Here is a 144,179-nt window from a genome sequence, read left to right on the forward strand (position 1 = left end):
ACGTCCATTCAGTTTTTGGACTTGATGGTACTGGTTGATGAATCTGGCATTTTTTCCACTATGACATACTTTAAGGAAGTGGATGTGAACAGCTATTTAAGCTTTAACAGCGGCCATCTTCCTAGGTGGATACAGAATGTTCCATACGGGCAGTATTGGCGAATACGTAAGAATTGTACTCAGGACTCAGATTTCTGTAAAGGGGCCAAGATCTTGGATCAGAGGTTCCAACAAAAAGGATACCCAAGGAAACTTGTTAATGATGCATTTTTGAAGGCCAAAACTCTAACTCAAACGGATTGTATCAATAGGATTAAGGAGAAAGCAACTTTGCCCCCACATGATATTGCATTTGGCAGATGGAGCTTGGTGACCACCTTCAACCAGTCTCATGGTATGATTAAAAGGCTCCTGTCAAAATATTGGCCCATCCTTAAAGGAGACCCAGTTCTATCCAGACATATCCCCTCAAACCCCAGAACTATATTTCGGAGGAATCGTACACTACGCAACCTCATTGCACCGAGCAACACCACTCTGAGACCAAATCCTTCCACCTCCTTAGGACCTTTGAACCCTGGCTGTTTTCAGTGTAAAGCCTCAAGATGTCTCTGCTGTACCTCCATCCTTAATGGGGTAACTCATTTTAAATCCAATGTTACAGGCACTTCGTACAAGATTAATTTTCATTTAAATTGCCAATCCACATATGTGGTTTACCTGTTGGAATGTGGGTGCGGCCTGCAATATGTAGGCTGAACCATACAAACAATGCACGCCAGACTTAATAAGCATCGCCAAAACATTCGCAATGGCTTTCTCCTGCACAGCCTTTCAAAACATTTTTTAACAGCACACCATAAGGATCTTAAAACGCTAAAATTAATTATTATTGATCATGTACCTGACTCTGCGGCGGATTGTTTTAATAGTCTTGTGAATCGTGAGAGTTTTTGGATTTTTAAGCTCGGTACATTAACCCCTGAGGGGCTTAATTTAATGATTGAGAAAGTAGCTAGATAAGAGTCGTAATTATTGAACACGTAACTTTTTGTCTATATAGGTGTAGACTTTTATTTATTATTTTTTATCTGTGATATGGTTTTAAATTTTAAATATTATATGTAGATTAAAAAAACAAAAAAAAAAACCCTTGTTTTTAATATTTTGAATTTATGTGATTATTGTTTGATTATATTTATCAGTGAATGTTCCTTTAAATTTGTAAATCTGTAAACAGCATTGTGATTGGCTGTTTATTGTTTAAATACTGCCTTCCTGTTCCCATTAATAAACTCCCACCTGAAGAAGACGGTGTTTACCGTTGAAACGCGTTGTGGCAAACGACATATGTTGTCTGAGTTTCTTTCAGCGCTCCTGGGACTGATTTCTGTTTGACACACTGGTGGTGGAATTGGCATACTCCTGTCCCCACAATGCACTTTCCAGGTCATCCCCCCAGTTCCATCACTCTCATTCCCTTCTTTTGAGGTCCACACAATCAGGCTCTTTCGTCCCCTCTCCCTCAGAGTAGCGGTCATATACCGGCCCCCAGGCTCACCCACCCGCTTCCTGGACCATTTCTCTGCCTGGCTGCCGCACTTCATGTCCTCAGAACTACCAACCCTTATCCTGGGAGACTTCAACATCCCCATTAACAGCCCCACTTCCACATCTGCATCCCAGCTTCTGTCACTAACCACTTCTCTCGGCCTCTCACAGCTCTCAACCTCTGAAACACACAAAGACGGTAACACCCTGGACCTGGTTTTTGCCCGGCTCTGCTCAATCTCCTACCTAGATAACTCACCGCTTCCCCTCTCTGACCACAACATTCTCTCCTTCACACTCACAAATCCTCGCTCACCCCAGCACCCTCCTACCTAACGTTCAGTCACAAATCTACAAGCCATTAACCCTCATACACTTTCAGACTCCCTACACTCATCATTGTCCCCAATCTTTTCGTTTTCCTGTCCTGATCTGGCTGTACATCACTACAACGACACTCTTAGAAGCACTCTTGACCAAGTAGCTCCCCTCACCCTCAGAACCTCCAAACACAGAGTGAAACAGCTTGGATTGTGGCCTCTCCACTCTTCCTCCAGACCCTGGGACCTTGAATTCAAAATTAAATTCAAAATTTACTTTAATCTGAAAACAAAACCTTGGACCACTGAGCAACAGTCCAGTTCTTTTGCTCGTTGACCCAGGTAAGACGCTTCTGGTGTTGTCTATTGGTCATGAGTGGCTTGATACAAGGAATGCGACACTTGTAGCCCATGTCCTGGATACGTCTGTGTGTGGTGGCTCTTGAAGCAATGACTCCAGCAGCAGTCCCCTCCGTGTGAATCTCTCCCAAATTTTTGAATGGCCTTGTCTCAACAATCCTTCCAAGGCTGCGGTTATCCCGGTTGCTTGTGCACCTTTTGCTACCACACTTTTTCCTTCCACTCAGCTTTCCATTAATATGCTTGGATACAGCACTCTGTGAACAGCCAGCTTCTTTAGCAATGACCTTTTGTGGTTTACTCTCCTTGTGGAGTGTGTCAATGACTGCCTTCTGGACATCTGTCAAATCAGCAGTCTTCCCCATGATTGTGGAGCTTCTGAAACAGACTAAGGGACCTTTTTAAGCACTTAGGAAGCCTTTGCAGGTGTTTTTTTTTTGCTAATTATTGTAATTTACCTTAATGAGTGGGACCATGAGATCAGGAAGAGCTGCTGGCACTGGAACCAACAAGATGCTGCTAGTGCACTGGGACCAATGAGATGCTCCAAGGGCACGCAGGAGGGTGAGTAGGATGTCTTCTGTTCTGTTAGCCGATGGCTGCATGTCACTGTGTGTGCTATAAGAGAAATGAATATTCACTTCTCTTTAGCAGCAGCACAGGCTTTAGCCACAGCCGCCGGATCTTGCCTCTGTCACCCGCCGCTCCCCCTCCCCCGCCGGCTTTCTGACTCATGTATAATCCAAGGGGGGGCGTTTTCAGCACAAAAAAGTGTGCTTAAAAACTTGGCTCATACACAAGTATATAGGGTAATTAGACTGTGCTAACATCCATGCTCATGTGAGGACACCGAGATATTATGATTTAAGCTTTGGAAAATCACAAAAATAAATGTGTTTCACATCCTGCTGTACCTGTGTTTTTTTTCACCAAAATGCTGCAAAAACTGATTCCTGCGTTTTTTTTGCATTTTTGCACTTGCTCATTGCTTTCTATGGGTGAAAAAATGCTGTAAAAACGCTAAAAGAAGTGACACGATGCAGTTTAAAAAAAAATCAGCAGTTTTCAATTCATTCAGGAAAAAAAGCCAATTGCGTATATGAGATTTCTGAAATCTCATAGCTTTTGCTGGTGCTGTACAAAGCTACTTTTCATTTGCATAAAAAAGCACAAAAAACCCCAGAAAAAACACAACGCGTGAATATAGCCTTAATGTGACAAATGCATCAAATATTTAATAACACAGAAATCAAACAAGAAATGCAGCTGTCCATTAATCATGTGTTCAATACCTGTTTTTCAAGGATAGAACACGTACTTATTATGATGTCTGTCATATTTTGTGGACTGAGCGGTGCACAGAAAAAATGGAGACGTCTGGTTTTTTTTATCTCAGCTACGGATCAAAATGACCTATATCAGTCTCTAGGGGTCCTTGAAAAATCAGACATTTCCATCTGTGTCCTATCTGTTTTTAACATTGTAGAGGGAGAATCTTTGCAATTTATTTATTTTTCCATGCAAGAAAATCACCTATTAAACACTAATGATATAAACTGGCACATGGACCAAACACTGATGAAAGTCGGATCAAAAACACTAATTAAAATCTGACCATTTTCTTGTGTACCAGACAAATCATTCATTTTTAAATATTATCATATATCATTTATTGAGAGATTAAAGAGATTTGCACCATTTTCTCAGTGAATTATTGGTAAAACATACCGTAGTTTTATGTTTGTGTAAGGTATAATATTACTAGTGATAAATGCGGACAATTCTACATGCCGTTACAGTTGTGTTCTCACCTTTTTCATGTGTTTGATCCCACAGGTCTGAACACGGAAATTAATGTGTTTACACATTACATAAGCGAGATAATTGGCAGAGAAAGTTACGTAACGGCAATTAAATTGCAAAATGAGGGTGAATGAATATGGAATCTGCCAGCGACGAACATTTTCTGGCTTTAGAAAAAGTCACAATGTGATGGATTGCTGGCTATGGAAGAGTGAGAAACATCTACATGTGCAAACAATTGGGCTGCTCTGTGTGTCCACATAAGGCATAAAGATTTAACTGTTCTGTAAACTATTGCTATTGTTGGCACACCCATATAGGAAAAGCTTTCAATTAAGCATGAACGATTTACCACTGGGGTAATACATACAGAAACATAAACTTTAATCCTTTACTATAAATATAAATATATAATGAATGTATCAAATACATCTGAAGATTTGCAAGGAAAAAGGTATTGTAAGTGGATCGCCCCCCCTTTGAGCAGTGGGGTACTCGGTACCGGGTCCTTCTGTTCTCAGTGGGGATGTCACGGTGGCTGACCCGGTCCGTGGCCCTAGGGGACGTCCGATAATTAAATGGGGGAAAGGTCTTTAAAGGGGAAATGTTCGTGACGCCACCTGTGGTATTCGGTCAGGGTGACCGACGCTGCTTAGGGGTCCGCTGGGGTGATGTGATGGCAGCTAGATGGTATACCTTCTCACAGGTGAAGTGTGTCCCTAGGGCTTCCCAGAGTGTAGATGATGATGGTGGATGATGTAAGGCGCAGTGAATAACGAGGACACAAGGTTGCAGTCTCTTTACCTTTACTGAAGGCTTCAGTGTCCACAGTCCAGAGCACCAGAGCACAGGGCAGGCAGAGTCCGGCCAGTCTGAGGGCAAATCCAGAGTCCCCTTATCCAGGTGGAAATCAGTAGCCTTCCTCTAGCGCCTGAGTGTTGTAGTTCCTCCCTGCTGAGCTTCTCGGTGAGGTCCTCACAACTATCGTAGATGTAATGTCTCTTTCTCTTTCTCCCCCTGATGGATAGGATAGGACAAACCCGTATGACTGATGGCCTGAGGCTTTTTACAGGGACCCTACGACACCCCAGCCCGAACAAGTTGCCACCGTGCCTCCTGAGTATAAGGTCGGGCAGCCAATGTGGAATTAACTGTCCTGCCAGTCTCTGAAGTAAAGCATAGAGATCCTTACTCCCTCGGTGTTCTGGCTACCGGCTTCTGCGCCTCAGAGGGAGGCAGCCTATTCTAGGGCAGAACTCCCTCTGGATTCCTCTCCTTGTGCTATGACTTCGTTTCTCACTCTCAACAACGCAATTCCCTTCCTGTCCTTTCTTAGGGTGCTGCCGCATGTGGGGCAGGCGCAGCTCCGTGAACCCTCGTTCTCCACAGACCTCAGTCTGCATCTGGCTTCTTCTCACTCCAGCCAGCTTCTCCCTCACTTCCTATCCAGACTACGAGTTTTACCTAATTGTGAGGAGTGCCCTAATAGATACAAGCATGGCTCCCCCTGGCGGCCTTGAGTGTGAAGCGTGTTGTGTGGTTTGTGATACCTGGTAAGGTGATCTCCTTTATTGCCTTCAGACATAACATCACTTCCCCTGGTGGAAGAATGACATTACTGCAACGAGCAGGACCCTGGGGCGCTGCATAAGATTACCAGGGAAAAAACATATCACTTTCCAGATATAACCTCATATTAGGCTACATCTTTTGGTGAGTTTTTAAGGCTGCGTATTTTTGAAAAATGCAAGTAACCTATTTTACTTAATGGGTGTCAACATAACCTCCACGCAGCCACATAATAAGGTACCCAAAAACAACTATAGGAATGGACTGCGCCTCTAATTTATTATGAAGACAAACAATGGATGCCAGTTCAAAACAGATCTCTGAAGGGAGAACAAACCCCAAATATGGCGCCATGGAGAGGAACACTACAGAAAGACACTAAGGCCGGCGTCACACTAGCGAGTTTTACGGACGAATGAGATGCGCAAAAACTACACATTGCACTCGGACCAATGATTCTCTATGGGGCAGATTCTATCTGGCGTATATTACGCATCCGTATTTTACGGCCGTACAAAATCGCAGCATGCTGCGTTTGACAGCATATTGCGCATAAAATACGCCAATGAAAGTCAATGGGGGCGAGAAAAATATGGATTACAGACGGACCAACAGTGTGACTTGCGAGAAATACGCACTGGTGTTCTATAGAAAAGCCGGTAATTCAGTGCGGTGTATAGAAAAATCACACTGACAGGTTAGAATAGAATAGCTAAAATAAATGTTTACACATAGTATAGGTGAAATATATATAGGAATATGTAAAAAATAAGGGATATGAAAAGGTTTACTGTATGTAAACCATGTCTCATATCCTGTCGGGTTTGGGAAGGAGATAGCAAAAGCCCACATCACACCAGGGGATCGGACCTCAGACGTACTATCCCGTCCGAGGTCAGAATGGGGTTAAAGTGCTGTTTATTTGTTATGTAAAAAAAAATCACACCAAGAAGAATCATTTCAGAACATTTTCCACCTTTAATGTCACTCCTAATCTGTACAATTCTACTGAAAAATAAACTGAAATCTTTTTGGATGGAAAAAGAAAAATAAAGAAATAAAATAATGTGGTTGCATAAATATGTATGCTCTTAAACTATCATTTGCATAATATTCATATATATTTGTTGAAGTACTATTTGAATTTATGACTGAATTTAGTCTGTGTGGGCAGGTGTCTTTCAATGCGAAACATCTAGAATCTTTGCCCATTCTTCCTTGCTGAAGCTCAAAATCCGTCAGATTGTGAGGACATCTGCTGTGTACAGTGTCCTTTTCATGCCACCTACTTTGATCTTCTTCTGGTTAAGCCATTATTTTGTCGATTAGAATCATTGTTGTGTTTAAGTTGAAATTCCTCTTCATCTTCAAGTTTTCAGCAGGGGCCTGAAGGTTTTGTTGCAAGATTTACTGATATTTGGGTCTCTTCACAGTTCCCTCTTCCTTCACTAAAGCCCATGTTCCAGCTGCCAAAAAAAATAGCAAATTATATTGCTGCCTCCACCATGCTTCACTGCGGGAATGGTGTTCTTTTAGCGATGTGCAGTGTTGGCTTTGCATCAAACATACCTTTTGGAATTATGGCCAAAAAGTTCAATATTGGTGTCATCCGACCACAACATGTTTTCCAACATGCTTTTCGCGTACTTTATATAGGTTTTGATAAAACATAGCGAGGTTTGGAAGTTTGTATTTTGTATGAAAAGGCTTCTATCTTGCCCCCCTACCCCAAAGGCTAAAGATATGAAGAATACAGGAGATTGTTTTCTCATGCAGTACCCATCCGGTACTTACCAAAAATTCCTATAAATCCTTTAATGTTGCTGTTGGTCCCTTGCAGCCTACTGGACCAATTTTATTTTTCTCTGTTCATCAATTTTTGAGTACCATCCAGTTTTAGGTAACATCACTGTTGTGTCAAATTTAAGCCACTTCTTGATGACCACCTTCACAGTGTTCCATGTTATAGCAATTTTTTTTTATCCTTGTCCTGACATAAGTTTGAACAATGAGATCCCTTTGCTGTGTTATAAGCTGTTTACAAGCCATGGTTTTTGAGAGAAAAATGCAGAAAGAAAATGTCAGGAAAATGTTACTAGAACAACTAAAGTTCATATGGGTTAATCAGAATCCTAATAATTGATGTCAACTATATATTGACTATGATTTACCATGAGTTTATATGTGATTGGCTAATTCTGAACACAACCACATCCCTATTTATGAGAGTGTTCACACTTATGAAACCACATTATTTTAGGAGTATTATTTTTATTTTTCCACTCAAAATGACTTCAATTTCAGTTTCTTTTTACATGACAAAAACCTGGCAATTTAACAGGGGTGTATAGACTTTTTATGTCCACTGTATTGAGTTTTCCGAGAGTTTAAACATTGATGACATATTTGGTATAAGCCATTCATATTAGATCTATGAAGGTCACCACCTGGAAACATAATTGATCGGCTGTTAGGAGGCCCTGCTGGAATACTTCAGATGCATACACTGTTTACTGGTGTCCTCGGATACTGCATCTCAGCTCATATTCGCTTCAATAGTATCTAAATAGTAGTATTACACAAGAACTGACACTGAGCAGTCATGGAATCCAACAATAACAACTTTATTAGATAAAATATATAAAAGGCATAATATATCAGACAATCGGACTCAACAGGGATAAAAGATGGTATCAAGATAATGCCCACATACACAAAAGCCCAAGGTAGGGTAAGTCCCTGGTACAGGTCATGTATAGATATACCAGTAAGGTAGCAATACACTCATGTGTGGAACATGTAGATGTCTACATATTACAAAAAATCACAGCGCAATAGCCCATATAACACATCACCTATTCCAATCATGGTTATAAATCATAAACTACCCCACAATAGTACCTTGTCAATGCGGACGCTGACACCCAGGGGCAACCTTATACCCCGACGCGCGTTTCGGTAGTGTTACCTTCCTCAGGGGGCATGACCTGTACCAGGGACTTACCCTACCTTGGGCTTTTGTGTATGTGGGCATTATCTTGATACCATCTTTTGGCCCTGTTGAGTCCGATTGTCTGGTATATTATGCCTTTTATATATTTTATCTAATAAAGTTGTTATTGTTGGATTCTATGACTGCTTAGTTGGTTGTTTCTGTTCAGATTGTTGCAGTTATTCATATATCCATGCATAGGCGGTAGATGGGCAGATTTATTCTTACACCTCATACTTATTGTGATGATTAACACCCTCTACCACTGATTATGTTCATCAGAATTTGGTTCTGTAAGAGCTGACACTGCACAGCGTATGGAGCCATGCTATTTCAGATCTGTATACTGTACATCCACCTGTTGCGGGAGCTCTAAACAGCAGATTGATGGGGGCGCCTTGTGTCAGACCTCCACTGTCACTGATAGGATATTAATGACCAAACTCCTGGACAATCCACTTAACATGCCTAATCTTTACATATGTACCCTGTCCATACAGACTCCTAGGTAGATTTGCAAATTTTGAAAACAGACATACCTTGCCAGGGGCGTATTTTAGAAAAAAGGGTGACTCCTCATACTCTATGCCAAAACCTTGCTGAAGTTCTAAAACTTTGGACATGACAGTATGTTTGGTCAGTTTGCTGTCTGTGAAAAAAAAGACTTCACACAGATAGCACTAGGACCAATATTATTCAATTGGGCTATTTCGATGACAATTTTTTTCCAAAATGGCAGTGTGTATCAGTATCTTCCATATGTCGGATGAGACTCACCTATTGAAGTATACATATAATACATTTAGCAATAAATTTATATAGATACATTGGTTTTCTTAACATAGGAAACTATATTTGGTCTTAGAGTGTTTGATGTGAAGAATCCCCACTGATCGATACATTGCTTTTTGTAGCACTACAGTCCTTGTACATGTGTCACGCTGCACCCAGACAGCGTTAGAGCTAAAACCCATTGCATCCGTACAGTTTTCGCACCGCATCCCTGATTATTCCAACTGGTGTTCTATGGACATTGTCTGCATTGGTCACACCTCATATACAGTCCTGCTCATTGTTATTAGCCCCCATGAAATTTAAGTACATAATGTGGAATATCTACTGAAAAAAAGGAATCAAGTGAAACAGTTTTTTGCATAGAGCACTCGTGTTAAATACAAAAGATCAAATGATAAACAATAATTTAAAACAAAAAACAATGGGAGAAAAAAATAGAAAAACCTACTGCAAATCTTGCAGTGACATTGGTATTGGTGTCCTTTACATTAAGTTGGTATGGAAACACCTTTTGACTCACCTGTGGTAAATCACAAATGAGAATCAACTGTGATCAATTGTCGGTGCCCATGTGACATGAATTAGCCAATGAATGATGACTTCAGTGTTTTAAAAAGCCACATGGTATGCCCCTTCCCTTTGTCACAATTGTCAAGACAAAGGATGTCTGAGGACATCAGAGCTGCTATTATTAGCAAGTAGTGTTGAGCGATACATTCCGATATCGGAAAGTATCGGTATCGGTTTGGATCGGCCGATATTCAAAAAATATCGGATATCGCCGATACCGATACCCGATCCCAATGCAAGTCAATGGGACCAAAATATCGGAATTAAAATAAACCCTTTCTTTCCTTGTAGGTTCATTCTACATGAAGGAAAACAACTAAGAATAATGTAGGATGTATTGGGGGAGGTGGCGGAGACATTAAAGGCAATGAGGATTAGCCCAATGAAATAGAATAGCATGATTTTTTTTTTTTTAAAGACGTTCGGATTGAAAAAGATATTGACTATGTAAATTTTTTTTTATTTTGTCAGATATTGATGTTTCACTATTCCACGACCTTCCCCTTCTTTTTTTTCCTTTTCCCACACTTTCATCTTCATCATCATCAGCATCTTTGACATCAACTTCTTCACCTTATTCATCTTCTTCTTCATCTTCTACCTATTTTTTTTTTTTATTACATTCTTCATATTCATTTTCTTCAACTATTATTATTCTTCCTATTCTACATATTCTTTTTATTCCACTGTTATTATTCTTCCTATTCTACTTCTTCATCATATTCTCATTTGTGACAGGCATTCCCGTAGTTGTTATCTATAAAAGTTTGAAGATTACACCTTCCGTTCTGCCAGTCACAAAAGTTACATTTGTCCGCGTTCAGTTTGGCCTGCAGCATCAGGCTTTATCCAGGGGCACCACGAGGAGGAACGGACTCACCCCCATACACTGCTTAGTCTTCTTCTGCATATAATTTAGATCATATCTTTTGCTCTGATATTAAGTGTTATGCTTAATGTTCTTCTGCTCTTTGTTCTGCAGCCTCTTGTTCTTCTGCTTCTCGGTCTTCCATGTCGTCGTCTCCAGGGTCGTCGTCTTCAGTGTCGTCATCTCCGCCGTCGTCGTCTCCGCCGTCGTCGTCTCCGCCGTCGTCGTCTCCGCCGTCGTCGTCGTCTCCGCCGTCGTCGTCGTCGTCGTCGTCATCGGGGTGGTCTTCCGGGTCGTCGTCGTCGTCGTCATCGGGGTGGTCTTCCGGGTCGTCGACTTTAGGGTCTTAAACTTGGAAATGTAGCAGAAGGTACAAGAAGGCTGAGAAAATGCCAAGAACCAGCTGATGGAACTGGAACTCGGATGGCTACCCGAAGGTTCAAGAGCATATGGAACTACCGAGGACCAGCTGACGTTACTGGAACCCGGTTACTAAGCAGGAGGTACCCGTGCCTGAAAGCACTACCAAGGACCACCTGACGTTGGTGGAACTTGGATACCCAGAAGGAGGCACCTAAGCCAAAGGCTCTGCCCGGAACCAGCTGACGTTACTGGAACCAGGATGGGGAGCAGAAGGTACAAGAGCAAAAGACACTGCCGAGAACCAGCTGACGGTACTGGAACCCGGATGGGTAGCCGAAGGTCCAAGAGCCAATGGAACTACCGAGGACCAGCTGACGTTACTGGAACCCGGTTACTAAGCAGGAGGTACCCGTGCCTGAAAGCACTACCAAGGACCACCTGACGTTGGTGGAACTTGGATACCCAGAAGGAGGCACCTAAGCCAAAGGCTCTGCCCGGAACCAGCTGACGTTACTGGAACCAGGATGGGGAGCAGAAGGTACAAGAGCAAAAGACACTGCCTAGAACCAGCTGACGGTGCTGGAACCAGGTGGTGGACCCGAAGGCCCACAGGAGAGGAGAGAACAGCTAGGCCGCGAGGCAGCCGCAGTTACCGAACCCCAACAGTCCTACAGGGGGAGCTGGGCCTACTGGCACTACAGGACCAGACTTGACTACCAGTTCACGCAGCCCACATAGGAAGCTCCTAAACTGGAGGCACCCTGGAGTTGGCTAACTCGACCGCACCACGACGGGGCAAGCATAGGCGTCTCAGTGAAGTTGACACAATCCGGAAACAGCTGACGGTGCTGAAACCAGGCTTGGCACGAGGGAGTACCTGTGACAAGAACACTGCCGAGAACCAGCTGGCGGTGCTGGAACCCGGATGCGTTGCCCCAGTGTGCAAGAGCCAATGGCACGACCGAGGACCAGCTGACGGTGCTGGAACCCGGTTACTAAGCTGTAGGTGCCCGCGCTTAAAAGCACTACCAAGGACCGCCTGGCGTTGGCGGAACTCGGATACCCAGGAGGAGGCACCTAAGCCAAAGGCTCGGCCCGAAACCAGCTGACGGTGCTGGAACCAGGTGGTGGACCCGAAGGTCCACAGGAGAGGAGAGAACAGCTAGGCCGCGAGGCAGCCGCAGTTACCGAACCCCAACAGTCCTACAGGGGGAGCTGGGCCTACTGGCACTACAGAACCAGCCTTGACTACCAGTTCACGCAGCCCACATAGGAAGCTCCTAAACTGGAGGCACCCTGGAGTTGGCTAACTCGACCGCACCACGACGGGGCAAGCATAGGCGTCTCAGTGAAGTTGACACAACCCGGAAACAGCTGACGGTGCTGAAACCAGGCTTGGCACGAGGGAGTACCTGTGACAAGAACACTGCCGAGAACCAGCTGGCGGTGCTGGAACCCGGATGCGTTGCCCCAGTGTGCAAGAGCCAATGGCACGACCGAGGACCAGCTGACGGTGCTGGAACCCGGTTACTAAGCTGTAGGTGCCCGCGCTTAAAAGCACTACCAAGGACCGCCTGGCGTTGGCGGAACTCGGATACCCAGGAGGAGGCACCTAAGCCAAAGGCTCGGCCCGGAACCAGCTGACGGTGCTGGAACCAGGTGGTGGACCCGAAGGTCCACAGGAGAGGAGAGAACAGCTAGGCCGCGAGGCAGCCGCAGTTACCGAACCCCAACAGTCCTACAGGGGGAGCTGGGCCTACTGGCACTACAGAACCAGCCTTGACTACCAGTTCACGCAGCCCACATAGGAAGCTCCTAAACTGGAGGCACCCTGGAGTTGGCTAACTCGACCGCACCACGACGGGGCAAGCATAGGCGTCTCAGTGAGCTTGACACAACCCGGAAACAGCTGACGGTGCTGAAACCAGGCTTGGCACGAGGGAGTACCTGTGACAAGAACACTGCCGAGAACCAGCTGGCGGTGCTGGAACCCGGATGCGTTGCCTATTAAAGATTGTCTTCCTAGAGCCCCAACTAGCGGTGTTGGAGCAGAGGGTAAGCAGGGGGAGATGAGTGTAGGCCGAAGCCTGCACTGGAGGCAGCTTTGTGTCTGCGTTGCGTTTGCAGGACACTTTGCCGGCTACACACTGGGGGAACAGCTGGCGTTGCTGAACCCCACTAACACAATGGCGTGTGTTTTTCTCTGTGCAGCTAGCACTTGCGGGCAAAAACTAGCGATGTTAGAGCCCGTGTTGAAGCAGGAGGAGGAGGAGAGGAGCAGAGTGTAGGCCGAAGCCTAGTTGAACCAATTTCAAAGGAAACCTTTAACCCCCCCCCCTCAGGTGTTACAAAGTACAAGAGACATACCTTGTGCAGTATTAATGCTGCACAAGTGAAAGGTTGCTCTATTAATTTGTCTACTTGCACACGCTGAATGAAAGACATACACAATTTACCCCATTCTACAGTCAAACTGTAGTGGATGCGTGACTTGGTTTTTTGATGAGACGCAGCACAGGTGTCCAAAATAACGCCTTGGTGCTTGGCGCAGCTTCCTGAGCGTTGTTATTTGCTGTACAGGAGTCTGCGCTCTTGTGTTATCCCTTGGCAATGCCCTGTTAGCGCTGCCCATCTTATGACATCATTTCATGTTGGCCGGTGCGGTTAACGATGGCCATAAATCCCAGACCCACAGTGTCTTTTCATAAAGCCACACTGCGGTGCTGGGATTCGTGGCCTTGAGCAGTAAATATTTTGGCCGCTCACACACGTCCTTACACCTGCTTCAGACTGGGCGGCCTCTGCTGATCCCTTCTCGCATGCCGCGGCCATGAGGCTGCACAGTCTGAAGAAGGCGGAAGGAGATGAGTTAAGACAGGCGAAGATATGCACTGCTCGTGCCCATCAATCACACCCTCGCAGTCAAAATAAGTAAGACAACGAGGAGCATTTTATTCAGGCAGGGCGGACGAACAGGCGCAAGTAGCCAACCAATGATGTCAGAAGACGGGAAGCGCTACCAAGGGGGGTGCTGCGTATCATTAGAAAGGAAAGTCACACCTCAGGGACAGTGGAATGGTCTCAAAGAGACACATTTTGTACGTGTTGAGTTCCACGTGGGCAAGGAGAAAACATCAGCCACCTTGTACAAATGCAGCAGTACTGCTGTACAAGGTGGCTGTTATACATAGAAACACCTGGGGGTGGGGGGCAGGCTCCCTTCAATTTCAGTTCATGTGCCTGCGTGGCGTTTGCAGGTCACGTTGCAAGCTACACAGCAGGGGAACAGCTGGCGTTGCTGAACCCCACTGACACATTGACTGGTGTTTTTCTCTGTGCAGATCGCATGTCCGGGCAAAAACTAGCGGTGTTAGAGCCCAGGGTCAGCAGGAGGAGGAGGAGAGGAGCAAAGTGTAGGCCGAAGCCTGCACTGGTGGCAGCTTTTGGTCGGTTGTGCCAGCGTGGCTTTTGCTGGACACGATGCCGGCTACACAGCGGGGGAACAGCTGGCGGTGCTGAACCCCACTAACACATTGGCTGGTGTTTTTCTCTGTGCAGCTAGCATTTCCGGGCAAAAACTAGCGGTGTTAGAGCCCAGGGTCAGCAGGAGGAGGAGAGGAGCAGAGTGTAGGCCGAAGCCTAGTTGAACCAATTTCAAAGGTTACCTTTAACCCCCCCTCAGGTGTTACAAAGTACAAGAGCCACTCCTTCTGCAGCATTAATGCTGCACAAGTAAAAGGTTGCTCTATTAATTTGTCTACTTGCACACGCTGAATGCAACACGTACACTATTTAGCCCATTATACTGTTAAACAGTAGTGGAGGCGTGACTTGTCTTTTTAAAGAAAAGCAGCACAGGTGTCGAAAATAACACCTTTTTGCATGGGCGCAGCTTCCTGAGCGTTGTTAGTTGCTGTACAGGAGTCTGCGCTCTTGTGATCCCTTGGCTATGCGCTGTGAGCGCTTCCTGTCTTATGACCTCATTTCATGTTGGCCGTTGCGGTTAGCGGTGGACATGAATCCCAGACCCACAGTGTTTTTTTTAAAAATCACACTGCGGTGCTGGGATTCTTGCCCTTGTGCACTAAATATGTTTGCCGCTCACACATGTCCTTACACCTGCTTCAGACTGGGCGGCCTCATCTGATCCCTTATCGCATGCCGCGGCCATGAGGACACCCAGTCTGAAGAAGGCGGAAGGAGGTGACTTAAAACAGGCGAACATATGCACTGCACATGCCCATCAATAACACCCTCGCATCCAAAATATGAGACAACGAGGGGCGTTGTGTCGGGCAGGGCGGACGCACAGGCACAGGCAGCCAACCAATGATGTCAGAAGACGGGCAGCGCTAACAATGGGGGTGCTGCGTGTCATTAAAAAGGAAAGTCACACCTCAGGGACATTAGCATTGGTCTCTAATGAGACACATTTTGTACGTGTTGAGTTCCACGTGGGCAAGGAGAAAACATCAGCCACCTTGTACAAATGCAGCAGTACTGCTGTACAAGGTGGCTGTTATACATAGAAACACCTGGGGGTGGGGGGTAGGCTCCCTTCAATTTCAGTTCATGTGCCTGCGTGGCGTTTGCAGGTCACGTTGCAAGCTACACAGCAGGGGAACAGCTGGCGTTGCTGAACCCCACTGACACATTGACTGGTGTTTTTCTCTGTGCAGATTGCATGTCCGGGCAAAAACTAGCGGTGTTAGAGCCCAGGGTCAGCAGGAGGAGGAGGAGAGGAGCAAAGTGTAGGCCGAAGCCTGCACTGGTGGCAGCTTTTGGTCGGTTGTGCCAGCGTGGCTTGTGCTGGACACGATGCAAGCTACACAGCAGGGAAACATTAAAACCTACAAGAGAAAAAAGTAAATGAAAACCCTGATATAACTAAGTAAAAAAGCAAAAGTGCATTTAAATAACACAGAGTTTTTAGTAATACTGTTTTTTGATCAAAAAATAGCACAAAAGCCATCCCACCTCGTCACGGTAACTCTGATCGGGACAGTCCTAAACTATCTAATATTAAAACCTTACCATGTGTCAATGTTGACCTCAGTGTGAATAAGGGCAGATGAAAGGACTGAGCCCAAACAGTGAAACACTAGACTGGGGAAGCCTTATATAGTTTCTAGCTCAAACAGGGAGGCCACACCCCGGGTTGCACAGAATGCAACAATACAAAAAAAAAAAAAAAAAACACAAAATTGAGCTTAACTTAAGTTGGTATACATGCAGAGGTAAAACACATGTTCAAAATGGCCATAAAACATTAAAACCTACAAGAGAAAAAAGTAAATGAAAACCCTGATATAACTAAGTAAAAAAGCAAAAGTGCATTTAAATAACACAGAGTTTTTAGTAATACTGTTTTTTGATCAAAAAATAGCACAAAAGCCATCCCACCTCGTCACGGTAACTCTGATCGGGACAGTCCTAAACTATCTAATATTAAAACCTTACCATGTGTCAATGTTGACCTCAGTGTGAATAAGGGCAGATGAAAGGACTGAGCCCAAACACCTTTTTGCATGGGCGCAGCTTCCTGAGCGTTGTTAGTTGCTGTACAGGAGTCTGCGCTCTTGTGATCCCTTGGCTATGCGCTGTGAGCGCTTCCTGTCTTATGACCTCATTTCATGTTGGCCGTTGCGGTTAGCGGTGGACATGAATCCCAGACCCACAGTGTTTTTTTTAAAAATCACACTGCGGTGCTGGGATTCTTGCCCTTGTGCACTAAATATGTTTGCCGCTCACACATGTCCTTACACCTGCTTCAGACTGGGCGGCCTCATCTGATCCCTTATCGCATGCCGCGGCCATGAGGACACCCAGTCTGAAGAAGGCGGAAGGAGGTGACTTAAAACAGGCGAACATATGCACTGCACATGCCCATCAATAACACCCTCGCATCCAAAATATGAGACAACGAGGGGCGTTGTGTCGGGCAGGGCGGACGCACAGGCACAGGCAGCCAACCAATGATGTCAGAAGACGGGCAGCGCTAACAATGGGGGTGCTGCGTGTTATTAAAAAGGAAAGTCACACCTCAGGGACATTAGCATTGGTCTCTAATGAGACACATTTTGTACGTGTTGAGTTCCACGTGGGCAAGGAGAAAACATCAGCCACCTTGTACAAATGCAGCAGTACTACTGTACAAGGTGGCTGTTATACATAGAAACACCTGGGGGTGGGGGGCAGGCTCCCTTCAATTTCAGTTCATGTGCCTGCGTGGCGTTTGCAGGTCACGTTGCAAGCTACACAGCAGGGGAACAGCTGGCGTTGCTGAACCCCACTGACACATTGACTGGTGTTTTTCTCTGTGCAGATTGCATGTCCGGGCAAAAACTAGCGGTGTTAGAGCCCAGGGTCAGCAGGAGGAGGAGGAGAGGAGCAAAGTGTAGGCCGAAGCCTACACTGGTGGCAGCTTTTGGTCGGTTGTGCCAGCGTGGCTTGTGCTGGACACGATGCAAGCTACACAGCAGGGAAACAGCTGGCGTTGCTGAACCCCACTAACACATTGGCTGGTGTTTTTCTCTGTGCAGCTAGCATTTCCGGGCAAAAACTAGCGGTGTTTGAGCCCAGGGTCAGCAGGAGGAGGAGAGGAGCAAAGTGTAGGCCGAAGCCTGCACTGGTGGCAGCTTTTGGTCGGTTGTGCCAGCGTGGCTTTTGCTGGACACGATGCCGGCTACACAGCGGGGGAACAGCTGGCGGTGCTGAACCCCACTAACACATTGGCTGGTGTTTTTCTCTGTGCAGCTAGCATTTCCGGGCAAAAACTAGCGGTGTTAGAGCCCAGGGTCAGCAGGAGGAGGAGAGGAGCAGAGTGTAGGCCGAAGCCTAGTTGAACCAATTTCAAAGGTTACCTTTAACCCCCCCTCAGGTGTTACAAAGTACAAGAGCCACTCCTTCTGCAGCATTAATGCTGCACAAGTAAAAGGTTGCTCTATTAATTTGTCTACTTGCACACGCTGAATGCAACACGTACACTATTTAGCCCATTATACTGTTAAACAGTAGTGGAGGCGTGACTTGTCTTTTTAAAGAAAAGCAGCACAGGTGTCGAAAATAACACCTTTTTGCATGGGCGCAGCTTCCTGAGCGTTGTTAGTTGCTGTACAGGAGTCTGCGCTCTTGTGATCCCTTGGCTATGCGCTGTGAGCGCTTCCTGTCTTCTGACCTCATTTTATGTTGGCCGTTGCGGTTAGCGATGGACATGAATCCCAGACCCACAGTGTGTTTTCAAAAAATCACACTGCGTGGCTGGGATTCGTGGCCTTGTGCAGTAAATATGTTTGACGCTCACACATGTCCTTACACCTGCTTCAGACTGGGTGGCCTCATCTGATCCCTTATCGCCTGCCGCGGCCATGAGGACACCCAGTCTGAAGAAGGCGGAAGGAGATGAGTGAACACAGGCAAACATATGCACTGCACATGCCCATCAATCACACCCTCGCTGTCCAAAAAAATAAGACACCGAGGGGCGTTGTTTCGAGCAGTGGAGATGCACAGGCGCAGCCAGCTAACCAATGATGTCAAAAGACGGGCAGCGCTAACAAGGGTGGTGCTGCGTGTCATTACAAAGGAAAGTCACACCTCAGGGACATTGTAATGGTCTCTAATGAGACACATTTTGTACGTGTTGAGTTCCACGTGGGCAAGGAGAAAAAGTCAGCCACCTTGTACAAATGCAGCAGTACTGCTGTACAAGGTGGCTGTTATACATAGAAACACCTGGGGGTGGGGGGCAGGCTCCCTTCAATTTCAGTTCATGTGCCTGCGTGGCGTTTGCAGGTCACGTTGCAAGCTACACAGCAGGGGAACAGCTGGCGTTGCTGAACCCCACTGACACATTGACTGTTGTTTTTCTCTGTGCAGATTGCATGTCCGGGCAAAAACTAGCGGTGTTAGAGCCCAGGGTCAGCAGGAGGAGGAGGAGAGGAGCAAAGTGTAGGCCGAAGCCTGCACTGGTGGCAGCTTTTGGTCGGTTGTGCCAGCGTGGCTTGTGCTGGACACGATGCAAGCTACACAGCAGGGAAACAGCTGGCGTTGCTGAACCCCACTAACACATTGGCTGGTGTTTTTCTCTGTGCAGCTAGCATTTCCGGGCAAAAACTAGCGGTGTTTGAGCCCAGGGTCAGCAGGAGGAGGAGAGGAGCAAAGTGTAGGCCGAAGCCTGCACTGGTGGCAGCTTTTGGTCGGTTGTGCCAGCGTGGCTTTTGCTGGACACGATGCCGGCTACACAGCGGGGGAACAGCGGGCGTTGCTGAACCCCACTAACACATTGGCTGGTGTTTTTCTCTGTGCAGCTAGCATTTCCGGGCAAAAACTAGCGTTGTTAGAGCCCAGGGTCAGCAGGAGGAGTAGAGGAGCAGAGTGTAGGCCGAAGCCTAGTTGAACCAATTTCAAAGGTTACCTTTAACCCCCCCCCCTCAGGTGTTGCAAGGTACAAGAGCCACACCTTGTGCAGCATTAATGCTGCACAAGTAAAAGGTTGCTCTATTTAATTTGCTCCTTGCACACGATGAATAAAACACGTACACTATTTAGCCCATTATACTGTCAAACAGTAGTGGAGGCGTGACTTTCCTTTTTACGGAGATGCAGCACAGGTGTCAAAATTAACACATAGCTGCTGTGCGCAGATTCCTGAGCATTGTTATTTGCTGTACAGGAGTCTGCGCTATTGTGTGATCCCTTGGCCATGCGCTGTGAGCGCTTCCTGTCTTCTGACCTCATTTTATGTTGGCCGTTGCGGTTAGCGATGGACATGAATCCCAGACCCACAGTGTGTTTTAAAAAAAATCACACTGCGTGGCTGGGATTCGTGGCCTTGTGCAGTAAATATGTTTGCCGCTCACACATGTCCTTACACCTGCTTCAGACTGGGCGGCCTCATCTGATCCCTTCTCGCATGCCGCGGCCATAAGGCTGCACAGTCTGAAGAAGGCGGAAGGAGATGAGTTAAGACAGGCGAAGATATGCACTGCTCGTGCCCATCAATCACACCCTCGCAGTCAAAATAATTAAGACAACGAGGAGCATTTTATTCAGGCAGGGCGGACGCACAGGCGCAACTAGCCAACCGATGATGTCAGAAGACGGGAAGCGCTACCAAGGGGGGTGCTGCGTATCATTAGAAAGGAAAGTCACACCTCAGGGACAGTGGAATGGTCTCAAAGAGACACATTTTGTACGTGTTGAGTTCCACGTGGGCAAGGAGAAAAAGTCAGCCACCTTGTACAAATGCAGCAGTACTGCTGTACAAGGTGGCTGTTATACATAGAAACACCTGGGGGAGAGGGGGCCAGGCTCCCTTCAATTTCAGTTCATGTGCCTGCGTGGCGTTTGCAGGACACGTTGCCAGCTACACAGCAGGGGAACAGCTGGCATTGCTGAACCCCACTAACACATTGGCTGGTGTTTTTCTCTGTGCAGCTAGCAGTTCCGGGCAAAAACTAGCGGTGTTAGAGCCCAGGGTCAGCAGGAGGAGGAGGAGAGGAGCAAAGTGTAGGCCGAAGCCTGCACTGGTGGAAGCTTTTGGTCGGTTGTGCCAGCGTGGCTTGTGCTGGACACGATGCCGACTACACAGCAGGGGAACAGCTGGCGGTGCTCAACCCCACTGACACATCACCTAGTGTTTTTTCTGTGTAGACAACACTTCCAGGTGTCAACTGACAGTGTTGAAACCCAGGGAATCAAAGAGGAGCAGAGTGTAGGCCGAAGCCTGCAGTGGAGCAAGTGTAAAGGGAACCTTTAACCCCCCCCCCCCAGGCATTTGTTGCTGAAAGAGCCATCTTGTACAGCAGTAATACTGCACATGGAAAATGGTGGCTCCGAAAATAATGCTCCTTGCAAACGCTGAAGTACACACTCATATAATGTGTCCCCTCACACCGTCAAACCATCCCGGAAGTGGGACTTTCCTTTGTAATGTGACACAGCACAGCCGTCATTCCAACCCCCTTGGTGCCGTGCGCCACCTCCTCAACGTTGTTTGGTTCTGTCACGGAGCCCGCGCTGTAATGTTATCCCTTGGCCATGCACAGTTAGCGGTGCCCGTCTTCTGACATCATTTAGGTGTCAGTCTGGCAGTGCCTGTGCGTCAAAGCTGCCCGAGATCCAACCTTGCAGTGTCATCAAATGTAATCCCACTGCGGGCCAGGGATCCATGGGCATGCGCAGTGCATATCATCGCCTCTCACTCACCTCCTTCATGCTTCTTCAGACTGTGCGGCGTCACGGCCGTGGCATGCTATTAGGGATCAGCTGACGCCGCCTAGTCTGAAGAAGCATGAAGAAGGGGAATGAGAGGCTAGTATATGCACTGCGCATGGCCATGGATACCAGGCCCACTGTGGGATCACATTAGACGACACTGCGAGGTGGGATTTCGGGCAGCGTGGACGCACAGGCGCAGCCAGGACGACAACAAATGATGTCAGAGGACGGGCAGCGCAAACTGTGCATGGCCAAGGGATAACATAACAGTGCAGGGTCCATGACGGAATCAAACAACGCTAAGGAGGCAGCGCACGGTGCCAAGGGGGTAGCAATGACGGCTGTGCTGCGTCACATTACAAAGGAAAGTCCCACCTCTGGGACGGTTGGACGGTGTGAGGGGACACATTACATGAGTGTGTAGTTCAGCGTTTCCAAGGAGCCTAATTTCAAGAGCGACCTTTCCCTTGTGCAGTATTAGTGCTGCACATGGTGGCTCTTTCAGTAACAAACGCCTGGGGGGGGAACAGGTCCCCTTACATTTTAGTTGTGCCAGCGTGGCGGTCGCATGACACGTTGCCGGATACACAGCTGGGGATCAGCTGACGTTACTGAACCCCAATAACAGAGGAGCGACTGTTGACTGTGCACACAGCACTTCCAGGCACCAACTGGCGGTGTTAGAGCCCAGGGACAGCAGGAGGAGCAGATTGGAGGTATTACCGCACACACAGCTGGGGATCAGCTGACGTTACTGAACCCCAATAACAGAGGAGCGACTGTTGACTGTGCACACAGCACTTCCAGGCACCAACTGGCGGTGTTAGAGCCCAGGGACAGCAGGAGGAGCAGATTGGAGGTATTACCGCACACACAGCTGGGGATCAGCTGACGTTACTGAACCCCAATAACAGAGGAGCGACTGTTGACTGTGCACACAGCACTTCCAGGCACCAACTGGCGGTGTTAGAGCCCAGGGACAGCAGGAGGAGCAGAGGAACAGAGTGTAGGCCGAAGCCTGATTGGAGCAAGTTGAAAGGGAACCTTTAACCCCCCCCCCCAAGACGTTTGTAGCTGAAAGAGCCATCTTGTGCAGCGCTAAGGATGCAAAAGGAAAAGGTTGCTCTTTTAATTATGCTCCTTGCAAACACAGAAGTAAACACTAAAAATGTGTCCCCTTATACCGTTAAACCGTCACGGAGGTGCAAATTTCCTTCGTAATGGGACACAGCACAGCTGTCATTCCTATCCCCTTGGTGCCGTGTGCTGCCTCCTCAGCGTTGTTTTAAGCTGTCACGGAGCCTGCGCTGTTCTGTTATCCCTTGGCCATGCCCAATTAGCGCTGCCTGTCTTCTGACATAATTTGGTGTCAGGCTGTCAGTGCCTGTGCGCACACGCTGCTCCAGATCCCACCTCGCAGTCTCGTCTAACGTAATCCCACTGCGGGCCTTGGATCCATGGGCATGCACAGTGCATATCCTCGACTCTCACTCCCCTCCTTCCCTCTTCTTCAGACTGTGCGTTGTCACGGCCGTGGCATGCTATTAGGGATCAGCTGACGGCGCACAGTCTAAAGAAGGCGGAGGGAAATGAGCGAGAGCCCGAGGGGAAGATATGCACTGCGCATGCCCATGGATCCCAGGCCCGCAGTGTGACTCAATCAGAAGACACTGCGAGGCGGGATCTATGGCAGCGCGGCCGCACAGGCGCAGCCAGCCTGACACCAAATTATGTCAGAAGACAGGCAGCGCAAATAGGGCATGGCCAAGGGATAACAGAACAGCGCAGGCTCCGTGACAGCTTAAAACAACGCTGAGGAGGAAGCGCATGGCACCAAGGGGGTAGGAATGACGGCTGTGCTGCGTCACATTACGAAGGAAAGTCCCAGCTCTGGGACGGTATAACGGTATCAGTGAACACATTTTATAAGTGTTAAGTTCTGCGTGTGCAAGGAGCCCAAAAAAAATAGCTACCTTTTCCTTGTGCAGCATTACTGCTGCACAAGATGGCTCTTTCAGTAACAAACGACGGGGGGGGGGAGGTGGGGCAGGTTCCCTTACATTCAGGTTGTTGTGCCAGCGTAGCGGTCGCAGGACACATTGCCGGCTACACAGCTGGGGATCAGCTGACGTTACTGAAACCCAATAACACTGGGTCGTATGTTTTGACTGTGCAGCCTGCACTTCTGAGCCGCAACTGGCGGTGTTGGAGCCCAGGAATAGCATTTCAGGTGGTAGAAAGATGAACACAGCAGAAGACCTGGATGACACCCAATTAATTAATCAGGCAGAGGAGTGGCAAATTCCTGCGAGATCCAGGCCTGGTTCATTTTCAGGAAAGTAAGCCGGTCAACGTTATCGGAGGATAGTCGCATGCGACGGTCTGTTAGTACACCACCTGCGGCACTAAAGACACGTTCCGATAAGACACTAGCCGCAGGGCAAGCCAGCACCTCCAATGCATACTGACTTAGCTCTGGCCATGTATCCAGCTTAGAGACCCAAAACTTGAACGGGGAAGAGCCGTCGGGGAGTACAGTAAGAGGGCAAGCCATGTAGTCTGTCACCATCTGACGGAACCGTTGCCTCCTGCTGACTGGAGCCGCCGGTGATGGTGTAGACATTTTGGGCGGGCACACAAAAGTGTGCCAGAGTTGTGCCATACTCGGCTTGCCTTGGGCAGAGGCACTGCTTCTGCTCCCTCTTTGGGCAGAGCCTCCCCCACTGCCTCGACGCACTGAGCTGCTTTGTAAAGCACTAGCAGCACTCCTCTCAGTTGGACAGGAGAAGATGATGGAATTCACCAGTGTGTCGTGGTACTCCCGCAATTTACGTTCCCGGGTCAACGCAGGGATGAGGTTTTGGACGTTGTCCCGGTAGCGAGGATCGAGGAGGGTGAACACCCAATAATCAGGCATGTTGAGAATGTGGTCGATGCGGCGGTCATTTCTCAGGCACTGCAGCATAAAATCCACCATGTGCTGCAGAGTGCCAACCGGCCCAGAAACGCTGTCCCCTGCTTGAGACATGATCTCTGCCCGCTCGTCATCACCCCACCCTCGCTGTACACACTGACCACTGGACAATTGTGTCGCTCCCTCCTCTGGACGGAGCTCTTCCTCGTCCATTGACTCCTCCTCATCCTCCTCACAAATTGGCCCCTGCGTACCCCTTTGTGAGGAACCACGTGGCGCTGACTCTCCAGAAGCTGATGGAAAAGGTGACTCCTCATCCTCCACCTCTTCCACCACATCATCCCTTAACCCTTGCAAAGTTTGCTGAAGCAGGCAGATAAGGGGGACAGTCATGCTGACTAGTGCATCATCTGCACTTGCCATCCGCGTGGAATAATCAAAAGGACGCAAAACCTGGCAGACGTCCTTCAGAGTGGCCCACTCTGTGGTTGTGAAGTCTGATCGGCGCTGACTGCGACTTCTTTGCGCCTGATGCAGCTGGTACTCCATAACTGCTTGCTGCTGCTCACACAACCGCTCCAACATATGTAACGTGGAATTCCACCGGGTAGGTAGGTCACATATGATGCGGTGTTCCGGAAGGCGGAATCTGCGCTGCAGAGCAGCAATGCGGGATCTGGCCAAGCTGGAACGCCGCAAGTGAGCACACTCTAGGCGGACCTTGTGCAGCAGGGCATCAAGATCCGGATAGTCCCTCAGAAAACTCTGCACAACCAAATTGAGCACATGTGCCAGACATGGGATGTGAGTGAGGTTGCCAAGGGCCAAAGCTGCCACCAGATTTCGGCCATTGTCACACACTACCATGCCTGGCTGGAGATTCGCTGGCAGTAACCACACATCGCTCTCCTGCTTGATGGCATTCCAGAGCTCCTGCGCTGTGTGGCTTCGATGCCCCAATGAAACTAGTTTCAAGACGGCCTGCTGACGTTTGGCCACGGCTGTGCTCATGTCGGTCATAGGTAAACGTTCACGGGTCCATGTGGGGGTGGACTGTGACGGATCCTGCAGAGAGGAATCAGAGGAACTGGTGTAAGAGGAGGAGTCGATGCGTACAGACTGGATTCCTGCAATCCTTGGAGTGGGCAGGACACGTCCTGCGCCACTCGCACGATCTGTACCTGGCTCAACAACATTAACCCAATGGGCAGTGAGGGAAACATATCGCCCCTGTCCATGCTGACTGGTCCACGCATCGGTGGTGAGGTGGACCTTGCTACTGACAGCGTTCAGTAGCGCATGTTTTATGTTTGCCTCAACATGCCTGTGCAGGGCAGGGACAGCCTGCCTGCTGAAGTAAAAGCGGCTGGGCACCTTGTACTGTGGGACTGCCAATGCCATCAAGTCACGGAAGCTGTCAGTCTCCACCAGCCTGAACGAGAGCATTTCCAGGGACAACAGTTTGGCAATGCCTGCATTCAGAGCCTGTGCTCGTGGGTGGTTGGCCGAGAATGCCCGCCTTTTCTCCCATGCCTGTACTACCGATGGCTGTAGAGTAGACTGGGAGTGTGAGGATGACTGGGAAGGTGGTGCTGTGGGTGGAATTACACAAGGTCTCTGGGAGGAAGCCAAACCAGCTGTGCGTGAGCTGGAGAAAGAGGCAACACGAGCTGAAGAGGTGGTAGCTGCCGCTGTTGGTTGGCCTACATCTTCAGTGTGTTTCTGTAACTCCACCGCGTGCCTGGTCCGCACATGTTTCCACATATTTGTGGTATTGAGGTTGCTGACATTTTTCCCTCTTTTTACTTTATGATGACACAGCTTGCATTTGACAAAACAAATGTCATCTGCAACTGTGTCAAAAAAGGACCAGGCACTGCAAGTCTTGGGAGCGCCCTTTTTGGCTTTGGAAAGAGACAGGCTCCTAACGGGTGCCAAAGTGGAGGCTACAGGCTCCGCAGTCTTCCCCCTCCCTCTCCCTCTTTGGCCCGTAAGAGGAAGCTCTTCCTCTGAGCTGCTCCCACCACCTTCCTGTTCCTCACGCCACAATGGGTCAAGGACCTCATCATCTCCACTACCCTCTGCCACCAACTGCTCCTCCTGGGTAGTCTCAGCAGCACAGTACGCACGAGAAAGCGGCACCTGAGTTTCATCATCAGATGCGTACTGCGCTGTGGTCACCGGAGGCACTGGCCCACCTGCCTCTTCAGAGTCAGAGAGAAAAAGGTGTTGGGCATCACTGCACACTGCCTCTTCTTCCATTTCTCCAATGCTGCTTGGCTGGCCCCCTGTTTCCAAGCCAAGAGATTCAGAGAACAGAAGTAGAGACGGCTCCTGTCCTGGGCTCTCTGACTGCCTGGCCAATTTGGCAGGTGGTGAAGAGACAGATGGCTGCTCTCCAGTGCTCTGTGCCTGAGAGGATGTGGCACTAACTGAAGTCGATGCCGAGGCGTTAGCTGCCATCCACCCGACAACGGCTTCAATTTGGTCTTCACGCAGCAGCGGTGCACGGCGCTCTCCGACAAAGCTGCGCATGAAGGACTGTTCCCTGCTGAAACTGAGTGACGACGAGTCACCGGCGCCCGCAGCAGGCACAGAATCACCACGTCCTCTCCCTGCTCCTCTCCCTGCTCCGCGCCCACGTCCACGTGCCTTACTCCCTGCCCTCTTCATCTTGGTTGACAGATAAAGATAAGCAGAAAAGTACTAAGGCCTTAGTGTGCTTATTCCTGTAATGCTCCTCCTAACAGGTGTAAGAAACACTAATGTTGTAAATTGTGGACTAAACTTTATTATTTTTCAAATGTGGCCTACACAAGTGTTAAGTTGTGTTTGGTGAACTTAACTTTTTTTTTGGTGCAGATCGGGCTACAGAGCTAGTTTAAATCACACGGAGACCGTGCAGACAGCCGTAAACGGCGCTGCAAGGCCAAAAAACCCTCCTCTAGGTTATCCTATATAGTGTTTTTCCACTATTTAGCTGGATACAAGTGGAAAGACACTAATAGGAATTTTTTTTTTCAAATTTTAAACTGGCTGCACTATTTGAAAAAAAGGAAATTGTTTTTCAAGGTATGAGGCAGTAACGCACCCTGAGCTGAATCCAACCGGCTATGGCTGCACACAGACTACAGGGCGAGCTGCGCTCACACAGAGACCGTGCAGACAGCCGTAAACGGCGCTGCAAGGCCCAAAAAAAACCCTCTAGGTTATCCTATATAGTGTTTTTCCACTATTTAGCTGGATACGAGTGGAAAGACACTTATAGGATTTTTTTTTTTTCAAATTTTAAACAGGCTGCACTATTTGAAAAAAAAGGAAAATTTTTCTCAAGGTATGAGCCAGTAACGAACCCTGAGCTGAATCCAACCGGCTATGGCTGCACACAGACTACAGGGCGAGCTGGGCTCACACGGAGACCGTGCAGACAGCCGTAAACGGCGCTGCAAGGCCAAAAAACCCTCCTCTAGGTTATCCTATATAGTGTTTTTCCACTATTTAGCTGGATACAAGTGGAAAGACACTAATAGGAATTTTTTTTTTCAAATTTTAAACTGGCTGCACTATTTGAAAAAAAGGAAATTGTTTTTCAAGGTATGAGGCAGTAACGCACCCTGAGCTGAATCCAACCGGCTATGGCTGCACACAGACTACAGGGCGAGCTGCGCTCACACAGAGACCGTGCAGACAGCCGTAAACGGCGCAGCAAGGCCCAAAAAAAACCCTCTAGGTTATCCTATATAGTGTTTTTCCACTATTTAGCTGGATACGAGTGGAAAGACACTTATAGGATTTTTTTTTTTTCAAATTTTAAACAGGCTGCACTATTTGAAAAAAAGGAAAATTTTTCTCAAGGTATGAGCCAGTAACGAACCCTGAGCTGAATCCAACCGGCTATGGCTGCACACAGACTGCAGGGCGAGCTGGGCTCACACGGAGACCGTGCAGACAGCCGTAAACGGCGCTGCAAGGCCCTAAAACCCCCCTCTAGGTTATCCTATGTAGTGTTTTTCCACAATAGAGCTGGAGACTGGTGGAAAAACACTAATAGGAAATTTGAGAAAAAATGTGCAGCAGGCTGCACTAAGAGCAAAAAAGAACAACTGTGTGAGGCAGTGTGAACCCCCCCTGAGCTGAATACAACCGGGTATATGGCTGCACACAGACTACAGAGTGAGCTGCACACACACACACACACACAGAGACCTTGCAGAACGCTGTTAAAACAGCGCTGCAAGGCAAGAGCAAGGTGAACAGTGAAGAACACACAGCGTTTTGCTAAATTAGCCTTTGGAAAGGAAAATAAAGCAATTAGCAAGCTCAACTGGCCCTCAGTTAGAACACAGCGTCCTGTCCCTAACTGAAATCACAGCAGAGTGAGCGCAAAATGGCGGCAGCGCTTTTTTATAGTGCAGAGTGACATCATTTCAGCAGCCAATCCCAGCCTTGCCAGTACTTACATGCCCACCATGCTAAACAGGATGTGCCCACACTTTCATTCATTCCTCATTGGCTGCTGCGTTCAATTTGAATTCTGGGAACTTCCGATTCCGGTATCCGATACGCGGGAAGTATCGGAATTCGGTATCGGAATTCCGATACCGCAAATATCGGCCGATACCCGATACTTGCGGTATCGGAATGCTCAACACTATTAGCAAGCATATGACTTCCAAAGGGTATAAGGCCATCGCTAAAGACCTTGGTAGCCCAGTTTCAACAGAGTGCAATATTATTAAGACATTTGTACCAAGCATTGTACCGTCAAGAACCTCCCTGGATGTGGGGGAAAGAGGAAAATTGACAAAAGATGTCTTCGAACGTTGGTGCGAATGGTGAAAATAACACCATGTCAAACATCCATAGACCTGAAGGCTAACCTGGAACAGTTTGGGGTCATGGACTAATCTTTGCAAAAAGGACCTTGATAAATTACAGTCTTTCTGGGAAAATGTTCTGAGGACAGATGAAACAAAAATAGAGCTTTTTGGCAATGCAAAGCGACAGTTTGTTTACAGCGGCGCAATGAAGCTTATAAGGAAAGAAGCAGCCCTACATATAGGATCAGGGATGCAGCCATACATGGAGGATCAGGGAAGAAGCCCTACACAGAGGATCAGGGATGCAGCCCTACGCGGAGGATCAGGGATGCAGCCCTACGCGGAGGTTCAGGGATGCAGCCCTACGCGGAGGTTCAGGGATGCAGCCCTACGCGAAGGACCAGGGATGCAGCCCTACGCGGAGAATCAGGAATGCAGCCCTACACGGAGGATCAGGGATGCAGCCCTACGCGGAGGTTCAGGGATGCAGCCCTACGCGGAGGTTCAGGGATGCAGCCCTACGCGGAGGTTCAGGGATGCAGCCCTACGCGGAGGATCAGGGAAGCAGCCCTACGCGGAGGATCAGGGAAGCAGCCCTACGCGGAGGATCAGGGAGGCAGCCCTACGCGGAGGATCAGGGAAGCAGCCCTACGTGGAGGATCAGGGACGCAGCCCTACGCGGAGGATCAGGGACGCAGCCCTACGCGGAGAATCAGGGACGCAGCCCTACGCGGAGGATCAGGGAAGCAATGCTACGCGCAAGATCAGGGAAGCAGCCCTACGCGGAGGATGAGGGATGCAGCCCTATGCGGAGGATCAGGGATGCAGCCCTACACGGAGGATCAGGGACGCAGCCCTACGCGGAGGATAAGAGAAGCAGCCCTACGCGGAGGATCAGGGAAGCAGCCCAACGCGGAGGATCAGGGATGCAGCCCTACGCGGAGGTTCAGGGATGCAGCCCTACGCGGAGGATCAGGGATGCAGCCCTACGCGGAGGATCAGGGATGCAGCCCTACGCGGAGGATCAGGGAAGCAGTCCTACGTGCAAGATCAGGGAAGCAACCCTACGCGGAGGATCAGGGATGCAGCCCTACGCGGAGGATCAGGGAAGCAGCCCTACACGGAGGATCAGGGAAGCAGCCCTACACGGAGGATCAGGGAAGCAGCCCTACACGGAGGATCAGGGAAGCAGCCCTACACGGAGGATCAGGGAAGCAGCCCTACACGGAGGATCAGGGAAGCAGCCCTACACGGAGGATCAGGGATGTAGCCCTACACGGAGGATCAGGGAAGCAGCCCTACACGGAGGATCAGGGATGCAGCCATACACGGAGGATCCGGGAAGCAGCCCTACACGGAGGATCAGGGATGTAGCCCTACACGGAGGATCAGGGAAGCAGCCCTACACGGAGGATCAGGGATGCAGCCCTACGCGGAGGTTCAGGGATGCAGCCCTACGCGGAGGTTCAGGGATGCAGCCCTACGCGGAGGTTCAGGGATGCAGCCCTACGCGGAGGTTCAGGGATGCAGCCCTACGCGGAGGATCAGGGAAGCAGCCCTACGCGGAGGATCAGGGAAGCAGCCCTACGCGGAGGATCAGGGAAGCAGCCCTACGCGGAGGATCAGGGAAGCAGCCCTACGTGGAGAATCAGGGAAGCAGCCCTACGTGGAGGCTCAGGGATGCAGCCCTACGTGGAGGATCAGGGATGCAGCCCTACGCGGAGGATCAGGGATGCAGCCCTACGCGGAGGATCAGGGAAGCAATGCTACGCGCAAGATCAGGGAAGCAGCCCTACGCGGAGGATGAGGGATGCAGCCCTATGCGGAGGATCAGGGATGCAGCCCTACACGGAGGATCAGGGACGCAGCCCTACGCGGAGGATAAGAGAAGCAGCCCTATGCGGAGGATCAGGGAAGCAGCCCAACGTGGAGGATCAGGGATGCAGCCCTACGCGGAGGTTCAGGGATGCAGCCCTACGCGGAGGATCAGGGATGCAGCCCTACGCGGAGGATCAGGGATGCAGCCCTACGCGGAGGATCAGGGAAGCAGTCCTACGCGCAAGATCAGGGAAGCAACCCTACGCGGAGGATCAGGGAAGCAGCCCTACACGGAGGATCAGGGAAGCAGCCCTACACGGAGGATCAGGGAAGCAGCCCTACACGGAGGATCAGGGATGCAGCCATACACAGAGGATCAGGGATGCAGCAATACACAGAGGATCAGGGATGCAGCCCTATGCGGAGGATCAGGGAAGCAGCCCAACGTGGAGGATCAGGGATGCAGCCCTATGCGGAGGTTCAGGCATGCAGCCCTACGCGGAGGATCAGGGATGCAGCCCTACGCGGAGGATCAGGGATGCAGCCCTACACGGAGGATCAGGGAAGCAGCCCTACACGGAGGATCAGGGAAGCAGCCCTACACGGAGGATCAGGGAAGCAGCCCTACACGGAGGATCAGGGAAGCAGCCCTACACAGAGGATCAGGGAAGCAGCCCTACACGGAGGATCAGGGATGCAGCCATACACAGAGGATCAGGGATGCAGCCCTACGCGGAGGATCAGGGATGCAGCCCTACGCGGAGGTTCAGGGATGCAGCCCTACGCGGAGGATCAGGGAAGCAACCCTACGCGGAGGATCAGGGAAGCAACCCTACGCGGAGGATGAGGGAAGCAATGCTACGCGCAAGATCAGGGAAGCAGCCCTACGCGGAGGATGAGGGATGCAGCCCTATGCGGAGGTTCAGGGAAGCAATGCTACGCGCAAGATCAGGGAAGCAGCCCTACGCGGAGGATGAGGGATGCAGCCCTATGCGGAGGATCAGGGATGCAGCCCTACACGGAGGATCAGGGAAGCAGCCCTACACGGAGGATCAGGGAAGCAGCCCTACACGGAGGATCAGGGAAGCAGCCCTACACGGAGGATATGGGAAGCAGCCCTACACGGAGGATCAGGGATGTAGCCCTACACGGAGGATCAGGGAAGCAGCCCTGCACGGAGGATCAGGGAAGCAGCCCTGCACGGAGGATAAGGGAAGCAGCCCTGCACGGAGGATCAGGAATGCAGCCCTGCACGGAGGATCAGGGATGCAGCCCTGCACGGAGGATCAGGGATGCAGCCCTGCACGGAGGATCAGGGAAGCAGCCCTACACGGAGGATCAGGGAAGCAGCCCTACACGGAGGATCAGGGAAGCAGCCCTACACGGAGGATCAGGGAAGCAGCCCTACACGGAGGATCAGGGATGTAGCCCTACACGGAGGATCAGGGAAGCAGCCCTACACGGAGGATCAGGGATGCAGCCATACACGGAGGATCAGGGAAGAAGCCCTACACGGAGGATCAGGGATGCAGCCCTACGTGGAGGTTCAGGGATGCAGCCCTACGCGGAGGATCAGGGAAGCAACCCTACGCGAAGGATCAGGGATGCAGCCCTACGCGGAGAATCAGGAATGCAGCCCTACACGGAGGATCAGGGATGCAGCCCTACGCGGAGGTTCAGGGATGCAGCCCTACGCGGAGGTTCAGGGATGCAGCCCTACGCGGAGGTTCAGGGATGCAGCCCTACGCGGAGGTTCAGGGATGCAGCCCTACGCGGAGGATCAGGGAAGCAGCCCTACGCGGAGGATCAGGGAAGCAGCCCTACGCGGAGGATCAGGGAAGCAGCCCTACGCGTAGGATCAGGGAAGCAGCCCTACGTGGAGGCTCAGGGATGCAGCCCTACGTGGAGGATCAGGGATGCAGCCCTACGCGGAGGATCAGGGATGCAGCCCTACGCGGAGGATCAGGGAAGCAATGCTACGCGCAAGATCAGGGAAGCAGCCCTACGCGGAGGATGAGGGATGCAGCCCTATGCGGAGGATCAGGGATGCAGCCCTACACGGAGGATCAGGGACGCAGCCCTACGCGGAGGATAAGAGAAGCAGCCCTATGCGGAGGATCAGGGAAGCAGCCCAACGTGGAGGATCAGGGATGCAGCCCTACGCGGAGGTTCAGGGATGCAGCCCTACGCGGAGGATCAGGGATGCAGCCCTACGCGGAGGATCAGGGATGCAGCCCTACACGGAGGATCAGGGAAGCAGCCCTACACGGAGGATCAGGGAAGCAGCTCAGGAATGACTGGAATTGTATTGGTGAATATATATGTATAATTTCCTTATTTTACATACAAACAGCCACAAAGTGCATTTACAGCGGTAAATCTCTTAATCTAATATGATTAGGTCTGAATTCCAACTGTTTCCTGCAGATGCAATTTACTATAAGAAATGTCTCCTTGCTGTTAACATGCTTTATTGTGCATATGATATCTTCTTACAGGGTCATTTGACTCGGCAGTGCTATTTAGCTTACACCAGCTGCCCTCATGCACTTTGTGGCTGTTTGTATGTTCCAAACCGCTTTCTGTCCGTCCACCAAGGTATCAGGCTATAGCATGGTGTTGTGAATAGGGGCTCTTATCTGTACAGGTTGGCAGTCCTTAAAATATTTTTTCTATTCATTGTGCATTAATGGGTTTATTGACAGATTCAGCAGGGTTGCATCCATATGTTCTAACTGGTATTTTTTGTTCAATCTTTTGGTGCTTTAACCATTTTATGACAGCCATGTATTACTCATTTGCCAACAGAAACTAGTGGAGGATAGTTATTGCCACATTATGGGCATAACTTGTAATCTAGCCATGCTTTGTTTTATTAAATGTTTGTATTAGTCTAATTGCACGTGTTGTTGTTATCATTTAAAAAAATTTACATATTTTTTTGCTAAATATTGGGTGATCCCTATCTTTATGCATGCATCTTGTGCTGTCAAATCATATTGCTAGCTAGCATGTTTTAGGAGATCCCATTTTCTTATTATTACTAGGTGGTGCCCTCCAAATCTATTCCCAGAATGCCAAGCCACATTTTACTGACTATACTATGAGCAGCCTGTTTGGCCTAACAGCGCTGCCATGACATCCAGCATCTCCAGACTTGTCTTCCATCATGCACGTCTGGGACATCATTGATTGGCAATTGAAAAAGAAGCTGCCAGCAGTGGATCTTGATAAATTTCCCAAGTACATCCAGCATGGCAGACTCCTCCTCCTCAGATTACCAATAACAACCATTTCAGCCAAAGCTGTAAGTGCAGGGGTTTCTGAGTGTGGTGTTCATGCTTTACATTGAATAAATCGAGATGTTTTAAAAACATTGTTTCCTTTTTTTTCCATTATTTGCATAACATTAACATGTCTATAGAACCTGTAATTTCCATAATTTCATGACTTTTCCTTCTTGGTGTTGCACTTTCAATTTGGAGGGATTTATTGTACAAAAATCAACACACTTCACTAATATATGATTTCCATTTACTCATAAAATATGATGGGAATTGAATCGTATGTAATGATGATTTAATTTTAGAGTATGACTAAGCTAATTAATGTGAGTATGTAACTGAGCACCAGAAACCATGCTGGGGAAGGCATGTCACACTGAAGTACTGAATGTCAAATAACTCTAAAATATCCGGCTCTGATGCCAGACAGAAAAGGAAAATTGATTTGCAAATAATACAAAATGTTTTTCAACCACATCAATAATTTACTTAAGATTCTTTGCTACAAAAATATTATTTGCATATATTTGTGTTTGTTATGTTGTACACACAAGTATTACTGGCATGATAATATAGGAGATCATTGCTACAAAATGCTAATATGATAATAATAATCTTTATTTTTATATAGCTCCATCATATTCCGCATTTACAGATTGCACACATTATCATCGCTGTCCCTGATGGGGCTCACAATCTAAATTCCCTATCAGTATGTCTTTGGAAGTAATATCCATAGAACCTTTAGATGCCATCCGGGAACTGTCCTTTTTTTTACAGACTGACAGAAGAAGGTGGAAAAAGTTTTTTTCTTCCATAAGAAAAAAACTGATGAAACTCTGCCCACACTATGATTAATCTGTTATGGCAAATCACGGCTGAAACTCGGTCCATTTTTTTCGTACATGAAAAAAACTGACGTGTGAATGGGGCCTAAAGTGGCCATATACCTTAGATCGCTGTTGGCCGAACAATCTCTCCTGACTCACCAATAGACAGGAATGCGTGGCAGGGAAAAAGCAGAATCATCTGGCAGCAGCGTACCTCTTTGTCAACAAAAAGGTCTGGATAACTGATTTCCAACTGCCTGACCCTCATGTCCCCCAATGTAATAAGTAGTGAAAGTGTCTGTCCCCATAGACATTAGATATTTGGCCGATCCTGCCAAAATCATTGGGTTCTGCTAACTTTTATCTAATGGGTATGGGGGTCTTAAAGCTAATGATGGTCCTTTTCATCTTTGTTAGGCAACATACGTCAGTATATACGGTGGCTCAATACTTGCAGCGCTGTCCCATCAAGGACAACATCTGCAAGGTTCTATGTTCTCCACACGTTTTGTGGATTTCCTCCTAGTTCTCTGGTTTCCTCCAACACTCCAAAGACATACAGTAATGATAGGGAATCTAGATTGTGATGATAATGACTGTAAGGGTACCGTCACACAGTGGCATTTTGATCGCTACGACGGCACGATTTGTGACGTTCCAGCGATATATCCGTGATGTTCCAGCGATCTCGCTGTGTCTGACACGCTCCTGCGATCAGGGACCCCGCTGAGAATCGTACGTCGTAGCAGATCGTTTGAAACTTTCTTTCATCGTCTAGTGTCCCACTGTGGCGGCATGATCGCATGGTGTAACAAAGGTGTGCACGATATTGTATACGATGTGCGCATAGTAACCAACGGCTTCTACATCGCACATACGTCATGAAATTATCGCTCCAGCGTCGTACATTGCAAAGTGTGACAGCAGTCTACGACGCTGTTACGATGCTGGAGCGTCACGGATCGTGCCGTCGTAGCGATCAAAATGCCACTGTGTGACAGTACCCTAAAGCCCTGTGGAATTAATGGTGCTATATATAAGTGAGCAAAATAAATAAATACTACAAAGAAAGAAGTATGGAATAGTGCAGTAGGATATTCCATTTTGTGGACTCCAATAAAAAAATGTATATGTTGAAATGTAATTGTTCTTTGACATAGAAGTTTAAGAGTGACAAATGCAATTGTATGGCAGCCATCCAAGGTATCCATCATGAGTATTTCATGACATGTCGGTTAAACGGAAGCTTATTATAGCCTGAGTGACGAATGCTAGTAACTGATGCCAATCACTGCCATCCAAAGGCTATATGGGCATCCATGAAACTTTTTGAAAATGTTCTATTGTACGGACACCATTACAGTCTATGGGTGACAGATGCCACTGTTAGGCATCTGTCACAGTTTCCAAATCCAAGTTTTTACCAATGTATAAACTGAGACAAAAAAATAATCTGAACAGAGCCTAAACTATGTCTGTGCTCAGCCTTACATGTCTGCTTGACTGGTAATTTTGGATAATTTCATCTTGGCAGAATATAGGCAGGTAATATATTTCAGGGTCTAAGAATATCCTGGCATAACAGTTAGTAATAAATACTACAGGAAATACAAAATTAAAATATGTTTCTTTGAAGGTCATGTGCATTCTCCTTTTACATACACCATAAAAGCCTCTTTCACATCGTTTTTGCACGTTAATTTTCAGTCTCACAGATATGAAATAACTAGCTGAGGGTCAAAAGCAACTGATATAGGAAAAGGATTAGACTCTCCTTCCAGAATAAATGTCTTTGTTCTGAGAATTGTTCCATACTGAGCCTCATTATGATATTAGACTCACAAGACTCTCACGTTACAATGCATAATTATAGAAAATGAACAGAAATAACCGCGGAGGAAAAGGTAGTCTGATAAAGCTGCAAAACTTTCGCTTTCTAACAAGTAGAACCAGCTTTGAACAAATTAATTAGAAAAAAAACAACATAAATAAATTATTTAATGTGACCAAAATTTCTAGAGTGTGGGAAAGTTAGCCTGAGAGTAGCTTTTGATGAAAAAAAAAACATACAGTAATTTCATGTAAGTATAATATATTTTGCCAGATGATGGTGTAACTCAAACACCGTCTTTCTTTAAAAGCAAAAAAATATATAAATAAATGATAAATAAAAAATTTAAATAATACCGATGCCATGTACCATTTGCATTTGACTCCAGTCTACAAGCTCAAGTTTGGAATGGAGCAACTTTTGTTAAAGGGGATGGCTGAGAATAACAGAGAGGTTTTGATTTGTTTCTGAAACAGTGCCACTGTTCTTTCGTGGCCGTGTCTCGTATTGAAGCTCAATCCTATAAATATCAGTTGGAATGAGCTGCAATACAGCCAATGGACAACTGGAAAGTTCTTGGCGACTCTTCTAAGTCGTGGCACTTTTCAGTGAAGTTATCCTTTTTTGGTCCACAGGACGATATCATTAAATGAAAACTTTGCTGCACAAAAGCCACTTGTACTTTGCAAAATCCTTCTGACAGGTTCTCTTTAACTCGCTCCCTATAGAAAAAAATGGTGTTTCATTTTTTTGAAGCAATCCTTGTGGAGGATAAATCTTGGGGAAAGTTGACGGTCTATATCCAATCATATCAGCCGCTAATAATCCCGTACACAATCACTTTGGAAAGGTCTTGAACTCTGCTTTACACTTGTTTTATGATGGCTGGAATAAAGTGTCACACTGCATTGTGGTTTAGCCGTTAAAGCTTATCCCCCTGGGCTTGGAAACAGCAATTTAAAACACGGTTACTAATAGTATTTAATCCCCAACAGTTGTTTCCAATTTAAGCTTTCGTTCTATTTTCTGTATTTAAAAAGGTCACAGACAACAACAAATTATTCACAGACATGCTGGTTATGGAAGTAACGTTCAAGAAAATTACAAAAAGGAAAATTTAAAAAGAAAAGTTTGAAATGAATTCTACAACAAAAAAGCAAATCACATAATTTTTCACCTATGCTTGATTTAAAAAAAGTAACCATTACTGACTACCACATTTTTTGTTCTTGATTTCTTTTACTGTTTCTTAAAGCCAGAAAGTTGGCATTTGAAATGACTTTAGTTTTGTGCCATGTCTGTGATCTACTTTTTTTCTACAAAATTAAACAACTGAATGAACATCCTCCAAGGCCGGTGATTCCATAATATTTGCCAGGGGTTATATAAATATTGAAAAAAACAGAGCTCTAAAGGCTAACATTTTCATTTCTTTTACTATGGGCCTAAAACTGCTACCTACCTGCCTGCTGTGCCTGGGACTGATCTCTACCAGCATAGAGTGGTCATACACTTGGATGTTGGACTAGATGCAAATGTAAAGAAGTGGTCCAGGCACTCACCGTCCCAATTATGCCCCTTATTTGGAAATCACATAAAAACAGCAAGGAAGTGTGAAGAGGAGACGCAACGGACGATGGCCATTTCGCACCAATATGCGCTTCTACGGGTCTACGGGTTTGAGGATTTCCAAATAAAGGACATAAATGGGACGGTGAGTGCCTGGACCACTTCTTTACATTTGCATTTGGAATTTCAACTGTTGGACTTTATGTGGAGTGGCACCCGAAGTCCCGGAGCTGGCATCCATTTGCAGTCCCGCAGTAGTGCAGCTGTGCCGGGCTGATCTGATCACGTCTAATGTTGCACTAGCCCATAGTGGGAGGAGCAATTTCCAGTAAAAGCAGACCACTTCCTGTGTAGAGCTGCTACCGGCACCCCTGCATGATGTCCCCTTCCCCTTCCATGCAGGGACGCTGGCTTACTTACTGCCCCAGCCCTGCAGTGTGGTCCCCAGCGTCCTCCTACTTCCCTGTCACTTCCTGGTCTGTGTCTGCATGCCAAAGTCAGGCGGCACCCCTAGTATGCACGTGCCCATGCTTCCCCGTTATTCAAGAGGCAGCGTGTGCATTGTGTACGTGCATTATGCTAAGTGCTCTCAGCCTGTTGTTGTGAGGCATTAAGCATAAGTAGTACACTTGCAAAATGGGTCCCAGCCAATATATGGGAGACACCTTGTATAAAAGACTCCATCTCCCCTAGGGAGTCGACAAGCAACTTATTAAATAGTTAGTAAGGTGTACTGCTAGTGAGTTGTGAGGTCCCCTAGTCCCAATGTGGCAAGAGCCTGAAATTATCCCCTAGTCCCGGTGTGGCCAGTCCTGCATCCATAGACCGCTGGTCCCAGAGTGGCCAGTTCTTGAACTTTGTTCCCTGGTTGTGGAGGGAACTGTACCTAAACCTTGTCCCTTGGTCCCAGAGTGGCTAGTTCCTGAATCTTGTCCACTGGTCCCGGAGCGGCCAGTGCCTGAACATTGTCCCCTGGTCCTGGAGCGACCAATGACTGAACCTTGTCACCTGGTCCCGGAGCGGCCATTTACTAAACCTTGTCGCCTGGTCCCTGAGCGGCCAGTGCCTGAACATTATCCCCTTGTACCGCAGCTGCCAATACCTGAACCTTGTCACCTGGTCCCGGAGCGACCATTTCCTAAACCTTGTTCCCTGGTCCCAGAGTGGCCAGTTCCTGAACCTTGTCCCCTCGTCGCAGAATGGAGAGTACTCAAATCTTGTCCCCTGGTCCCGAAGCGGCTAATTCCTGAACCTTGTCCCCTGGTCCCAGAGAGGCCAGGGCCTGAACATTGTCCCCTGGTCCTGGAGTGGCCAATGCCTGAACCTTGTCACCTGGTCCTGGAACCGCCAGTGCCTGAAACTTGTCCCCTGGTCCCGGAGCGGCCAGCACCAGAACTCTGCCCCCAGAGTGGCCAGGCCTGAACATTGTCTCCTCGTCCCAGTGTGGACTGTGCATGAACACTATTTCATGGTCTATAAGTGGCGTAACCCTGATCCTAATCCTAGACCGGCATGTCTGAACTATGCCCTAAAGTAGTCAGTCTGACCTCACCACTAGAGGCTTCAGTGAACACCAAGATAGCCACTTGGCTATGTCCTTTCCTGGGTAGGCCCGCCCTGTGGCACAGTGGGTCAACAAATCCACATGCATCACAGTTGGGTGCAACAGACTGCACAGCCCAGCCATGGCTGCAACATTCTGTTAGTAGAGATAGTGAGTTTGTTGAGAAGTGTGACAAGGTCAAGATGCAGTGGGTTGATAGCATGAGGAGTACATACTGTTCTAGTCTGTACGAAGAATTCAATGTGTGCCGCCTGGCGCCCGATACTCTGTGTTACAATCTGATGCCCTTGAACTATCAGCAGCAGCTCAGCCACAACTACCACCCTCTGGCATCTTACAGGGGCAAAGATGAACTAGTCTCATCTCCGGCTATGGTCTCCAAATGGATCTTTAAAGCATATCTTATCTGAAACAATGGAGCGTTTCGGAGAATAATATATACGTGGCTGTAATCTTGTATCCAGCCTGTGATTTATGCTGTCCGTGGTTTGACCCGCATGTGATGGATGGATAGATGAGTGTTTCTAGTTTATATGTATAGGTAGCACTGGGTCACAATGTATAATTTTCTATCATCTCACAGACCTTCTTTTCTAGTATCAGTCTAGTGTCACCTCCATGAGGCGCCGGCCGGCGCACACAGGAGACATTTCATCAGGTTGTTTGTACAGTTAGGTGTATGAAATCATTTCCCTTCCAAAACCTGTATCCTTCGGAAAGGGGGGTAAACAGTCCTTGTCTCCAGCCACCTCATAGTAATACTAATATACTGCTCCATCTACATATCATACAGAGACAGCCTTCATTACACAGTCCAAGCATCTCTCTCCTAATGGCTCCTTTATGTGCCTGATGTCAGCACAGAAAGCCTGCTCACTGCTCACCCATAAATATTACTTCTCTCTGTTTTTATCATCTGGTGACAGGAACACTAATGTCTTTTCTTCACACACTGTGCTGTTGTAAAGCTGCTGTGATGCCACAAGATAGACTGATAAATCTGACAGAAAATAGCGGGAAGCATGCCCGGCAACATGACCACCACATGTAACATGTAGTAACGATTAATGGTAGTCCTTAGATATAACTATTAGTATTAATTACTTTTAATGGCTCAATTTCTATGTGATGACTGACACATGGTAGTTCGACATTTCCTCACATTTAACTAGGTAAATCTTCTGTGGCTTCTCATGATGCAGCAGCTGGAAAATGGCGGGAAACATTTTGAGGTAAATACAACATCTTTATATCAGGGAGACTCTTGTCCTGATCGTGAAATATTTCCAGTCACTCTCATTTCTTTAAACTTATCGTTTCTTAGATTTTTGTTGCGATGCTGCTGTGACATTGCTGAATGGTACAGTAGGTACAAAATGGCGGCAAGCAACCATGAAATACTAGTCTACAACTCAAAAAAACAAGCCTTATGTTTTTCACTCACAATTTTCTAGACAATTTACAAATAATTGTGCAATGATGCCTAGTTACATTTACGAGTAGCTTGCAAACTTGTGTAATTTATGGCAAGCTAGCTTCTTTGGAACTGAAAATCTGTAAAAGAAAAAAATGTGTTCTTTCTTTTTAATACATTTATTTTTGTCAGGTGGTTTTGTTTAGATTGATGTCAACAGTTTTAATGGTGTTACTAGTTAAAGAAAGTCACACAACAGAACGCCAATGAAGAAAACCACCTTACTGATGTAACATGGTGCAGTTATTACCACCAAAATAAACATAGAAAAACTGTCAAAAATTGCTATTTTAGACTTTGCATGGGAGCCTCTATCACAGATTTAGTCACATTTGATGGGAAAAATAACTTTGCATGCAGCAAGATTTTTCCTGTTCATTTTCAAAACCATGCTAACCTACGGTAAATAATTTGGTCTTATTTGATAATGTCATAAGTAGACAATATGCAAATCACTTTATTTAAAAATTATGCTTTTACCCCTGAAAAATAACTCTAAAGTGCTGACCAATAGGTGTCAGATGGAATCTGTCTCAAAGACATTGAGACGGATTACAAGATGTGGGAGCGGTTGTCTCTACAGGAAGTGAGGGTGGGTCTTTGTCTCTCTACAGGAAGTGAGGGTGGGTCTTTGTCTCTCTACAGGAAGTGAGGGTGGGTCTTTGTCTCTCTACAGGAAGTGAGGGTGGGTCTTTGTCTCTCTACAGGAAGTGAGGGTGGGTCTTTGTCTCTCTACAGGAAGTCAGGGTGGGTCTCTGTCTCTCTACAGGAAGTGAGGGTGGGTCTTTGTCTCTACAGGAAGTGAGGGTGGGTCTTTGTCTCTACAGGCAGTGGGGGTGTAGCGTCATCTCTCTAGAGGAAGTGAGGGCAGATATTTGTCTTTCTACAAGGAGAGCGACCTTTGTCTCTCTACAGGAAATGGAAGGGTGTCTTCATCTATCTACAGGAGGTGGAAGAGGGTCTTTTTCTCTATGCGAAGTGGAAGCGGGTCTTCTACAGGAAGTAGAAGCGGGTCTGTTTCTCAACGAAATGGGTATTTGTCTCTACAGGAAGTGGGTCTTTTTCTCTACAGGAAGTGGAAGCAGGTCTTTTTCCTAAAGGAAGTGGGGGTCGGTCTTTGCTTCTCTACAGAAAGTAGAAGCTGGTCTGTTTCTCTATACGAAATGGGTATTTGTCTCTACAGGAAGTAGAAGCGGGTCTTTTTCTCTATAGGAAGGCGGAGGCGGGTCTTTGCCTCTCTTTATAGGAAGTAGAGGTGGGTTTTTTTCTATAGGAAGTGGAGGTGGGTCTTTGTTTCTCTACAGGAAGTGGAAGCGGGTCTTTTTCTCTATAGGAAGGCGGGTCTTTGCCTCTCTACAGGAAGTGGGGGGTGGGTTATCATCTATCTACAGGACGTGGGGACAAGTCTTTGAGTCTCTTTAGGAAGTGTGAGGGTGGCGCTTTGTCTCTGTACAAGAACTCCTGTTCTATTAGTCACACTGTATTATGCATGCATAACAGGGAGACTGGCTTTTAGTTAAGTGCAGGCAAACAACTGTCAGGTGCAATGCATGCATGGAAGTTCCTGTACATATAGTCCTGGCACAATACCGATAACAAGGAACCACCAATTAAAAGAGTAGATGACAAGTGACACAGTATGAGAAGTGGGACATTTTCTGAACATACTACCTTCATATCTGCACTAAGCAGTTTTAAATTGTTAAAGGGTTATTGCAATTTTCAGAATGGGAATTATTGGATAGTGGCAGTAAATACAAGCAATTTATTGTTTATTTATATTTTCAGCCAATCTTGATATATTAACTATTGTTTTGTTTTCAGCTTGCTGCCTTGGAGACCGACCAACGCTGCTAGACAGTATATAAGCGCTGCTTTGGAGCTGGCCAGAATCAATGGAGTGTGATGTAGCCTCCTAATCCTGGCCAGCTTCTCCGCAGTGCTTACAAAATAGGCAGCAGAGGTACAGTAATCGGTGAGGCAACAAGCTCTATACAAAAGAAAAACCTTATTGACATGCAGAAACATAAAATATAATTGATTGGTGTGGATTCACACACAAGACACGCTACCAGTCGCCTATTCTGTGCAGTGGATCTTAGCCATTGTGATGCACAAGCTGAATTAGGAAAATTTGCAGTAAAATTATAGACTGAACTTCAGCTCAGAACTTTCTGCACTGCAGCTAGTTGTGAACAAGGCCTGCTAAAAGTACCGTATATTTAATTACACCTGGAGAGTCCTATCTTTCCTGTATTTAATGACTGACAAACCGGTTTTCAGCCTTGTGGACAAGCAGAGACAAATAAAAAAAATGAGCAAATGTCTCTGAGGGAGATACAGCCGCCTATACCTTAGGCACTACGCTTAAGATTTGGCCCTGAACTCCTTTTAGTCAGACATTAGTAATTCACTAATGGCTTTTGGTGTATTCCAGAATTTGATGACTGATGAGACACACCATGAGTCTTGCCTCATAATGACAGAAACAATAGACAGAAGATTGTGCAAGTGACCCAGACACATATACCCTGACCAATTAGCACAGGGACAGTGGTCATTTTTAACATTACGTTGGCACAGTGCCTTCTCTGTAGAAGTGGCTATGCCTGATACTCTATTAAAGGGAATGGTGAATTGAAATGCTGCTATACCTGTATAAATGGTGGAGCACCCTATTGCTCACTGCGGTATTGTAGTTTTAGCCCCTTCATTGTGCTAATTTTCTCTGGTGCTCTCTAATGCTAGGAGAAGCTAAGGCAATGTTCACACAGAACTTTTGAGGCAGACAAATCCAACGAGTTTTCCATGCAGAATCGATTTCAGGAAAATTTTTTTTTTTTTTAGTTTTTCTTCGCTTGAAGCGGATCCTGAAGGAGACTGCTCTAAGGCTACTTTCACACTAGCGTCAGACTCGGCCCGTCGCAGTGCGTCGGGCCGAGGTTCCGACGCTAGCAGTGAATGCGCCGCGCAACGGAGGCAGCGGATGCATTTTTCCTGCGCATCCGCTGCCGCATTGTAAGGTGCGGGGAGGTGGGGGCGGAGTTCCGGCCGCGCATGCGCGGTCGGAAAAAGCGGTCCGTCGGCAGCAAAAAACGTTACATGTAACGGTTTTTGCTCCCGGCGGTCCGCCACAACACGGCGCAACCGTCGCACGACGACGTGTGTCAATGCGTCGCTAATGTTAATCTATGGGGCACAAACGCATCCTGCAAACAACTTTGCAGGATTCGTTTTTTCCCATAAACGACGCATTGCGACGTATTGCAAAAAACGCCAGTGTGAAAGTAGCCTAAACTAGGTAATTTCATGTTAAAAAACTGCTTTAGGAAATACTCCTTTTTTGAGTTTTTCTCTGTTTGAAGTCTTTCCTGAAGCAGTTTAGGAAGAGGGTTTTTTTCCCAACAGCCTTTTAACATGACATAGCTATTTGGATAAATCTCCTTCAGGCTATGTGCACACGTCCGGATTTTTAGCGTTTTTTTTTTGGTGGAATTTCGCTATAAAAAAAGCTATAAATCCGCTAAAAAAACGCTAACATTATGCATCCTATCTTTTAGAATGCATTCCGCATTTTTTGTGCATATGTTAGCGTTTTTTTCTGCAAGAAAAACGCATTCCGCAAGAAGAACGGACATGCTCATTCTTTTTGCGGATTTTTTGCGGTTTTCATAGCCAAAATGACATTCAGAAAAAAAAAAAAACGCAAAAAATCTGCGCAAATTCGGCGAGAAATCCGCGCGGAAAAAAAAGCGAATTTCTGGCAAAATTCTCAGGATTTTGTCAGGAAAAAAACCTGACGTGTGCACATAGCCTCAGGATCTGCTTCAAAGACGTAACAAGCCCTTTTTTTACCATGTTTTTCAAAACATCTTCAGTGGTGATAAAAAAAAAGAAAACAGAGAAAACTTCTCATATGAACAGTAAAGTGGATTTAGAATGAGATGAGTTTTAGAAATGTTTTTGTGGAGGATTTTGAAGAGAACTCTCTTAAAAAAAAAAAAAAAAAAAACCTCAAAGATTCTTTGAAAATAACCTTAGAAAATTTTCAGCAATTTTTAGCTTTGCATACGAGAAAAATGGATAAATGTAACAAAAATGACTAAGGTATCATGCAAGATACATTTCTTTGTTATGCCATGCTTGTTATTTGCTCTAGCTCTACTTCTCTGCAAAAGCAGCGAGCATCTTTCATAAACATGGGTTATCAATTGTCATTTTCCAATGCACTTTTCGCCTTTCTTGCTCTTTTGTGTGCAGCTTCTTTGTCAGTTGTTATTCTGCAGAGATAGTAAAGTATTAGGAGAGTGGTGAATGTACGGTATTTTTTTTTTTCTTTTGTAGTTGGCTGTTGCTCATGAGTGGTCCCCATGGTACTAGTTACAGGGTGATTTCTGATTTCCAAGTTATGCATTTCCTTTCTTGGGGGGTTTCTTGATTTGTGAAGAATACTTGTGTCTTTTGAACTATGCCGGAGATAACTCTGCAGCTGTCATCTGGTGACATCAGACCTTATAATGAGCGCAGGAAGACGAAGCTTCACGAGATCAGTAAGCAGATGCTTCTCAGAAGCCTGGAGAAGTAACTGTTTAAAAATGGTCCTAAATTGATAATTTTTTTCCCCCCAGTATTCTGGATCCATTTTCAGTCCATCTGTCAGCTTTTACAATCTGTGGCAACTGTTTTTGTCATATGAAAAAAAATAATAAAAAAAGATAAAAACTTTCTATCAGTTACATAGTGAAAAACAGACTGCGTTTTATTTCTACGGACCCATACACGTTATTGGACAACTTGAATCCAAAAATTGGATCACAATATGAGGTCTCATTTTTTTGTTTTCTAAAGCAGCGGTCTGCAGAAAAAAAAGACTCTGAGATGCAAATATATTAATTGAAACTAACACATCCATGTTTAATCTGTGAAGAAAACGGACAGCACAACAAACACTGATGTGTTACATCCATATGTTGCAAGGATAAAACACTTACCCATTATAAACTATGAGGCTGTTCACGTGCCGTGATTTTATTGTGGACAAAATCATCGAAAATTTGCCAACAAACACAGATATCTCAGTTTTTGATCCAATGAAACTAGCCAATCCAAGTTTAAGAGTCAGTGAAAATGATGGGACAGCACACAATGAGCTAGTTGCATCCTAATGCTGTCAATTTTTCACTGACTGATGGAAGAATCTTGAAAAAACTGCATCTTTTCTTTTGTTTTTGCATATAATAAAAACTGATAAGACTGACTAAACATGGATCTAGTAAAATGATTTAAAAAAAATTCACATACAAGAAAAATCGTCTGAATTAGGCCTAAAGGTACCTTCACACTCAGCAACTTTACAGCGAGAACGACAACGATCCGTGACGTTGCAGCGTCCTGAATAGCGATCTCGTTGTGTTTGACACGCAGCAGCGATCAGGATCCTGCTGTGACATCGCTGGTCGGAGCTAGAAGTCCCGAACTTTATTTGGTCGTCAGGTCGGCGTGAATAGTTATGTTTGACATCAAAAGCAACGATGCCTGCAATGTTTTAACATGGAGCTAACAACCAGCGAGAATAAGTGAGTCGCCGTTACGTCACTGGATCGCTCCTGCATCGTTCTGGTGTTGCTGTGTTTGACGTCTCTACAGCGACCTAAACAGCGACACTGCAGCGATCGGCTCGTTGTCTATATCACTGCAGCGTCGCTGAGTGTGACGGTACCTTAAGGATGTTTGCACATCTCTGCAAATCACAGCCATGCTCTGATGGCGAAATCGGACTCAATGATTCAGCTGGAATCGGGCCTAGGAAAAAAAAAATCTGAGCATGCTGTGTGTGGCTGAGTAAAACGACTGGGACTGGTCAATGCAAGTCAATAGGTGTGAGAAAAAAAAAATTGGATGGCACATGGACCATTCGTATGCTATCCAATTTTTACGCGCAAATCTAAAAAAAACAAATATATATATATATATATATATACACACACTGTACAGACCAAAAGTTTGGACACACCTCATTTAAAGATTTTTCCGTATTTTCATGACTATGAAAACTGTAAATTCACACTGAAGGCATCAATGAATGAATTAACACATGTGGAATTATATACTTAACAAAAAAGTGTGAAACAACTGAAAATATGTCTTATATTCTAGGTTCCTCAAAGTAGCCACCTTTTGCTTTGACGATTGGCATTCTCTTGATGAACTTCAAGAGGTAGTCACCGGAAATGATCTTCCAACAATCTTGATGGAGTTCCCAGAGATGCTTAGCACTTGTTGGCCCTTTTGCCTTCACTCTGCAGTCCAGCTCACCCCAAACCATCTCGATTGGGTTCAGGTTTGGTGACTGTGGATGCCAGGTCATCTAACGTAGCACCCCATCACTCTCCTTCTTGATCAAATAGCCCTTACACAGCCTGGAGGTGTGTTTGGGGTCATTGTCCTGTTGAAAAATAAATGATGGTCTAACTAAACGCAAACCGGATGGAATAGCATGCCGCTGCAAGATGCTGTGGTAGCCATGCTGGTTCCGTATGCCTTCAATTTTGAATAAATCCCCAACAGTGTCACCAGCAAAGCACCCCCACACCATCACACCTCCTCCTCCATGCTTCACGGTGGGAACCAGGCATGTAGAGTCCATCTGTTCACCTTTTCTGCGTCGCACAAAGACACGGTGGTTGGAACCAAAGATCTCAAATTTGGACTCATCAGACCAAAGCACAGATTACCACTGGTCTAATGTCCATTCCTTGTGTTCTTTAGCCCAAACAAGTCTCTTCTGTGTGTTGCCTGTCCTTAGCAGTGGCTTCCTAGCAGCTATTTTACCATGAAGGCCTGCTGCACAAAGTCTCCTCTTAACAGTTGTTGTAGAGATGTGTCTGCTGCTAGAACTCTGTGTGGTATTGACCTGGTCTCTAATCTGAGCTGCTGTTAACCTGCGATTTCTGAGGCTGGTGACTCGGATAAACTTATCCTCAGAAGCAGAGGTGACTCTTGGTCTTCCTTTCCTGGGGTGGTCCTCATGTGAGCCAGTTTGTAGCGCTTGATGGTTTTTGCAACTGCACTTGGGGACACTTTCAAAGTTTTCCCCATTTTTCACACTGATTGACCTTCATTTCTTAAAGTAATGATGGCCACTTGTTTTTCTTTACTTAGCTGCTTTTTTCTTGCCATAATACAAATTCTAACAGTCTATTCAGTAGGACTATCAGCTGTGTATCCACCAGACTTCTGCTCAACAGAACTGATGGTCCCAACCCCATTTATAAAGCAAGAAATCCCACTTATTAAACCTGACAGGGCACACCTGTGAAGTGAAAACCATTCCCGGTGACTACCTCTTGAAGCTCATCAAGAGAATGCCAAGAGTGTGCAAAGCAGTCATCAAAGCAAAAGGTGGCTACTTTGAAGAACCTAGAATATAAGACATATTTTCAGTTGTTTCACACTTTTTTGTTAAGTCTATAATTCCACATGTGTTAATTCATAGTTTTGATGCCTTCAGTGTGAATGTACAATTTTCATAGTCATGAAAATACAGAAAAATCTTTAAATGAGAAGGTATGTCCAAACTTTTGGTCTGTACTATAAATAAATATTTTACATATAAAGAATAGATCGATGACCTGTAAATATTTAATGTCTCAACTTCCTCTACATATAATAGACTTGCTCCCTTTAGTGCATATAATAAACTTGCTCCCTTTAGTGCCTTTCATCTAGCACTAAAAAACTAACAAATGAGACATGGGGACCCCCTACTTTTGATAACTGCAAAGGTAAAGCAGACAGCTGAGTCCTGATCTTATAGCCTGAGAGGGTCCATGGTCACCAGGTCACACAGAGCGCAGCTTGACCCGGCGATTTTGAAGAACAGTGACGTCAGTAACGTAACAGACGTCACTGCTGATCATAATCGCCAGGTCTCGAGGAGCACAGTAGGAGTCAGGAGTGGCCTCAGAACGAGACTCCATTAGTGATGAGCGAACATGCTTAGATAAGGTGTTATCCGAGCATGCTCTGGTGCTAAATGAGTGTCTTTGGCGTGCTCGAAAAATATGTTCGAGTCCACATGACTGCATGTCTCGCTGATATTCAACAGCTGCAACACATGCTGGTAATTGCCTAACAAACAAACAATCTCTGGATGTTGCGACTCTCGAACAGCGAGACATGCAGCCGTGGGGACTCGAACATATTTTTTGAGCACGCCCAAGAAACACGGATAACACCTTATCTGAGCATGTTCGCTCATCACTAGACTCCATAGCCTTGATCGTCAAAATTGAGGAACGTCGGCAGACCTGAGTAGCCACTTTGCTTTGTAATAAATTAGTGAATGGGGACAGTGTCTTATTTGTATTTCTCTCTTTTTATGTCTTTCAGGTTTCCATTTGTGGACTACGACGGATACCCTGGACTACGTCTGACCTGCAAGGATTTTTTTTTTTAAAGTGAACTTGTGAACCAGGGAAAGAGTTGGGGAGTGTTTTTTAAAATGAAAAAAATATTTTTTTCTTTTTGCTTAATTAGTTAGTAATTGGGGTGTCTGACAGACATCTCTCCATTACTAAGGATATGTGCACACGTTGCGGATTCTCTGCGGATCCGCAGCGTTTTTTGAGGTGCAGAAACGCTGCAGATCCGCAATTGATTTACAGTATAATGTAAATCAATGAGAGAAAAACACTTTGCGGAAAATCCGCTGCGGAAACGCTGCGGTTTAAAAGAAGTAGCATGTCACTTTTTTGTGAATCTGCAGCGTTTTTGTACCCATTCCATTATAGAAAACCGCAGGGGTAAAAACTGCAGCAAATCCGCAAGAAAACCGCAGCAAAAACACACAAAAACCGCTGCGGAAACGCACAAAAAACGAGACAAATCCGCAGGTGCGTTTTCTGCCAGGAGAGGCAGAATCCGCACCAGAAATTCCTAAGCCTAATCCGCAACGTGTGCACATAGCCTAACATCAGAGCTTGATGCAAGCAGCGTTTTCAGACACTTTACCGCTGACATCAACCCCGACTACCATTACTTCGATTTCCAACACACCAGGGCAATGAGGAAGAGCCGAGTGGCTGCACGCTTATATTTTTAGGCTGGGGCGGGCCCAATAAAAAGAGACCTTCCCAGCCTGATAATATGAGCCCACATCTGTCTGCTTTACCTTTGCTGGTTATCAAAAAATGGTGGCAGACCCCATTTCAGTTTTTTCATTTATTTATTGGGTTAAACAAAGCTAAAACACCCATAAATGGCACATGAAAAGCACTAAAGGGTGTAAGTTTATTATATGTTGGAGGGGGTTGGGAAAATTTATATCTGCAGGATATCCATCTTTCTATTTATCTATATAATATCTTTATATATCTATTACCGGTAAATAATATCTTTCTATTACTTATTTATATGTTTATATAAAATTGCTTTATTATTTTGGACAACTAGATTTAATTTACGTACAGTATTATTATAGTATGTAAAAGGTGATGTTAAAAATGCATAGCATACGGATACTAGGCGAGAAGAAAAAAACCCCACACACTCGCATGACATATGGAATGACATACACATCACACTCGCCAACTTTTCTGGATCAAAATCCGAGTGATTTTATATACGCATATGTGAGCGAACCCCTAAGGTCACGTTCACACGTTCACTATTTGGTCAGTATTTTAAACCAGTATTTGTAAGCCAAAATCAGGAGTGGAACAATCAGAGGAAACGTATAATAGAAACACGTCACCACTTCTGTATTTTTCGCCCACTCCTGGTTTTGGCTTACAAATACTGAACGTGTGCACGTGGCCTTAGGGTATGTGCACACATTGCGTTTTTTGATGAGAAAAAAAAAAATACAACATTTTACCATACCAGCATAATTAACGTACCGGTAATTTTTGAAATCTCAAGCTTACGGTTTCCTTGTAGATCTGAAGCAGTTTCAGACCTGCAGCATATCATTTCAATGGTTTTCAGCCATTTTAATAAATTGAAAAAACGCATTAAAAAAAATGTATTTTATGCAGCGTTTTTCTTGCCAACACATCAGTATTTGTACATTGTTCTGCTGCAACTACTGAATGTGTGAATATATCCTTGCTGGTAAGCAAAACACTAGGTATAACCTGGCATACGCTATAATAAAAATATATATTACACTGGTTTAACTGGTGCACTGTTCAAACAATTTTTTTACCATCTTTTTAGCATTTAAATGTTATTTTTACAACATCATAAAGATCAAAGATGCATATCTCCTGATTTATAGTCAGCACTGTGCTCTCTGGAAATCTGGTTGCCGATGATAAAAAAAAAAAAAAAAAAAGCAAGGAGGAATAATACATGAAGGTAAATGTATAATCTTCATCAAATAGTGACTTAATGTACAAAATCGATTTCATTTTAGCAGACTAGGTATCAGAAGAGCTTTGCATATAAAACATTTTCCTTCTAGTAATCTATCCAGTCTTGTGCTATTATGTGATGACAAAGACGTGTCTTGTGTAAAAATTCATACAAGTTCGTGAATATTTCTGACCTCACAAAATTCCTGAAAGTTGTTTTTTTTTTTCTTCCATTACCTTAGGTTAATTACACAATTATAGTACACTAGATTGTGGCCCGATTCTAACGCATCGGGTATTCTAGACTATGCATGTCCCCGTAGTATATGGACAATGATGATTCCAGAATTCGCGGCACACTGTGCCCGTCGCTGATTGGTCGAGGCAACCTTTATGACATCGTCGCCATGGCAACCATTATGACATCTACGTCGATACTGTGCCCGTCGCTGAATCAGAAACGTGAGATGTCTACGTCCTTTATGACATCATCGTCGCTGTGCCCGTTGCTGATTGGTCGAGGCCTGGCGGCCTCGACCAATCAGACGCGGGATTTCTACGTCCTTTATGACATCATCGTTGCTGTGCCCATTGCTGATTGGTCGAGGCCGCCAATCAGAGAGCCGGGATTTCCAGGACAGACAGACAGACAGAAAGACAGACAGACAGACAGACAGACGGAGAAACCCTTAGGCAATTATATATATAGATTGCAAAAGCCACCAGAAATATATTTAAAGACAAGCATGTGAATAAATGACCACATCTAGTAGATTTATTCATCTGTAACTGCATGCCTGGCTCATCTATAGCTTTGTATAAGGAATGGATCCTTCAACACAACTCCTGGCATATCAGAAAGCAGCACCAGTCTCATGGCGTAAAAACCTTGGGGTCCAGTTTTCTGTGTTGTGATTCGGTTCGGGATTTTCTTTTTTTTTTTTTTACTATAGAATTTCAACTAGAATGTAAAGAATAACAAAACGTTTTGAGCATTACTGTACACCAATTTTGTTACATGCATTCACAGTATTACAGATTTGCTGCTCAAAACCATTTTGTAAACTTGGTTAATTAAACCATCTCCTCTGCCAGAGAATTTAGTTCAGTAATGACTTAAGGTCCATTAATTAACACGAACGAGAGCGTTCATGATAATAGCAAAATCATCAGGTAAAACAATCTTATGCAGCACAAAAAAAAAAATATTGTTCTCATCAGCACCATCATCCTGTGTAAACAGGACCTGTACTGCTGAGAACACTGGCAGTCTTCGTTACCGTGATCTGCCTGTTTAAACCGTCTATTAAATGACCACCGATTAGTACATTTTTACTTATCGGCATCCGTTTAGTGTCGCCAGTTGGTCCGTGTAAGTAAACCTTTATGTTGGCACAATCATTGGAAAACGGAAGAAACACAAGATGACTGTCAATCTTCTTAGATCTGGGGCTCCATGCAAGATCTCGCCTCGCAGGGTAAGGATGCTTCTGAGAGAGGTCAGGAATCAACTACACGGAGGGGAACTTTTCAATGACCTGAAGAGAGCTGGGACCAAAACATTACAGTTAGTAACACACTACTCCGCCATGGATTAAAATCCTGCAGAACATGGAAGGTCTCCTGATCACATTAGCACATGTCCAGGCCTGTTTGAAGCTTGCCGATGACCATCTGGATGATACAGAAGAGGCATTGGAGAAGGTCATGTGGTCAGATGAGAAGAGATGAACTTTTTGGGATCCACTTCACTCGCAGTGTTTAGAAGAAGAAGGAGTACAACCGCAAGAACACCATCCTAACCATGAAGCATGGTAGAGGAAACCTCATAGTTTGAGGGTGCTTTTCTGCAATGGACAGGACAAGTGCACCGTATTGAAGGGGAGATGGATGGGGTCATGTATCACAAGATTTTGGCCAACAACCTCCTTCCCTCAGTAAGAGGGTCTTCCAGCAGCACAATGATCCGAAACACACAGCCAGGGCAATTAAGGAGTGACTCCGTAGGAAGCATTTGAAGACCCTGGACTGGCCTAACCAGTCTCCAGACCTGAATCCAATAGAAAATCTTTGGAGGAAGCTGAAACTCAATGTTACCCAGTGACAGCCCCGAAATCTGAAAGATCTGGAGAAGATTTTTATGGAGGAGTGGGCCAAAATCTCTACTGAAGTGTGTGCAAACGTGGTCAAAAGCTACAGGAAATGTCTGCCCTCTGTAATTGCAAACAAAGGTTTCTGTACCAAATATTAAGTTCTGTTTTTCTATTCTATCAAATACTTATTTCAAGCAAAAAAAATGCTAACTACCGTATATACTCGAGTATAAGCCGAGATTTTCAGCCCAAATTTTTGGGCTGAAAGTGCCCCTCTCGGCTTATACTCGAGTCAATGTGGGTGGCAGGGTCGGCGGGTGAGGGGGCTGAGGTATACTTACCTAGTCCCAGCGATCCTCGCGCTGTCCCTGCCGTCCCACGGGCTTCTGTGCTGCAGCTTCTTCCCCTCTTCAGCGGTCACGTGGGACCGCTCATTAGAGATATGAATAAGCAGCTCCACCTCCCATAGGGGTGGAGCCGCCTATTCATTTCTCTAATGAGCGGTGCCGGTGACAGGAAGAGCTGCGGCACCGAAGACCAGGCAGAGGGACAGCGCGAGGATCGCCAGGACTAGGTAAGTATAGCATATTCACCTGTCCTCGTTCCAGCCGCCGGGCGCCGCTCCATCTTCCCGGCCGGCGCCTCCATCTTCCCGGCGTCTGCGCTCTGACTGTTCAGGCAGAGGGCGCGATGACGCATATAGTGTGCGCGGCGCCCTCTGCCTATCAGTCAGAGCAGAGACGCCGGGAAGATGGAGGCGCCGGAACGAGTCGCCGGGAGCTGCAATCAAGGGAGGTGAGTATGTGGGGTTTTTTTTTATTGCAGCAGCGGCGGCAGAGATTTCTATGGGCACAATGAACGGTGCAGAGCACCGTATATGGCACAGCAATGGGGCACAATGAACGGTGCAAAGCACCGTATATGGCACAGCAATGGGGCACAATGAACGGTGCAGAGCACCGTATATGGCACAGCAATGGGGCACAATGAACGGTGCAGAGCACCGTATATGGCACAGCAATGGGGCACAATGAACGGTGCAGAGCACTGTATATGGCACAGGAATGGGGCACAATGAACGGTGTAGAGCACTATATGGCACAGCTATGGGGAAATAATGATCTATTTTTATTTTTGAAATTCACCGGTAAATGCTGCATTTCCACCCTAGGCTTATACTCGAGTCAATAAGTTTTCCCAGTTTTTTGTGGCAAAATTAGGGGGGTCGGCTTATACTCGGGTCGGCTTATACTCGAGTATATACGGTAATTATGTACAATTCATACAATGTGATTTTCTGGTTTTTACGTTTAGATTCTGTCTCACAGTTGACGTGTACCTACGATAAAAATTACAGACCTCTCCATTCTTTGTAGGTGGGAAAATGTGCAAAATCGGCAGTGTATCAAATACTTATTTCCCTCATTGTATATAAAAACCTGGGAAAAGGCTAGATTTTATAGTACACACGGAAACAGTAAACTGTAATACTAGCTGATACATGCCTTCATGTTTTTGTGACAAAATAAACTGGATATAATGAACCAGGGATTCAAGCTTGAGGAGGCTAATTTGCATATTCCAGGTGCCTTCTGGGAAAGCGAAGAGTCTCCCTAAGCTAGAAGATCGTTGGGTACAGCCGGGACCAGCTGCTTGGAAAGAATCACCAAATCAGGGATTCAAACTTGAGGGGGCTAATTTGCATATTCCAGGTGCCTTCTGGGAAAAGCGAAGAGTCTCCCTAAGCTAGAAGATCGTTGGGTACAGCCGGGACCAGCTGCTTGGAAAGAATCACCAAACCAGGGATTCAAACTTGAGGAGGCTAATTTGCATATTCCAGGTGCCTTCTGGGAAAAGCGAAGAGTCTCCCTAAGCTAGAAGATCGTTGGGTACAGCCGGGACCAGCTGCTTGGAAAGAATCACCAAACCAGGGATTCAAGCTTGAGGAGGCTAATTTGCATATTCCAGGTGCCTTCTGGGAAAAGCGAAGAATTTTTGCCTGTAGGACATTATTGCAAGAGAGCTTGGCTGAGTAGATTATACAAGAAGGAAAACACAAAGCAAGTCAGCAGGATCTAGGAGCAACATGGCAGATGTGACAACCTACATGGTGAGCTGCAGCATGTGCTACATGTTCACAGATCGACCAGAAGAAGAATTAAATTTCACCTGTCAGAAGTGTAGACTAGTGGCCCTTTTAGAAGAAAAGGTGCGGGGTCTGGAAGAAAGAATAGCAACCTTGAAACTCATCAAAGAGAATGAAGACTTTCTAGACAGAACAGAAGCATCTCTACTGGTCACAGAAGGTGAAAAAAGTGTCAGAGAACCTCCAAAAGCAGATGAGTGGAAGCATGTGACCAAAAGAAGCAAGAAGACCATGGAGAAATCACCAACCACACAACTGAAGAACCGATATCAAATCTTTGTAGAGGATGAAGATGGCACACCTAAGGATGAAGTAATACCAGCAAGCAAAAAAGAAAAGGGCACACAGCAACAAGTGACAGCAAAAAGTACAGCCAAGAAGCAACGAAGAGTGGTGGTGGTGGGAGACTCACTACTGAGAGGCACAGAAGCAGCCATCTGCAGACCGGACATAACTGCAAGAGAAGTATGCTGCCTTCCAGGTGCGATGATCAAGGATGTGACCGATAGGATACCAAAGCTCTTCAACTCCAAGGACGTCCACCCATTTCTTCTGATACATGTTGGCACCAATGATACGGCAAGGAAGGACCTACCGACAATCTGCAAAGACTTTGAAGAGTTGGGGAAGAAAGTAAAGGAACTGGATGCACAGGTAGTTTTTTCTTCTATCCTTCCAGTAGACGGGCATGGCACCAGGAGATGGAACAGGATCCTTGATGCAAACAACTGGCTAAGACGATGGTGCAGACAACAAGGATTCGGATTCCTGGACCACGGTGTGAATTACTTGTACGATGGACTCCTCGCCAGAGACGGACTACACCTCAACAAACCTGGGAAACACACATTCGCCAGAAGACTCGCTACACTCATCAGGAGGGCGTTAAACTAGAAGAAGAGGGGACGGGAAGAAAAACATTAGACTTGAACAAAGAAGATCCAGGAAAACATACTCAGAAGGGAGGTAAGAACATTTCTAAAACAATCCACAGCGAGGAGATTGGAAGAAAACAAAATCCTCTAAACTGCATGCTTGCAAACGCCAGAAGCCTGACAAACAAGATGGAAGAACTAGAAGCAGAAATATCTACAGGTAACTTTGACATAGTGGGAATAACCGAGACATGGTTAGATGAAAGCTATGACTGGGCAGTTAACTTACAGGGTTACAGTCTGTTTAGAAAGGATCGTAAAAATCGGAGCGGAGGAGGGGTTTGTCTCTATGTAAAGTCTTGTCTAAAGTCCACTTTAAGGGAGGATATTAGCGAAGGAAATGAGGATGTCGAGTCCATATGGGTCGAAATTCATGGAGGGAAAAATGGTAACAAAATTCTCATTGGGGTCTGTTACAAACCCCCAAATATAACAGAAACCATGGAAAGTCTACTTCTAAAGCAGATAGATGAAGCTGCAACCCATAATGAGGTCCTGGTTATGGGGGACTTTAACTACCCGGATATTAACTGGGAAACAGAAACCTGTGAAACCCATAAAGGCAACAGGTTTCTGCTAATAACCAAGAAAAATTGTCTTTCACAATTGGTGCAGAATCCAACCAGAGGAGCAGCACTTTTAGACCTAATACTATCTAATAGACCTGACAGAATAACAAATCTGCAGGTGGTCGGGCATCTAGGAAATAGCGACCACAATATTGTACAGTTTCACCTGTCTTTCACTAGGGGGACTTGTCAGGGAGTCACAAAAACACTGAACTTTAGGAAGGCAAAGTTTGACCAGCTTAGAGATGCCCTTAATCTGGTAGACTGGGACAATATCCTCAGAACTAATAATACAGATAATAAATGGGAAATGTTTAAGAACATCCTAAATAGGCACTGTAAGCGGTTTATACCTTGTGGGAATAAAAGGACTAGAAATAGGAAAAACCCAATGTGGCTAAACAAAGAAGTAAGACAGGCAATTAACAGTAAAAAGAAAGCATTTGCACTACTAAAGCAGGATGGCACCATTGAAGCTCTAAAAAACTATAGGGAGAAAAATACTTTATCTAAAAAACTAATTAAAGCTGCCAAAAAGGAAACAGAGAAGCACATTGCTAAGGAGAGTAAAACTAATCCCAAACTGTTCTTCAACTATATCAATAGTAAAAGAATAAAAACTGAAAATGTAGGCCCCTTAAAAAATAGTGAGGAAAGAATGGTTGTAGATGACGAGGAAAAAGCTAACATATTAAACACCTTCTTCTCCACGGTATTCACAGTGGAAAATGAAATGCTAGGTGAAATCCCAAGAAACAATGAAAACCCTATATTAAGGGTCACCAATCTAACCCAAGAAGAGGTGCGAAACCGGCTAAATAAGATTAAAATAGATAAATCTCCGGGTCCGGATGGCATACACCCACGAGTACTAAGAGAACTAAGTAATGTAATAGATAAACCATTATTTCTTATTTTTAGGGACTCTATAGCGACAGGGTCTGTTCCGCAGGATTGGCGCATAGCAAATGTGGTGCCAATATTCAAAAAGGGCTCTAAAAGTGAACCTGGAAATTATAGGCCAGTAAGTCTAACCTCTATTGTTGGTAAAATATTTGAAGGGTTTCTGAGGGATGTTATTCTGGATTATCTCAATGAGAATAACTGTTTAACTCCATATCAGCATGGGTTTATGAGAAATCGCTCCTGTCAAACCAATCTAATCAGTTTTTATGAAGAGGTAAGCTATAGGCTGGACCACGGTGAGTCATTGGACGTGGTATATCTCGATTTTTCCAAAGCGTTTGATACCGTGCCGCACAAGAGGTTGGTACACAAAATGAGAATGCTTGGTCTGGGGGAAATTGTGTGTAAATGGGTTAGTAACTGGCTTAGTGATAGAAAGCAGAGGGTGGTTATAAATGGTATAGTCTCTAACTGGGTCGCTGTGACCAGTGGGGTACCGCAGGGGTCAGTATTGGGACCTGTTCTCTTCAACATATTCATTAATGATCTGGTAGAAGGTTTACACAGTAAAATATCGATATTTGCAGATGATACAAAACTATGTAAAGCAGTTAATACAAGAGAAGATAGTATTCTGCTACAGATGGATCTGGATAAGTTGGAAACTTGGGCTGAAAGGTGGCAGATGAGGTTTAACAATGATAAATGTAAGGTTATACACATGGGAAGAAGGAATCAATGTCACCATTACACACTGAATGGGAAACCACTGGGTAAATCTGACAGGGAGAAGGACTTGGGGATCCTAGTTAATGATAAACTTACCTGGAGCAGCCAGTGCCAGGCAGCAGCTGCCAAGGCAAACAGGATCATGGGGTGCATTAAAAGAGGTCTGGATACACATGATGAGAGCATTATACTGCCTCTGTACAAATCCCTAGTTAGACCGCACATAGAGTACTGTGTCCAGTCTTGGGCACCGGTGCTCAGGAAGGATATAATGGAACTAGAGAGAGTACAAAGGAGGGCAACAAAATTAATAAAGGGGATGGGAGAACAATACCCAGATAGATTAGCGAAATTAGGATTATTTAGTCTAGAAAAAAGACGACTGAGGGGCGATCTAATAACCATGTATAAGTATATAAGGGGACAATACAAATATCTCGCTGAGGATCTGTTTATACCAAGGAAGGTGACGGGCACAAGGGGGCATTCTTTGCGTCTGGAGAAGAGAAGGTTTTTCCACCAACATAGAAGAGGATTCTTTACTGTTAGGGCAGTGAGAATCTGGAATTGCTTGCCTGAGGAGGTGGTGATGGCGAACTCAGTCGAGGGGTTCAAGAGAGGCCTGGATGTCTTCCTGGAGCAGAACAATATTGTATCATACAATTAGGTTCTGTAGAAGGACGTAGATCTGGGGATTTATTATGATGGAATATAGGCTGAACTGGATGGACAAATGTCTTTTTTCGGCCTTACTAACTATGTTACTATGTTACTATGTTTATGCTTTTCCCAAGACAGAACCTAATAAAATATCCCCACCTAATGCCAGCATGTAGAAATTTCTGCTTTAAACGTATATACATTTTTTATTCATACTTGCGTATTACAGAACTTTTAATTAAAATTTTGTTTTTAATTAGTCATCCGCTGTGTCTCCCTATCATGCTGCTGCGCAGGCGCCTTTTTCTCTGCCCTGCTGAGGTCAGCACAAAGTACTGTACTGCAGTACGCATGCCCCGGATTTACTTCTAGGTCGTCAGTGCTTTGCTCTGATCTCGGCAGGGTAGAAAGAAGTGCACCTGCACAAAAGCGCAATTGGGAACACTGTGTGGATGACGTAGGACACGTCATCCACATTTAGCAGGGAAGAGAGGAGGCACATAATCAAGGCTAGAGATGCCCATCGTACTGTGCCATCGGTGGGTATAATTCAAGCTTTTTTTGTGCAATCCAGAGGGGATTGGGGACATACCAACAGTATACTATCTAATGCTGTCAAAGAGGCTTTAAGGATGCAGTCAGATGGCTGTGTAAGTTGGACAGAGATTGGGAAGCAGAGGGCAGACTGAGCCTGACAGCTACACATAAATACATGAAGTTGTCACGCTGGGGTTGGGTCAGCAACCGGCATTGCGTTCTGATTTCTGTCTGATTTATATGGTCCCCTGACTGCTAATTAAACGTGGTGGCCATACTTTATATTCGGAAAACTGGTGACCAGTTCCCTTTAAGATGCATGCTCCTCTTAATGAATTTGGCACTTCTTTTGACTTCCCATGCACCAGAGTTGGAAAACGACTCCAGTCATAAATACAGTGAGAAGCATACACGCCACTAATAGCTGAATGTGTTGTAGTAGAATTTGTGCTGACCTTTATGGTTCTTCTAATAGTACAGTTCTATTATTAACCAGAGCTGTCACTCAAGGAGGAGGAGAACCTGCCCTGGCAGAAACAAGGAAGTAAGGAGACTGCATAGCTCTGAACTGCTCAAAAGACAACTTGAGCATACTCCTTTAAGGTCGGTTTCACACATCTGACAATAACTGCAGACTACAATGTCTGGTACAGCTGGAAGTCTCTTGACCTGAACTCATCAGCCTCAAATCTGTCTATGAAGCTGACAAGTTAATGTCAGGAGACCTGAGGCCAGTCTGTATGCAGACCGTGAATGTCGGATGTATGAAACCAGTCCGACACTATCAGCGCTGTGACAGTGACAGACAGTGCAGGTGCACACCCCAAAAGTAAATTTATTCAAAACTTTCCAGGAAAAGAAACAGCACAAAAAATAGTTCTGAAAAAAAGCCCCATATTTGGGGAATACAAGTATTTACTAAAACAGATATGTCAGGAGAGCTGTACCAGCTCTCATGGCATATCTGTTTTAGTAAATACGGTTTGTTAGGCAATCCCTGGATGTGTTGCGGCTGTCAAACAACCCTGGCGACTTGAACACAGTATTCGAGCACACCGAAGATACTCTGTTAGCACACTATCCAAGCACGTTTGCTCAACACTACTTTTTATCTATAAAAGGAAGCATTACAATGACGGGTAACACCTCTAATTGTTACATTTTGCCTGGTGCTAGATAGCGACTTTGGCCACTACACAGGTCCCGCTCTCTACCGCTACACTACAGCATAATGCCATAAGGCGATTCACGTCACATTGCAAGCCACAATCAACTGAGACAAGTTTAAAAAAACAAAATAAAAATCGGGTTATGACTTTTTGTGACTTGCTTGTTGCGATTACAGTACCCCGAGGGTCAAAATGCACACTTATTCACAGCCATTATCCTTCAATGTAGAAGTGGCTCAAACTTATCTTTGGCCATGGGACCTGTGTCACACCAAAGTCCTCTGTCTAACCCCGACCTTATGCTGGCTGCACAAAATATCTTACCAGTCAACGTTTTGTGTCTTTTGGCTCCGAAGATACAAATTGACTGAATATACACAGTATAATATCATTTATGTAAACTATAAAGTAACATCCAAAAAGAAAACCAAACTAAATAGCATTTAAAAATAAAAATATTTTTTACTAAGCGTAGAGGAAAAAAACAAAAAACAAAAACGGTAACCAAGTTTGAAAAACTTTCATGTACATTAGAGAATACATAAAGTTCACATTAGGATTTAGATTAAAAAAAAAAAAAAAACATCCTAAAGCCATTTATTAAATAAATATTTTTACTAATTGAAACTACAGTTTCCTTTGGTAGAGTTTTCAGAAAAACCATTTTGTGCAGAAAGAAACTTTGCTGTAATTTAAGATTTGTTGACATAAGAACTTAATGATGCTCTTTGACAGATTATTATTTTTTTCTTTTTTTTTTTTTCAGGCTTAGATTAAATACTTTCGTCTCAGTGTTAGGTTTTATAGCTTTAGTCTATTACCTGTCAACTACGCAGCAGCAAGATACTTTTTTTTTTGTAGTTTAAACAAAAAAGTAGAATTTTAATAAATTAAGTTTGTGGTTGTTTGCTGTTCCTACACCCTTTCTTTAAAATAACAGAGCAGGTTTATTTCTGGATTTAGAGTCCTTGAGAACCCCATTTGTCAGCTCTGTGACAAGGCTCCATGTCTGGCTGATGACTATCCTTCACAGATGACCAGAAAATGCATCTCGGATTGCAGCCACTGTAGGGAGTCTCCAGGGGAGCCGGACAGGATGTTTATAGACAGTGAAACTGGAGAACAGCTGTGTTCAGATCCTCTTATCTAAAAAGGAAGGAAAAAAAATAGGTAATATATGTGTGGTCATGCATTAACAATCACAGAAACACACAGCTCACCATATACATCCAAACAAATCAATGATTCAGAACACTCCTGGGAACAATAACAAGGCAAAGTCTACAATCACTCTAGAACAGCAACTTTTTTTTTTCTAGAATTCTAGATATAAAATACCAAGTAGCTTCCTTAATAGTTATGAACAAATCGATTGGTAATTAACCACATGTTTTTATTTTTTAATCAGTTTCCAGGAAATTTCAGATTCTGGTGAACCCAACATTTTAATATAGACAACTTCAAAATTTGTGCGTATTGTATCCTTAAATCTAAGGATTCAATACAGCAAACTGATGGCTAGTCAGTTGCCATTTTGCTGGATTCTTTTGAGGGCCGGGAAGGGGTTAAAAAAAATTATATATATATAAAAAAAAAAAAAAAAAAAAGATATTCACTGATCGTAGGCCTCTCCCTACTCTCTTGTTCGCCATCGGATCTTCTGGCGTTGTAGAAGCCACATTGAGTCACAACGCATTTCGTAGAGGTTAATGACATGCGTTGTGCCCCACGTGACTGCATGAGGCCTTGCCACTAGGGATGAGCAGATCCATGGAAGTTTGGGTACTGGTATCTCATCTGGGCTTTATTCCAAAGTTTGGTTCGGGTACCAGAAGTTACCTGAACCCCACTGAAAACAATGGCAACCCAAACTTTTGAGCTAGAAAATATTCACAGTGCAACTGACTCCCCCCAGGACTCCAAACAGTGCAACGGATTTCCGGGAGAAGTCAGTGTTGGGCATTTAGCGCCGGACACCAACTGTCCGGTACGAACCCCTAACTTTTAAGTTCGGGTTCACTCATTTCATTTTTTACGGGTACAGTATGTTTACAAGTATGGAATGACATACCCTAGGTGTACCTGTGCTGTCGCAGAGGGACCCAAGAGGAAAGGGGGCCACTACCACCTCTATAAGTAGCAGATGTCACAGATACATTATTGGACTGCAAAGGGTCCATATATTCTGGCACAGGGGCCCGCTTTGGTCTGTGTCTGCCCCTGTTAACAAGGACCTGTTGTGTTATTTAGATCTCTGCATCATTCAATTTCACTGCTATACCCCTCCTAGAAATAGCTGAATACATTAACATTGAGGTATCACCATTTAAAAATCAAAGAATGCATGTAAAGACACATCAGTAGGGAAAGTGGATGCAACATAGTTCAGTTCATGTTCCTCAACAGATTTGTACAGTCTTGTAAAATATACAGAGCTGTTCATCATTTTCATATGTAATTTACTGAAACAGGATCATTCTCACCTTTTGTATAATTGGTACTCATACAACTGCCTAGAATGCTATATCCCTGACTTTGTGCTCCCACAAGTGATGCTGTTTTGAAGGCAAACGGCGATCACCCCAAATACGGATTTGATTTAGATTTCTCTTTTATTCATTGACGTTTCAATTTGTTAGGTGATAAAAAAAACTATTATTTTTATTTTCGAAAATATCTTACTTTGCAGCATTTTTTTTCCACACCAACCTAAAACTTTTGCGCAGTCCTGTATGTTCTGGCAGCACATGGGGAACACAGTAGAGAGTGGAAGCGATGTAGGGCGTCTGAAATCTGCCTGCGGTTGTGACAAAAGCAGCACAGCTGTGTACAGCAGAACCTGATGTACACAGCTTGGGAACAAAATTGCACATCCAGCATTGTTTCAGGTTTTTTCTTAGAATCTTTATTGGAAATCGGTCCTCCCCCCCCCCCCCCCACATACAAGAAAAAGAAAAAGGGCTTTAGATAAACACATTCTGTGCCTACAGGATCCCGAGATGTAAATCTGCTGCAGTATCATATGTTAAATGGATGCAATTCCAATGGAACTTTTACAGCAGCTTTATTCCATAATACCAGATCAAATAGAAGATACATAAAGCAATTCGCAAAATTTAGATGTTGCCTCATCGGGACAACGCCTTTCCATGTGCCCTGCTGGTCTCTTTGCCTCACTACGACTCATACAATATTTCTCCAGATACTAAATGATATTCATTTACTAAGTTACGTAATTTACATTTCTGATCTACAACAAGCTACCGTATATCTAATTGTATCAAATGTTTTTTTTCTAAATTGTTGGCATATAGCTTTAAACAATAAACACTATTCATTCTTTGGTTTAATTTATTTCTATGTTTCCATGCTATGATATTTAAAAGAAACCTGTCACTTGATTCATGTTGTCCAAACTACAGGCAGCATAAATCGAAGTCTGGCTGCCCAATTGCAGCAAGGTACCATATATTATTTTCTGAAAATCTCCAGAATTTCAGTGAAAATATAGTTAAAAGACCATAACCAGAGACCAGACTAGTCCGGCCCCGCCTTGGCAGAGCTTTTCCCAGCAATTTAGGCGATTAACAGGTCTCTCCCATATATTTATTATGCTTTACTTATATTTATACAGTGTTTCAGAGAGAAAAAAAAAAATGTATGTGGCTGTTGTCATGCTTGGGATGGATAAGTCCGGCGGACAGCACAACATATACAAACAACAGGATAGAAAAAGGGAGAGGAAGGACCTAACCGTATGGAACGGGGGATGGGTCACCTCCTAATAACCTGTGCCTATCCCTAAGATCCCCTAACACCCTATGCGGGTCCTTCCCCCTGCCACCGTCACGTGCCTCGTCTCTAGCTGTCACCTCACTATACCCTGGCTAGTGCACTAGCTGGCAGGGACGTTAGCCTCACCACTGTAGATCGCATCAACACAGGGAAAGTGACAAGCACGAGACAGACAAGGAAAGGGAAAATGATAATTAGCTCCAGCCTCTGCTGCCAAGCTCTAAACAGCAGAGGATACGGAACCTAGAACCCGAACTCCACAGAAGCAGCAGATACACTCCTGGAAAGGAAAAAAAAAGCAACATTTAAATTATAGCAGTACTAGAGCTGTCACGAATCCAAAAATGAATCGTGACAGTAAGCCCCTTTCAACGAGGGGTAAGACTTCACCGGAAATGACGTATGGTACGGACGCCTCAACCCACTGAGTGTCAGTGGTCCATCTCCAAAACTCTGAGCAGTACTTATCAGCCAGCCGGCCCCCTGCTTGATCTTATGGAGTCGAGACTCAGCCACGGAGACGCCACTAAGATATCTATACACCAGAACCAATGCTGCAAAAAACTTGTCCACCGACTGCAAAGATGGTGAATCGGTCATCAGGTAGAAGGCCCAGGATTGGGGGATCACCCTTGAGAAGGGAGACTATAAATCCCCACATGCTGTTCCTCACTCGCTCAGGAACAAGAACGAAGCCTGAAATATAATTTACAGGCTTCCTTGAAGACTATAAATTTATCTCTTCCTCCAGAGAACCTGTCAGGGAGAGATCTTTTGGGTTCCGGTTGAGCCTGGACATGAGATGAGACAAAGAACCCAAACACCTGCTGAAGCTGCTGCACCATTTGAGACGGCAACTCCGTAACCTCATCCGTGAATGTCTGGATCAGGTGAGCAAAAGCCTCTACTTGAGCCATAGGTTCACCAGAAAAAGTTTGGTTGGTAATAATAGTTTGGATGGGTAAGTTGGGCGGACAGTACAACATAAACAACGGGATGGATAAAGGGAGAGGAAGGCCCTAACAGTAGGGAGCGAGAGAAGGGAACCTCCTAACAACAACCTGTGCTATCCCTAAGCACCCCTAACGCCCTATGCGGGTTGCCCCCCGCCACTGTCACGTGCCTTGTCCCTAGTTGTCACCTTACTATACCCTGGCTAGTGTTCTTGCTGGTAAAGATGCTAGCCTCACCACTGCAGATGGTATCAATATAGGGAAACGTGAAAAGCACGAGACAGACACGGAAAGGGAAAACGATACTTAGCTCCAGCCTCTGCTGCCAAGCTTCAAAACAGTAGAGGATACGGCACCAGGAACCCGAACTCCACAGAAGCAGCAGATACACCAGAGAGCTGCAAAACTCCTAGGCTGGTCTTCATAGGATAACTCTATAATCAACATTCAGCTGATGCGTCAAGTGACTATTTAACGTATGGTGGGAGTGGTCAACACCCACATCAGCTGACCAGCAACAAAGCAGCTGCCAGCCAGGAAACTGACATTAACCCTTGCTGGCCCAAAAGGAAAAAAAGCAACATTTAAATTATAGCAGAACCCGAGCTATCACAAATTCAAAAATGAATCATGACAGCCGCAATCATAAATCCAGGCTGCGACTCGATTCATCATACATCCAGGCTCCTGTACCCGATTCAGGTTTGGGCAACATGAATCAGATACAGGTCCCCTTTAATTTCTCCTGTATACATAAACAACCACAGGCGCTTTCGTGGGACTCGTATTAAAGAGGATCTGTCACCAGCAAAGTAAGTACACCGGCCTCATCAAGTCCGAGAGATCTATTTAATAGTGTATGCAGGCTGTATTGTGAAATCTGGTGACAAATCCTATTTAATACTAGTTCTATGAAAGCATCTGGTTTTTTTTTCCCCACTATAGAACATTCATGAGGCTTCAGTCTCACATTTTTCGCCGCATGTACACCTCTAACCACCACCCAAACATGACACACAGAGCTGCTGCCATTTAAGATTCCTGTATGATGACAACGAGGAAGCGTGTGTAATTGGCAATGAAAATCGCCATAAGGTTTTTGAGTCATCTTTACTAAGAAAATGTTCAGCTTTATAGTAGAAAACGTAAACTGGCCATAGATAACAATGATGCAAGATTAAAGGGTTATTTTCATATTAAAAAGAATAAGATGAGAACAATTAGGGATAAATTCGGTCCATTCCTGTGGTTTTTTTTTTGCCATAAGGACCAGCAAGTGCTGGGGGCGATGGCTGAACATGGTGCACATCATACAACGAGGCCGGGATCTTGGCAGTGAACCTGCGGACTATCTGCCGATGAGCGAACCCATGCGTAGGGCTGCTGTTCTGTCCACCTCTTCCCAGCTCTTGTTCATGCTACTGGCCGTGACTGTCAGACAACCAGAAGCTCCAGCCCCTGAACAGAGAAAAATTGGCATCTAATGGAGCCGCAACTCCTGATTTCAAAAACCTGACCTGCACATCCAAACATAGACTGAGTGTGAACAGGTGCTGAACCCAGAGTCGCCAACTCGTATATAGTTAAGTAAAAAGGGCAGCACACTGCAGCGCCAAAATATGCAAACTTGAAAACACGAAATTTGAACTGCATTACTGCACTAGAAATATGAAAAATGAGAGCTTTTAGCGCATAAAAATGGCCATATTTATGTGTACCTCGTAGCCACTTTACGGCATCTCTCTTATACGAGGTCCTACGCTCTCATTTTTCATATTTCTAGTGCAGCAATGCAGTTCAAATTTCGTGTTTTCAAGTTTGCATATTTTGGCGCTGCAGTGTGCTGCCCTTTTTACTTAGCAACTCCTGATTTAACTTCTTTAGACGTTGCATGTTTGCAGCTTTTTTTTTTTATTTTTTTATAAAAGAAAGGAATGTCCAGCTTCACCGAATCCGTAAAAAAGAGTTTTCTTTATTCACAAACTTAAAACATGGAGGATACAGACTTCAGCACGAACCATATGGGTATGAATCTCAACGCGTTTCTGGAGACTAAGCTCCCTTAATCATGATCATGCACTTGCTTATTACTGTGATTTTTTTTACAACAGAGTGTTTTTGACCTCACTGTGCTGTTTTGTGTTTTCGAGCTTTTTGGTGGTGTGTGAACAGGTTCCTACAGACTTGTTCACTATTCAAGTAGCCCATGTGTTTCTGGTTTTATAATTGTTCTCTTGTTTCTACAAGACTGGGGAGTCCATCACTCCTCTGTGGGTCATTTGCATTTAAGCTGTTCCATCCAGCATGTCCACATGGATATTCCTTCTCTGAACCCTGCTCATACAGGTACTATACAGATGATCAGGTTTTAAATACATCAGATAGGGATTATATACATTAGTTAGGACTGCTCTATATTAGTATACCGTGATGATTGGTGGAGCAGCTTAGTATACATTTTTTTGCAAAAAAAACCTAACTAAATACCCTGTTTTTTTCCCATCTTTTGACAAGCACTCGCTTATTACTGTGATTTTTTTACAACAGTATTTTTGACATCACTGTGCTCTTTTGTGTTTTCAACGTGTGCACATAGCCTAAAAAGCAGATTAAAATTTGCATTAATAAAAACGCTGCAGGAAAGCAAGAAGTGTAAAAAAAAAAAAAGTAGCAAAATTGCAGGTATCAGGTTTTGCTGTGTTTTTGCTGCAAAATCCTAAGGCCATGTTCACACAGTGCGTTTTTTACTGCGGAACCGCCGCGATTTTGCCGCTGCGGCTCCGCAGCTGTTTTCCATGCAGGGTACAGTACACTGTATGGAAAACAGGAACCACTGTGCACATGATGCGGGAATTAACTAGAAAAGCCGCTCTGAATAGCTGCGGTAAAAAAGAAGTACCATGTCACTTCTTTTTGCGGAACTGCAGCGGTTCTGCACCCATAGACCTCCATTGTGAGGTCAAACCCGCAGTAAAACCCGCAGATGAAAAAATATCTGCGGGTTTTCTGCGGTTTGTGGTGCAGAACCGCTGCAGTGTGGCTGCCCCCCCGTGCCCCAATCCTACCCCCCCATGCTCCGATGCCACCCCCCGTGCTCCGATGCCACCCCCCCCCCCCCCCGTGCCCTCATCTCCCCCCCTTATACTTACCCGGCCTCCCGGTGTCCGTCCGTCCGTCTTCTCCCTGGGCGCCGCCATCTTCCAAAATGGCGGGCGCATGCGCAGTGCGCCAAAGTGCATTTTGATCACTGAGATATAATCTATCTCAGTGATCAAAATAAAAAAAATAGTGAATGACACCCTCCCCCCCCCCCCTTTGTCACCCCCATAGGTAGGGACAATAAAAAAGAATTTTTTTTCCCACTAAGGTTAGAATAGGGTTAGGGTATTTTCAGCCATTTTAACCCTAAAAAACTTCCTAGAAAACACACAGACTCTGCATAGAAAACTGCATAAAAAAACGCACTAAAAAACGCATGAAAAAACGCACCAAAAAAAGGACCTGCGTTTTCTGCCAAGAGCTGCGGTTTTTAGTGCAGAAAAAACAGCAGGGAAATCAGGAACGTGTGAACATGGCCTAAGGAAGTTGCATCATTGGTTTTTTTTTTTGACGCACTAAGCTTTATCAGCATGCTCAAGAGACAATAAAAATTCAGCTTTTTGTAAGCAGCTTCTTTACTGCCAAGAGGTTTTTCCTGCAGAAAAAAAAAAAGATGCAACATGTGTGAACATAGCCTCAGACTAGCCACAAACATTAGATGGCTGATCTCCGACACTCCCTTACACAAGAGCGATCCTGTGTTCTCTATGGGAAAGTCACTGACTGACAAGTAAGCGGATGGCTTATCTCAACGTTTGGGGCTAAAAATCTATTTATCTGAATGGGATCAGTTTTGATTACATTTAGATTTCTGCAAGTCCAATTCATATAAATGACACAGAAATCTCTCAAGAAAAGTCAGTTGTGCGTCAATTCACCCTACATAAGGCCGCATTAAGACACCTATTTATCATGTACGAGCTGTATGTGTTTTCCAGTCACGTTTTTTTCATGAACCAAGTAATTAAAGAAAAAAAAAAAAAAAAAGACACTGAAAAAAAAAAAAATTAAAAATCACACAAATGTCATCTGTATGCGGTCCATTTTTAACATTGCAATGGGTAGGTGAATCTTTGCAATTTATTTTTTTGCACACAATAAAACCACTAATGAAGCACCAATGGTAAAAACAGACACATTGACCAAAAACTGCTGAAAATTACACCGGTTTTGTTTTTACGCGAAAAAAAATAAACTTCTGAATAAGGCCTAAGGGGGAGCAACAAGTAATAACTGTAAAATATTTCAAAATACCGTAACTAAAAAAGTGTTGGGGCGCTGCAATGACTATAACAAGTTCTGCTGGGTTTAACCCCTTTACCCCCAAGGGTGGTTTGCACGTTAATGACCAGGCCAATTTTTACAATTCTGACCACTGTCCCTTTATGAGGTTATAACTCCGAAACGCTTCAACGGATCCTGGTGATTCTGACATTGTTTTCTCGTGACATATTGTACTTCATGATAGTGGTAAAATTTCTTTGATAGTACCTGCGTTTATTTGTGAAAAAAACGGAAATTTGGCGAAAATTTTGAAAATTTCGCAATTTTCAAACTTTGAATTTTTATGCAATTAAATCACAGAGATATGTCACACAAAATACTTAATAAGTAACATTTCCCACATGTCTCCTTTACATCAGCATAATTTTGGAACCAATTTTTTTTTTTGTTAGGGAGTTATAAGGGTTAAAAGTTGACCAGCAATTTCTCATTTTTACAACACCATTTTTTTTTTAGGGACCACGTCTCATTTGAAGTCATTTTGAGGGGTCTATATGATAGAAAATGCCCAAGTGTGACACCATTCTAAAAACTGCACCCCTCAAGGTGCTCAAAACCACATTCAAGAAGTTTATTAACCCTTCAGGTGTTTAATAGGAATTTTTGGAATGTTTAAATAAAAATGAACATTTAACTTTTTTACACAAAAAATTTACTTCAGCTCCAATTTGTTTTATTTTACCAAGGGTAACAGGAGAAATTGGACCCAAAAAGTTGTTGTCCAATTTGTCCTGAGTACGCTGATACCCCATATGTGGCAGTAAACCACTGTTTGGGCGCATGGGAGAGCTCGGAAGGGAAGGAGCGCTATTTGACTTTTCAATGCAAACTTGACAGGAATTGAGATGGGACGCCATGTTGCGTTTGGAGAGCCACTGATGTGCCTAAACATTGAAACCCCCCACAAGTGACACCATTTTGGAAAGTAGACCCCCTAAGGAACTTATCTGGATGTGTGGTGAGCACTTTGACCCACCAAGTGCTTCACAGAAGTTTATAATGCAGAACCGTAAAAATAAAAAATCATATTTTTTCACAAAAATTATATTTTTGCCCCCAATTTTTTATTTTTCCAAGGGTAAGAGAAGAAATTGGACCTCAAAAGTTGTTGTCCAATTTGTCCTGAGTACGCTGATACCCCATATGTGGCAGTAAACCACTGTTTGGGCGCATGGGAGAGCTCGGAAGGGAAGGAGCGCAGTTTGACTTTTCAATGCAAAATTGACAGAAATTGAGATGGGACGCCATGTTGCGTTTGGAGAGCCACTGATGTGCCTAAACATTGAAACCCCCCACAAGTGACACCATTTTGGAAAGTAGACCCCCTAAGGAACTTATCTAGAGGTGTGGTGAGCACTTTGACCCACCAAGTGCTTCACAGAAGTTTATAATGCAGAACCGTAAAAATAAAAAATCATATTTTTTCACAAAAATTATATTTTTGCCCCCAATTTTTTATTTTTCCAAGGGTAAGAGAAGAAATTGGACCTCAAAAGTTGTTGTCCAATTTGTCCCGAGTACGCTGATACCCCATATGTGGCAGTAAACCACTGTTTGGGCGCATGGGAGAGCTCGGAAGGGAAGGAGCGCCGTTTGACTTTTCAATGCAAAATTGACAGGAATTGAGATGGGACGCCATGTTGCGTTTGGAGAGCCACTGATGTGCCTAAACATTGAAACCCCCCACAAGTGACACCATTTTGGAAAGTAGACCCCCTAAGGAACTTATCTAGAGGTGTGGTGAGCACTTTGACCCACCAAGTGCTTCACAGAAGTTTATAATGCAGAACCGTAAAAATAAAAAATCATATTTTTTCACAAAAATTATATTTTTGCCCCCAATTTTTTATTTTTCCAAGGGTAAGAGAAGAAATTGGACCTCAAAAGTTGTTGTCCAATTTGTCCCGAGTACGCTGATACCCCATATGTGGCAGTAAACCACTGTTTGGGCGCATGGGAGAGCTCGGAAGGGAAGGAGCGCCGTTTGACTTTTCAATGCAAAATTGACAGGAATTGAGATGGGACGCCATGTTGCGTTTGGAGAGCCACTGATGTGCCTAAACATTGAAACCCCCCACAAGTGACACCATTTTGGAAAGTAGACCCCCTAAGGAACTTATCTGGATGTGTGGTGAGCACTTTGACCCACCAAGGGCTTCACAGAAGTTTATAATGCAGAGCCATAAAAATAAAACAAAATTTTTTTCCCACAAAAATTATTTTTTAGCCCCCAGTTTTGTATTTTCCCTAGGGTAAGAGGAGAAATTGGACCACAAAAGTTGTTTTCCAATTTGTCCTGAGTACGCTGATACCCCATATGTGGGGGGGAACCACCGTTTGGGCGCATGGGAGGGTTCGGAAGGGAAGGAGCGCCATTTGGAATGCAGACTTAGATGGAATGGTCTGCAGGCGTCACATTGCGTTTGCAGAGCCCCTAATGTACCTAAACAGTAGAAACCCCCCACAAGTGACACCATTTTGGAAAGTAGACCCCCTAAGGAACTCATCTTGATGTGTTGTGAGAGCTTTGAACCCCCAAGTATTTCACTACAGTTTATAACGCAGAGCCATGCAAATAAAAAATATTTTTTTTTCCACAAAAATTATATTTTAGCCCCCAGTTTTGTATTTTTCCAAGGTTAGCAGGAGAAATTGGACCCTAAATGTTGTTGTCCAATTTGTCCTGAGTACGCTGATACCCGATATGTGGGGGGGAACCACCGTTTGGGCGCATGGGAGGGCTCGGAAGGGAAGGAGCATCATTTGGAATGCAGACTTAGATGGATTGGTCTGCAGGCGTCACATTGCGTTTGCAGAGCCCCTAATGTACCTAAACAGTAGAAACCCCCCACAAGTGACCCCATATTGGAAACTAGACCCCTCAATGAACTTATCTAGATGTGTTGTGAGAACTTTGAACCCCCAAGTGTTTCACTACAGTTTATAACGCAGAGCCGTGAAAATAAAAAATCTTTTTGTTTTCCCACAAAAATTATTTTTTAGCCCCCAGTTTTGTATTTTCCCAAGGGTAACAGGAGAAATTGGTCCACAAAAGTTGTTGTCCAATTTGTCCTGAGTACGCTGATACCCGATATGTGGGGGGGAACCACCGTTTGGGCGCATGGGAGGGCTCGGAAGGGAAGGAGCATCATTTGGAATGCAGACTTAGATGGATTGGTCTGCAGGCGTCACATTGCGTTTGCAGAGCCCCTAATGTACCTAAACAGTAGAAACCCCCCACAAGTGACCCCATATTGGAAACTAGACCCCTCAATGAACTTATCTAGATGTGTTGTGAGAACTTTGAACCCCCAAGTGTTTCACTACAGTTTATAACGCAGAGCCGTGAAAATAAAAAATCTTTTTGTTTTCCCACAAAAATTATTTTTTAGCCCCCAGTTTTGTATTTTCCCAAGGGTAACAGGAGAAATTGGTCCACAAAAGTTGTTGTCCAATTTGTCCTGAGTACGCTGATACCCCATATGTTGGGGTAAACCCCTGTTTGGGCACACAGGAGAGCTCGGAAGGGAAGGAGCACTGTTTTACTTTTTCAACGCAGAATTGGCTGGAATTGAGATCGGACGCCATGTCGTGTTTGGAGAGCCCCTGATGTGCCGAAACAGTGGAAACCCCCCAATTATAACTGAAACCCTAATCTAAACACACCCCTAACCCTAATTCCAACGGTAACCCTAACCACACCTCTAACCCTGACACACCCCTAACCCTAATCCCAACCCTATTCCCAACTGTAAATGTAATCTAAACCCTAACCCTAACTTTAGCCCCAACCCTAACTGTAGCCCCAACCCTAACCCTAACCCTAATCCTAGCCCTAACCCTAGCCCTAACCCTAACCCTAGCCCTAACCCTAGCCCTAACCCTAGCCCTAACCCTAGCCCTAGCCCTAACCCTAGCCCTAACCCTAGCCCTAACCCTAGCCCTAACCCTAACCCTAGCCCTAACCCTAGCCCTAACCCTAGCCCTAACCCTAGCCCTAGCCCTAACCCTAGCCCTAACCCTAGCCCTAATGGGAAAATGGAAATAAATACATTTTTTTTTATTTTTCCCTAACTAAGGGGGTGATGAAGGGGGGTTTGATTTACTTTTATAGCGAGTTTTTTAGCGGATTTTTATGATTGGCAGCCGTCACACACTGAAAGACCCTTTTTATTGCAAAAAATATTTTTTGCAATACCACATTTTGAGAGCTATAATTTTTCCATATTTTGGTCCACAGAGTCATGTGAGGTCTTGTTTTTTGCGGGACGAGTTGACGTTTTTATTGAAAACATTTTTGGGCACGTGACATTTTTTTATCGCTTTTTATTCCGATTTTTGTGAGGAAGAATGACCAAAAGCCAGCTATTCATGAATTTCTATTGGGGGAGGCGTTTATACCGTTCCGCGTTTGGTAAAATTGATAAATCAGTTTTATTCTTCGGGTCAGTACGATTACAGCGATACCTCATTTATATCATTTTTTTATGGTTTGGTGCTTTTATACGATAAAAACTATTTTACAGAAAAAATAATTATTTTTGCATCGCTTTATTCTCAGGACTATAACTTTTTTATTTTTTTGCTGATGATGCTGTATGGCGGCTCTTTTTTTGCGGGACAATATGACGCTTTCAGCGGTACCATGGTTATTTATATCTGTCCTTTTGATCGCGTGTTATTCCACTTTTTGTTCGGCGGTATGATAATAAAGCGTTGTTTTTTGCCTCGTTTTTTTTTTTTTTTTCTTACGGTGTTTACTGAAGGGGTTAACTAGTGGGCCAGTTTTATAGGTCGGGCCGTTACGGACGCGGCGATACTAAATATGTGTACTTTTATTGGTTTTTTTTTTTTATTTAGATGAAGAAATGTATTTATGGGAATAATATTTTTTTTTTTTTTTCATTATTTTGGAATATTTTTTTTTATTTTTTTTACACATTTGGAAATTTTTTTTTTTACTTTTTTACTTTGTCCCAGGGGGGGACATCACAGATCAGTGATCTGACAGTTTGCACAGCACTCTGTCAGATCACTGATCTGATAGGAGTGCAGGCTGCTTCACAGTGCCTGCTCTGAGCAGGCTCTGTGAAGCCACCTCCCACCCTGCAGGACCCGGATCCGCGGCCATCTTGGATCCGGGGCTCGAGCAGGGAGGGAGGTGAGGAGACCCTCGCAGCAACGCGATCACATCGCGTTGCTGCGGGGGGCTCAGGGAAGCCCGCAGGGAGCCCCCTCCCTGCGCGGTGCTTCCCTGTACCGCCGGCACATCGCGATCATCTTTGATCGCGGTGTGCCAGGGGTTAATGTGCCGGGGGCGGTCCGTGACCGCTCCTGGCACATAGTGCCGGATGTCAGCTGCGATAAGCAGCTGACACCCGGCCGCGATCGGCCGCGCTCCCCCCGTGAGCGCGGCCGATCGGCTATGACGTACTATCCCGTCCAGGGTCAGATAAGCCCAGGGCACCTCGACGGGATAGTACGTCTAAGGTCACAGAGGGGTTAAATGTATCACCCGCTGATAGGCTACATGTTTGCTAAATCGGTGGCCATTTAATGGCCTGTTTACACCATCCAACCTCAATTCAATTCTTGCAGAATGATAATTAGTACGATCATTCTGTGCAGAGTATCGTATTGTCAGCAGCACATGTTCTGTTTAGACAAGACAATGTGCTGCCGAGAAGGAGAGTTGGATCCTATGAACGCTTGTTCTCCAAGTAGCTGCCAAACTGAATGCAGCTTAAGGGTGGTTTCACACTTGCGTTTTTGTCTGCAGCGTTTTTTGCACAAAAAAACGAATGCGCTTTTTTCCTATATTTAACATTGAAAACGCATGCGTTCTTTCAGAAATGCAACTTGTAGTATTTTTGAGAGGCTTTTTTTGACACATAAAAACGCATGCGTTTTCATGCGTTTTTTTGTGTCAAAAAATACATTGGAGTCAATGGAAACGCATGCGTTTTAAAGCACATGCGTTTGTTTGCTTTCAAAACGCATGCGTTTTTATTAAAAAAAAACAAAAAACAGAAAACACACTGATATGCCACCCCCCCACCATAAAGGTGATAAAGGGATCCTAACCCTAAAGGGATCCTAACCCTAACGGGATCCTAACCCTAAAGGGATCCTAACCCTAAAGGGATCCTAACCCTAAAGGGATCCTAACCCTATCCTTAACCCTACCCCTAACCCTAAACGGGATCCTAACCCTAACCCTACCCCTAACCCTAATCCCTTTAGGGTTAGGATCCCTTTAGGCTTAGGGTTAGGATCCCTTTAGGGTTAGGGTTATGATCCCTACCCCTAACACTACCCCTAACCCTAACTATTTCTGTTTATGGTGGGTTTTTTACTTTATTTTGATGATTGGCAGCTGTCACACATTTCTCAGCATGCGTTTAAAAAACGCAAACGCATGTAAACGCGTCAAAACGCTGCGTTTTTTTCACCACATGCAAAAACGCATGCGTCAAAAAAACGCAGCGTTTGCACGCGTTTACATGCGTTTTTTCACCATGCGTTTTTTTTTTTAAAACGCATGCTTTTTGAAACCAAGTGTGAAACCAGCCTAACACTTTGTTAGCCAAACAATTAAAAAAAAAAAAACAAAACTGATTGGCTTCCAGATGCAAAGTCTTGTAGTAAACATACACTAGGCCGGCCGTCTTTCAGCATCTGATCAGTCAAACTATGAATGCGCAGAAATAAACCAATACAATCTAAGAGAAACGCTAAACACACAACGTGGCAATCATTCATTAAAAAAAAAAAAAAAAAACTGTACACACACACAAAAAAACCCCACTACATTATGCAAATTAGCCATCACATACTATTCCGAAATATCAGCATAAATTCACTGGGAGACAAAGAAAAGTGAAGAAAAAAAAAAAAGGTGTTGCAGTGGGAGCAGCACAAGAAATGATTGATGACAGCGCTTCCAAACCACTGGGGACTAGGCAAGGATGCTATCAATATTAAGAAGGAACATAATTAGACGTCCTAATCAGCAACAATCTCCCCCCGCCTTCTATATAACGTGACTGATCAGTCTGCTTTTTCTGGATTCACACGAAGACGCAGAAAAGCAATTGTAAGGCTTAAAGGGGTATTCCCATCTCCAAGAGCCTATGCAAATATGTAGTAGGTGTAATAACAGTAACAATACTGGCAAATAACTAATTAGAAATGTAGTATAGTTCTTCTATTTAGCTATGTCTCTTACCTCATATGTAGGGCATTGCAGTAGCTTAGCTATCCATGGTTACCAACACTCATATAGTGCGCGTTAGGGGTCGTAACCATGGCTACCTCAGGCCCTGCACATGAGGGAAGCGACATAGCGAATCAGAAGAACTAGACTACATTTCTAATTGGAGGTATTTACTAATATTATAATTATTACACCTACTATATATTACGATAGGATCTTGGAGATGGGAATACCCCTTTAATTCATAGTACAGGACCACAAATACCCGTGGGTGGCGCCATAGAGTGACGCTTCTAGGGAAGAATATGCCCATAATACGGTATGCCACAAATTATACATGGAGGTACGCTGAGGGCCGAGCACATACTATGTCTGCTGTATTCCAAAACAACACCAAGTCAGTGATTTACATGGAGCCTCATTGTCTGGAACCCTCGTTAATTTTTGCATATTAAATAAGAACTAAACCTGATTTTGTAAGCCAAGTTATTACATTGGAGAGGTTCTAGGAAAAAATAAATATAAGACACAAAGACAACTATTAATAAGTGGAATTATACAAAGCTGCATCTTAATGAGGGAAGGAATTTGCTGCAAATTGAATGTAGAACCGGTCAGGCGATTTACACTCATGAGAGCAGGAAATGACTGAGGGAAAGAAGCTGAAGCTAGTCACATAGAACTTTATAGGGCTATAAAGAGGATTTCACAATATAAAGCGGCTTCTAGGGGGGACACGCTCACCTCACCCACTAACTGACCCCATTATATGTACATACACCCATACGGGGTGAGCAGGACTCTTATCTCTCCCAAGAGCCTTTATAGGAATTACACTACTTCACAATCCTAGAAAGCTGCACTACATGGACAAAGGCACGGGAGCACACATCGGAATCACTGAATTTGGGCTTTTCACAGGTGTATAAAATACAGCCCCTCGCCATGTCATCTGCTCCTACTAAAATATGTGAAAGAAAACCTCCGAAAGAGCTCGGATACCAGCGTGGTCCTGTGACTGGATGCCACCCCTGTAAAAAAAGTTGTTTTTTTTTTTAATATTCCATAAGCAATGGATAATATACGAATATACTTAAAATTCCACAATACTAATACATATGGAAGTGTTTAGAAACCACAGCAACTGGACTATAAAGCAGAGACCATGTAAAGTTACAGAGCGGGGATCACCGAGGAGCAGAGGGCAAAAAAGTCACCACCGCTCTCCTGACTCCATAACCGTCCCGACCTCCTATGGTATTAACATCAGCACTAAATCAGTGCTCCCATCAGGAGCTTTATGAGTTGGGCTTGCATGCAGCCTTACATCACCAAGCTCAATGCCAAGCGCTGGATGGAGTGGTGTAAAGCCGCCACCTACTAGGCTCTGAAGCAGTGGATGTGTGTGACACATGGAGTGAGATCAGACTTCTCTATATGGCAAGTCATGGATGAGTCTGGGTTTGGTTAATGGCAGGAGAACGTTACCTGCCTGACTGCAACAGTTGTTTTTTCAGGACTTGGCCTCGGCCTCTTAAGAGATCTAAATACTTCAGCATACAAGACATTTGGGAAAATTAAAGATTCCAACTTTGTGGGAGCAGTTTGGGGCTTTTTTTCTGTTCCCCATGACTGAGCCCCAGTGCACTAAATCAATGCTCATAAAGACATGGCCGGACACGTTTGGTGTGAACGAACTGGACTGGCCGCACAGAACCCGAACCTCAACCCAACTGAACACATTTAATGGGGTCTATGGACCAGGCTCTTTGGTCCAACATTAGTGTCTGACCTCTCACCTGCTCTTCTGGATGAATGGGAAAAAATATCCAGACCCCTCCAAAATCTTGTAGAAAGTCTTCCCAGAAGAGTGGAAGCTGTTCTAGCTGAAAATGTAGAAGTAACTCCATATTAATGTCTATGGATGTATACTGGGAGGGCAGTACAGCTCCAGTAAGGAGGTGATATGTAGGATTCTCCATACTTGGTTCACACTCAATCATGGCATCTCTTAGTCCATCTCTCCACCATATTCTGCTCTAACAGGTTTTCTTTATAAATCGTGTGCACAAGGTTAAAATGCAATAAGAATCAGTTACTGTATATAGAGTCAACACATTAACAACCTCCCATATATGTGACATTAAAGGGATCTTTAGACCTACACCTCAATTGTAAAGTGCTGCGGAATATGTTGGTGCTATATCAATACAATTATTACCCCATATTAAAGGCTGCAATGTATCCCTGTGTATAGGCTTATAGCGGAAAATATTGCAAGTAGGTTCCCATTGTAACATTTTTAAATGCACACATGCAGCAGCAGACCACGCACTCATTATGGGGGCTGCGAGTCGGAAAGGCTTGGTGCTGAACAGCATTACCCCTCTCCAAATCCCCACTTCATCTCTCAATTTTAATGGTATCCGCATCCTAAAGGTACCGTTACACCATGGGCGGACATACCGCCTGTTCAACCTGTGCAACCGCACAGGGGCCCAGAGCAGGAAGGGGCCCCCGATGGGCATACAAAGCAATAAGGTGAATGACAGCCGGCGGCAGTATTACTGCTAACAGGAAAAGCAGGGGGGCCCGCTCTGCTGCACGCATGTGATATGACAGTTGAACGGGCCCCCTCCTCACCTGCTAGCATATATTATGCTGCTGTCACTGCTGTGGTCTGCGGTGAGGTGACGGGTGGCAGACGCTGGACCAGGAAGAGAGGACAGAGGGGGAGGGCCTCTCAGTCACAGTGAGTCACTGAAGCTTGCTCAGGACCTGTGATAAGGTCACAGGAGGGGAGGAGTCAGGAGTCACATGATCAGGGGCCTCCATGTATTGCAGGACTCTGCTGTTCTGTCATGGTGCTAGACGGTAAGCTTATGTGTGGGGTCGGAGATGTTTATAGTGTGGATGTAGCAGAGCCGTGTGTGTGTGTGTACGAGGTGTACTGAGCAGAGCCGTGTGTGTATGAGGTGTTCAGAGCGGAGCTGTGTGTGTATGAGGTGTACAGAGCGGAGCCGTGCGTGTGTATGAGGTGTATGGAGCGGAGCCGTGTGTATGAGGTGTACGGAGCAGAGCCATGTGTGTATGAGGTGTACAGAGCAGAGCCGTGTGTGTGTATGAGGTGTATGGAGCGGAGCCGTGTGTATGAGGTGTACGGAGCAGAGCCATGTGTGTATGAGGTGTACAGAGCAGAGCCGTGTGTGTGTATGAGGTGTACGGAGCGAAGCCGTTTTTGTGTGAGGTGTACGGAGCTGAGCAGTGTGTGTGTATGAGGTGTACGGAGCTGAGCCGTGTGTGTGTATGAGGTGTACGGAGCGAAGCCGTTTTTGTGTGAGGTGTACGGAGCGGAGCCGTGTGTGTGTATGAGGTGTACGGAGCAGAGCCGTGTGTGTGTGAGGTGTACGGAGCAGAGCCATGTGTGTGTATGAGGTGTACGGAGCTGAGCCGTGTGTGTGTATGAGGTGTACGGAGCAGAGCCGTGTGTGTGTATGAGGTGTACGGAGCTGAGCCGTGTGTGTATGAGGTGTACGGAGCTGAGCCATGTGTGTGTGTATGAGGTGTATGGAGCTGAGCCGTGTGTGTGTACGAGGTGTACGGAGCGAAGCCGTTTTTGTGTGAGGTGTACGTAGCGGAGCCGTTTGTGTGTATGAGGTGTACGGAGAGGAGCCGCATGTGTAGGAGTAACTATGCGTGGCCATTATACTGTGAACAGTATCATGTGTGGCCATTATACAGTATGTTGTATCATGTAGGGCCATCATACAGTATGGAGCATCATGTGTGGCCATTATACAGTATGGAGCATCATAGTAACATAGTAACATAGTTAGTAAGGCAGAAAAAAGACATTTGTCCATCCAGTTCAGCCTATATTCCATCATAATAAATCCCCAGATCTACGTCCTTCTACAGAACCTAATTGTATGATACAATATTGTTCTGCTCCAGGAAGACATCCAGGCCTCTCTTGAACCCCTCGACTGAGTTCGCCATCACCACCTCCTCAGGCAAGCAATTCCAGATTCTCACTGCCCTAACAGTAAAGAATCCTCTTCTATGTTGGTGGAAAAACCTTCTCTCCTCCAGACGCAAAGAATGCCCCCTTGTGCCTGTCACCTTCCTTGGTATAAACAGATCCTCAGCGAGATATTTGTATTGTCCCCTTATATACTTATACATGGTTATTAGATCGCCCCTCAGTCGTCTTTTTTCTAGACTAAATAATCCTAATTTCGCTAATCTATCTGGGTATTGTAGTTCTCCCATCCCCTTTATTAATTTTGTTGCCCTCCTTTGTACTCTCTCTAGTTCCATTATATCCTTCCTGAGCACCGGTGCCCAAAACTGGACACAGTACTCCATGTGCGGTCTAACTAGGGATTTGTACAGAGGCAGTATAATGCTCTCATCATGTGTATCCAGACCTCTTTTAATGCACCCCATGATCCTGTTTGCCTTGGCAGCTGCTGCCTGGCACTGGCTGCTCCAGGTAAGTTTATCATTAACTAGGATCCCCAAGTCCTTCTCCCTGTCAGATTTACCCAGTGGTTTCCCATTCAGTGTGTAATGGTGACATTGATTCCTTCTTCCCATGTGTATAACCTTACATTTATCATTGTTAAACCTCATCTGCCACCTTTCAGCCCAAGTTTCCAACTTATCCAGATCATGTGTGGCCATTATACAGTATGGAGCATCATGTAGGGCCATTATACAGTATGGAGCATCATATGCAGTCATTATACAGTATGGAGCATCATGTGTGGCCATTATACAGTATGGAGCTGTGTGTGGCCATTATACAGTATGGAGCATCATGTGTGGCCATTATACAATATGGAGCATCATGTGTGGCCATTATACAGTATGGAGCATCATGTGGGACCATTATACAGTATGGAGCACTGTGTGGCCATATTTTTTGTTTATAATTATTGTTTATGAAACAGTGCGATCAGCAGTGCTAAATGGCTGTGGTTGGGACGTGGATCTGGGTGTGACTAGTTGTGAAATGGGTGTGGTCAGAGGCGTGGCTTAAAATTTGCCGTGGTTCGCTGCGCGCGCTGCAAACTTTATCCCTCTTTCCCCTCTTCAAAAGTTGGGAGGTATGGTTTAACTGCGCCCCTACTTGTATATGTTTGAGGAAAAGGTGTGTGTAAATGGGTGTGGCTTAAAAATGGCTGTGGTTTTCCTACACAAACACAGAACCGGTTGTTAAAAATTTGAATCCCACCCCTACCTATATGCTTACGTAACTTTGTTGCGCTATGGAGGGGGGGGCCCGGGAAGATTTCTTGCACAGGGGCCCTCTGCAGTCTGTGTCCGCCCCTGCGTTACACTAAACGACTTACCAACGATCACGACCAGCGATACGACCTGGCCGTGATCGTTGGTAAGTCGTTGTGTGGTCACTGGGGAGCGGTCACACAGACAACTCTCTCCAGCGACCAACGATGCCGAAGTCCTCGGGTAACCAGGGTTAACATCGCGTTACTAAGCGCAGGGCCGCGCTTAGTAACCCGATATTTACCCTGGTTAGCATTGTAAAAGTTAAAAAAAAAAACAGTACATGCTCACATTCCGATGTCTGTCACGTCCCCCGGCGTCAGCTTCCCGCACTGACTGTGTCAGCGCCGGCCATAAAGCAGAGCGGTGACGTCACCGCTGTGCTCTGCTTTACGGCCGGCCGGCGCTGACGCCGGGGGACGTGACAGACATCGGAATGTGAGCATGTACTGTTTTTTTTAACTTTTACAATGGTAACCAGGGTAAATATCGTGTTACTAAGCGCGGCACTGCGCTTAGTAACCCGATATTTACCCTGGTTACCAGTGAACACATCGCTGGATCGGCGTCACACACGCCGATTCAGCGATGACAGCGGGTGATCAGCGACCAAAAAAAAGGTCCTGATCATTCCCAGCGACCAACGATCTCCCAGCAGGGGCCTGATCGTTGGTCGCTGTCACACATAATGATTTCGTTAACAATATCGTTGCTACGTCACAAAAAGCGTGACGTTGCAACGATGTCGTTAACGAAACCGTTATGTGTGAAGGTACCTTAAGAATGCACATGCCATGGAATCCAATGGTGGAGCAGAAAAGCTCAGTTGGGGCCTCTTGGACCTCACTGAGTGGTGGGGCTTTGGGGCTACTATATTGTGTGTGGGACGCTCAATAATGTGTTGGGGGGGTCAATGTGATACTATTAAACTATTTGGAGCACTACAGGGGCATCATACTCTATGGGGGCAATGAAAGAGGCAACGAAGTGGGAACACTAAGGGGCCTCAATTGGGCTACAATTACTGGGTAAGGGTCCCAATACATATCCCGTCTACCAGTGTTTAAAAGTAGTGAGGTATGCCCCTCTGTGACTATGCCTACGCACCAGGGTTGTGGAGTTGGTAAGAAAAACCTCCGACCCCTCAATTACCCCGACTCCATAGCCCTGGTCACTACTGAGCATGTGCATAAAGTGCAGCACAGATTCATCTCAACTAAAAGCCAAGATCCTTAGATCAGGAACAAAACTGACATTTATGGGACATTTCATAACTTTCCCAAATTACTATGAAAAAGTTTACAGCACATCCTGCATTGTCCTACTGCACCCAATATATTATATATTTTAGGCTTCGGTCCATTTCATACCGACTCCACATCCCCGCTATCCACCGTGCTCCCAACTACTCTGCTGACCATATTTATATTTTTCTTTTGGGGAGGCGGTAGGAAATGGCCTAATTAGAACTTTTGCTATGAGACACCCCATGAATAAACATCTCCAGTCTATAGCTTCACATGTCCATTTGGCTGTTAACAGAAGCCCAGGGAGATTGTCCAGACAATAAAATCTACAAATGAGGGGGAAAAAAAAATTAAAATAATGATTAAAGAAAAAAAAATAAAAATGTAAAAGTCTTACCATTTAGTTCTACTTAATAAAATAAATATAGGCAATGCATTGTCTTTAAAACCAAAGACTGTGAAAAAGAAATGCTAAATATTGAGGGTGAAAAAACCTGCCTGTAAATGGTCTGAGGAGCGATCAATGTTTCAGTTAATTAAACTCATTAAGAAGTCACTGATGTCAGGGGGATTCAATCAGAAGAAAGAAAACTGCACACGATGCTTCAGTAGGATTAAAACAAAACAATTCATAAAGGACAGATATTATATAAGGTAATAGTTGGTGCTCATTTGGTAATTTGGCAATAGTAAAACCTATGAAAAAAAACCCATAAAGGGCAGGAGAAGGATTGTACGACACGTGTACAAGAGGAAGAGGATATCCTGATACCTACTGTCCATGTGCCAAGTCTTGTGCAATCATTGTTTGCTTAATAAAATGCTCTAGATATTAAGGGGAAAAAATACTGTACTGAATCTAAGAATAGTCTGCCATTTTCTGTGGGATAATATCTGTCTGTGTGGCACCAGACATCCTTTATCACAGTGCACAATCCTAGGCTGAGGGGCTCTTTAGCAGAGGCATGTGTCTTTCTGCGAGATAAGTTAAACCCATCAGATTATCTGATGGCACCATCTGTAACTCTTATCTCTCTTCTCCTCAACTATTTTCAAAAGATTTACAATCAAGCTAAGGTTGTGCTTTGATGTGGTCATAATTCAGTTTACAATCTGATCCATCACATTGAGCTCATCCACAGATGAACTGAACTGTGATGATAGGGAGAGTGTAGAAGCCAAAAGGTCAGACCTTTTGGTGTGTGTTTGTGTGTAATAAATACATAAATATATAGACACACAAACGCAAAATATATTTTTTGTAATTTTTACTATCACTATTTACATTAAAAAAAAAAAAAAAAATGCAACTGTCACACTAGCCACAAAGCCCAATGCTCCAATACTACTGTAGATCCATCCTGTTCTGTACAAATTACAGTTCAGTAATGTTATACAATAAAAAGGTATCTCCTCCATATACAATAGAAAAAACAGGATCCACCATGCTCAATATGTGATGTTACAGCTCACCTCCTCCTCCTGTACAATGACGGATAGCACCTCTATATACAGCAGATAACACAGGACCCACCATTCACAATAGGTGATGTCACAGCTCACCTCCTCCCCTCCTGTACAATGACCAGTAGCTACTTATATACAACTAGATGGTGGCCCGAATCTAACGCATCGGGTATTCTAGAATATGCATGTCCACGTAGTATATTGCCCAGTCACGTAGTATATTGCCCAGTCACGTAGTATATTGCACAGTCACGTAGTATATTGCACAGTCACGTAGTATATTGCACAGTCACGTAGTATATTGCCCAGTCACGTAGTATATTGCACAGTCACGTAGTATATTGCCCAGTCACGTAGTATACAGCACAGAGCCACATAGTATATTGCCCAGCCACGTAGTATATTGCCCAGTCACGTAGTATACAGCACAGAGCCACATAGTATACAGTACAGATCCACGTAGTATACTGCCCAGTGACGTAGTATATTGCACAGTCCACGCAGTATATAACAGTGGCCACATAATATATAGCACAGCCCACATAGTATATAACACTGCCTATGTAGTATACAGCACAGAGCCACGCGGTATATAACACTGCCCACGTAGTATACAGCAGTGTGGGCACCATATCCCAGTTAAAAAAATAATTACCGTATAATAAAAAATAGTTATATACTCACCTCCTGGGATCCAGCGGAGCTCTGGCGATAGGCGCGCGGCTGCCGCCATCTTCCGTTCCCAGGATGCATTGCGAAATTACCCAGATGACTTAGCGGTCTCGCGATGCCACTAAAACTTCTGGGTAATTTCGCAATGCATCGCTGGGAACGGAAGATGGCGGCCGGCGCGAGCATCTCAGCGGACAACGGAGGGTGAGTATAGCAGGTTTTTTTTTTTTAATTATTTTTAACATTACATTTTTTTACCATTGATGCCGCATAGGCAGCATCAATAGTAAAAGGTTGGGGACACACAGGGTTAATAGCGGCGGTAACGGAGTGCTTTACCCGTGGCATAACGCGGTCCGTTACCGCCGGCATTAACCCTGTGTGAGCGGTGAGTGGAGGGGAGTATGTGGGCGCCGGCCACTGACTGCGGGTAGTAAGGAGCGGCCATTTTCGTCCGGACTGTGCCCGTCGCTGATTGGTTGTGGCTGTTTTGCCGCGACCAATCAGCAACTTGGATTTCCAGGACAGACAGAGGCCGCGACCAATGAATATCCGTGACAGACAGACAGAAAGACAGACAGACGGAAGTGACCCTTAGACAATTATATAGTAGATAGATAACACGAGAGCCACCATGCATGATAGGCGATGTCACAGCTCACCTCCTCCTCCTGTATAATGACTGATACCTCTATATGGAGCAGACAAACAAGGATCAATTTCTGATGACACATTCCTCTTTTGACTGAATACCATGACGGGTTTTGTGTGTTTAGTGTCCAAATCTATACTGAGATTATTGCCATGTTTCAAATCAAGTTACAGCTTAACCTTCTCCATTATTACAGTAATTAACAAGATTGAGGGTCACCCAGCTCCCCCACCGATCGGCTGAGATCTACTCTGGCGGTGGCTGGATGCAAGCAAAGTGTGTATATTTTTTAGTGGCTGTCTCAAAGTCCTGACATTTATCTCTCATTCATATGAATGAAAGAAAATGTGACCTGTAACATTTACCGTACATTTCTTTAGAAATAATTCAAGTCATACTTTGTGTGTGTTGTATATTGTGAGGGGGGGGGGAGGGGGGGGGGGGGTCAAAACTTTACATATGTTTCCCAGTGACTAATGGAAGCCATCCTGCTTCTAATTTGAAGCTCAATTGAATAAACGACTAGGTGTTGATCTGCAGTACCCGGCAGTGGCCGCTACACCGTCACAGAGCAGTGCTGTTCTACTCCGGGCATAGTTCACATCTGGCGGTGTTTTTATTGGAGCTGGTAAGAGCTGATCATGGGGGTGTCGGATAGCTCCTCAGTATAATTGTAGTGGAAGACCCCTTTAAATATACACACCGTTCTTATGTCTTTTGGCTCATGGGCATAATAAAAAAGGGCTGTCTGACGGCCATGGTTACCCTAGGCATGATCAGTGGTGAGCCAAGGGCACCAGGTACATTTATCCGATGTCTCATCAGCCATGTTTTGAAAGCAAACAAGACACATAGCCGCGCTAAAAAAAAAAAAAAAAATAATAATTCTTCAAAAGTGTTACCAGGGATATAAAATATACAGATTACTTGTAAAAAGTCCTTTGCAGACTCTCCAGTTAAGCAATAAAGCATTTATGGACCTGGACTCTCATGCTTCATGTCAAAGGCTGCAAAACTGCAGAAATTCAGGCTGTGTGCACACGTTGCGTTTTTTTTTCAGCCCAGTCGCAAAACCTGAAGGACTAAAACCCATGAGAATCCTGACGTCTCGTGCACACGTTGCTTATTTGTGACTTGCAGAACTTGATCTGCAGAATGTCAATTCTTTCAGCGTTTTTTGCTGCAGATTTCACCTAGACTAAAAATTTGCACAAAAAAAGGCCGCGAAAAACTCGCATATTTGCTGCTGCCATTTTTCTGCCAATAGATGAATTAATGGTGCAGAACAGAAACTTCTGCAGCAAATACTTAAAGTGAGCACTTTCCGCCATAGCTCCAGGCATGGGAGTCTTCAAGATTCTCAATGAAAATAGCATCATAAACTAATCCATTACAGAGCACTCTCAGCAGAGATTGCACACAACACGCTAATGCTGGACAGGCAAACAACCAAAAGATAAATAATACACATAAGAATCTCCAAAAAGCAAAAAAATAAATAAATAAATAAATTTAAAAAAAAAAAATCACAGCACCTGTAAAGCTATACGCGTGCGGAGAACAAAATTTATCATTTTTCACGCAGAATTATTATTTTTTACTTTATCAAGCATAAACATTTCCTGTTCAGAATGAAACGAACAATAATGTTAAGCTTTAAATTGTACTTAAAAGTAATTTTGAGCACCAGATGGGACTCACACAAGATTATACATAAGAAGAAGAGCAAAAGACCAAAGCAAAATTTGGGAATGGAGTCATCTTCCAGATGCTGGTTCATGACACCAATCCCCTCTAACAAAACATTTTCTAAGCACCTCATTCAGAATGTCTTGTAGACAAAAATAAAAAGTGACATTTTAAATGGCCAACCTATAGTTTCACGTCGGACATTTAACGGCCGCGATCAACACTATAGATGCAGCCCAAATCCTATTAAGGACTATAAATTGTCATCTCACCATTCAATATCTGTCTAGATGTGGTGGTTAGGTCAGAAAAGCATAATTTTGTCACCCACCTATCAGACATTTTTTTTTTTAGACGTGGACTGGTCTCAGTCGGCTCTGGAAGCGCTGTCTGCCTTGTCCTATAGCCTTTAATTGGCTGCAGCGGTCAGATGACTAGAAGAGAGCGCCATCGGTCGTTTCTCTGATGATGCGCTCTTGTAGTGACCTGACTACTGCCACTTCTAGAGCGAGCCGGCAGAGACCTCCATTACGACCAGAGCTGGATCCGCAGGGGAGTATGCCTCCGTTTATTATTTTGAATCAATCCAGGAATTTAAAAAAAATTAAAAATAAACTATTGTCAGACAACCCCTTTAAAACGTGTATACCAGACCAGATGGAGATTTTCAGGAATAAACATTTCAAATGTCAATTTATTGGACTAAATCACTAAGAAATTAGCTTCTCAGCGGCTCTGAACGTCTTTGCTAGACATAAGGGTTTACAGACATAAATGTCAAGATTCAGATGCCAGGATGATTTTTTTAGATTTCTAAATACTAAGAATGAATACCTGAAAAATATGGGAGACGTGGCGCACTGTGCCTACGTATAAACATATTTGGTGCACATTGCCAGGTGTAATTACAGTAAAGGCAAGGTCCCATTCAAACGCATCAGCTAAAAATACACAACGCAAGCAAAAGGCTACACTCCAATCTGAAAGTGAAATAGTGCAAGAAATTGTGCTTGAAAAAGATCATTGGGTGGGGGAAAAAAATATATAATAATGATAAAAATTAAAAATGCAAAAAAATTTAAAATTTCCCAAAATTTGTTTACCGGTAAATTTGAACGATTTAGCTGACAGATTTGATTAGGTCTGAAAAGGTCTTGACTAGAGATGGGCGAAACCATGGATGTTCCGGTTAGTCTGGTTTGGCCAAACTTTATAAAATGGTTGTTTCAGGTCTCAGAATGGCACCTGAACCCAGGCCCCTTTAAGTGAATGAGTGGCCCGAACATCGGATGGTTTCCACGCTGTCATCGGTGTGTCAGCGTGGGAAACAACGACTCTGACCAGCGGTAACCTTACTGAAGTCACCGCCTGTCACAGCCATTGGGAATCGTGATTCCCACCCTGTCACACAGAGGACAACTTCAATAGGTTAGAAGGGGTTTGTGGATAGTCTCCACGCTGCCAACAGGATTTAAAACATATCCCAGTGTAACAAAACAATTGATTTCCACAGGTTTTGAAGTACAAATCTACTTCTTCAGGAAAACCACATGTCGATTGACAGTCGTTTTGTATTTCTTCTATTTTCTTAGTATTGCACCAGTTGTCTCCTTCTCACCCAGCGTCTTACTTATGGTTTTGTAGCCCATTCCAGCTTTGTGCAGGTCTATGATCTTGTACCTGACATCTATAGAAAGCTCTTTGGTCTTGCCCATGTTGTAGAGGTTAGAGTCTGACTGATTGAGTCTATGGACAGGAGTCTTTTTATAAAGGTGACCATGTAAGGCCACGTTCACATTTGCGGTGCATCGGGCGAAACCGCGGCGACGCATGCACCCCTATATTTAACATGGGGGGCGCATGGACATGCGTTGTGTTGCGTTTTGTGACGCATGCGTTTTTTGGGCGCAAGCGTCAGGGCGCAGAGGACGCTGCTTGTTGCATTTTTTTGCGCTATAAAAATGAACGCATGCGTCACAAAACGCAGCGTTTTGCATGCGTTTTTGCGTGCGTTGTGTGTTGCGTCGCCGACGCAGCACACAACAACGCAAATCTGAACGTAGCCTAAGACAGCTGTCTTTTATGCAGGTAACGAGTTGATTAGGTGCTTGTAACTGGTCTGTAGGAGCCAGAATCAAATACTTATTTGTCACTGCAAAATGCAAATAAATTTAAATAAATTTTTACAGTGTGATTTTCTGGATTTTATTTTTGATATTCTATCTCTCAATATTAACCTACCCTTAAAATTATACTTTGTTCATGTCTTTGACAGTGGGCAAACTTACAAAATTAGCAAGGGATCAAATAATTATTTCCTTCACTGTATGTATTTAGCTAATGAAGAAATAAAAAAAAAAAATGGCGTGAGGTCCCCCAAAATTTTTAATAACCAGCTGAGGGAAAGCATACAGCTGGGGGCTGGTGTTGTTAGTCTGGGTAGGGGCAATAAACATGCAGCTTTCCAGGCTATTATATCAGCTCACAGCTGTCTGCATTGCCTTTACTGATTATGAAAAAAAAGGAAAAATGTGTGATGCCCCCTAATTTTAATAACCAGCACCAGTTGAGCATACAGCTGCATGCTGATATTAATAGGCTGGGAAGGGGCCATGGATATTGACCCCTTCTCACACTAATAACACCAGGCCTCAAGCGCCCCAGAAATGGAGCATGGATTCGATGTGCCAATTCTGGTGCTTAGCCTTGGCTCTTCCCACTTGCCCTGGTACGATGGGTAATGGTTTTGGGGTTGATGTCAGCTGCAATCAAGCCCAGGGGTTAGTAATGAGGAAGCATCTATAAGACACCCCCATTGCTAACCTTGGAGTCAAAAGTCCTTTACATTGTACAAAATACTACTTTGACCATCTTTCCGTCCCACGACGATCCCCAACTTTGCTACATCCAGATGCAGTGCTGAGCAGTGACATAAGTAATGTGACCACTCAGTACGACAGCCGGAACACACAGTAGCATGTGAATCTGGCTGCTGAGATGGGTGAGTGCTTAGGACAGATGAGTAATCCATTTTAAACACCTTTCTGGCACTCAAAAGAAGGCAGCAAAATGGCAGTCAGCAAAATGGCAGTCAGCTGGACACCACATTGCTGAATTTGTGCTAAAACAAAATGTAAAAAATGTCAGACTCAACAAAATAAAAGGTTTTGGCGTATCTTCTGTAGCTTAGGTGTCTTGTTGTATGGTTTGATGTGCTGTTCACCAGAGACTGCAATATTGTGCAATATCTTCGAGTTAAAAGGGTTTACACTAGTATGATATTGAAGACTATCCTAAAGGTACCGTCACACTAGACGATATCGCTAGCGATCCGTGACGTTGCAGCGTCCTTGCTAGCGATATCGTCCAGTGTGACAGGCAGCAGCGATCAGGCCCCTGCTGTGCTGTCGCTGGTCGGGGAAGAAAGTCCAGAACTTTATTTGGTCGCTGGACTCCCCGTAGACATCACTGAATCGGCGTGTGTGACACCGATTCAGCGATGTCTTCACTGGTAACCAGGGTAAACATCGGGTAACTAAGCGCAGGGCCGCGCTTAGTAACCTGATGTTTACCCTGGTTACCATCCTAAAAGTAAAAAAAACAAACACTACATACTTACCTACAGCCGTCTGTCCTCCAGCGCTGTGCTCTGCACTCCTCCTGCTCTGGCTGTGAGCGTCGGTCGGCCGGAAAGCAGAGCGGTGACGTCACCGCTCTGCTTTCCGGCCGCTGTGCTCACACAGACAGTACAGGAGGAGTGCAGAGCACAGCGCTGGAGGACAGACGGCTGTAGGTAAGTATGTAGTGTTTGTTTTTTTTACTTTTAGGATGGTAACCAGGGTAAACATCGGGTTACTAAGCGCGGCCCTGCGCTTAGTTACCCGATGTTTACCCTGGTTACCAGCATCGTTGGTCGCTGGAGAGCTGTCTGTGTGACAGCTCTCCAGCGACGCTGCAGCGATCCAGATCGTTGTCGGTATCGCTGCAGCGTCGCTAAGTGTGACGGTACCTTTAGGGTTCATGCAGATGACTATTTTCGGTCCGATGTCCAAAACAAGGGATTGCATTCGGACCAATGTTATTCTACGGGGCAGTGCACATGTCCAATTTTTTTCTCTGACAAGGTCGGAGAAAAAAAAAATAAAAAATTGCATCCGATATTTGGATCGCACTCGGCCATGCAAGTCAATGAGTCCGTAGAAAGTATCGGACTGCACTCGGATGACATGCAAATGAGGTACGATTTTCACAGACTAACAAAAAAAAAAAAATGGAGGGTTTCCCCCCACATCTTCTCCATCCAAGAAAATCGGACCACACCATGATCATAGTGTGATTAGCATAATCGGCCAGATTCTCTCAGATGAAAGAAAATATGGCGGTGTGACCCTAATCTTAGGGAGAGGTATCTGTACAAAGATCTCAAGAGCGGAACTGGACAGTCTCCGGATAGGCAGAGAAAACAGGCTATAGAAATGGTGGAAAGGGATGTAAAGAAAAAAAATGAGTGCAGCATAGAAGCTGTACTAATATGTTAGATAATGAAGACATACCCTGGTTACACACAAACAATATCCAGCCTGAATTACTAGGAGGGGCACTCCTACAGAAGAAAAAGAAAAGTGATCTTTTTCTGTAGATCACTGTTCCACTCAAAAATATGCCTTACTATAGTCAAATTTGCTAACCGAACTTGCCAATTCAAATCAATGGGTTAATGGAAAACTGGATAGCATCCATGTATTATCCGTTTATTGACTGTTCTTTTCACCAATCAATTGCTAGAGGATTGAGAAACCTTCATCATACAAGAAAAACGGATGACAAACAGTTGGGGGATACACGTAGGCCCAACGACTATGGCATATGAGAAATACGGGTTGTTTTTAATACAGATGTGCAAGTAAGGCCTTAAAAAGAAACGTTTGAAAGGAAGTCCTGCTGCGCAGTATGTGAGGAGCAGGAACCAGGGCCGGACTGGCCATTTGGCAATTCTGGCAAATGCCAGAAGGGCCTCTCTGGTTGTGGGCCACCTTGTCTGCTTCGCTGTTAACAGAATCTATGTTCTCAAGACACCCAAACTGTTAAAAGTTGTGACGGAGGTATCATTAGAAATATATGTCTTGTAGTAAATCTTGCTTTCCTCCATGCAGGGTAATATTAGTAATCCATCTGTTTCTTGGGGACAGGGACAGCATGGGCCTGTGATTTCAAATGCCAGGGCGAAATTTCAGTCCCAGTCCGTACCTGGCAGGAACTATGGCCACTTGTCCCCTATTCAATATAGAATGTGTATAGTTTGTCAAGTAAAAAAAAAAAAAAAAAAAATGTATGTATACACACACACACACACAACAGCTCAAGTAGTCCCTGCCTAGAGATGTCTCCGGGGGAGAGATAACCGCACAAGAGTGGAATCAATAGTCCGGAACTGGGAACATGAACAATAGCCTATAATTACTTTTTGGAATTTTACAGAAATTTACAGTGTCACAGTGGACATTGGTCATGGGGATAGTTTAGCATTACAGCCAAGTTAATTACCATGTTAAACAGTTTAATTAACATGCTGTAAGCTAGTACACAGCCCCACCCAGCCAACCAGGGAAGCAGATAAAGGCCTGAAGGTGATGCGCATGGCAATTTAAATGACCACATCATCTTTAAAAAAAAAAAAGGTTTTTAGGAAGTCAATAAGTAATGGATTAAATAAATATGCACGTTTGAAGCAAGCTTCAGTCCTCAGTGTGGCCACAAACATGAATTAACTTGCAGGATCATGGAACTACAGATAAACCCATTATTTATTAAGAGGATATACAAAACGAGAGAACACAAAGCGATCAAATAGGCCAGAAGGTATATAGAAATGCAAAACTTTATTAAATATAAATATCAGGTGTATCGATGGGAATTCCCACTAACCATATGTACAAACCAAACAGAAAAACAGGGACATGGGCAAACAGGCTAGGGTATATCAAATATTTGTCATATACAAATCATGTAATGAATTCTCCCACTTTTAATGCATATGCAGCCGGCAGGACCACACAGATAAAAATGAGCAGCCTCTAGATGGCGATGGTAATGCCAAACATATAGGCCATACGAAAACATGTGACAGACGCCATATGTGGAATACCAGTAGAGGAGCTGCGGAGACACCATCACGTGTTTCTCAACGCAGGCAGTGAATAGCTAGGCCTTTCACCGGGAAGGAACAACCAAGGGAAGGGCAGCATCCAATAAAGGAAAACATCCAATAAAGGAAAACCACCTATGCCAAGCATGGTATCCATCCACAGACAGCTGTTTCGGGGTTTTTGCCCCTCATCAGTGTGGAGTAGGAAACTGGCTATCAGGAGCAGTGCCTAGTAGAAAGTCTATAAAGGCACGGATGATTGACCTCATGGAGACCAAAACATCCAACACCGCGGAGACACCATCACGTGTTTCTCAACGCAGTGATCCAGAACACTGCCCCCAAATATGCAAATGCAAGTAGAGGAGCTGCGGAGACACCATCACGTGTTTCTCAACGCAGGCAGTGAATAGCCAGGCCTTTCACCGGGAAGGAACAACCAAGGGAAGGGCAGCATCCAATAAAGGAAAACATCCAATAAAGGAAAACCACCTGGATCTGGATCACTGGATCTGGTTCTGGATCACTGCGTTGAGAAACGTGATGGTGTCTCCGCGGTGTTGGATGTTTTGGTCTCCACGAGGTCAATCATCCGTGCCTTTATAGACTTTCTACTAGGCACTGCTCCTGATAGCCAGTTTCCTACTCCACACTGATGAGGGGCAAAAACCCCGAAACAGCCGTCTGTGGATGGATACCATGCTTGGCATAGGTGGTTTTCCTTTATTGGATGTTTTCCTTTATTGGATGCTGCCCTTCCCTTGGTTGTTCCTTCCCGGTGAAAGGCCTGGCTATTCACTGCCTGCGTTGAGAAACACGTGATGGTGTCTCCGCAGCTCCTCTACTGGTATTCCACATATGGCGTCTGTCACATGTTTTCGTATGGCCTATATGTTTGGCATTACCATCGCCATCTAGAGGCTGCTCATTTTTATCTGTGTGGTCCTGCCGGCTGTATATGCATTAAAAGTGGGAGAATTCATTACATGATTTGTATATGACAAATATTTGATATACCCTAGCCTGTTTTTCTGTTTGGTTTGTACATATGGTTAGTGGGAATTCCCATCGATACAACTGATATTTATATTTAATAAAGTTTTGCATTTCTATATACCTTCTGGCCTATTTGATCGCTTTGTGTTCTCTCGTTTTGTATATCTCTATATTTGCGATTTGGCCGTCTAGTAGTCTGTCACACGTTGGCATTTATATACTTCTTTTATTACTTCTGCCATGTAAAATGTTACTTAAGTGTGTGCTGAGACTTATCCTTTTTATTAAGAGGATGTACAGATCCATAAATGATTTGCCTGGCCACAAACATGTTAAAGAGGAGCTTTCACCAAACTTTTAATGATGAATCAGCCGCACATTGTAATAATGGCTTCAGAGCGAAAAAAAAGTGTTTTTATTTTTATTTAGTCTGTCCATTGGTTGCGGAGATGTTAGCAATCAAAGTATTTGGAACCTATTGACATAAAGGAGTTGTCCACTACTATGACAAATCTGTCTCAAACAGCAGTAAAATAAAACCGGTTATAATTGCCTGCGGTGCCGACGCCATTCCAGCAGTCTCGGCACCGGCACCAGCGAAATGACGCTCGACTGCCAGCTGCAGCTTGTACTGGTGTGAGATCTCAGCAACAGGGAGGAGGAACACTGAGGAAATGTCAATTAGGATGGGTGGATAGAGGATGAGTTCAACTTTCATAACGCTATTCCTAAATGAATTTTCAAAATAAATACATCAGCCTCATTCAGTCCAATATCTTTTTTTTTTTTTTTTTTTTTATGTATGCAGTTTGTATTTTGAGCTTTGGTGATAGATCCGATTTAAACGTTTACGGTAATCAAATTTTTTAATCCACAGAATGTCCACTTCTGCAGAATGAGCAAGGATTTGTGGCGGATCCCCACTGAAATGGATGTGAAAAAAGTAAATGAAGCAAGACAAGTAATCAAATCTTACAGTTGAAAATGTTGCTGTGGATTAAGGTGTGGAATAGGGGAAAAAAAAAGAAAAAAAAAAAAAAGATTAAAGCTTAAATCTGTATGCTCTCTTTTCCTGCACTGGTCTCTGTATACTGGCCTCCAGCAATGTGCCATGTGACTGCAGCAGTCACATGTGTTGACACATTCCTGATGGCCAGGACACTGGATTGAGGAAGATGACCATGCAAGCTTTACTACAGGAGTGACAATTTTGGGAAGGATTCCTTTTAATCTTCGTGGATCATCAGCAACAAATCCGGAAGCAAATCTGCCTCAAAATCCTCACAATTTGGTGCAGATTTACTGTTGTGAGATGTCCTGTGGTTTTCTCTCTATTTGTTGTGGAAATCCTGTACATGTAGCCTTAAAAGGTGTTGTCCGGCAAGGGGCTTAAGTGTGCAATCACTCTATATGGCTGCAGACTTGTGAATCATCACAGCGGGCACAATGCGCGCTGTCAGGATTTTCTGCTGCAGGCGGTCATGTGACCACAAGCATGCCATTTGCATACTTCCAGCCACATTCCGACTAGACATGTCCAGCCTCGTTCAATAAACGTTCATTGAGTGACGCCGTGCACGTCTAGTCGGCATGCGACATGTATGCAAATTGGATACTTGCCGGCGCTCCTGGCATCGGAGAATCCTCACAGTGTGCACTATGAGGATTCACAAGTCTGAAGTCATAGGATGACTGTCTACTTGAACCCTAAGCCTGGACAACGCCTGTAACCATGTCTTGCATTGAATTGTTCCACTCATTCATATAGTCTACATAAATGTGACACAAGTAGTGAATACTGGGAAATATAACTCCTTTCAGGCAGGAAAAAAAAAAAAAGTGGCATCGACATGATAACCAGAAGTGCAGCACTTTCAATGGACTGTCCTTGTTATCGACCATTTTAGCTACACAACGATCCCATGAACTGCCCCTCACTATACACTGTCATTTCTATAAGGTTTATGTTTATGTCAAATACTTCACATTCTATCATGTTCCTGAAAATTCTGCTTACAGATTTGCAAAACTTTTTTACCAACCAACTTGATCACTTTCTGGTGAAAAGATATTGCAATACCCCGAATCTATTCAGCTGTGAAGAAATTTATGATTTCCTGTACAAACGAAAATAGAAAGATGCGTACAGACAACATATCACAAAACTAAGCAGGATGCCATTTTTTCAGAATTTGGCTGTTAGTTTACATTTCCATGAGGTGTCTTTACTTACTTGCCATGGAGGTTACGTTTCACACTGCATCAAGAGTTCCCTAATTTCTGGAGTTAGGTGATTGGTCGCCTTGGCGGCTTCTGTAATAGCTTTACGGTAGACACCTTTTTTCTTTCGGTTGAACCTCAGTTTGAAAAATTCAGAGAAAGAAGAAACTTTTGAAACAGATAAACTAGAGGTTGTTGGAGAACCAAACCAAGAGACAGTAGCCTCTTGCCAAGACGGATCACCGTTTTCTTTTTGGTTCACATTAATACTTAGAATACGTGCAGGCCACCATGGAAAACCATGAACTTTCCCCCATACGATATCTCCTACTGAGATAGTTTTTCCTTCTACAGTGATACAATTCAAAACACTTTTAGAATGCAGTCTAACTGTAAGCGGTGGCACAGTTTTCTGTTCATCTTTAGACGAGGACACCGAAATATCACCAGGAAGAATATCACAAAAATCCATCTGGTTTAACTCCAAGCAAGAAGATTTTGACCCATCCAAGCTGTCATTGCTGCACAATGACACGCTAGAAGAATCGGCTTTCCTTTTGCGAAAACTGCCAAGTAAATTTAAGTTAGCTCCTTCTTGGTTAAGCGGAAACCCTTTAAAATCCTCATCTTCCCCTGAGCTTCCCAAGGAGACATCATGATAACTTCTTTCTGCAGTGTCGTCCATATAAAAAGCAGAAGACTCGGTCTCAGGTTCCCTGCTACTTTGAAGAACATTTATCTCATCAATTAGCTCAGATTTATAGATTGAAACACTCTGTCCATCACTAATCCTCTGGGGCTTTAGTCTAATTTTGGGTGGGGGAACATCTACATTGGAATGCAAAGGCTTAGTTAACTTTAACTTTGGAATGGAAGCAACCTGACTATGCGTTGATCTGTCCATCAAGCGTTTAGGAGTTTGACAAAGGTCTACATCCTTCGACATTTCATGGTCCCCGCTTCCATTTTCTTGAGCTTTATTTGGACAGAAAGGCTCGATGGAACCGTGTACACGAGAAGGAATCTTTACTACTTCCCCTTTACCTTGCGGTGTACTATACGAGATCTTAATGACTGGACTCCTATGCACCAAATCTTTAATGGGACTCTTAGGTACTAAGTCTCTAGAGGCACTATTTTCCTCCCGTCTCTCCTTTCCAGTCTTCTTCTCTTCAGGATCTGACTCAACCCTCAGGCGTTCTTTATCCTCATTATGAAGCCTCCTACTACTTCTAGAGTTTTGCTTATCTTTAGGAGCCTCCTCCGTATTTAAAGTGTTTTTGCATTTCTCGCACAGGACCTGCCTAGGACGTAGCCTAATTGTACTCATTATGAGCCGACCAGGGTCTCTGTTTCTTGACATTCGTCTTTTTGTCCTTTTAATATTTCGTGGTGGAGGCTGAGGAACCCACTGATTGTATGAGTGCCTCAACCATAGAGGAGGGGGAAAAGGAGCACCTTCAAAGTAAGGAGGATAAGGTGGCGCTGTCCCAGGAGGTGGAAGGAGTGGAGGAACTTGATCAGTGTTACTTGTTACAGGGAGACCAGTGTCATGATTGGGCGTCTCACATACAGGATGTATAAAGTTGGCATCTCCAAGAATACTGTTACAGGAACTATTGCACGGTGGGTCTTCATTTTTTGGAACTGAAGGTGGTGGCACACAAAACAATCCAGACCTGGAGGGACAAAAACAAAAGTGTGATCTATGCAGCCAGTGAAATTCAGAATTTTTTATATCATTATTTTACATATGGTACTTTAATATATCCTTGACCAAAACGACATTTGGATGGGATATTAAAATAAGAACATGTTGCATAAAGCACGATCATCCAGAATTCTAGGGCTTGTTTATAGCTACACTTTCTGGGATTCTGTGCCCACGTTGCGGATTAGGCTTGGAAATTTTTGGTGCAGATTCTGCATTTCTTGGCAGAAAACGCAGGTGCGGATTTGATGCGTTTTTTGTGCAGATTTTCTGCGTTTTACGCCTGCGGATTTCTAAAATGGAATTGGTACAAAAAAGCTGCAGATACGCAAAAAAGAAGTGACATGCTCCTTCTTTTACTCCGCAGCATTTCTGGACGGATTTTCTGCACCATGAACACAGCTTTTTTTTTTCCCTATTGATTTACATTGTACTGTAAATCACTTGTGGATCTGCAGTGTTTCTGCAGCGCAAAAAACGCTGCGGATCAGCAGGGAATACGCAACATGCGCACAATGTTTTTCTTAATGTGTAAACGAGCAGTTAAGATCTATGGGCTGGACATAGATCTCAATTAGATTTTGAGATTATTTTAAATGAAAGGAGCCATTACCAGTGTGAGACATGAGGACCAGGAGAGCGGACTGTCAGTCATTACATGTCTCACACTGGTAATGGCCCCTTTCATTAAAGGGGACTCATCTTGACAGTGAAAAGGGCAGTCACTTTCTCTTACCTGGCACCTTGCCACTGCAGGGCCTTTTTTCACTTACGGGCAGGATTAGTTTTTTCATACTTTCCAAATCTTTATATTAACTCCCCGGATGAATCTCCACCATTGGGGAAGAAACACGTAGGGAGTATTTAGCCCCATATCATTGGAGGTATCACTATAGGGTCCACTTGGGGCCTGTCCTTGTTAGGACAGGAGCAATACTGGGGCACGACAGGGAGTCTAGGAAATCATTACATACCGTTTAGGTCTCTCTCCCCATATATAGCCCCCTTTTTCTTTGTGTGTGTGGATCCATTTCTCAGCAAGGTACTTCCGGAAGGAGGCCGTGATCTCTTGTCCGTCAACAATGGTGAGACCAAACCATTTTTTAATGAGCACTAGTTTGCATGAGCACTTTATTTGGTTTGTTTGTGATATTTGTCCTTTTAATAATTGATTAAAGATTATGTTTTAATATTTGGGGACCCCTCCAAGCTGTATTTGTTAGTTAACCCCTTTCATTAAAATAATCTCTGGAGGCAGATTCTCAGGGAGACCTATGTCCGGCCCATACTGTTACGGATCTGCAACACAGGACTAATGTAGAGGGGAAAAACTGACCCTGCACTATGACTAGGCTGAAACGCTACGATGGAGTGGGCGACTCATTCCTTTGCGAATAGACCCACCGACGATCCTAGGTTAATCTTAAGCGAAGACCTATAGATAAGGGGAAGGGGTTCCCTAAAAGAACTAAGGACTGGGTGCAAAAACAGGTCACCTCCTAATAGAATACAAAGAGAAGGCTGCAGAATCCAACAGAAAACAGAAACTAAGACTAGCAGAACCAGAGGTACCAGCACTGCACAAATAAAGGTACCGTCACACATAACGATATCGTTAACGATATCGTTGCTTTTTGTGACGTAGCAACGATATCGTTAAGGAAATCGTTATGTGTGACAGCGACCAACGATCAGGCCCCTGCTGGGAGATCGTTGGTCGCTGAGGAAAGTCCAGAACTTTATTTCGTCGCTGGACTTCCCGCAGACATCGCTGGATCGGCGTGTGTGACACCGATCCAGCGATGTCTTCACTGGTAACCAGGGTAAACATCGGGTTACTAAGCGCAGGGCCGCGCTTAGTAACCCGATGTTTACCCTGGTTACCAGCGTAAACGTTAAAAAAACAAACACTACGTACTTACCTTCAGCTGTCTGTCCCCGGCGCTCTGCTTCTCTGCACTCCTCCTGCATCCTGTGTCAGCTCCGGCCAGCCGGAAAGCACAGCGGTGACGTCACCGCTCTGCTTTCCGGCTGACCGGCGCTGACAGTGCAGAGGAAAGCAGAGCGCCGGAGGACAGACAGCTGAAGGTAAGTATGTAGTGTTTGTTTTTTTAACGTTTACGCTGGTAACCAGGGTAAATATCGGGTTACTAAGCATGGCCCTGCGCTTAGTAACCCGATGTTTACCCTGGTTACCGGGGACCTCGGGATCGTTGGTCGCTGGAGAGCTGTGTGACAGCTCTCCAGCGACCAAACAGCGACACTGCAGCGATCGACATCGTTGTCGGTATCGCTGCAGCGTCGCTTAGTGTGACGGTACCTTAACACACACACAGAAGACAAAGCAAAGCACCAAGATAGAGCTCAAGCAGATTAACACTGTTGTCCAGCAAGGACTGGGAGGCAGGTGCTGGTTAATAAAGAGTGAAACAAACACCTGACCCAAGACAAACCCAGCACCAGAGAAAAAAGACCAGCAGCCAGAACTCCACAAGAACATGGCGGATAGTCACAAACTAAACAGATTCTAACACATAAATCTTACCAGCTCATTTACATATAAGAAAAACGTTGATTTCTCTGGAATAAACCTGATTGCAGATATCAAGGTATCATTTTATTAAGCTTCCTATGACCTGCATGCAAATATAGACAGCTCAGGGGGGGTCAATGCTACTGACAGATTCCCTTTAACCCCTTTCTGACCTCGGACGGGATAGTACGTCCGAGGTCAGATCCCCTGCTTTGATGCGGTCTCCGGCGGTGAGCCCGCATCAAAGCCGGGACATGTCAGCCGTTTTGAACAGCTGACATGTGCCCGCAATAGGCGCGAGCAGAATCGCGATCTGCCCGCGCCTATTAACTAGTTAAATGCCGCTGTCAAACGCAGACAGCGGCATTTAACTACCGCTTCCGGCCGGGCGGCCAGAAATGACGTCATCGCCGACCCCCGTCACATGATCGGGGGTCGGCGATGCTTTAGAATTGTAACCATAGAGGTCCTTGAGACCTCTATGGTTACTGATCGCCGGTAGCTGTGAGCGCCACCCTGCGCTCACAGCACACCTGCATTTTCAGCTACATAGCAGCGAACAGCAGATCGCTGCAATGTAGCAGAGGCGATCGTGCTGTGCCTGCTTCTAGCCTCCCATGGAGGCTATTGAAGCATGGCAAAAGTAAAAAAAAAAGTTTAAAAATAATGTGAAAAAAATAAAAAAATAATATAAAAAGTTTAAATCACCCCCCTTTCGCCTCAATCAAAATAAATCAATAATAAAAAAATAAAAAAAATCAAATCTACGCATATTTGGTATCGCCGCGCTCAGAATCGCCTGATCTATCAACAAAAAAAAGCATTAACCTGATCGCTAAACAGCGTAGCGAGAAAAAAATTAGAAACGCCAGAATTACGTTTTTTTGGTCGCCGCGACATTGCATTAAAATGCAATAACGGGCGATCAAAAGAACGTATCTGCACCAAAATGCTATCATTAAAAACGTCATCTCGGCACGCAAAAAATAAGCCCTCAACCAACCCCAGATCATGAAAAATGGAGACGCTACGGGTATCGGAAAATGGCGCAATTTATTTATTTTTTTTTCTTTAAGCAAAGTTTGGAATTTTTTTCACCACTTAGGTAAAAAATAACCTAGTCATGTTAGATGTCTATGAACTCGTACTGACCTGGAGAATCGTAATGGCAGGTCAGTTTTAGCATTTAGTGAACCTAGCAAAAAAGCCAAACAAAAAACAAGTGTGGGATTGCACTTTTTTTGCAATTTCACAGCACTTGGAATTTTTTTCCCGTTTTCTAGTACATGACATGCTAAAACCAATGATGTTGTTCAAAAGTACAACTCGTCCCGCAAAAAATATGCCCTGGCATGGCCAAATTGACGGAAAAATAAAAAAGTTATGGCTCTGGGAGGAGTGAAAAACGAACACAGAAAAACAAAAAATCCCAAGGTCATGAAGGGGTTAATATATTCTTCGTTTTTAAGTCTCCATAGCGGACTTCAACCTTTAGATTGTTTGATTGCTTGTTCAATTTACTGTATTGCGGTATATAGCAAAAATCCCAAGAGAACCAGCATAGAAGGTCCCAGACTACTATGGCAGCCCATCAGCACTCACGATACTGGGGGCGAATGGGTGTGTGAACAGACGCCCAGGCAATATTGCTGCACTTAAGGAGGTGTCCAGGACTGGGGGGCATGTCTGCAGTTATTTTACGTGATTGCAGACTTGTGAGTTCTCACAGCGTACATGCTGTCAGAATTCACTGGTACAGATAGTCACATGCAGACTAGACGTGTATGGTCTTGCTCAATGCCATTGATGCTGGAGAATTCTCACAGCGCACAGTGCGTGCTGTGAGGATTCACAAGTCTGCAGCCACATGGTCAAGCCTGGACAACTCCTTTATACAACCCCCGGCAAAAATTATGGAATCACCGGCCTTGGAGGATGTTTATTCAGTTGTTCAATTTTGTATAAGAAAAAAAAAAAAAGCAGAACACAGACATGGCACAAAACTAAAGTCATTTCAAATGGCAACTTTATGGCTTGAAGAAACACAAAGAAATCAAGAATAAAAAATGTCGTAGTCAGTAATGGTTACTTTTTTTTTTAACCAAGCATAGGGTACAAATTATGGAGTCACTCAATTATGAGGGAACAAATTATGGAATCACCCTGTAAATGTTAATTCCCCAAACTAACACCTGCATCAAATTAGATCTGCTTGTTAGTCTGCATCTAAAAAGGAGTGATCACACCTTGGAGAGCTGTTGCACCAAGTGGACAGACATGAATCATGGCTGAAACACGAGAGATGTCAATTAAAACAAAGGAGAAAATTATCAAACTCTTAAAAGAGGGTAAATCATCACCCAATGTTGCAAAAGATGTTGGTTGTTCACAGCTGTGTCTAAAATCTGGACCAAATACAAACATGGGAAGGTTGTTAAAGGCAAACATACTGGTAAACCAAGGAAGACATCAAAGCGTCAAGACCGAAAACTTAAAAGCATTATGTCTCCAAAACAGGAAATGCACAACAAAACAAATGAGGAACAAATGGGTGGAAACTGGAGTCATCATCTGTGACTGAACTGTAAGAAACTGCCTAAAGGAAATGGGATTTACATACAGAAAAGCTAAACGAAAGCCATCATTAACACCTAAACAGAAAAAAACAAGGTTACAATGGGCTAAGGAAAAGCAATCGTGGGCTGTGGATGACTGGATGAAAGTCATATTCAGTGATGAATCGCGAATCTGCATTGGGCAAGGTGATGATGCTGGAACTTTTGTTTGGTGCCGTTCCAATGAGATTTATAAAGATGACCGCCTGAAGAGAACATGCAAATTTCCACAGTAATTGATGATATGGGGCTGCATGTCAGGTAAAGGCACTGGGGAGATGGCTGTCATTACATCTTCAATAAATGCACAGGTTTATGTTGACATTTTGGACACTTTTCTTATCCCATCAATTGAAAGGATGTTTGTGGATGATGAAATCATTTTTCAAGATGATAATGCATCCTGCCATAGAGCAAAAACTGAAAACATTCCTTGAAAAAAAACATAAGGTCAATGTCATGGCCTGCAAATAGTCCGGATCTCAATCCAATTGAAAATCTTTGGTGGAAGTTGAAGAAAATGGTCCATGACAAGAATCCAACCTGCAAAGCTGATCTGGCAACAGCAATCACAGAAAGTTGGAGCCAGATTGATGAAGAGTCCTGTGTGACACTCATTAAGGCTACGTTCACATTTGCGCCGCTCCCGGCTGCGTCGGGCGCAGCCGCGGCGACACACGCGCCATGCGCCCCTATATTTAACATGAGGGCGCAAGGACATGCGTTGCATTCGCGTTTTGCGATGCATGCGTCGCTGCAGCGCATGCGTCAGGGCGCAGGGAACGCTGCATGACAGTCCAGGCCTCAGAGACTGGAAGCTGTAATAAAAGCCAGAGGTGGTGCAACAAAATGCTAGTGATTCGTTGGAGTGTTTTTTTGTTTGTTTTTAATGATTCCATAATTTTTTCCTAATTGTGTGACTTCATAATTTTTACCCTATGCTTTGTTAAAAAAGTAACCATTACAGACTACCACATTTTTTATTCTTGATTTCTTTTAGTGTTCCTTCAAGCCAGAAAGTTGCCATTTGAAATGACTTTAGTTTTGTGCCATGTCTGTGATCTGCTTTTTTTTTATACAAATTTAAACAACGGAATGATCATCCTCCAAGGCCGGTGATTCCATAATTTTTGCCAGGGGTTGTACACTGCTGTTGGTAATATGCCAGTGATCTGAGCTAGTTCTGGTTGCTGACGTTAGCGACAGATTTCGGCACCTGCGATGTGCGGAGTGGGCTTAACTCGAGCCCGTTCTACAAACCTGCACTCAGAACAGGACATAACAATATGGCACATGTCGGGAAGGAGTTAAATTCTGGACCTTTTTGTAAAATTATTTTAAAGCTTTTTTTTCTTTTTTTACAAGTCCTACAAATATACAGTACCTACAACATGCTGCACAAAGGGAAAACAAAAAAACAACACAAGAACCCTGGCCTCATAGATCAATACTCTTTGTGTCTGCAATCTTCTATATTTCACTAACTTCGAGCACCAGCATTCTTAAAAAATACATACATTAAAAAAAAAATCTGCTGATAATATAAAAACACAGCATAACGCCATGTGTGAATGGAGTCGTACGCCGTCTAATGCCCGGCACTAGTAAATGGAGCAAACAGAGGACAGCAATCATTTGAAGGCAGCCGCCTGCCACCCTTCCCCCACGTCACCCTGCAAGGCTTACATTTATTAAAGCTGATTAGACCCAAGGCTTTGCCAGCTGCTTTTTATATCTTCCTCTGTCCTGATCACCTCTATATCAATATTCACTAATGATCCAAACTTTTATGCCTGGAATATATTTAAAAAGAAAAAAAAAAAAAAGTAGCCTAAACAAAAGTTGGCATTGAAAGACTAAACTAAAGACATCTGACATTCGCCTTCGGTAATTCCTCCATTGTCCGGACGGCTCCTTCATACCTTACATGGCAATGTATTACACACATATCCGAAGTATTATAAATCTGGGAGAAAAAAGCATTTATCTGTGCTTCCTTATATAGCACCGCACCATGGGGAGGTAATCTTACCAAAAAAATAGACTGCAAATCGGATTGTCATCCTAACCATACATGACCCACAGTCAGAGTATGATGCACCTTTTCAAATCCCCTAGAAAGCACTCACTATCCTTAATAATTATGTTGAAAACCTTTGTACAATCATAATTTCCTTTTTCCATTTTATTAGAAAGTGCAAGGAGTTTATTTATCGCACAAAGGATGGAGGATGGCAGCGGTCACAATCATCAACAATGTATTATCTGTAGTGATGAGCACAAGTGCTCGAGTTTGCACCGGGTATCGCGGGTGCTCAATGGAGATGCTCGCGTCCCCGCACCCACATGTTTCACATCTTTTAGACAGCCACAAAACATGTGGGGATTGCTTGTGTATGTCATGCTTTATGGCTAACAACCGCAGAACATGTGGCCACGGTGACCCGAATAGGTCTCTCGAGCACCTGCAATATTCGGTGCATACCCGGGCACCCTAGGCAAACACGAGTAACAAGCATTTGCGCTCATCAATAATTATTTATGGCACCACTATTCCCTCATCACTCTTCTGTACAGTGGGGGAGACAAATCCCTCCATAAAGGCATCATAGGTAGTAGGGGTTATTATTATAGCGCCATTTATTCCATGGCACTTTACATGCGAGGAGGGGTATACATTAATAAAAACAAGTACAATAAGCACGACTGGTACAGAAGAGAGGACCCTGCCTGCGAGGGCTCACAATCTACAACGGATGGGTGAAAATACAGTAGGTGAGGGCAGAGCTGATTGTGCAGTGGTTTGGTCGATTGGTAGTTACTGCAGGGCAGGTTGTAGGCTTGTCGGAAGAGGTAGGTCTTCAGGTTCTTTTGAAGGTTTCCATGGTAGGCGAGAGTCTGATATGTTGGGGTAGAGAGTTCCAGAGTAGGGGGGATGCACGAGAGAAATCTTGTATGCGATTGTGGGAAGAGGAGATAAGAGGGGAATAGAGAAGGAGATCTTGTGAGGATCGGAGGTTGCGTGTAGGTAAGTACCAGGAGACGAGGTCACAGATGTATGGAGGAGACAGGTTGTGGATGGCTTTGTACATCATGGTTAGGGTTTTGAACTGGAGTCTTTGGGTAATGGGAAGCCAGTGCAGGGATTGACAGAGGGAAGAGGTGGATTAGTCGGGCAGCAGAGATTAGAATAGCTTGGAGGGGTTTGACAGTGTTAGAGGGGAGGCCACAGAGCAGGAGGTTGCAGTAGTGAAGGCGGGAGATGATGAGGGCATGGACTAGGGTTTTTGAAGATTCTTGGTTTAGGAATGTACGGATCCAAGAAATATTTTTGAGTGGAAGTCGGCAGGAAGTGGAAAGGGCTTGGATATGTGGTTTGAACGAGAGATCAGTGTCAAGGATTACCCCGAGGCAGCGAGCTTGTGAGACTGGGGAGAGTAAGCAGCAAAGTCCAAACTTTAGAAGGTGCCAGGTTCATGAGCACATTTAACGATTCATATACAGACCACAATGCCCGAACTGACTGTGAATTTCCCAACCCGAACTTGTGTGTCTGAGGTGGTAAGCTTGGGTTGGGAGACATCAGGCCAGGCTTATATATAGGCTATGAAATAAGCTTGTATGAACCCAGCCAAAAGTGCAGTCCTCTGGTGGACAGGGTCCATTTGTCTCTCCCTTTTGTTCCACAGGAACATCCCAAGTTATGCTAAAGGTGTCTGATCCAATCAAACATATGGATTCCAACCGTAATCAGTCCATTTCAAAGGTGGAGTGGAGTTGTTTTTTTAACAACGGACTGTTGTCCGATATGTTCTAATGGATCATACTGGATATGTGAACATAGCATTTGATGCATGGGGGCCTTCTGAATCTCTGACAAGTCAGGTTTTGGACTGACGATCCTTTTGTTCTCCAGAAGATAAGCCACAGTCAGCGGCTGCCTCATGGAGAACACAGGAGAACTCGCCCTAGCCAAGCATTTCTTGTGCATGGGGAACACAACAGAGAAAGATGTTGCCCAAATGATAAGCTGGAAAGCTATCTATTGTGTATAGGGAAGCTTAAGGTGCCATCAAAGATCTTGCTGATTATGAAGGGATTTGCCAACATGGTCTGGCACGGAGCCCTTCCCCAACGACTACAAGGATTTCAAAGACTGGATCTTCTGCCATCCAATCCTTTGTTTCCTATACATATAAACAGCTCCAGGGGTCTGATAAGTACACAGTTTGTGGTCTTTTTACAGTTAATGATTGGTTTGGGATCTAGCTTTCCTAGGAAGGCTCATTTCCCATTAATCGGCAGGTCTACAGAGGATACGAATCACCTAACAAACAAGCGAAATGCTCATTTGTTGGCTTGCTTAAAGCAATCATTCTGGGCAGCACATTGTCCTTTTCTAAACAGAACAAGTGCTGCCCAGAACAATTGTGCTAAGGGGGTTCTCTAGGCCTATTATATATATTTTTACCATGGGCCTAAAGGTACCGTCACACTTAGCGACGCTGCAGCGATACCGACAACGATCCGGATCGCTGCAGCGTCGCTGTTTGGTCGCTGGAGAGCTGTCACACAGACAGCTCTCCAGCGACCAACGATCCCGAGGTCCCCGGTAACCAGGGTAAACATCGGGTAACTAAGCGCAGGGCCGGGCTTAGTAACCCGATGTTTACCCTGGTTACCAGCGTAAAAAAACAAACAGTACATACTTACATTCAGCTGTCTGTCCCTTGCCGTCTGGTTCCTGCACTGACTGCTGGCCGTAAAGTGAAAGTGAAAGCACAGCACAGCGGTGAGTCACACAGCGGTGACTCACCGCTGTGGCTGTGCTCTGCTTTCACTTTATGGCCAGCAGTCAGTGCAGGAACCAGACGGCAAGGGACAGACAGCTGAATGTAAGTATGTACTATTTGTTTTTTTACGCTGGTAACCAGGGTAAACATCGGGTTACTAAGCGCGGCCCTGCGCTTAGTTACCCGATGTTTACCCTGGTTACCAGTGAAGACATCGCTGAATCGGTGTCACACACGCCGATTCAGCGATGTCTACGGGGAGTCCAGCGACGAAATAAAGTTCTGGACTTTCTTCCCCGACCAGCGATCTCCCAGCAGGGGCCTGATCGCTGCTGCCTGTCACACTGGACGATATCGCTAGCGAGGACGCTGCAACGTCACGGATCGCTAGCGATATCGTCTAGTGTGACAGTACCTTAAGGGTACCGTCACACTAAGCGACGCTGCAGCGATACCGACAACGATGACAATCGCTGCAGCGTCTCTGTTTGGTCGCTGGAGAGCTGTCACACAGACCGCTCTCCAGCGACCAACGATCCCGAGGTCCCCGGTAACCAGGGTAAACATCGGGTTACTAAGTGCAGGGCCGCGCTTAGTAACCCGATGTTTACCATGGTTACCAGCGTAAACGTTAAAAAAACAAACACTACATACTTACCTTCAGCTGTCTGTCCTCCGGCGCTGTGCTTTCCTCTGCACTGTCAGCGCCGGTCAGCCGGAAAGCAGAGCGGTGACGTCACCGCTGTGCTTTCCGGCTGGCCGGCGCTGACACAGGATGCAGGAGGAGTGCAGAGAAGCACAGCGCCGGGGACAAACAGCGGAATGTAAGTATGTAGTGTTTGTTTTTTTAACGTTTACGCTGGTAACCAGGGTAAACATCGGGTTACTAAGCGCGGCCCTGCGCTTAGTAACCCGATGTTTACCCTGGTTACCAGTGAAGACATCGCTGGATCGGCGCCACACACGCCGATCCAGCGATGTCAGCGGGAGATCCAGCGACGAAATAAAGTGCTGGACTTTCCTCAGCGACCAACGATCTCCCAGCAGGGGCCTGATCGTTGGTCGCTGTCACACAACGATTTCCTTAACGATATCGTTGCTACGTCACAAAAAGCAACGATATCGTTAACGAAATCGTTATGTGTGACGGTACCTTAAAACTAACAGGCAGGTAGTTGCTAACAGAGGTAATTAACTGCCTGTTCTTATCAGCGCCGACTCACAACAGTTACTGACCGCTCCTGCTGGCAATTCAGCTGCTCCACGTCAACAGAGCAGCTCTTCCTCTTCCGGTTTGCTCTGTCGACAGGGCGCGACTGCCGACATGGCGCGACTGATGACATCATGCTGATGGATATTCGGCTCCCTGCAATTAGGCAGTGGGGAGGCAGTGGTCAATCAGCACGACATCGACAGTCACGCCCCGTGAACAGAGCAGCGGAGAAGCCACTGCTCTATTAAGATGACGTCCGTGGAAGCCACCGAATCGCTGGCAGGAATGGTCTGTGACCACTCTGTGCCGGAAGACATCAGAGCCAGGCACAATAGGCAGGTAGTTAGTTAGTAACTACCTGCCTGTTTGTTCATGTAATTTAAAAAAGAAAAAATGTACGGTACATAGCCCTGGATATCCCCTTTGATGGAAGTGTGGTCAGCCTGTCTAAATAGGCTATTAAAGGACCAACTTGCATGCAGCACAATTATCAGTTGTCATGTAACCGATTTTCCATCTTGAAGACTTGGGAAGACAACCTTCTGCATATATGGCCCGTGTGCACATACCCTAAAGGTGGATGAGCCTTTACAGTAGCTCCATAGGGCTGTAATTTCATGCCATACATTTTTCTATCTAGAATATCGTTGGACGGAGCCTTTATGGCAGCTAGACGGCTTGGTGCCAGTGTGCAGGAGCCTTTAGGGTAATAACCAGCTGCCTGCAGAGTCACTTCGCAGCTGGAGGTAATAAAAAATGGCTTCAGTGTCATCTCCTTAGTCTAGAACCAGTGAGATGATAGGAGGGTTCAAGAATCATGATCATCTATGAAGAAGGCAAATAGGAAAATGCTTTCTTTGTTTATTACACCTTCTCACAATGGTCTTCCAAATCTGGTCCCCTGAAATGGTGGAACCAGAGGCCTAAACCTTTATCATCACAACCCCTGTAGGTAAAATACTGATTAACAAAAAACAATAATAATTTTGGAGCTCTTTTAAATCAGACACCAGTGGTGCACAATTTGCACCTTTCCAGCTAATGGATAATTTCCAGGGAATAATGTAAATTGTTTACAAATACATATAAATATTTTTTATTTCTCTTTCCCCCCCCCCTTCTCCAGTATTTAAAGGGCCATTATTACCATATTATGACGTGCAGCTCATGATCCCACCCAGCTTGAGAATTGGACCGTGGATGGAGAGGAGGTTGAGCATATGTGTCTCTCCCTCCATTCACTTCTATGGGAGTTTCGAAAGTGGTGGAGACGGGGAACGTTGGCTCTGTTGAACCACTTTAATGTTGAGTTGCAGAAAATGGAGAACTTCTTGACGTATAACTCAAATGGATGCCAGTGTATGGGGAAAAAAAAAGTGACGTTTCCCCATGTTAAAATGTGCACTGCAAAGTATACATCTGTTTGCACAACGGAGGCTACATGATACCATGGGATGTGTTTAATATGTGCGTCTGGGACTTTCCTGATGCCAGGATAAAAAAATAAAAAAAAGCCTGCCATGTGGCAGGGTGTCACACCTTCAGTATAGAATCTGTACTGGAAATTTGCTGCAATAGATTAATAGTGAAGAGAATTTTAAATAATCCCATTAACTGGCAGATTTTTAAGTCTACGGGATGTCCTGGTCCCGTGTGTCCACAATGCGCCGCATATTTTTACTGTCTAATGTAAAAGGTGAAAACCTCATGCAAGGGTTAATTCACACAACTATTGGAACACAGATGTAGCTTTTTCTTCTTTACATTTTTAGGGCAAAAAACAAACAAACTGCTTTTTACAGTATGAAGGATTCTAACATTCACATGTTGCATTTTTAGGAGCAGCATGTAAATTATTTCAGTTATTTTCCTATTAAGATCAATGAAGATGAACAGTAAAAAACCGCATGTAAAACATATTTCACTATAGAATTGCCAGAGGATTTTTCTGGGAATCGCGTTTTTCAGCAAATAAAAAATACCTGTAACGTAATGCTGCATGTGAACTTTCCCTAAAGCTATGTTGAAGCGTTGCGTTTTTTTGTATGCGTTTTTTTCCTACAGGCAAAACCTGCACTCTTGGCAGTAAAGGCGCAACGTCAAAAAAGCAGGTATATGCGGATTTTTTTTGTGGATTTTTACTGTGTTTTTGTCAGGATACATTTGTTTCCTATGAACCCTGATAAAGTTTAGTGCATAAATAAAATAACATGATTCAACTTCATCAAGTTCTGGCACCAAAAACGGCGCGAAACCCGATAGCTGCGTTTTTTTGCAGCACCCATTCCTTTCAACGGGTGAAAAACGCAATAAAAATGCTGAAAGTAGTGCAAAAACCAAGCTTATTGACAAAACAGTCAGGAAAAAAAAAACAACAAGCCGTGTGCATGAGATTTCTGAAATCTCAGACTTTGCTGGTACTGTAAAACGTAGCTGAAAATTGGCATTAAAAAAAATGCTGCAAAAACGCAACGTGTGAACATAGCCTAATGCGGTTTTATTTTTATGGCTGCATATTCCAGCTGGATCTCCGCTGCAGATTGACAATTACTGACTCGTAGATGGGGGGGAATGGCGGCCATAATTCGGATGATAACATACGGTGGTGTGAATTTGAGGCTGAGAATTTCCCATAGGAGACAACACAGATACTCGGTTGTTTTCTAGTTTGTTACAATTCAACATGTTGCAAAATTGCGGCGAATGTTGTAATATTAAAGGAAACTTGTGTGAGGTCGGAGGGGATCGACCTTCCAATATCGAAGAGTTCTCTATCTGGAGGAAATCATTCGCCCCTCAAATCAGCGACATCTCGAGTCGGTGAGTCCTTGACGCGTCCTTTCTACCCCAGTTATTGGGAAAGCTGGATGACCACCACTACGGCGGGTACTACAACTCCCAGCGGAGTGGCCATCCAGCTTTCCTGACCTCCCAAAAGAAAGAAAACTGGGACATGTGAGAGGGGCGATGTATCACTGGAGAAGGAGCGGCGACCCCGGGACCTGGCGACTGACAACCCTTGCTGGTGCTGGGATGGCAGCCATATTGGTTGTCACCCATCTTTCCAAGAAACAGGAAGAGCAATGAAACTAACAAGGACTGATGGCAAGTTAATATTAGAGGAGAACACAGAACTTCAGCTGTTCTGGGGGGTGTGAGGGGAGTCATGGGGGGGACAGACAGGTATGGAGGCTGCAGGGCTTCCCCAGCAGCGGGGTGTACTCACTTCTTGCTGCAGTCCAGCAGGACGCCGGTATAGCGCCGCTCCCCGAGGCTCAGGGTCACCACCAGCGTGTCATCCACTATCTGCTCCAGCAGGACCGGTACCAGGGAGCCGACCCGCAGCTCCTGCCCGTCCTCGGCCTCCATGCTCACTCCGGCTTCCGGCTGCCAGCTCTGGCCGAGGGCCTACAGTGTGCACAGCGCCCCCAGTGTGCACAGCGCCCCCTGCTCCTGCCGCCTGACCTCCGGCTACAGCACCGCGGCCGCCTCCTCCCCCTGCTCCGGCGCCGCTCTGGGACCGTGATGACGACACAACCGGGCTCCCACGCCCCCTCCACTCATCCGACCGGGCTTCCTTCCCACTGGCTTTTGTGACGTCACGCCGGGAGAGCAGGCTTTGTGACGTCACAGCGGGGAATCCTCTGTTATATGATACATTGTTACATCAGTCATTACTCTTTACTGAGAGGATTCTAGGAACCAACAGCAGATAGATCAGTTCCCTGATATCTGTACAGTCAGGACAAAATGTTCTTCTATCATCTATCTATCTACTATCTATCTATTATCTATATCTATTATCTATCAATGATCTATCAATTGTCTATCATCTATCTATTATCTATATATCTATTATCTATCAATCTATTATCTATCAATTGTCTATCATCTATCTATTATCTATATATCTATTATCTATCTATTGTCTATCAATCTATTATCTAACTATCAATTATCTATCTATTATCTATCAATCTATTATCTAACTATCAATTATCTATCTATTATCTATTTATTATTATTATTATTATTATTTATTGTTATAGCGCCATTTATTCCATGGCGCTTTACATGTAAGGAGGGGTATACTGTTGTGAGTTCTGTTTTTGGGCTCCCTCTGGTGGTTACTGATGGTACTGGGTGACTTGTGTTCTCTGCGGTCTCTGGTGTCCACCTGTTCCATCAGGTTATGGGTGTTTCCTATTTAACCTGGCTTTTTGGTCATTTCCTCGCCGGCTATCAACGTAATCAGCGTGTCTTTTTTCCTCTGCTCCCTGCGTCTGTTATCTTCTGGACAAGCTAAGTTTTGATTTTCCTGTTCTACGTTTTGCTTACTTTTTGTCTTAGTCCAGCTTGCAGATATGTGATTCCTTGCTGCTGGTTGCTCTAGTGGGCTGAAATTACTCCTCATGTTCCATGAGTTGGCACATGAGTTCAAGTAATTTCAGGATGGTTTTTTGAAGGGTTTTTCTCTGACCGCGCAGTTCACTTTTGTATCCTCTGCTATCTAGCTTTAGCGGGCCTCATTTTTGCTGATTCTGTTTTCATAACTACGTATGTGCTTTCCTCTCATTTCACCGTTATTACATGTGGGGGGCTGCTATTTCTGTGGGGTGTTTCTCTGGAGGCAAGTGAGGTCTGTGTTTCTTCTTATAGGGGAAGTTAATCCTTCGGCTGGCGCGAGACGTCTAGGAATCATCGTAGGCACGTTCCCCGGCTATTGCTAGTTGTGTGTTTAGGTTCAGGATCGCGGTCAGCTCAGGTTCCATCACCCTAGAGCTTGTTTTGTTTTTGTGCTTGTCCTTTTGTGTTCCCCTACCATTGGGATCATGACAGTATAGCCGGCCTAAAAAAAAAAATTGGTCATCGTTTTGGCTGAAGTAGGAGGAAAAGTAGTCTGAGGATATTTTTTTTTTTCCCTCCTCAGTGTTTGCTGCCTAGCCTTAATTGCAGCTTGACTGCTTCTTTCCTCCTCTTAATCCTTGAATGGCTCTGACTTCAGCTGTTTATCATGGACGTCCAGAGTTTGGCTTCCAGCCTGAATAATCTTGCTGCTAAGGTTCAAAATATACAAGATTTTGTTGTACATACGCCTATGTCTGAACCTAGAATTCCTGTCCCAGAGTTTTTTTCTGGAGATAGATCTAGTTTTCTGAATTTTAGGAATAATTGCAAGTTGTTTCTTTCCTTGAAATCTCGCTCCTCTGGAGACCCTGCTCAGCAGGTCAAGATTGTTATATCTCTCCTGCGGGGTGATCCTCAGAATTGGGCATTTGCATTGGCACCAGGGGATCCTGCGTTGCTCAATGTGGATGCGTTTTTTCTGGCATTGGGTTTGCTCTATGAGGAACCTAACCTAGAGATTCAGGCTGAAAAAGCTTTATTGGCTCTCTCTCAGGGGCAAGATGAAGCAGAAATATATTGTCAGAAATTTCAGAAATGGTCGGTGCTTACTCAGTGGAATGAGTGCGCTCTGGCTGCAAAATTCAGAGATGGTCTTTCTGAGGCCATTAAAGATGTTATGGTGGGGTTCCCGGCGCCTACAGGTCTGAATGAGTCCATGACTATGGCTATTCAGATTGATCGGCGTTTACGGGAGCGCAAACCTGTGCACCATTTGGCGGTGTCTTCTGAACAGGCACCTGAGATAATGCAATGTGATAGAATTCAGTCCAGAAGTGAACGGCAAAATTATAGGCGGAAAAATGGATTGTGTTTTTATTGTGGTGATTCAGCTCATGTTATATCAGCATGCTCTAAACGCACAAAAAAGGTTGATAAGTCTGTTGCCATTGGTACTTTACAGTCTAAGTTCATTCTGTCTGTGACGCTGATTTGTTCATTATCATCCATTTCCGTCGATGCCTATGTGGATTCAGGCGCTGCCCTGAGTCTTATGGATTGGTCATTTGCCAATCGCTGTGGGTTTAGTCTGGAACCTCTGGAAGTTCCTATTCCTTTGAAAGGAATTGACTCTACACCTTTGGCTATGAATAAACCTCAGTACTGGACACAAGTGACCATGCGTATGACTCCCGTTCATCAGGAGGTGATTCGCTTCCTGGTACTGTATAATTTACATGATGTCTTAGTGCTTGGTCTGCCATGGTTACAAACTCATAACCCAGTCCTGGACTGGAAAACAATGTCTGTGTTAAGCTGGGGATGTCAGGGGGTTCATGATGATGCATCTCCGTTTTCTATCGCTTCATCTACTCCTTCTGAGGTTCCGGTATTTTTGTCTGATTATCGGGAGGTTTTTGAGGAGCCTAAGCTCAGTTCGCTTCCTCCTCACAGGGATTGCGATTGTGCTATAGATTTGATTCCTGGCAGTAAATTCCCTAAAGGTCGTTTGTTCAATCTGTCAGTGCCAGAGCATACTGCTATGCGGAATTATGTTAAGGAGTCCTTGGAAAAGGGACATATCCGTCCATCTTCGTCCCCTTTGGGAGCAGATTTTTTTTTGTGGCTAAAAAAGATGGTTCCTTGAGGCCTTGCATAGATTATCGTCTTTTGAATAAAATTACAGTCAAATATCAGTATCCTTTGCCATTGTTGACTGATTTGTTCGCTCGCATTAAGGGGGCTAAATGGTTCACTAAGATTGATCTTAGGGGTGCGTATAATCTTGTGCGGATAAGGCAGGGTGATGAGTGGAAAACCGCATTTAATACGCCTGAGGGCCATTTCGAGTATTTGGTGATGCCTTTTGGACTTTCTAATGCTCCTTCTGTCTTCCAGTCTTTTATGCACGATATTTTCCGTGAATATCTGGATACATTTATTATCGTGTATTTGGATGATGTTTTGGTTTTTTCTGATGACTGGGAGTCTCATGTTCAGCAGGTCAGGAGGAAGGTGTTTCAGGTCCTGCGGGCCAATTCTTTGTTTGTAAAGGGTTCTAAATGTCTCTTTGGAGTCCAGAAGATTTCTTTTTTGGGGTATATTTTTTCCCCTTCTACTATTGAGATGGATCCCGTCAAGGTTCAGGCTATTTGTGACTGGACGCAGCCTACATCTCTTAAGAGTCTACAGAAGTTCTTGGGCTTTGCTAATTTTTATCGTCGCTTCATAACTAATTTTTCTATTGTTGTTAAGCCTTTGACGGATTTGACTAAAAAGGGTGCTGATGTTACTGATTGGTCTCCTGCGGCTGTGGAGGCCTTTCAGGAACTTAAGCGCCGGTTTTCTTCTGCTCCTGTGTTGCGTCAGCCAGATACGTCGCTTCCTTTTCAGGTTGAGGTTGATGCTTCCGAGATCGGAGCGGGGCGGTTTTGTCACAGAGAAGCTCCGATGGCTCAGTGATGAAGCCATGTGCGTTCTTTTCTAGAAAATTTTCGCCCGCTGAACGGAATTATGATGTTGGTAATCGGGAGCTTTTGGCCATGAAGTGGGCATTTGAGGAGTGGCGTCATTGGCTTGAGGGTGCTAGACATCGTGTGGTGGTCTTGACTGATCACAAAAATCTGATGTACCTTGAGTCTGCCAAGCGTCTGAATCCTAGACAGGCTCGTTGGTCACTGTTTTTCTCCCGTTTCAATTTTGTGGTTTCATACCTGCCAGGTTCAAAGAATGTGAAGGCGGATGCTCTTTCTAGGAGTTTTGTGCCTGACTCCCCTGGAAATTCTGAGCCCACTGGTATCCTTAGGGATGGGGTGATTTTGTCGGCTGTCTCCCCAGACTTGCGACGTGCTTTGCAGGAGTTTCAGGCGGATAAACCTGATCGTTGTCCGCCGGAAAGACTGTTTGTTCCGGATAATTGGACCAGTAGAGTCATCTCCGAGGTCCATTCTTCTGTGTTGGCAGGTCATCCTGGAATATTTGGTACTAGAGACTTGGTGGCCAGGTCTTTTTGGTGGCCTTCCTTGTCGAGGGATGTGCGTTCTTTCGTGCAGTCTTGTGGAGTTTGCGCTCGGGCTAAGCCTTGCTGTTCTCGGGCCAGTGGATTGTTGTCACCTTTGCCTATCCCGAAGAGGCCTTGGACGCACATTTCCATGGACTTTATTTCGGATCTCCCTGTCTCTCAAAAAATGTCCGTCATATGGGTTGTGTGTGACCGCTTTTCTAAGATGGTTCATCTGGTACCCTTGCCTAAGTAACCTTCCTCCTCTGAGTTGGTCCCTCTGTTTTTTCAAAACGTGGTCCGTTTGCATGGCATTCCGGAAAACATCGTTTCTGACAGGGGATCCCAGTTTGTGTCTAGATTTTGGCGGACGTTCTGTGCTAAGATGGGCATTGATTTGTCCTTTTCGTCTGCATTCCATCCCCAGATGAATGGCCAGACGGAACGAACTAATCAGACTTTAGAAACTTATTTAAGGTGTTTTGTTTCTGCTGATCAGGATGACTGGGTTTCCTTTTTGCCGCTTGCCGAGTTTGCCCTTAATAATCGGGCTAGTTCTGCTACCTTGGTTTCTCCTTTCTTTTGTAATTCGGGGTTTCATCCTCGTTTTTCCTCTGGTCAGGTGGAGCCTTCTGATTGTCCTGGAGTGGACATGGTGGTGGATAGGTTGCATCGGATTTGGAGTCATGTGGTGGACAATTTGAAGTTGTCCCAGGAGAGGGCTCAGCAGTTTGCTAATCGCCGTCGCCGCGTGGGTCCTCGACTTTTTGTTGGGGACTTGGTGTGGTTGTCTTCTCGTTTTGTTCCTATGAAGGTCTCTTCTCCTAAGTTCAAGCCTCGGTTCATCGGTCCCTATAAGATCTTGGAAATTCTTAACCCTGTGTCGTTTCGTTTGGATCTCCCGGCTTCGTTTGCTATTCATAATGTGTTCCATCGGTCGTTGTTGCGGAAGTATGAGGTACCTGTCGTTCCTTCGCTTGAGCCTCCTGCTCCGGTGCTGGTGGAGGGTGAATTGGAGTATGTTGTGCAGAGGCGTAGCTAGAGCTTTTGCCGCCCGGGGCTGATCCCGAGTTTGGCGCCCCCCCCCAGCTCAATACACACAAAGGTTACCAAAAATGGTTTTCCTGTTTTGTAGAACTTAAACTGGGCCTAATGGTGTCACCCCCACATGCCACACCTGTGACTTAATACCACCACACCATGACCAGGCCACATAGTGACCGAATAATACTACATACAAGGGACAAATACCACCGCACCATTTCCAGACCACATATTACCACCACATAGTGACTGAATACTACAATACTGATCAGTAATAAAAAAAAAACCACAATACTATCACCATAAGTGCCAGTATTCACAGGAGATCTGTACTTAGTATGCAGTGTCTGTGTAGAGGTAATACAGAGATCACTGGTGACATTATACACAGGACCTCTATATAGTATACAGTGTATAGTGTCAGTGTATAGGTAACACTGACTCACCAGTGACGTCTCTAGGTGAAGTCCTTCATCTTTCATCCAGCACAGACCGCCATCATTCCTTCCAGCCAGGACTCGTTTCTGCAGGAAATAACACAGTTATCTCGAGCTCCGCTTGCAGAACACATTACTTAATTTTTCACAACTTCTACATTACACCACATGAAGAAAAAAAGGTGATATAGTGTCACTCTGCACAGTAACAGGACCGCCCCCCCATTTAAAACAGTATACTCAAAAAATAAAATAAATACATCACTGCAGTAACAATATCCCTTAATTATCCCCTATGGTAATAATATTCCCCACCCTGGCCCCGTTTATCTCATTCCTGGCTCCAGCCATATGTTGTCGTATCCTGCCCTCATGAGTATCCATTCTACCCCATATGATCTCCCCATCCTGCCCCACCAGCCTCCATCGTATCCGTCCTGCCCCATGATCCAATCCTGCCCCGTGTCTCCAATCATGCCCCGTATCTACATTCTGCCCATGCCTCAAGTCCTGCCCCCAGTGTGTCCAGCATATTACCCCCATGTTGTCCAGCAATCTGCCCCAGTGTGTCCAGCATATTACCCCCATGTTGTCCAGCAATCTGCCCCAGTGTGTCCAGCATATTACCCCCAGTGTGTCCAGCAATCTGCCCCAGTATGTCCAGCATATTACCCCCAGTGTGTCCAGCAATCTGCCCTCAGTGTGTCCAGCAATCTGCCCCAGTGTCCAGCCTTTCCCCAGTGTGTCCAGCAGTCTGCCCCAGTGTGTCCAGCATATTACCCCCAGTGTCCAGCATTGCCCCAGTGTGTCCAGTATATTACCCCCAGTGTGTCCAGCAATCTGCCCCAGTGTCCAGCATTGCCCCAGTGTGTCCAGAAGTCTGCCCCAGGGTCTCCAGCATTGCCTCAATGTGTCCAGAAATCTGCCCCAGGGTCTCCAGTATTGCCCCAGTGTGTCCAGCAATCTGCCCCAGGGTCTCCAGTATTGCCCCAGTGTGTCCAGCAATCTGCCCCATGGTCTTCTGTATTGCCCCAGTGTGTCCAGCATTCTGCCCCATGGTCTCCAGTATTGCCCCGGTGTGTCCAGCAATCTGCCCCATGGTCTCCAGTATTGCCCCAGTATGTCCAGAAGTCTGCCCCAGGGTCTCCAGCATTGCCTCAATGTGTCCTGAAATCTGCCCCATGGTCTCCAGTATTCAGTGTGTCCAGCATTCTGCCCCATAGTCTCCTGTACTGCCCCAGTGTGTCCAGCATTCTGCCCCATGGTCTCCAGTATTGCCCCAGTGTGTCCAGCAATCTGCCTCATGGTCTCCTGTATTGCCCCAGTGTGTCCAGCATTCTGCCCCATGGTCTCCAGTATTGCCCCGGTGTGTCCAGCAATCTGCCCCATGGTCTCCAGTATTGCCCCAGTATGTCCAGCATTCTGCCCCATGGTCTCCAGTATTGCCCCAGTGTGTCCAGCATTCTGCCCCATGGTCTCCAGTATTGCCCCAGTGTGTCCAGCATTCTGCCCCATGGTCTCCAGTATTGCCCCAGTGTGTCCAGCATTCTGCCCCATGGTCTCCAGTATTGCCCCAGTGTGTCCAGCAATCTGCCCCATAGTCTCCTGTATTGCCCCAGTGTGTCCAGCAATCTGCCCCATGGTCTCCTGTATTGCCCCAGTGTGTCCAGCAATCTGCCCCATGGTCTCCTGTATTGCCCCAGTGTGTCCAGCAATCTGCCCCATAGTCTCCTGTATTGCCCCAGTGTGTCCAGCAATCTGCCCCATGGTCTCCTGTATTGCCCCAGTGTGTCCAGCATTCTGCTCCATGGTCTCCAGTACTGCCCCAGTGTGTCCAGCAATCTGCCCCATGGTCTCCAGCATTGCCCCAGTGTGTCCAGCAATCTGCCCCATGGTCTCCTGTATTGCCCCAGTGTGTCCAGCATTCTGCCCCATGGTCTCCAGTACTGCCCCAGTGTGTCCAGCAATCTGCCCCATGGTCTCCAGCATTGCCCCAGCCCCAGACAGTCAGACATAAAGAAAAAAAAAAAAAAAGTAAAATCCTCACCTCTCCCGTTCCCAGCGCAGGTCCGGTGCAGTCAGCGTCTCTCCGGCTCTGCGACGCTCAGGACAGAGAGGCAGAGCGGCGCGCACAGTAGTGACGTCATCGCGCCCTCTGCTCTGAGACGTCGCAGAGTCAGAGGACGCTGAAGCCGCAGGAACCAGGAGAGGTGAGTATTAGAGCGGGGGGCGGGACCCGGGGGTGGGGGGAGCTGGCCCTGGTCGTGGCGGCGGACGGCGCCGCCCGAAGATTTAAAGGGGCGTCTTTTTTTTTTTTTTTTTTATCTTCTTCTCCTGCAGCGCCGGCCGCCCCCAGCATTGTGCCGCCCGGGGCGGACCGCCCCCCCCGCACCCCCCTTCCTACGCCACTGATGTTGTGGAGAAGATCTTGGATTCTCGTGTTTCCAGACGGAAACTCCAGTATTTCGTCAAGTGGAAGGGTTATGGTCAGGAGGATAATTCTTGGGTGATTGCCTCTGATGTTCATGCTGCCGATTTGGTCCGTGCTTTTCATAGGGCTCATCCTGGTCGCCCTGGTGGTTCTCGTGAGGGTTCGGTGACCCCTCCTCAAGGGGGGGTACTGTTGTGAGTTCTGTTTTTGGGCTCCCTCTGGTGGTTACTGATGGTACTGGGTGACTTGTGTTCTCTGCGGTCTCTGGTGTCCACCTGTTCCATCAGGTTATGGGTGTTTCCTATTTAACCTGGCTTTTTGGTCATTTCCTCGCCGGCTATCAATGTAATCAGCGTGTCTTTTTTCCTCTGCTCCCTGCGTCTGTTATCTTCTGGACAAGCTAAGTTTTGATTTTCCTGTTCTACGTTTTGCTTACTTTTTGTCTTAGTCCAGCTTGCAGATATGTGATTCCTTGCTGCTGGTTGCTCTAGTGGGCTGAAATTACTCCTCATGTTCCATGAGTTGGCACATGAGTTCAAGCAATTTAAGGATGGTTTTTTGAAGGGTTTTTCGCTGACCGCGCAGTTCACTTTTGTATCCTCTGCTATCTAGCTTTAGCGGGCCTCATTTTTGCTGATTCTGTTTTCATAACTACGTATGTGCTTTCCTCTCATTTCACCGTTATTACATGTGGGGGGCTGCTATTTCTGTGGGGTGTTTCTCTGGAGGCAAGTGAGGTCTGTGTTTCTTCTTATAGGGGAAGTTAATCCTTCGGCTGGCGCGAGACGTCTAGGAATCATCGTAGGCACGTTCCCCGGCTATTGCTAGTTGTGTGTTTAGGTTCAGGATCGCGGTCAGCTCAGGTTCCATCACCCTAGAGCTTGTTTTGTTTTTGTGCTTGTCCTTTTGTGATCCCCTGCCATTGGGATCATGACAGTATACATAATAAAAACAAGTACAATAATCTTAAACAATACAAGTCATAACTGGTACAGGAGGAGTGAGGACCCTGCCCGCGAAGGCTCACAATCTACAAGGGATGGGTGAGGATACAGTAGGTGAGGGTAGAGATGGTTGTGCAGCGGTTTGGTCTATCGGTGGTTACTGCAGGTTGTAGGCTTGTCGGAAGAGGTGCGTCTTCAGGTTCTTTTTGAAGGTTTCGATGGTAGGCGAGAGTCTGATATGTTGTGGTAGAGGGTTCCAGAGTAGGGGTGATGCGCGAGAGAGATCTTGTATGCGATTGTGGGAAGAGGAGATAAGAGGGGAGTAGAGTAGGAGATCTTGTGAGGATCGGAGGTTGCGTGTAGGTAAGTACCGGGAGACGAGGTCACAGATGTATGGAGGACACAGGTTGTGGATGGCTTTGTACGTCATGGTTAGGGTTTTGTAGTGGAGTCTCTGGGCAATGGGGAGCCAGTGAAGGGATTGACAGAGGGGAGAGGCCGGGGAATAGCGGGGGGACAGGTGGATTAGTCGGGCAGCAGAGTTTAGAATAGATTGGAGGGGTGCGAGAGTGTTAGAGGGGAGGCCACAGAGCAGGAGGTTACAGTAGTCAAGGCGAGAGATGATGAGGGCATGGACTAGGGTTTTTGCAGATTCTTGGTTGAGGAATGTACGGATTCGTGAAATATTTTTGAGTTGAAAGTGGCAGGAAGTGGAAAGGGCTTTTTATATGTGGTTTGAAGGAGAGATCAGCGTCAAGGATTACCCCGAGGCAGCGAGCTTGTGGGACTGGGGAGAGTGGGCAGCCATTTACTGTAATGGATAGGTTCGTTGGGGGGGTTTATTATATATCTATCTATTGTCTATCAATCTATTATCTAACTATCAATTATCTATTATCTATATCTATCATCTATATGCATCATTTATATCTATTATCTATCTATTATCTATCTATCTTATAATTATCTATTATCTAGCTATCTATCATCTATATCTATTATCTAGGCTGCATAGGCAGCATCAATAGTAAAAAGTTGGTCACACAGGAATAGCAGCGTTAATAGCAGCGTTAACGGACTGCGTTACACCGCGGCATAACGCTGTGTAATGCAGCCATTAACCCTGTGTGAGCGCTGACTGGAGGGGAGTATGGAGGGGACACTGACGGAGAATAGGAAGGGGCGAATTCGCGGCCGGACTGTGCCCGGCGCTGATTGGTCATGGGATTTCCGTTACAGACAGACAGACAGAAGTACCCTTTAGACGATTATATATATAGATGAGCCCCATATATTGCTCCATACAGTATACTGAGCCCATATATTGTTTTATATAGTATAATAAGCCCCATATATTGCTCCATATAGTATACTGAGCCCATATATAACTCTATATAGTATAATGAGCCCCATATAGTGCTCCATACAGTATACTGAGCCCATATAGTGCTCTATATAGTAAGATGAGCCCCATATATTGCTCCATACAGTGTTCTGAGCCCATATATTGCTCTATATAGTATAATGAGCCCCATATATTGGTCCATAAAGTATACTGAGACCATATATTGCTCTATATAGTAAGATGAGCCCCATATATTGCTCCATACAGTGTTCTGAGCCCATATATTGCTCTATATAGTATAATGAGCCCCATATATTGCTCCATACAGTGTTCTGAGCCCATATATTGCTCTATATAGTATAATGAGCCCCATATATTGGTCCATACAGTATACTGAGACCATATATTGCTCTATATAGTATAATGGGCCCCATATATTGCTCCATATATTGCTAGAGCAGGAAACTAAACAGACACTCTGACGCTGGTATTGGCAGTGTCAGACAGAAGAGCCGTGCTCGCTCCTCGGTGGCCTTTACAAACTTGAAGGCCCTGTGTGCCCTTTCTTGCTTGCACACATTGACAAGGGCCGCAGCAGCGCTCACGCATGCGTTAACAAGGGCCGCAGCCACATGCACGCACTGACAAGTGCCGCGGCGGCCCTTTCAGCTCGTGCAAGCAACTGATCACGCGCACACAGGACCTTAAGGAACACATTTTAAAGGTCTGGCTGCCCACTTGGCATCTGCCTGCCTTAGTAAGGTTACCAATCCTGGCCTGTTATTTACACATCGTTTTCAAATGAAATATCCGTCAAAACACACACACACACACACACACTATATATATATATATATATATATATATATATATATACAGTGGGGCAAAAAAGTATTTAGTCAGTCAGCAATAGTGCAAGTTCCACCACTTAAAAAGATGAGAGGCGTCTGTAATTTACATCATAGGTAGACCTCAACTATGGGAGACAAACTGAGAAAAAAAAATCCAGAAAATCACATTGTCTGTTTTTCTATCATTTTATTTGCATATTATGGTGGAAAATAAGTATTTGGTCAGAAACAAAATTTCATCTCAATACTTTGTAATATATCCTTTGTTGGCAATGACAGAGGTCAAACGTTTTCTGTAAGTCTTCACAAGGTTGCCACACACTGTTGTTGGTATGTTGGCCCATTCCTCCATGCAGATCTCCTCTAGAGCAGTGATGTTTTTGGCTTTTCGCTTGGCAACACGGACTTTCAACTCCCTCCAAAGGTTTTCTATAGGGTTGAGATCTGGAGACTGGCTAGGCCACTCCAGGACCTTGAAATGCTTCTTACGAAGCCACTCCTTCGTTGCCCTGGCGGTGTGCTTTGGATCATTGTCATGTTGAAAGACCCAGCCACGTTTCATCTTCAATGCCCTTGCTGATGGAAGGAGGTTTGCACTCAAAATCTCACGATACATGGCCCCATTCATTCTTTCATGTACCCGGATCAGTCGTCCTGGCCCCTTTGCAGAGAAACAGCCCCAAAGCATGATGTTTCCACCACCATGCTTTACAGTAGGTATGGTGTTTGATGGATGCAACTCAGTATTCTTTTTCCTCCAAACACGACAAGTTGTGTTTCTACCAAACAGTTCCAGTTTGGTTTCATCAGACCATAGGACATTCTCCCAAAACTCCTCTGGATCATCCAAATGCTCTCTAGCAAACTTCAGGCGGGCCCGGACATGTACTGGCTTAAGCAGTGGGACACGTCTGGCACTGCAGGATCTGAGTCCATGGTGGCGTAGTGTGTTACTTATGGTAGGCCTTGTTACATTGGTCCCAGCTCTCTGCAGTTCATTCACTAGGTCCCCCCGCGTGGTTCTGGGATTTTTGCTCACTGTTCTTGTGATCATTCTGACCCCACGGGGTGGGATTTTGCGTGGAGCCCCAGATCGAGGGAGATTATCAGTGGTCTTGTATGTCTTCCATTTTCTAATTATTGCTCCCACTGTTGATTTCTTCACTCCAAGCTGGTTGGCTATTGCAGATTCAGTCTTCCCAGCCTGGTGCAGGGCTACAATTTTGTTTCTGGTGTCCTTTGACAGCTCTTTGGTCTTCACTAGTGTTGAGCATTCCGATACCGCAAGTATCGGGTATCGGCCGATACTTGCGGTATCGGAATTCCGATACCGAGATCCGATACTTTTGTGGTATCGGGTATCGGTATCGGATACATAGAGATGTGTAAAATAAAAAATTAAAATAAAAAATATTGATATATTTACCTCTCCGGCGGCCCCTGGTGAGTCCGCGGGTAACCGGCAGGCTTCGTTGTTCAAAATCAGCGCTTTTAGGACCTGAGAAACACGTCCCGGCTTCTGATTGGTCGCGGGCCGCCCATGTGACCGCCACGCGACCAATCACAAGCCGCGACGTCACCGCAAGCTATTAGCGCGCTCATTTTTGAAAAATGAGCGCGTTAATGACTTTCAAAGACGTAGCGGCTTGTGATTGGTCGCGGCCACGCGACCAATCACAAGCCGCGATGTCACCGCAAGCTATTAGCGCGCTCATTTTTGAAAAATGAGCGCGTTAATGACTTTCAAAGACGTAGCGGCTTGTGATTGGTCGCGGCCACGCGACCAATCACAAGCCGCGACGTCACCGCAAGCTATTAACGCGCTCATTTTTAAGAATGAGCGCGTTAATGGCTTTCAAAGACGTAGCGGGTTGTGATTGGTCGCGGCCGCGACCAATCACAAGCCGCGACGTCACCGCAAGCTATTAACGCGCTCATTTTTAAAAATGAGCGCGTTAATGGCTTTCAAAGACGTAGCGGGTTGTGATTGGTCGCGGCCGCGACCAATCACAAGCCGCGACGTCACCGCAAGCTATTGACGCGCTCATTTTTAAAAATGAGCGCGTTAATGGCTTTGAAAGACATAGCGGCTTGTGATTGGGCGCGTGGCCGCGACCAATCACAAGCCGCGACGTCACCGCAAGCTATTAGCGCGCTCATTTTTGAAAAATGAGCGCGTTAATGACTTTCAAAGACGTGGCCGCGACCAATCACAAGCCGCTATGTCTTTCAAAGCCATTAACGCGCTCATTTTTAAAAATGAGCGCGTCAATAGCTTGCGGTGACGTCGCGGCTTGTGATTGGTCGCGGCCACGCGACCAATCACAAGCCGCTATGTCTTTCAAAGCCATTAACGCGCTCATTTTTAAAAATGAGCGCGTCAATAGCTTGCGGTGACGTCGCGGCTTGTGATTGGTCGCAGCCGCGACCAATCACAACCCGCTACGTCTTTGAAAGCCATTAACGCGCTCATTTTTAAAAATGAGCGCATTAATAGCTTGCGGTGACGTCGCGGCTTGTGATTGGTCGCGGCCGCGACCAATCACAACCCGCTACGTCTTTGAAAGCCATTAACGCGCTCATTTTTAAAAATGAGCGCGTTAATAGCTTGCGGTGACGTCGCGGCTTGTGATTGGTCGCGTGGCCGCGACCAATCACAAGCCGCTACGTCTTTGAAAGTCATTAACGCGCTCATTTTTCAAAAATGAGCGCGCTAATAGTTAGCGGTGACGTCGCGGCTTGTGATTGGTCGCGTGGGGGTCACATGGGCAGCCCGCGACCAATCAGAAGCCGGGACGTGTTTCTCAGGTCCTAAAAGCGCTGATTTTGAACAACGAAGCCTGCCGGTTACCCGCGCTGAGTTCAGGGGCCGCCGGAGAGGTAAATATATCAATATTTTTTATTTTTATTCTTTATTTTACACCTCCCTATGGATCCCAGGGCCTGAAGGAGAGTTTCCTCTCCTTCAGACCCTGGGAACCATGAGAATACCTTCCGATACTTGATGTCCCATTGACTTGTATTGGTATCGGATATCGGTATCGGCGATATCCGATATTTTTCGGGTATCGGCCGATACTATCCGATACCGATACTTTCAAGTATCGGACGGTATCGCTCAACACTAGTCTTCACCATAGTGGAGTTTGGAGTCAGACTGTTTGAGGGTGTGCACAGGTGTCTTTTTATACTGATAACAAGTTTAAACAGGTGCCATTACTACAGGTAATGAGTGGAGGAAAGAGGAGACTCTTAAAGAAGAAGTTACAGGTCTGTGAGAGCCAGAAATCTTGATTGTTTGTTTCTGACCAAATACTTATTTTCCACCATAATATGCAAATAAAATGTTAAAAAAACAGACAATGTGATTTTCTGGATTTTTTTTTCTCAGTTTGTCTCCCATAGTTGAGGTCTACCTATGATGTAAATTACAGACGCCTCTCATCTTTTTAAGTGGTGGAACTTGCACTATTGCTGACTGACTAAATACTTTTTTGCCCCACTGTATATATATATATATATATATATATATATATATATACACAATAGATAGAATAAAATCCAGCAATTCATGTGCCACGTACAGTAAGGTTACCTATCTTTTCATATAAAAAAACCAAAACTTAAGCTTGGATTGAGCTGGTATACATGCAGCATGTTCATATTGGCCATAAAGCATACAAAACCTACAAGAAACAAAATGAGCAAAAACCCTGCTGTAACTAAAGAAGTAAGAAGCAAAAGTGCATCTAAATAACACAGGGCTCTTAGTAATACTGTTTTTGATCAAAAATAGCATAAAAGTCATCCCACCGTCGACAAGATGACCCTGATCGGGACGGTCCTAAGAGTACACTGTCTAATATTGAAAACCTTACTATGTGTCAGAATTGACCTCAGTGTGGAATGGCGATTGCTATCCCATTGCAATGCGAGTTTAACATGACCTTTTACATAGAGCAGTTCTTTGTCATTTACACATCGATTTCAAAGGAAATACACGTATATATACAGTGGGGGAAATAAGTATTTGATTCCTTGCTGATTTTGTAAGTTTGCCCACTGACAAAGACATGAACAGTCTATAATTTTAAGGGTAGGTTATTTTTAACATTGAGAGATAAAATATCAAAAATAAAATTCAGAAAACCACATTGTATAAATTACATGCATTTATTTGCATTTAGCAGTGAGAAATAAGTATTTGATCCCCTACCAACCATTAAGAATTCTGGCTCCTACAGACCACTTGGACGCTCCTAATCAACTCGTTACCTGCATTAAAGACATCTGTCTTACATAGTCACCTTTATAAAAGACTCCTGTCCACAGACTCAATCAGTCAGACGCTAACCTCTACAACATGGGCAAAACCAAAGAGCTTTATAAGGATGTCAGGGACATAATCATAGACCTGCACAAAGCTGTAATGGGCTAGAAAACCGTAAGTAAAACGCTGGGTGAGACGGAGATAACTGTTGGTGAAATAGTAAGAAAATGGAAGAAATACAAAATGACTGTCAGTTGACATCGATCTGGGGCACCATGCAAAATCTCACCTCGTGGGGTATCCTTGATCTTGGGGAAGATGAGAGATCAGCCTAAAACTACATGGGGAACCTTGTTAATGATCTCAAGGCAGCTGGGACCACAGTCACCAAGAAAACCATTGGTAACACATTACGATGTAAAGGTTTAACCCCTTAGTGACCGAGCCAATTTTTGCAATTCTGACCACTGTCACTTTATGAGGTTATAACTCTGGAACGCTTCAACGGATCCCGCTGATTCTGAGATTGTTTTTTCGTGACATATTGTACTTCATGTTAGTGGTAACATTTCTTCGATATTACTTGCGATTTATTTATGAAAAAAACGGAAATATGGCGAAAATGTTTAAAATTTTGCAATTTTCAAACTTTGTATTTTTATGCCCTTAAATCAGAGAGATATGTCACGAAAAATAGTTAATAAATAACATTTCCCACATGTCTACTTTACATCAGCACAATTTTGGAAACAAAATTTTTTTTTTGTTAGGGAGTTATAAGGGTTAAAAGTTGACCAGCAATTTCTCATTTTTACAACACCATTTTTTTTTTAGGGACCACATCACATTTGAAGTCATTTTGAGGGGTCTATATGATAGAAAATAATGAAGTGTGACACCATTCTAAAAACTACACCCCTCAAGGTTCTCAAAACCACATTCAAGAAGTTTATTAACCCTTTACGTGCGTCACAGGAACTGAAACAATGTGGAAGGAAAAAATGAACATTTAACTTTTTTTTGCAAACATCTTAATTCAGAACCATTTTTTTTATTTTCACAAGTGTAAAAACAGAAATGTAACCATAAATTTTGTTATGCAATTTCTCCTGAATATGCCAATACCCCATATGTGGGGGTAAACCACTTTTTGGGCGCATCGCAGAACTTAGAAGTGAAGGAGCGCCGTTTGACTTTTTCAATGCAGAATTGGCTGGAATTGAGATCGGACGCCATGTCACGTTTAGAGAGCCCCTGATGTGCCTAAACAGTGGAAACTCCCCACAAGTGACACCATTTTGGAAACTAGACCCCTTAAGGAACTTATCTAGATGTGTGGCGAGCACTTTTAACCCCCATGTGCTTCACAGAAGTTTATAATGTAGAGCCATGAAAAAAAAAATCACATTTTTTCTACAAAAATGATCTTTTTGCCCACAAATTTTTATTTTCACAAGGGTAACAGGAGAAATTAGACCACTAAAGTTTTTGTGCAATTTCTCCTGAGTACGTCGATACCCAATATGTGGGGGTAAACCACTGTTTGGGCGCACCGCAGAGCTTGGAAGAGAGAGAGTGCCGTTTTACTTTTTCAATGTAGAATTGGCTGGAATTGAGATCGGACGCCATGTCGCGTTTGGAGAGCCCCTGATGTGCCTAAACAGTAGAAATCCCCCACAAGTGACCCCATTTTGGAAACTAGACCCCCCATGGAACTCATCTAGATTTGTGGTGAGAACTTTGAATGCCCAAGTGCTTCACAGAAGTTTATAATGCAGAGTCGTGAAAATAAAAAATATTTTTTTTTACACAAAAAAGATTTTTTAGCCCCCAAGTTTTTATTTTCACAAGGGTAACAAGAGAAATTGGACCCCAAAAGTTGTTGTCCAATTTATCCTGAGTATGCTGGTACCCCATATGTGGGGGTAAAACACTGTTTGGGCGCACGGCAGAGCTCGGAAGGGAAGGAGCGCCGTTTTGGAATGCAGACTTAGATAGAATGGTCTGTGGGCGTTATGTTGCGTTTGCAGAGCCCCTGATGTACCTAAACAGTAGTAACCCCCGACAAGTGACCCCGTTTTGGAAACTAGACCCCCCAAGGAACTTATCTAGATGTGTGGTGAGAACTTTGAATGCCCAAGTGCTTCACAGAAGTTTATAATGCAGAGTCGTGAAAATAAAAAATATTTTTTTTTACACAAAAAAGATTTTTTAGCCCCCAAGTTTTTATTTTCACAAGGGTAACAAGAGAAATTGGACCCCAAAAGTTGTTGTCCAATTTGTCCTGAGTATGCTGGTACCCCATATGTGGGGGTAAAACACTGTTTGGGCGCACGGCAGAGCTCGGAAGGAAGGAGCGCCGTTTTGGAATGCAGACTTTGATAGAATGGTCTGCGGGCATTATGTTGCGTTTGCAGAGCCCCTGATGTACCTAACCAGTAGAAAACCCTCCACAAGTGACCCCATTTTGGAAACTAGACCCCCCAAGGAACTTATACAGATGTGTGGTGAGAACTTTGAATGCCCAAGTGCTTCACAGAAGTTTATAATGCAGAGTCATAAAAAATATATATATATTTCCACAAAAAAAGATTTTGTAGCCCCCAAGTTTTTATTTTCACAAGGGTAACAAGAGAAATTGGACCCCAGAAGTTGTTGTCCAGTGAGTTGTGAGTACGCTGATGCCCCATATGTGGGGGTAACCCACTGTTTGGGCGCACGGCAGAGCTCAGAAAGGAGGGAGCACCATTTGACTTTTTGAGCGCAAAATTGGCTGTCGTGTTTGGAGACCCCCTGATGTACCTAAACAGTGGAAACCCCCCAATTCTAGCTCCAACCCTAACCCCAACACGCCCCTAACCCTAATCCCAACCTGATCAATAATCCTAATCACTAACCCTAACCATAATCACAACCCTTACCCCAAAACAACCCTAATGTCAACCCTAACCATAACCCTAATCAAAACCCTAAATCCCACACACCCCTAATCCTAATCTCAACCCTAACCTCAAACCTAACCCTAATCCCAATACACCCCTAATCACAACCCTAACCTTAACCCTAATCCCAAACCTACCCCTAATCCCAAGCGTAACCCTAATGCCAACCCTAATACCAACCCTAATCCAAACCCTAACCCTAATCCCAACTCTAACCCTAACTTTAGCCCCAACTCTAGCCCTAACTTTAGCCCCAACCCTAACCCTAAGGCTACTTTCACACTTGCATCGTTTGGCATCCGTCGCAATCCGTCGTTTTGGACAAGAAACGGATCCTGCAAATGTGCCCGCAGGATGCGTTTTTTGCCCATAGACTTGTATTGCCGACGGATTGTGACGGATGGCCACACGTCGCGTCCGTCGTGCACTGGATCAGTTGTGTTTTGGCGGACCGTCGGCACAAAAAAACGTTCAATGAAACTTTTTTTGTACGTCGCATCCGCCATTTCTGACCGCACATGCGTGGCCGTAACTCCGCCCCCTCCTCCCCAGGACATAGATTGGGCAGCGGATGCGTTGAAAAACTACAGCCGCTGCCCACGTTGTGCACAATTTTCACAACGTGCGTCGGTATGTCGGGCCGACGCATTGCGACGGCCCCGTACCGACGTAAGTGTGAAAGAAGCCTAACCCTAAATTTAGCCCCAACCCTAACCCTAAATTTAGCCCCAACCCTAACCCTAAATTTAGCCCCAACCCTAGCCCTAACCCTACCCCTAACCCTAGCTCTAGCCCTACCCCTACCCCTAACCCTAACCCTACCCCTAACCCTAACCCTACCCCTAACCCTAATTTTAGCCACAACTGCTGTTCTCCTGCCGGCCAGCAGATGGAGACAGATGGCGGGCGTACTGAGCATGCGCCCGCCATTTTCTTTTGCTGGCGGCCAGGAGGAGCAGCAGGAGGATCCAGGGACACAGGTGAGTATTGTAGGGTCCCCGAATCCCCCTATTTCTCTGTCCTCTGATGTGCGATCACATCAGAGGACAGAGAATTACACTTTACTTTTTTTTTTTTTTTTGCGGTCGCCGGTAAAGTTAATTACCGGCGATCGCAAAACAGGGGGTCGGTAAAACCGACCCCGATCATGCTCTTTGGGGTCTCGGCTACCCCCGGCAGCCGAGACCCCAAAGATTCTCGTGGGGCCGGCCGGCGGGCGCACTGCGCATGCGCCCGCCATTTTGAAGATGGCGGCGCCCACCGGGAGACACGTGGAGCACCGGGGGAGATAGGTAAGTATCGGGGGGCTATATGGGACCCCCTTTCTCTGTCCTCCGATGTGCGATCACATCGGAGGACAGAGAAATTAAAAAGAGATCGCATTTTTTTTTTTTTTGCGATCGCCGGTAAACGGTTAATTACCGGCGATTGCAAATGCGGGGTGGGTACAAAACCCCCCGAATCATGTTCTTTGGGGTCTCGGCTACCCCCGGCAGCCGAGACCCCAAAGAAAATCCGACTCTGGGGGGCGCTATACACTTTTTCCACTGCGCCGTTAATTAACGGCGCTGTGGTTTAAGTACCCTTAGCGGCCGCCGTTAAAAGGCGTATCGGCGGTCGCTAAGGGGTTAAAATCCTGAAGTGCCCGCAAGGTCTCCCTGCTCAAGAAGGCACATGTACAGGCCCGTCTGAAGTTTTCCAATGAACACCTGGATGATTCTGTGAGTGATTGGGAGAAGGTGCTGTGGTCAGATGAGACAAAAATTGAGGTTATTGGCATTAACTCAATTGGAGGAAGAGAAATGCTGCCTATGACCCAAAGACCACCGTCCCCACTGTCAAGCATGGAGGTAGAAACACTATGTTTTGGGGGTGTTTCTCTGCTAAGGGCACAGGACTACTTCACTGCATCAATGGGAGAATGGATGGAGCCATGTACCGTAAAATCCTGAGTGACAACCACCTTCCCTCCGCCACGACAATAAAAATGGGTCGTGGCTGAGTCTTCCAGCAAGACAATGACCCAAAACATGCAGTCAAGGCAACAAAGGAGTGGCTCAAAAAGAAGCACATTAAGGTCATGGAGTGGCCTAGTCAGTCTCCAGACCTTAATCCCATAGAAAACTTATGGAGGGAAATGAAGCTCCAAGTTGCCAAGCGACAGCCTCAAAATCTTAATGATTTAGAGATGATCTGCAAAGAGGAGTGGACCAAAATTCCTCCTGACATGTGCGCAAACCTCATAATCCACTACAAAAAAACATCTAACTGCTGTGTTTGCCAACAAGGGTTTTGCCACCAAGTATTAAGTCTTGTTTGCTAGAGGGATCAAATACTTATTTCTCCCTGCAAAATGCAAATAAATTTATATAATTTATACAGTGTGATTTTCTGGATTTTATTTTTGATATTCTATCTCTCAATGTTAAAATTAACCTAGCCTTAAAATTATAGACTGCTCATGTCTTTGTCAGTGGGCAAACTTACAAAATCAGCAAGGAATCAAATACTTATTTCCCCCACTGTACATATAAATAAAAGACAGAATTTAAAGCCGATAATTCATGTGCCGCATACACTAAAATCACAGAATGACAGGTTAGAATAGAATAGATCGAATAGATATACAGTATATACATAGGATAGATATATAGATGTCAGTGACACACACATATATATATATATATATGTATATATATTACATAGATAGATAGAAGAAAAGGCGGCAATTCAGCAGCTGCATAGTGTAAAATCACAGAAGGAGCCAACAGGATAGAAGGGATGGATTACATACAGTACATACAAATAGAATAGGTAGATATACAGATGTCTGTGACAAATACAATTAGTACAGTGGGTGTGCAGCTTACTGTACATGTATATAATTAATAAAAGATTATTTTTCTGAAAAAAAAATGGCGTGGGCTAATTTTCATAACCAGCAAAGGGAAAGCTGCGATGGCTGGGGGGCGATGTTTATAGCCTGGGAAGGGGGCAATACCCATGGAGCTTCCCAGGCTATTAATATCAGCTCACAACTGTATACTTAGCCGTTACTGGCTATTAAAATGTGGGACCCTAAAAAAAAAAAAATGACGTAGGGTCCCCCTATAATTAATAACCAGCAAAGGCTATGCAGACAGCTGCGGGCTGATATTAATAGCCTAGGAAGGGGCCATTAATACTGCCCCCCCCAGGCTAAAAACATCAGCTCTCAGCTGCCCTACGTAGCCTCATTGTTTCCACTTGCCCTGTAGCGGTGGCAAGTGGGATGATAGTTGGGGGGTTGATGTCACCTTTGTATTGTCAGGTGACATCAAGCCCCGAGGTTAGTAATGGAGAGGCGTCAATAATGCCCCCCATTACTAACCCCAGAATCACATTGTAAGAAAACACAGACACCCAGAAAAAAGTCCTTTAATTGAAAGAATGACACAGACTCCTTTAATAGATATTAATTAAACCATACAACCATACTTACCACCTCACCCATTCCCCCGACGCCCTTGTCATCTTCAAAAGAATTAAAAAAACAAACAACAATATTCCTCACCTTTCCGCAGGGATTCTACTAATCCATTTGTCCCACAATGAGTCTAGCTCTGCTACATGTAGATGGCAGGCTGCATGGTTGCATCATGCGACCATGCAGTCTATCATCCAGTAGACACTGAGCACTGTGTGCTCAGTGTCTCCCTGTGAATTCCTATTTCCCGTCTGAGGGCACCGCGAGCGTGAGAAATTTCACCTGCTCGCGGTGCCGTCAGACAGGTCCTGCGAGTTCACTGTCAATAATATCTCTTCACCTTTCTGACATCAGATGTAAACATCATACAATATGATTTTCTTTTTACGATTCTGTCTCTCACAGTTGAAGTGTACCTACGATAAAAATACAGACCTCTCCGGTATTTGTATGTCAGAAAACTTGCAAAATCGGAAGTGTAACAAATACTTATTTTCCCCACTGTAGCTATAGGGAAAATTCTTGACTAGGGGACAATTATTGTCTGGGCCCATCGTGTAGTTGGATGACTCTTATTTGATACATACCTGTCCTGGGTCTGGGCTCTGCTCTCTTCACCCTGGTCCACTAAATTCTCTTATGCTCCATATCAGACATTGCAAGTAGCCTGGCATGCTCTTATATGATCATGTATCTAGGCCTATATTAGGCCTGCAAGACTCACTTGTGTCCTGGTATTAAAACTTTTAGATTGTGTGTGCACCACAACCTGCTCAATACCTGTTCCCAGACTCCTGTCTGTGGTCTTCAGCACCTCTGCTAATCGTCTGTGGTCGCCAGGAACTGAGCCACCTGTTTGGTGTCTCCAGGACCTCTGCCACCTGACTGGTGTCTCTGTGGCACCCCAGGAGTCCGGATGCCACAGTGGCAATGCCTCTCTCACAGGGGGTAATGTCAGGCCTGGAAGCAAGAAGGGATCTCCTTAACAGGTAACACTGGCATACAACACCTTTCCTGACTCCAGACCAGAAGGGGGAGCTCTAAATCTGGTTTCAGGGGAGCTTCCCCATAAATTCTGGCCTGAAGGTGGGGTTAGAGAGTTGAGTGTGAGACAATGAAGGAAGTGGAAGCAAGTGAAGAGAAGCTGGGGATAGGAGCTGCGACTGAGCTCACCCCAGGACTGAGCGCAACAGACCAGACACCGGAGTCCGTGGTTGTGTGGGAACTGCATGCCCAGTAACTGAATCCGGAGAACAGGAGATTGCAGGTCTCCTGGCCACATCTGATGCCCGAAAGCACAGCAACAAACTAGAGAGCCTGGAGTCACCACGAGGTAGTGACATCAGAAAAAGGCTCGAGCTGCCTGTCAATAGTAGTAGTAGTGTTCCACTTAAAGGACAAACTGAGAGAGGGACTTGAAGAGAGCTTAAGTCATCGAAAACCTAAAGAACAGCACAGTAGGGAGGCTTCCAACCCCACCTTGCTAGGGGGATTCTGAACTGCTTCCAGGCTGCCTAGATCTCCAATACCATCTCTACCTGTGCTCTGGACTGCACCTACAATTGAAGGTAAAGAAACTACAGTACCTGTGTCCTCCAATCATTCCTGCACCCCAACGTCCACAACCCCTCTTAGACTGTTCCGGTAGCCCTGGGGGGAGGAAAACCATCCCAGCTGCATCACCATCGGCCCCAGCGGTCCCTTTAAGCAGCGTCGGCCATCTATAGCCGAATACCACTGGTGGCGTCACAAACAATCCCCTACAAACATTCCCTCATCCCCTTTAATTGCACTCTCAGGGCCACAGACTGGATCATTGCTGCCGTGACCACCCCTTTAAGAACCGTCCGACCCTGTTCCGAGTACCCCACGTCTCTAGTGGGTGTTGCATCTCCAGGACCTCTGCCACCTGTTTGGGGTCTCCAGGACCTCTGCCACCTGTCTTTCTCCAGGACCTCTGCCACCTGTTTGGTGTCTCCAGTACCTCTGCCACCTGTTTGGTGTCTCCAGGACCTCTGCCACCTGTCTGGTGTCTCCAGGACCTCTGCCACCTGTTTGGTGTCTCCAGGACCTCTGCCACCTGACTGATGTCTCCAGGACCTCTGCCACCTGTATGGGGTCTCCAGGACCTCTGCCACCTGTTCACAGTATCCAGTCTGCCTGCAGCCTCCAGTGCTATTAGTCCCTGGTTTGCTGCACTGACGTCCACCCGATTCACCTCACAAGATGAGCCTATATCATTATTAAGCATGCAAATTGCCTCTCCTTACACTGGCATGTCAGGCATGTTACTCTCCACAAGGAGAGGTGTTACTATTACTACTTATTAACTATTATTCTCCAGTTAGCAGTGCCTTTAATTAGTGAATGAGTAAGTAAAAGTATGAGGGAAAAACAGTTAATGTCAACAATTTACTGTAAATCGTGTGTTTACACCTAAATCAAACCTGTCAGCAAGTTTTTACATATGGAAGTAATGGTGTGGCTGTATAAGCGCTTAACCCACCAATTAAAATACATTTTTTTGTAGAGATCTGATTAGCCAATCATGAGGAATCTAGTATAGAAGTTGTATGTAAATCAGATTGGAATTGTACTGGATTCTGCCAAGTGTATTGATACGCCCCCAGTGCACTTACAACCTGATTTGAATATGACTTCTCCATTAGATTTCTCACGTTAGTAATTCGGAACTTTAAAAAAAGGTTTCTTTTTTTGGAGTACAATAACTCACTAGTTTCAAATGTAAAAATATTCGGGCAAATTCCCTTTAACAACTATGTGAGATGTTTTCAAGAGATTTTCTCCTTATAAACCAAAGTTTGTCTTCTACTTGACTGAATGCACATGTTCCATCTTGTCACCTTCTTAAGGATGATGCTGAACTGAAACTGGTAAATGTAGAGCCCAGGTAACAATAGACAGAACGGCCCACACCACGATGCCATGGTAAATTTATTTAATTGCTTGTAAGTCATAATTGTTCTGATTTAACCAATACTTATGTTGTTAAAGTGAATCTATCATCAGAAAAGCACCTATTATCTAGAACAGTAGCCCAGCTGCCATGGGGAGGATGGTGGGAGAGGTTGCCTTGGGGCCCTCTCTTGGAGAAGCCCACCTGGAGCTACGGCTCCAGTTAATCTCTGCGCTAGAGCAGATTTTCATGGTCTGTAGAACATTTAAGCCTGCATAACCGCACAGTGACGCACTAGAGGAGTCCCGAGATGGAGCGATGTGATGATGTCTTTGCGCCGGAACTCTGACGTCCTGTGTGCGCCCTGGAAACAGGGTTAGGTCAGTTTATTTTAATGTTACTTGTAGGAAGAATGTGAGGTCATCATACAATAGGAGGACTACTGTCGGTGCAGTATGTACTGTGGGGGGCATTCTACTGTGTATAGAGGAGCTGTGGGGGAATCGCATTGTGCATCAAGGAGCTGTGGGTGCATCACACTTGGTATTGGGGAGCTGTTGGGGTATCACACTGTGTATAGGGGAGCGGTGAGCCCATCACACTGTTTATAGGGGAGCGGTGGGCCCATCGCACTGTGTATAGGGGAGCGGTGGGCCCATCACACTGTGTATAGGGGAGCGGTGGGCCCATCGCACTGTGTATAGGGGCACGGTGGGCCCATCATACTGTGTATAGGGGAGCAGTGGGCCCATCACACTGTGTATAGGGGAGCGGTGAGCCCATCACACTGTTTATAGGGGAGCGGTGGGCCCATCGCACTGTGTATAGGGGAGCGGTGGGCCCATCACACTGTGTATAGGGGAGCGGTGGGCCCATCACACTGTGTATAGGGCCACGGTGGGCCCATCATACTGTGTATAGGGGAGCGGTGGGCCCATCACACTGTGTATAGGGGCACGGTGGGCCCATCATACTGTGTATAGGGGAGCGGTGGGCCCATCACACTGTGTATAGGGGAGCGGTGGGCCCATCACACTGTGTATAGGGGAGCGGTGGGCCCATCACACTGTGTATAGGGGAGCGGTGGGCCCATCACACTGTGTATAGGGGAGCGGTGGGCCCATCACACTGTGTATAGGGGAGCGGTGGGCCCATCACACTGTGTATAGGGGAGCGGTGGGCCCATCACACTGTGTATAGGGGAGCGGTGGGCCCATCACACAGTGTATAGGGGAGCAGTGATCCAATTGCACTGTGTACAGGGGAGCGGTGGTCCAATCGCACTGTGTACAGGGGAGCGGTGGTCCAATCGCACTGTGTACAGGGGAGCAGTGGGACTATCACACTGTAAGTCTTACATAGAGGGACTCAGGAGACATTATTAAATGTGTAAGATAGCGCTTACTGCGTGTCTTGGGGAACACTCGCTTGGCAAGGGGATAAACGCAAACAGGCATGATGTTCTTACAAAAACCGTCTATTTGGTTTATTTCGACATCAGCATAAACCGCAACCTCAGGAACTTGGTAGTATGCACCAGCCTGGACCCCGTCTGTACAGATTCGGCTTTACAGTGGAACCTCAGTCCCTCACTGCCCCGGTCAGCAAAACACGGATTACAATCCGTTACCTGTTGGAGACCAACACAGCTTCCCGGATGCCTCTTATTCTCAGAGGTATCCCATAGAGTAAACACAGTCTCTCTCTCTCTCTGACCCTGGTCAGTATAACACGGATCCCTGTCCATTACCTGTTGGTGTCGGCCACACATGTTCCCAGATCCCTCTTATCCTCAGAGGTATCCAACAGACGTCTCTCATTGACCCTGGTCAGTATAACACGGATCCCAGTCCGTTACCTGTTGGTATCGGCCACACATTTTCCCGGATGCCTCTTATCCTCAGAGGTATCCAACAGACGTCTCTCATTGACCCCGGTCAGTATAACACGGATCCCTTTCCGTTACCTGTTGATGCCACACAAGTTCCCGGATGCCTCTTATCCTCAAAGGTATCCCACAGACGTCTCTCACTGACCCCGGTCAGTATCACTCACGGTTATCAGACCATCCACTCCGGAGGTATCTCACAGGCCTCCTTGCCCTGGCTCAGACTAGCCAGCACTTGCTCCCATGTGCCAAACACACCTCCATTACATAGTTGTAACCACGCCCAGGTACCTATAGCATGGCTAGTCAGTTGATCATGACATCACCGCTGGTCCTCAAACACACAACCATCTTAGGTGTTCAGACACATTCCTTTGGGTGAATTTGTAGGTGACTGGACCCACCCATCTCTCCACTTCACCTGGAAGCCTTCCCAATGTAAAACAAATCCCTCAGCAGTAGATCTGCTGAGCAAAACACGCCCAGGCTTCCATCACAGGGCCACCCACCTCTGCGATACATACCGCCCATTAATCACATGACCAGTCGCCATACCACAAATGTTAAATGAGCACTTATTGCTATGGGGACACTCAGGTAATTGTGACTGTCAAAGGTCCACACACAGGGCATTATTCCTTTATAGATGGCAAATATGGACACTGTTTTCTACGGCACTTGCATAGGGCGTTCATTTTTTTTCAATGGTGCAATTTTACTATCCAAAAGGCATTGTACCTTGTAAGAGGCACAGTTGTGGGCATTATTAATGGATCAGGAGTGTCTGAATCCAACATGTTGGGGCACAGATCTTCAAAGTCTCACTGCTCGTACAGTAAAGAATCACTATTCGTGATGATGATCATGATGAAATATTCTTTCCGCCTTATGGTGCAGGCCTAGGTATAGGAAATTAATAAGACAGTGTCCATAATTTTATTTCCCATGCAAACAGCTGCCTGGCAATGGTCATTTAAGATAATGTAAGTTTACTGTCCACCTATATACACCCAAGTCTTTTTCAGTGAAACTTCTACTCCGGGTAGAAGCCCACATCTTTCCCCGAACATGATGACTGTGTAGGGAAACCAGTTGACTGTGTGGCTGTTAAGTTAAATCCCACTGTCATTCACTGGCAGCTGGATTTAACACACGTCATTACAATACTCCTGTGAATGCCGGCTTGTGGCCGGCGTTCATATGAGATTGTGATTTCTGCTATAAGTAGCAGTGCTGAAGCCCTACCATGTATAGCACAGGCGATCGTACGATCGAGGCTTCAAGTCTCCTAAAGGGACTACTAAAGAAAGTAGAAAAAAGCATAAGTTCAAAACACAACTTATAGCTTCATTAAAAATAAAATAAAAAATATATATATTTGGTATCGCTTTTACAAAAAGTCCAATTTACCAAAATATAAAATATATTAATCCAATTGGTAAACGGCGTAACAAGAAAAAAAATGAACGCCAGAATTATTTTTTGGGCCACCACAACATTGCAATAAAATGCAATAAGAGGCGATCAAAACATTGTTTCTACCCCAAAATAGTATCAATAAAAATGTCAGGTCATGGCGCAAAAAACAAGCCCTGATCCAGCCCCAGATCCTGGAAAATGAACATATTATGGGTCTTGGCAAAAGCGAAACAAAACAAAATTTGTTTCTTACAAATTTCCGATTTTTTTTTTTTTTCATCACTATATACATGTTTGGTATCTACGTACTCGTACTGACCTGGAGAATCATAATGGTAGGTCCGTTTTACCATATGATGGAAAATGGTAAATAAAAAACCCAAAAAACAATTGGGGAATTGCACTTTTTTCAATTTCATCGCACTTGGATTTTTTTCCCGCTTTCCAGTGCATCACAGGAAAAAATGAACGATGTAATTCAAAAGTACAACTGGTCCTGCAAAAAAAGCAAGCTCTCATATGGCTATGGGGGCAGAAAAATAAAAAAAAAGTTATGGCTCTTGAGTTTATGAGAGGAAATAACGAAAGATCAAAAACGGAAAAACGTAAGGTCATGAAGGGGTTAAGGGAGCACAAAACATAACACACACCCAATGGTGCCAGACTTAGCAGCACATACTGCGATACCAGGCACTGTGCTAATATCTACGATCAATCAGCATATCTTTCAAGAGGGAACTGTGGTCACTTGGCAGCTCCACAATGGCTACCACAAACAGGCTTGGCGCTAGCTGCTCTGCTTTCCAGGATCCAGGGGTTTTCCTGGCCTTCACCCTTTAATCCCTGTACAGGGACCTGGGCTTACATAAAGACGCCTTGCTGGGCCACAGAGTCTGCTGGTTCTCAGTGGTGGAGACTGGCAAGAGGAATAGTCAGGTAGCTGGATCAGATCCAGGAGATACGGGAGGTACAAAATCGTTAGCAGGAGAAATGTCAATTATCTATCCAAGGTCAGAGAACAGGACAAATCAGGGTGAAACAATAGAAGCACAGTGCAAATGTAAGCCAACAATTGACTGGGAATTCTCAGGGGTTAAAATAGTGAGCAGCCACACCCAGTGCTGACCACATGAAGAAACCCAAACTAACAGGATTCACCCCATAGCTTCTGG

General features: G+C 45.1%; 1 protein-coding gene across 1 annotated transcript; it reads right to left on the minus strand.

Annotated features, from left to right (window-relative positions):
- Positions 1-62,057: 62,057 nt before the first annotated feature.
- PWWP2B (PWWP domain containing 2B) lies at positions 62,058-114,723 on the minus strand. Its single transcript, XM_069753890.1, has 3 exons — positions 114,434-114,723; positions 98,356-100,021; positions 62,058-62,761 (listed from the first exon to the last, which is right to left on the minus strand). The coding sequence occupies exons 1-2, from the start codon at positions 114,574-114,576 to the stop codon at positions 98,368-98,370; spliced, it is 1,797 nt and encodes a 598-aa protein (XP_069609991.1). The 5' UTR covers positions 114,577-114,723; the 3' UTR covers positions 62,058-62,761; positions 98,356-98,367.
- Between the last annotated feature and the right edge of the window lie 29,456 nt (positions 114,724-144,179).

This window comes from Ranitomeya imitator, chromosome 2 (genome assembly GCF_032444005.1).
Source record: "Ranitomeya imitator isolate aRanImi1 chromosome 2, aRanImi1.pri, whole genome shotgun sequence".
NCBI lineage: Eukaryota > Metazoa > Chordata > Amphibia > Anura > Dendrobatidae > Ranitomeya > Ranitomeya imitator.

Coding starts and splice junctions, on each gene's coding strand:
- PWWP2B (XM_069753890.1), bottom strand. CDS start 114,576: ATGGAGGCCGAGGACGGGCAGGAGCTGCGGGTCGGCTCCCTGGTACCG. Junction 100,022..114,433: donor CTGCTGGACTGCAGCAAGAA/GTGAGTACACCC, acceptor TTGTCCCTCCAG/GTCTGGATTGTTTTGTGTGC.